Below are 137833 nucleotides of genomic sequence, written 5' to 3' on the forward strand. Positions count from 1 at the left end.
GAGCTCCACCAGGGTTTGAGTATAAAAGTCTTTTAAGGTCCTTTGGTAAGGCAGCTGAAGATTAGCATTTTAGCCTCAGTGAAATATCTCATTGACCTAAGACCATCCTTAAAAAGGGTAGATGGTGTTATGCAGCTAGAATTACATCAAAGCAATCTTTCGACTGAAAGAACTGTTGTTTTCTTTCTCATCCCCACTTGAGTCGGCAAGTGAGTTCCCACACATCTAAGGTGTGCTGGAGGTCAGTAACCAACTGTGTGGAAACGGCAATAAAAGAAAGCACACTATTATTTCTCTGCCTTTAGGGATTTCCCATGCATAAATACATAAAAGTTTGAAAGAGGTCCACATATGCACTTTGGCTGGGACAACAGAACTTTGGACAGATAGAAACAGTCAAAAGATTTAGTTTTTCAGGTTACTCCCTCCTCATGGGCAAGTGGCACTCCCAACTCACAGTGGCAGCAGCAGCATGCCAGGAGACAACAGAGCTGCTGGCCATGGAGGCGTCCGTGTAGGTCACGACTCCAGCACTCCCTTGTTTTGTTGGTTTCTGTGTGTTTCTATTCGCCTATGATTTGAGTCATTTGCTAGGCAGAATGACATCTCTGCATTATTTCATTGAGTGATGACAGCCCTCACTGTTAACTAGGATATGGGAAAGTAATCCAAAATTTGGGCTCAGGGTCCACGACAGTAAGGCAGAGAGCTAACAGCTCTCGTTTTGCTTCCTTGTGCGTGCCTTAGGTGCGCTCCTTTTTCCTTACGTATGCTTGCTTTATTGGTGAGGGCAGAACTGGCCTGTGCTTTTGCTCCAGCCTTTCTGCTCCCTCGCACATGGCAGCCCCAGGAAGGCCCCTGTCCACACTTACTCTGAGTGAACTTGGAGGAGTTCCTTGTGGCCCCGGAAGACAAACATGTCTCCATGTGCTGTGGCAGCCCCATGTCTGACCTGAGCCAGCCTCAGGGCACAGAGGTGGCCTCTTTGAGGACACTGCTCCTGAAGACGGCTCCAGTGAGAAGAACTGGTCTAAATGTACAAGTGCTCCATTTGTTTAAGTCTCCCAGCAGGACAACTGCCCCTGCTTATGAGCGAGGACTGGATTTCAGGCAGGTCTCTGTCTATGAAGCCAATAGAGCTTGTTTACTCCTGACACAAACTGCTTTTGCCTTTTACATCACATTCATTCTGTTAAATACCGCTCTTTAGGATAAATCTGGACTCTAATTTCCTTTGTCCTCCCTTCCTACCGCCAGCACATACAAGCGTTAGCTAACAAGACCTATCACACTTGCACTGAGGCTGCACCACAACATGTTCTGGGGCAAACCAGTAGCCACTAATGGGAGACGTGGCACAAACAAGTTCTGTCCACAAGAGGACGGAGGGAGAACCACCAGGCAAGGCAGTGAAACCTGGCTTCACAAAAGCAGTAAAGGCAAAAAGGAGAGAGGCTTGGTTGTGGGCTCCAACAGGGAACAGGCAGGGAAGCATATTTTCCAGTAGTAAAAGACAATCATCCTTCCCAACAGAGCAAGTTATCACCTCTTTGTGACTAGATGCACACACTGAGATGCTTTTGACTAAAGGGAAAGCAAGGTCTAGCACAGGTGAGGAAACATGGCCATGTTCTGGCCACAGGAGGAGGATTTTTCTGTCCTTTGAGAAACAAAGGGAATGAAGATAAATGGGGAAAGTTTTTGGAAAGAAGAGGAATAAATAGAGAGATGAGACATCTCAAAACCAATCAAGGGCCCAATCATACATGGCACTTGGGAGGAGCACATACACTGCAGAATGCCTGCTGGGAAACCACAACTTTTCCCACTGAACCAGCTGTCAGTTGAAGGCCTTCTAAAGCATGAATCCTCCTGTGAAACACAAACAAGCCACAGGAATTTTGACCAAGTTCTAATTCCAGTGTCATGCTGATCCCATGGCTCACTCCAGCCAGTCTTGAGCAACTTTAAGGTGCACTTGATAGTCACCTGGCAGGAGTCAATTCCTAGTAATTCCTAGTAACAACGCAAGTATTGAAATCTAATTGCAAACAGTATGGCAGCAGGGGATAAGTGATAGCATAAATTATGCAAATTACCTCAGCATCATGCTCATCTACATCACAGGGTAGAAAGAGGGTACTGGTCTTTCTATGAGGCACACCAAAATTATGAAATATATGCTTCATGTCATGCTTCTTAAATACTAAGACTCCATCCCAGTCATACTGGCAAGTAAGCACTCATGGGCAGACAGCTGACATATGGTCTTGCAAACCCATGCAACAACTACAGTAAGCAAGGACATTTGAATGACCAATTGTGTGTGACAAGACCCATATGATACTGGCTTTGCCAGCCTTTGGAAGGTGATGGCTACCTAAGTCTGGATGGGGATAGAGGCCCAGAAATGGAGTTTCTGCCTCTCTGGGGCTGGTGCTAACTCAGCACCCACCCGTAGAGGTTGTCTCCAGTATCTTAATGTTAGCAACTCATTGTTAATTACGTTCTGTAGACCTGGATAAGAAGGCGAGTCATGGAGCTGTTCACACAACAGCTACATACGTTTATGGGCAACATGTTAGAAAAGGCTCTGGGCGTGTTGCAAAGGACTGATTTGGATAGCTGCTTTTTAGAGAGCTGCCTGCGCTGGGACATGCAGGTGAACCTGCGATGCTGGGAAAGTGCCCTTGTGACCAAGAGGAGGCACCAGGATATAGCAGCCTCATAATGGTAGCAATCAAATTGCGCTAACAGCATTGTAAACGGAGTCTGTGTGATTACAAGCAGCACTACAAAATTCATAAGAAATTAGAGACAGATCTTCCTACCATAATCCCTGCCTCTTACCATGGCACTTGAGAATCTATGTATATAGGTATCTTACATAACAGAAAAAAGAGATTGCTCTACACTCAGTATTAAAAATGGACACACAGAAGATCCCCAAGGGTCAGATTATCACACAGCTGATAATCTTATTAAGATTATAACTTATTAAGAAAATACCTAAGAAAAAAAAATCACACAAATTAGGCAGTGGTTAAATTCCATCACATCTACAGATCAGCTCTGCACACGAAGCTGAATGAAAAGAGCAAAAGACATTAGTTCAAATGAGAAGAGATTTAACCTAAAACTAGTTATAAGCAAAGCCACAGAAATGCAAATACACATCTGAACATTATTCCATCTATGTGTTTAGGATAATATTATCAAACAAGCATCAAAATCCATGTCTAAGAATGAATTAAGATATTGCTCTCTAGCTAAGTCGGTTTATGTGTAATCAGTCATATGTTGCTTAACTTGCAGATCTTCCAAAAATAAGGAAAATATTATTAAAAGCTGAAAGAAAATAGTTTAGAATTATATTTCAATAAGCTAAGAAAAGATACACAGGGCCAAATTAATCTCTGTTGCCATCACACTGACCACAATAGAATTGCATCTGGAAAGTTTTGCATCAGCACTGCCAGCCGCGTATTTAAGTCTTAAAAAAAACAGAGCTAATGCAATGAGCCAAATTTCTGTGCTGTCTTACAGCCCTGAAAATTCGTGCTTTGACTGCCACTCAAAGGGAAGCGCTGTACTTCGGTCTTGTTGCTGAGGAGCCCCGACCCACCAGTTCTTACACATGTGGATCTCCTTGGCTTTAACAAAGAGCAAGTGAAGATATGAGAAGAGATCTTTAGCAGTCCTGAGCCTGTTATGAAATTGCCCTCCTGCAGCAGATCAAGGGTCCATTTAGCCCAGCATTCTGCATTCAGTAATAGGAAAGGGGAGACTGCTTAAGGCATGGCCTCATTCTCATGAGCCTTTCCACTTTCTGCTGTTTCTCCCCCAGCATCCATGAGGGATGTTAGTGGGTACATCTCTCCCTGGTTCTTTTAGCATCCCTTTATGGACTTGACTTGGTCCCATCCCCTTGAACCTGCTGCTGCTGCCTGCATCCACCACCTCCAGCGGCAGTAGGCTCCAGAAGTGCCTTTCTTTATCTGTTTTAAACCCTTCTCAAGCTAGTTTCTCCTAATGCCACCTAGTAACTGTATTGTGGGACTTACTGAGCAACAGTTTATTTCATTTATCCCCCACCTTCTAGTTTTTCTAAACCTTAATCACGAACCTCCTCAGCCATCTCACCTCCAAACACCAGAGTTGCATTCTTCCCTGGGCCCTCACACAGACACAGTAACACCATGGAGCATCTCTAGATGTCAAAGAGCCTTTGAACTTGAGTAGAAAACTACTTGTTTGGGGGTTAAAAAAAAAAAAGATATAAAATGCATTATCATTTATATATATGTATGCAGGATGAAACCTAGATAGAGAGTTGATAGACAAAGTTTGCAATCTAAATATTTAAGATGACATTACTTCTTTGCAATATTTTTTGTGATGGCATACAAAAAAACCTCTCTCAGTTATGAGTGTTTGCACTAAACACACAGATTTCAAGAGAAGTTCTATGCTCTTTGGCACAAGTCAGATGGATTTTAACTAAAACAGCAGGTTTGACATCTCCCATAGGAACTCTGGAAAAGTTGTGATCACAGACCAACCAGCGGGAATGTCTGCTCTGTCTCAGATCCTTTGGGATTAGATTGCCTGCCTGAACCTGAGTTATGCCGTCAGAGATGCTACTACAGTGCCTCAAATGCTAGTCTTGCCCTAAGGAACATTCAAACTGTAATAAAAACCTCCCAGTCCTCATCTTGTCACATGAGGCCTTTGCATTTGGAGCTACCTAGGCCTTCGGAATAGCAGGCTCCACCAGGTAACACAGTCCCAATACAATATGATGTCTAAAGTCTTCTAATTGAAATTACTGGTTAAAAATGTTCAGTGCAATTCAGCTATATGGTATACAGATTGCAGAATAACTAACTCCACAGCTTTTCTAAAAGATATCATAAATGCCTTGACAGGCTCCACAGCAAGGAATAAGAGTCTAGTCTAGCTTAATGCCAAACCTTAACAATATTCTCTAGCTTTAAGTATAAAATATTACTTTGTAAAACAAATGAGAAACCAGCTGGTATTTTTTCCCTTCCAGATTCCCTATAAAGCCAAGTGTCTAAACCAATTGTACTCACATTTCAGAGAACATCAGCCTCCCAGGCTGAAAACTCATCTGCCAGACTTTAGTCTGAAAAGAATTTGGGGGTTAGAGGGCATGATACCAAATGTAAATTCCACTGGGGTTTTTAATGGAAGCACTGACAGCACAACATCATATATGCAACCTTATCTTCCTGGATGGTCCATAAAACAGGATCTTTCTCAATTACTGCTTTACTTCCGATTCAAAAATCGGGAAGTGCTGAGATGTAGCATTTCCTAACTTCGCTTGTATTACTTACACTCCGTGTAAACTCTTCCTCAGGATTTGGGGCCCCATTCCTACAAGCTGATGCATGTGAGCCTGCACAAACTCCCTTTATCTTCAGTGAGGCTCTGCGTGGGTGTTAGTTTGCCTGAACAGATCAGTTTGCAAAATCAAAGCCTAAGAGACTACACTTAAGCACATTCTCATCTCTGTCTCCTCTCCTCCCTGCAGCTGGGCCTTAGTTATCTCTCCCCCTAAGAGATCTCTCCTCTTCAACTCAATCAATCAAGGCTCTCTTATCCCAACTTTCTCTGCACTGAACTTCACATTTCACAACCTCCATCTTTTTATTCAGCAGGCAAGATACTTTACTCACCAAATTTTTCTTTTCCCAATTACCAGCCACCTCTTTACCCCCATTAAAAGCTCAATCTGCTCCCAAGCAGGATCAGCCTCAGCTCATCATAACCTTCACTCATGAAGAAAGCCAGGCCTGAATTATAGCTGACATTTTCATGAACTAGAACAGAGCTACGATATCCGGGTCCCTAAACAAGGATCTGACTCTTCAGGGACATATATTTATGGTCAAATTCTATACCAGAATAAAATTCCTATGAATTTGCTTTAAAAAAAAAAGTATTAAATGCTGTAAAACACATTCGTAAAGAAAAACTATTATTTGCAGTGTAACCAGCAAGACTATGTCCCGTTAACCTGGCATATCAGTCTTCACTTTGACTATTTTGTTTCAAGGCTAAACTTGCAAAATGTAACTAACTGCATGACTCTGAAAATCTTTGATTCTCAGTGCTATCGGAGCCTGGTTTTCACTTCCTTGTGACAGTATGATTCAGGCTGGCTTATTTTTTTGATTCACAGAAGTGTTATTGAAAACTGTGTTTAGTAGAAATTTAAATTGGTTAAATCTTTCATAAAAGCAGTGTCTGGCCTCAGACACGGGATATACTTTCCGGCAAGTCCATTTTTCACAGAACAACAAAAAATGAGGTTGTATGCTGACCTCTGGTAATCACCTAGTCCAAACCCCCTGTTCAAAGCAGGGTCAATTAGAGCCCAGGGTCACATACAGTTTTGAATATCACTGAGGATGGAGACTCCACAACCTCTCTGGGCAATCTGTTCCAGCGTCTGATCATCCTTACAGTAAAAAACTTGTCTTATGTTTAAATGCATTTTAAATTTCTGCATTTCAGTTTGTGCCCGTTGCCTCTTGTTCTGTCACTAGAGACCACTGAGAAGAGTCTGGCTCTATCTTCTTTATAGTCCCCCCCATCAGGTTTTATATATATATATATAAAATCCTCCTGAGCCTTCTCCAGGCTGAACAGTCCCAGCTCTCTCAGCCTCTCTTCGTATCAGAGATGTTCCAGTCCCTTAATCATTTTTGTGGCCCTTTGCTGGACGTGCTCCGGTCAGTCTCTGTCTCTCTTGTACTGGGGAGCACAGCATGGGACACAGCACTGCAGATGCAGCCTCACCAGGGCTGAGTGACAGGGAAGGATCAACTCCACCATTTCCCATCATAAATTGAAGCATCTTGTCAATAGGAACAAAGCTACATAACTGACCCTCCCTTGTGGTACCAGTCCCTACCCTCTTCTCATTAGGATGCTGAAAACCTAGGCTTGGGTGTTACATTTCACTGTGACAAGAGAGCTGTTCTTTCCAAACTAAAATCTGTTGGCCCAGGTATTTGCTCAGGGGTCTCTAGCAATTACTACTGCTAGAATCCCTAACTATAGGGACTGCCTGTCTGCTGAAATTCAAAGTAAGTACATCTTCGGCATAATCTCAATTAACTTAATGGATTGTCAGAGTTGGTGCCTATATTCCTCTCTCATATGGTTTAAATAAATAATAAAAAAAAGGAATTATGCTATAGAATACCTTCAGAGTACAGTCCAAACAACAACAGTTTCAGTCATCGTCTGTCCTATAAAACCCAAGAATCACTGGAACTTCAGTAAACCAATTATCACTACCAAAATAGATTTACTCTGAAGCCCTACAAACAGGATTTCCCAACTACAGTTCCCCAGAAAGACATTAGGACTAAGTCTAGAGAGCTCTGAAAGAGCAGCCTTAAGAGCATCCCACCAGGGCATCCCCTCTCCCTTCCATCCATCTGTTCCTCCCAGGCAGCCTGTGCACATGCACCTACCACAAAAAAAACCATAGCAGAGTTGCTTAGTTAAATTGCACCTTAATTCTCCATCTGTATAATATCTTCCAGGAAAAGATACATGTATTATAAGTTGTGGGACAGGTACTAAGAGGTGCAATAAATTCAGTAGATGGAAGTACTTTCAAATTGATGAATTCAAAGTTCAGAGTTGGGGGGGGATTCAACATGTCAGTCCTCTCAGCTTTTGAAAAATGCTAACAGGATTACACCTGCAGATACCCAGGAGCAGCAACTAGACGCATCCTCTGCCTTACATAATCAGATCTACTTCTCTCCATCTTTTTACCTAATAAACCTGTAAATGTGCTAAATATGTTCCAATATTAGAATTGACTACTGAACTCAAAAAGATTGACAGGTTCTAAGTTTTCCATCATTTAATTAGTCAGAATATAGTATATTATAAACGCACACTTTTCCTTTGTTCAGAGCAGAAATTTTTCTGCCTTCCCCTCTCAAAACAACAACAAAAATTTTATGGAAAAACCTATATTTATTTTTTGTAATTACTTCTGGGCTGAGACCAAGTTTCCAAGTGGAAGCAAATTTCTGTGTCCAAGTTATAACCTCTGACAAACAGCTTATAATGAGAACGCTGACACAATCTTAAGTGGAGTGACATGAACGGCGCCAATATAATGTAGTCAAAACATGTGAGGGAAAAAGTATTTTGTTCCAGAAGGATATGAAATTCCCAACTCAGAATAAAGTATATGTCTGGTATTTACTGGATTCTACCAAACATAACAGTTTCGCAAAACATACAAAGGCTTCAGGGAATATAGCATTCAATCACAATTCTGAATGTCTTCAGCTCAGCTACACTTGAGACAAAGATTCACAAGCCACAGGGGCCAACTCCTTTTCCTTCCTCCAGGAAACCAAAGAGGATCCCCATCCTGAGTGAATAATGGTAATAGGTAAAATAGGATTTCAGTAAAAGATCTGCCTAGCAGAAGTGTTTGAAAGCCCACATAAAATACATAATGTTACAAACCATTTTAAATGATGAACTATGTAGCATGGGAACCATAACAATACATCTAAAAGGAAGAGAGTGGGAATTTATACATCCTTTGCAAGTCAGCAGAGGTGTTTTCAACATTGACATGAAGCAGAACCTTAGATCAGCTGTTATCATGTTCTTCTTTATTAGTTGTTAAGCACTGATGTTAGTTTGTCAGAGAGCCCCTGTCCTAAACAGATTTACAGCTGCAGGCCCTCTGCCATTTGTTCTAGCCAACTCAAGTCCTCTCAAAGCCCTAACATCAAGATGGACACAGAGATCTGTCAACGCAAACCGAAGACGACACCAAAAGGCAACAAAGAAATGGTGTGAGGCGTTAAGAAATACACAAAGGGGATAACTGCACTTTTACAAGTCACCTACTGTGGGAAGTACAGAAAAAAGATCTTTAAGAGTGATTTGAACAGGAAGAGATGGCTTAGGGATTAGGATGAGGGGTGCTCTTGCCCAAGAGAGGACAAGAAGCTGGCACAGAGTGGAGAGATGCAGAAGACGCTCAGAGCTCTGACATCTTTGGCAAGGTAGAAACAGAAAGGAATGATCATAAAAAAAAAAAAAAGGATGAAGAGGGAATGGAAATCAAGGCTCGTACAGGACAAGTTAATATTTTTCCCCTTTGGCAATGAAAACCTAATTCTTGCATTTGTCCTAAAGCATTGCCTTTCTACCTTTTCTTCCCTTCCTGTCCCAGCTGCACAGTCTCACTCTTTTCTTGCTGCTGACTCTGGCGTTTATCTGATCAGAGACAAAAGTTTTTTTCTTTCCAGAAGAAAACTAGTCACTAGTTTCTGATAGGTTAGTTTTCTGCCAAATTTACCAGTTGAAGAGCAACGAAGAGAGGAGCGAGACTGCACCTTCTCTGCGTCAGTGAGCCATTAAATTGCTTTAGCCAACTCTCCCCATGGATGCAGCCCTAATCTGAACATAAAAGTTATAACAACTTTGCTATGGGGCTAAGCCACGCAAAAGCATTTTGCCAGCAGGGAGCTCCCAATGAGGTGGCTAGAGCCTCCTTGCAGTCTGATGAAGCCACACCTGAATACACACATAACCAAACTTCAAAAGTCTTATCATTAAATCTTCAGTTCTGAGCTGCTTTAGCACATAACATGGCCTCTCTTATGAGGACTAAGATGTGAGGAGTTATTAGGACAAATCACCATGGTATACTGCTAGCAAAATGGGTTTCACCAAGAACTTCGCTAACGTAAAGGTCTGTATATCTTTGTAGCAGCTACGCTACCAAGGCTCATAATAAACCCAGTAACCTCAGAAGAACTTTTACCTACTGTTTTAGCAAGATAGCTGTTTTTGTGGGTGTCTATTAATTACTGACTTTTAGCCTAACCATACAATGAAACCCCCACTACTCACAGTCAGAATTCAACTTCACCTCAGCCCATTTTAAGCAGTAACAGCCAAGTGGTCTGTCAGTTTATATTTAAAATAATACTGACATCTGGTGGCTGGGCCCACTCACAGCCACCGTCGTAGTCCTTAAAGTCGCTGTAGCCTGCATCTACCATCATTTATTAAACTTCAGAGGCTAGAGGCTTCAGCCAGAAGTGACATGCCGCTCCTAGTCGTGAACTATGAAAAAGATAAAAACGGAGCCTAGTTCTACAGAGATCGTAAATGAAATAGGATGGGCAAAAAAGAGAAAGAAAATGTCGTTCTTCCCTTTTTGTATATGGAAATTACCAGGAGGTAAAAGAAATTAGTAAGCAAGATTTTTAAAAGCTGATGCGGTCAAGACTGCAATCAACTGCAGCTTAAGAGAGCTAAAGAAGAGTTCAGCCTTTTCCAGAAACACCAGGTACTCCAAAATAGTCAGATTTCACGAACTAGAGTGAAGGTACATTAGACACTAAACCCAGCCCAATCACCACTGTACAGGCTCAACTAACAGGCCCCATCTCAGAGCACGGCTGGTGGTGGGCTCTGTACTAGAGCAGTGCTGCACCTGGTTTGTGAGGGCAGGAGGCTTTCTGGGTTGAACTGCCTTACATGAGCCATACTCTAGGAGAACACATCTGGAAAAGGCAGAGGGGACTTTGGAAGACCCCAAAGATAGCCAAAGAAGAGCCTGAAACCTGGCCAGGGCAATACAGATTAACAATGCCTTGTCCAACCCTACCTGGACAAGAAGTCTTCTGTTGAGATACCTATAAGCTTCAAAGCAAACAGACCTATATTCTGCAAAGACGTTTGAGTGGCTCGCTCTCTTTGGTCCAGGATTACAGCTCTGCTCAAATTATCTGCCCGGAAAATTGGAAAAATCCAAATAGGTACACTTCCAACTAATGAACCCCTACCCATATACCACTCCCACATCGTATTTACCTCGTGATAGATTAAAAAGCAAGAACAAACCCCTTGTTTACCTAGTAAGTTTACGCTTTCCAGCATAACTTAAATGACAAGCCGTAGAAGATGAGACTGGACAATATGTTGACTGAACTATGAGATGATTTTGTCTCTTCAGAGAGTTATACAAAGACTATCTGAAATTCCCAAAATTTGTTAGGAGAGCAATTTGGTGATGAAGATAAGATCATCCTGTGTCCTACCTGGTGCAGGAGTAGGATAGATATGCCAGAGATGAAGAAGTCAGCCTTCGTCATTCCAGAAATAGGTTTATGTTGTTTCCTACAGGGAAGGGGCACACTGTTTCTCAGAACAAGTTATTGGGCTACAGACACTTTTGGTACAGCTGTTCTTACACTCTTTTTCCTACCAAGAAAAGAGTCCAAAGAGACTACTGCAGTACCTTGTAGCAGTACCTTGTGCCTCTTTTCAGAGTAGACTTTAGTGGAGAAAGGCTGTTCTTCCAGGTGCCAAGCAGTGCTGCAGATACAGGTACCAAAGCAGAAAGCAAGATTTCATAGGCACCATTACCGCTGGAATCAATATCCCAGATATGCTGGAGGAATAACCATTGGCAATGTGAGAAGCTGACAAGAGTGAAATATATTTTAGGGGAAATTGCAAAAGGTAGAATCCTGGTAAGACTGCTGATGGTTTAGGAAAACATATTTAGTACAGAGATGGTGTCACACTTTATGTGACAAACATCACTGTATTTTAGTACCAGCAGAAAGTTATGATGAAAAGAGCCCACTTTGTCACAGCACAAGTCAAGAGGCCCACATGTAGCAACTATTTTCACAAATTTTGCAATGTTCATATACTTAACAGCAGTAAACGCTCAGTGGTATCTGAAATAGTTAAGTCTCTAGGCAATGTGGCCTGTATGATCTGTGCTGCTTTGTCTCAGTGCTCTGGCACCCTCCTTACAGGTTGAAACAAAAGAAGAATAAGCAACTGTAAAAATTATCTGTTATTTTAAATATCTTGAACAATTAACACTATCTTGTCTGAACATCCAGCTCAAAACAGTCATAGCAAGACAAAAATATATCAGCACAACACTGGCCAATTGATTTATCAAATGGAATTGATATAGGAACATTTTTCCTGAGGGCTGAAGACAATTGCTTTCCAATATCCCCTGTCCCATCATTAACACAGTAAGAGGATGTTTTCTAAGACAGCGCTTTCCATTTAGCAGCTGTTTGCACTCCTATTATTTTTAAAACAATGACTAAAATCCTTGTCCCAAAGTCAAAGCATTGACTGAACGTTCATGTCTCAAGAAGTAAAGGAAAACTCTCTACGTAACAGATGATTCATTTCTAAGTGCTGCAACCGCCTCAAAGACTCTGTACTCATGGCACCCAGCACTACATAACATAGTAGGTTTTCAAGCAAGTATTCAAAACTGTATTTGCCATGATAACCTAATATGCTCTCCGGGCTAACTTTAGGCCTTATACATCTCATAAGATGATCCTGTAGAAAACATGGAAGTTGACCCCTGAAGACAAAAGTACAAAAAGTATCTGGGAAGTTCAGAAATACCTTCAGAAGGGGGAACCATAGCAAACATCTAGCATTCCAACCCCATGACACAGTGTTATCATGGGCCACACATGGAGATTTTCAGTTCTTCTACAAAGATTTGCAGTGATCATTTTACTCTATAACATCCAGGAAATTCAAGTACATAGATTGAGGCTTAGTACCATTCACAAACTTACAGTTGCAACACACGCTGTACTAATCTATTGAATTATTACTTAGGTATTATTGTCAACACAAAACTTGCAGTCAATAGTCACTTATTTTATATAGAGATTTATATGGGTATTTATTAGAGAAAATATAACAATCATTGAGAAGTAACCATTGAGGTTTACCCGGAAAAAAAAAAAAATCACCTCTTTGACGATCTCTTGGTAAGTCTTACATAGTGTTATTTGATGTTTCAAAGAGCTTTACACAGAACAAGCTTTTCAATTCAAGTCTTGTACATCTTAAACATGAAAGGCAATTTGAATTCTTTTATTACACTTAATTACACAGGACCCTTCCATATACCTTGCATTCGATAGTTCCACAATGGAAAGATCTGTTTGGCAACAGAACAGTATTACCTAACCTCGCACCATTAACTCCCATTCTAAATACTGAACAAACAATGCCTATAGAAGTATACATAGCAATCTACCAAAGAGCAGAAGTATAATCCAATGCAAAACAGGACTGGCAAGTTATCTAAATTAAGTTTTAAATCTCTTGACTATGTGCTAATCTTAATCATCTTGAAGACAAAAATATGCAAAATTGAGTATTTTATTAAAAAGAGAAGTTAAATATCCATCCAAGTTTGGCTTCAGCAGAACAGACACACCGAAAAAAGAAACTCAGCTGTGCCTTGCATTAACACAGCATACTGCTAATGCCAAGGTGTAGAGGCAACACTGACCTAAAGCAGATCAAACTCATTGCACAAGGTACACGTCCTCTTTGTCCAAGAACTTCCATATAAAGAAATAACAGGCCTCTTCCTTCAACCAAGGATGCAACCTTCATCTGTACAAGGCTGCAAATTATCACATGGCTTTATAGATATTTACCTACTCGAGTCAACGTAAAAGCTTCAAACTATCAAGAGTACAAGTAAAAACCCTTTAAAATCACACTGTTACAGATTAGCCTCAAGTTGGTGGTTCTAAACACTGTTTATGTAGAAAGCGTTTAATTCCATCGTTATAACTTTTCCAAAAATACTGCATAACACCGCAGGTCTGAGGAACTCATACTTGAACAAAAGCAGTTCCAAATTTCAATTTAGCATTTTTAAAAAGTTTTAGTTTTAGCTTTTCCCTGCAAACGGAAAAAATATTGTTTCTGGAATGCATCCTGAAAAAGCTGAGAAAATACCGTACTTCATTAGCTGCACATTTCCCTCTCCTCCTCGTCTTTTAACAAGGGATATGAAGCTTACAGTTTTACAGTCTCAAACATTTCTATTTCCTTTCAGCAGGTGCTCAGACTGCAACGTGAATGCTCCCATCAAGGTAACAATCTAGGAACCTAACAAAATCCAGTAAAAAAAAATGCATCCAGCCTGACTTTTACAAGTCCTCTTTAAAGACTGGGACCAGTGTGTGCTAAAAATTAGGAGCTGCAAAAACCCTTTAGTGATCACTGAAATTAAAATATTAAGGTATAAACACATTTATAGCAGCAGTGGGGAGAAGAGCTAGATAATCTCTCTACAAAAATTAAGCATCCCTAAATATTTTTAAGAGAGAAACCACGTTTTCCACAGGTTACTGCAACTTGTTCTGACAGAAAAATAGGCACATTCTTGTGGAATAGTAACATAATAGATGCTGTGCCAGAAAGAGAAAGAAAAGATACTCACTTTCCCCACAGCTGTCTCAGAATGACCCTCAGAGACTGGATAAGGACTAGTTCTCCTAGCACTTAAAACAGGACTCCAGAACATATGGTGACAAATCTCTTTTAAAAAGTCACAAGTCATGCAAAAGAGGACATATGCAGGGACAAGCATATAGTGAATTAATATTGTTCAAAGGTTTCTCTGAACGCACAAGAGGGTAGCCTTTATTTGCATTGTAAAGTGCTACTCATTTCCACATGGTACTACACCACCCTAGGATCTTCTTTCAGGCTATCCAAGCAACTGAATTTTCTTTCCGTTAATCAAAACATCTGAGTTTGCAATTACAAACGCTCACTTACAACAAGGAGATATCCAGAAGATTATTTTCCCCACAGGAAGTGCCTCATTGTAGCATTTTCCAAGTTGTTAGTATTTACTTTCGGGGAAAAAAGCATTTGTCCAGTACTTCACTATAGACGATAATCAAAACCACTATGAAGAAAACTATTTCCTCTGGGAAGTATGCATGTATGTCTCCAATGACTCCATTTGGCAAGAGTAATCCCACTAGTTTAAGTATACTTTGTCACAATGCTTAAAAAATTAACATATTTAATTAACCATTAGCTGGCCTGTGGTAACAATAGCAGCTATACACTGCTGTGATTTCTCTGCTTTGTGATTATGTGACAGTAACCAAAGATGCTTAAATGTTTCAAAGCATAGAAAGAAGCTTTCAGTCCTTATATGGGGAATAAGGCAGGGAACGTAAAGGGAGCTGTTCAGTCAGGTCTCAGTTAATTAACAGCAAATAACAAAAACCAGAAGATAGAGCAGACTCTGTAAAGGCATTTCACATTGAGATAGCTAATAAAAGTCTTCAAGGATTATGCGAAATCAGCACCATGAACAATTGCAAAGTTCAATTGCTGTATACCAGGCAAGTTTTAATTTAAAGAAGTTACTTGTTAGGGTCACTCCAATCTCTAGTTTGCTCTTAATATCCAATGTCATTTTCACCTCCCTCTAATAAAATAACTTGTGTGATATTTTAGTGAGAACAACTCAGGTCTTTTTCCTAAGATGAAATTAGCTTTATTTTTCCATAACCTGAAAATTATTCTTCATACGTTAGCCTAAACATTTAAATTTGTAATCTGTGAGACCGTGTTCTTTAGATAGCTATTCTTTATGCAACACAAGTAACAATGTTATATAGAGTCTTACTATTTCTTTACTTCAGCAGCTTTCACCTCATTACTTCTGCTCTATTGAACTGAATATCCAACAGTAGTCTACCAGGCATGCTCACCATGGAAGCATAAAATGTTTTTCTTATTTAGCCTTAAGATATCAAAACCACCTTGAGATCTCCAAGAATATAATCTGTTCATTCCAACAACTTTTTCATTTTTACCGCAACCTATTCCCTTGCAGGATTATGGAGAGCCTACCTACTTTAAAAGGACAAAAATGCTTTTAAAATTTGACTCTTCAGTTCGACCTCATACTTCCTACCTCTTTCTCCATCCCACCAATGATCACAAGGATACATTCATTCAAAGCTAGAAGGAAGTGAAAACAAACATGATTAACTCTGAATTAGGTAGATCTTATAAAAATAACTTCTGGTTTAAGCAGTTTTGTTCATTGAACTACCGTACCAGGGAACACCTGCGCTTATAATAATCACCAAGTCCAATGGTGTATCCCTTTCCTCACAATACAGTGTTATTTAAGCTTCCCTCAACCACCAAGCCAAGCACAATTCCAGTTTTTAGGTCGGTGTCTTCATGCTTTTGCATAAGACTATTAAGCTGAGAGTAGCAGGCAAAAGGGTCAATTCACAGCAGAAAATTCATTTGCCCATCAGACTGCTTTTCCACAGTCACTGGAGCTACAGCCAAAGATGAATCCTATCATCAAGTGGAAGGTAGTAACGTAAACTAAGGACAACATGATGAGATCAAGCATCCTTCATCAACCCTAGACTGCATTTATTCCCTTTGAAACACACTTACTTTCGGTTTATCACTTTATATAGGCATAAAAACAGAATCAGGATTACTTAAAGAAAAAGCTGTATGGCTCAAGGCTGCAATCAATCAGTTCACTCCCTACAGATTGCTTCATAACAAGCATGCGAAAAACTTCTTTCCTAAAGAAGCCTCACTAATCTAATTATGACTAGCAATAAACAAACAGATGAGGTTTTTTTCCTCCTCCTATGCAATCTACCGTTAATTTATATTATCAGATAAAAAACCCAACTGAAAAGATAGTCTTCCATTTTCTTAACAGCAGTGACTTTTCATGCACTTTGTTTGGTGTTTGAAACAGCGTTGTATCTGCGACTTCTGTATTTACAGCATACTTGCACTTCTATTATAAGGAAAAACTTCTAGCCCGCTGGGCTACACAAACCACCCACCCCCAAACATGGGCCAAATAAAACAAAGTGTTCAAATTTCCAAATTACAACAGTCAAGAAATAAATAGCAGTTTTCACAACAACTTAAGAACAATCAAGTTTTAGTGCAGATAAATTCTTATTAAAAATAACACTATGCCAACAGAAGTCTTAATTTATTTCCAGGTGTTCAAACTAGTATTACACATACATCATTTATTTTTATTTGAACATTAAGATAATTACAGTTGGAGGGTTCATATTTCCAGTGGCCTCTCTGCAGAAGACACCACCAGAACAAAACATTCAACATTCCACACGGTTAACACGACATTTGAGTTACCAAAATTACAATTACCAGGGTTTTTTTGCTAACAGATCACATAAAAAGTATGCAAATGGGGCATTTCCTCCAACAGAAATATCAAACTAAGTACCACATTTGTTTAATTTCAATATGGATGCCTGTACATAAGAGCAACATTGTACATGACAGTTTGATTTAGCACACATATGGTACTTTGGCAGCTCTAACTGTGATGCCTTTTTCCCCCCCTCCTAAGCTCTAGAGTAGGTTTAACTTACAAAACATATTGCTAATATGCCCTGCATAAATATCAATAATCAAATGCATCTGTCTTCAGCCACTTCCGTGGGAAAAGGGAATAGTGTTTATTTTTATCTTGTATTACATGTCTTTTTTATACATGCACAATTTTTCCATTGACACTTCTGTATGCATCCTAACTACTATTTTGTCCGCAAGAAAATATTCTTTATTCAAAAATTTTGAATTTTCTTCTCAAATTAGAAAACTACAGCCATAGACAATACTTGTAGGACAAATCAAAACCAATCATTTATATCAAAATAACATTGGATGTGTCAAATTCATAGCAAGCATCGGTCACCTGATGCTCAGTGAATTCCCTTACAATTCAGCATGTCCCATTTTAAGTTCATTTGGGAAACTGACTGGTTTAGTTACCTTTTTTGTTGGACATTCATGCAGATGTTGAGAAGACTGGCTCAAGTAAAACATTTGACATTTTATCATTACAGGCAGAAGTATAACTGGCAGATGAAAAACTATTTCTAAACACACAAGCTAAAGTAAAAAACAAACTGCCCCAAATTTTATCAAGTATCAAGGAATATGGGATGAACAGCTCATCACCACCAAAATTCAGCAAGGCATTTATCTAAAAAAGGAACTAATAGTTCTCGGTTAACAAATACTTATTTCTTTGAACATCTCTACCATCAGTTTCCACAACAGAACTAATCACTATATTAAAACTTTCACTTATTCCCTCGAAAAGAATGAATTTAACTCTCCACCTTCTTGAACACAATTATATCATACTCTGATTCACAACTGCCATCCAATGACCTAATACAACAGTAACATAAGTGAGGACAATGTTCCCTCTATGATAATCATGCACTTTTAAGTAGACACACAAAAGCTGAGGTAAAAATAGATGAAAATTAGTTACAAAATTCCAGATTTAAAGGAATAAACTTTCATACGTACATACTGCAAACAACAAAAAAAACCACCTAGAGCTGGTCAATAATGATCTGAAGTGACTTTTTCCATTCACTCATCTGTGATGTTTTAGCAGACTACATATTTATTCTATTTGGTCCACATATCCCTACAAGTCAGAGTCATTCAAAAAGAGGTGCCCAAAATGCAGCTGCTACCATGAAATCTCTCTTCACCCTTTTACTCACCCTCAAACAATTCTTAAAAACTCAAGATTTCCTGAGTTATACAAAACCAAATCTTAACTTTATTTGAAATTTCTCAGTGGGTAAGCTAAAAAGCAGGAGGAGATATCCGACATATCCGTTAAATTAACAATTTTATTTGATTTGATGAAGTCTCCTTTCCTCACGCTTCATATACCATTTGTATTGAATTATAAACTCTGCAGCACAGGAACAGTCTGTGTATGGCACTTAGCAGAACAGGACTTCCATGCACATCTGCAATATAAACAATTATATTAAGATATTCCAAAATTAAACAAAAAGCAAATCCAGTTTATCTATACAAAATTTTAAAAATACACTAAGTTTAACATCAAATGGGAAAATTACAGCAGAACCAACAGATTGTACATTCACTATATGGTCTTGAAATGTCAATTTTCATGAAGCCGTTTCATCTTCTTTCCTTCGATTAACTGAATTAAGTCAGAAAGTGAACTCTTCTCCAGTTCCACTAACAAGTTTCTTCACTGTAGTTACTGTCAGCTAACTTTGATCTTTCACCTTTAGTTTCTGCACTGGAGTCCCATCATCTCTCCAAATGCTACTCAAACATAGCGTTTTCCCTTCATTTGTCTCATGACACCCACCAAGATTTCCTTGAGTTGGGAGAGTGTTTAGTTTTAACGCAGCTTCCACTGAAGACAAGCTTTTTTCTTACCAGAACAGCACACTGACAGACAAGTGAAGTTCACTAGAACCGTGATCCGCTACGTACCAGCGCTTCACTGTAAGCGCTAAATATGTTCTGTACAAAAGATAAAACAGTTATGGGCATGTAAGCCACACAAGGCAAGCAAAGGTAAATGGTTTGAGCAGGCAGTAAGGATAGGGCAGAAGCTTGTTAGCCAGCCATTTTGGCTGAAGCAATTTTAACCCTGTTTGACTGTTTAACCTGTGTTACAGCCTAGTTGAAACATCTTTGTTTATACAATACTTTCAAATATGAACAAAAGCCCTACAAAGGCAGGATAAGTGTTCTTGTCTATAGAATAACTAGTCAGTACATGTTCAAGAAAGTATTTAATGCAAAGCTTGGACAGGTTGCCCAAATAACCACCAAGTTGGGAGCTTTTAAATTCTATCTTACTCTGAGGTATATGTCCATTACTGAAAAAGTTTATGTATCACATTCTAAAATCTAGTGTCCAAGAATAAAGGCTAATTGTATTTTCTAAGTCAAGCAAGCTATAAAAAAATAGGAAGGAACAGCATGTGGCTTGTGTTCAAGTGTTACTGCGCATCATAATATTTCATGCAAATAATGCAAAAAAGTCTATATACTCAGGACTGTTTACATCTGAATAAATAGGGTAAATTAGCAAATACAGTATTTAAAGTTATCTACAAAAATGTGTTTTACTAGGTATCCACTGTTTGTATCAAGTCTTAAAGAAAAGAACTTCTGGAGAAATAACAAAGAGTATGAAGTAAAGGAAAAAACGGAGACATTTTAAGAATCTCTTCAGAAAAAGAATTCATATGAACTGTTAACTAAACTGAAACCAAAACAAAGATCAGGTGGCCTTCTCAGCAAACATCTTCAATCAAAAGGCCATAAACAGCTATGCTTTACATATTATTGATTTGTTTATTTTACACCATGAGGTGGAAGCAACACATTTGCCTTTTAGTAAAGTATACACAAATAGCCTCACTCAGAATACACTTTTAATGCACATAAAAAAAGTATTCATCTTACAAATTGTTTTGCAATCCAAATATACAATAGCTTGGAAAACAATATTTTAGAAAACAAAAGCCAATGTAAAAAGACTGCTTAAAACAACTAAAATGATAAAGGTTTCTGTATGGCTGTCTTTACAGTTTTCTTACTGCATCATCAATATCAGAAATCTGTTCTTTCAGCTGGTTCCACTGTTCTGGATTTAAAGAAATACCTGAAATGCATTAAAAACAAACACTTAGTACAAAAAAACTGAAGCTCAGGATCTTGCATACTTACTATTAAGACCAATTCCATACTCAAAGACTGTCACAAAGATGTCGTAACTATTAATGTTTCAGCTGCTTTAAGTGTAATAGCTAATCTCATTTAATTACAGAGTTAGGAACCTAACTACTCACTTTGAGCACTTCGGTTTAGCTTTACTCCTTAGTTTGCCACTGGATAAGTTTAACTTACAAAGGTGACAAGTACAATACAACAAATTGTTATTCTGAACACAGGAAATTAAATATAGTTCTGGCCCTGATAGGAAGCAGCACAAAAGCCCTAGGTGAGATGTAGAAACCCAACCCTATTTCTGTTGGCTGTTAAAAGCCACAGCTCTGTGGACTGAACCCCTATGTATCTGCAAAGTACTATAACTGTGTTTTTTTTCCTTAAAGCACAGTTTTAAATAACTCATACTATATGCAGCATCTTGGAGATAGTCTCGCAATTCCATTCCCAAAAACTCACAAAGTAACACAGAAGTTTGGTTTTTTTTACTACAAGTCCACTCTACAATTTCTTGTGAAATTCAATGTACAAACACTGAAGTTCAGTCAAATAGTCATCCAGAGTGCTGAAAAAAAATTTACAATCAAGGTCTTGAAAACCCAGCATTCTTCAAATATTATGCTGGTCTTCCCCTATAACTGCTGCTGTGCTAATCATATAGTGGGAAAAGAATGCAGGAAAAGTCTTTTCATTGTCTTGATGTTAAAGTATCCTGTTACACCAGGTTTGCATACTGCCTTCCACGTAAAGAATCCTTAATTTACTAAAATGTGCCATAAAAGAATGCCAGCTATAACAGGTAGCATTAAGCCTCTGCAGTAAGTTTCCTTGCTTAAAAGTCACAAGAAATTTAGGATAATAGTCTTCTACTTTTTAAATTTGAGTGGCTAATTTCCTTTAGCTTTTTTAAATCTTAGCCTAGAACTACAGAAAAACATGAAAACCATTGCATTACTCCTTGACCCTGCCTTTGTATTTTCTTCATATTTTTAGTAAACTGCATTTAAATAAGAAAAGCAATGAAAAATGTTAGTTCTATTAGTCTTCACTGAGCAAAATTCAGGTAGCCAAGGAACGTTTCTGTCTTTACCCTTATTTTGCTCACTTATTCAAGTCAGCAAAATCAACGTAAAATGAGTAAACATTTTCATATTGAGTTTTTCCCATTCCACCCCCATTTCCAAGAAAAGTTTCCAAGTCATCCTGACTGTCCAGTCATTTTAGTCACATCATAGATTCAGTTCAGCTGAGTTCAGCAGCAAACATCTTGCTTCATTGCTTTCCTAGATCTGCCACCTCCACAGTAGTCATAACAGGCGAGTTTTGTTCAAAGATGTCCATGGCACAGCAGCATTCACTTTGTTTGTATGCTTCAAAATTAGTGGGTCTTTTGGATTGACAATACAAAAGAGAAAGTGAGTCCAGTGGTTTAAATTCCCAATTTCCCTTTCTTTCTAATGCACATCCCTATTTTCCTCTAAGTTTTAACAGCAGCATATGCTATTTCTGATTTTGTCAAAGACAACAGAAACATATCCACTCTCAACTTGTACAAGTCTTTGCTTCCATGTAATACAACAATCACCACTTCCCATCGGCCCTGTAAAAGCTTGAGGTCAGCTCGGAAAGAAGCAGGAGACACAAAAGCCACAAGAGCAGGGGATGAATTCTGCTACATAATTTCTATCCTAGCCTAACACCAGTTCTCAGTCTCCTGTGCAAGAGCACGGGAATGGAAGATATTTCCCTGGTGTCCAGCTTAATTTCACCCTAGCCTCACATGGCTTAGTCCTTTGCCAAAAATACACCACGCTATCAGGCCTCTCTATTATTGCTCAGCATGACTCACACTTGCACAAAAATTTTCTGCACAAGACACCTTATGTCAGAGAAGTCTTCCAACAAAATCCCCCAGGATCTTTTCCCAGCTGCCCCTCAATCACTTAGCTAGTTCCACAGTCCTCCTCATCCAGGAGTGAAATTATGCTTGTGCTTGAGTCCTAAGATCCAGCACTACTTCCTGAGCCAACTTCATCACAAATCTAACATACTTTCCTCCCCCTTCTCCTTAGTTCCAAATTCCTAAATCCTCAAGCTCCAGTCCAAGCCCATATTTCCTTTGTGCTTTAGTCTCCTCACTCTTCCCCTACAATCTCTGTGCCAATTCTATACTAGTACAGACTCACAGGCCTACCCCTCATACCAGCCAGGCTCTTCTCTATTCCCCACCCCTGCAGCGATCAGGCTTCTTTCCTTGCTTTCTCCCTATAGGTTAAACAGGATCTTAAGAAAGGTGAAACTGAACTCCATTTTTGGGGCTCATCACTTTATTTTTCTTCTTACTATCATTGCTTTATCAGAGCACGACCACAATGATGAAGCCAGATGAACTGCACAGAGTTTAGACCTGCTAACCGTTTAAAAGAATCTGGCATTACAACTCTAATCTGTATTCCGAGGACAGAGAACTTGTACTTTAATCTTGTGAAGCTTAAGCAAAGTATTTCGCAACTTGAACTTCTTGCACTGTTTTTACGATAGATAAGCAGCTCACAAGTACATGAATGAAACATTAGATTCCTACGCTGTATCAGATTTTATCATGATAAAATTCAGATCCTTCTGCCACATTGATAGCCATCTCCATCATGATCAGAGTTTGTTGAACTACTGATCTGTAGATTAGTTACCAAAAATGAAAAGAATAAATAGCACAGGACAGTCTTGTCAGCCAACAAAATAGCTTCAATTCGTCTTCAGTCACTTGTATGCATTACTATCATTTCACCTGCCCATCAAGTCTCATTGTGGTTTCCTATTTAAGAAACAGCATGTACTTTTGGTCTCCCCCTCACAACAGAGCAGTTTAAAGTCTTTCAAAGTTGGAGTAATCTTTTTTGTGGAATAGCAGCAACACATGCAGAACAAGAGGTTTTCCTACACGGTATCCATGCATCCTATTTGCCCATACCTACTATCGGTGGTTATTTAATTTTGAAAACACTTTAGGTTTTCCAAACATCTACTGTGTTGCTCCTACTAACAGTGCTGCAGCTGGACGCTCCAGAAGACTGTAATAACAAACCTCATGCTGATGCTATACTAAATGTCTCCAAGCTACAGAACAAAGTGTTCCACACTTAACTCTTTCCTTAGTGCAGTATGAAAAAAGTCTGAAAAATTAAGCTTTTCTAACAAAAGCAATGCAATGTTAAGGAAAGCACTACTACTGCAACTATTATCTCACCCCCATCTTGCAGGTGGCAAAAAATTCTGAAAATGGTTCAGTGAAGGCATGCCACTAAAAGTACGTGATAAAACTGTTAAGGGTACAATTGCTTATGCTCGTCTATGGATTGGAATTACAGTACTAAACTTCAAATACATAAGGTATTTCTATCTCAGCTGAAGTCTCAAAACATTTTTCCCAAAGTTAGTGGTACCATTAGATGTTCTAATTATTTTAATCTGAAGCTGGACAGAAACTGATGAACATAATTGTTCTAAAGAAATTAACTTCTCTTTATACCTTAATAACCTTAAAAATTAATCTTTTCAATTAATTTTGAAATAAGAAGTCTTCCTGTAATGAAGGCAAGAGATGGAGTAGATAACTGCTAAACAGAGGGGGGGGGGGGGAGAATAGCCATGTTTATATCACCCATAATGAATTTGCTTCCATCTGAGGCTTTACTTTCCATAAACCATGAAAGATACATTTCGGAAAAACCTCAGTAAGGCAAGCAATTGGAAAACAGACTCAGGTTAACAAAACTGCTTTGCTTTTGATTATAAACTACAGGTAAGACTCATCATTTTAAATAAAAAAGTAAAGATATTACTCTAAAAATACACATTTTAGCAACAAAGTATAAGAATCTGATACACTGGGTTCTCCAATAAACTGCACACGATATTTTAATACAAGAAGACACAAAGCAAAACAATACCTTTTCTGCCAGGCTTCATTTCACCTTCTTGATCCATCCAATATTCTCTAATATCAATTAAGACTTTCCCTTTAAAGTCACGAACACTGACATACCTCATTTTGCCAATCTGTCAAAACACATGTAAAGATCTATTAGATATTTTACATAATACAGCATTCACTTTTCCAAACAGTACTAGACTTGGACATGTGACATTGCACACTGCAGCTAATTTTAGACACGAGAGAAACAACTAGTTCAAGAGCCTAATCCAGAGTAGTTTGTAGGCTAATAAGAAATGACAACATAAATGGATGAAGGACTTAAAACAAGCTGAGAATATTCTTTTCTGCAAAGTGGCTGTCAGAATAAAAATAATTTTCCTAACAAGCTAGTTTCTTATAAAAAGGCACTAATCTACTGCTTGCTGCAATAAAATTTTGCCCCTAACAATTTTTGCCATTGGCAAATGAGATGGAAAGCAACAACAGCCCTATTCCCAAATCAAAGCTTTAGTCCATTCCTTATCTACAGAAATCAAATTAGATATCCATGTATAACAAGTACAATTTATTTAGTTCCCCTCCATCCCTTCCCCTACTCCCCCCCCCCCCCCCCCGGAAATACAAATGAAAGTGAAAGAAAGACATCAACTGTCCTATGCCTGCTTATGAGTCCTCATGACGTTTTGTTGGTACAATGGGTGCAAGAATATCTTGCTGCAACAGATGTTCCAGGAACATACTTTAAGTTTACCAGCGTGTAACATACCATGAAATTGTCTTGGTTAAAACATCACATTAGAATCTCATAATTTCTATACCTCGTAAGTTTGCCTGAACTATGGATTCTGAGGCCTTCTCTTGGGGGGGGGGGCGGGGGGATAACTATGCAATGCATATTTAGGCCTATTAAAGCTCTTTATAAATTTGATTTAGTGTGAATTCTTTTGATATCAAAGTCTAATGTGAATTTAAGAATCAAAAATTAGATAATGAAAACACACTGAACCACGGGCAACACATTTAAGAACTCAATATGCACATTCTGTATACAGTCTCTGAAGAAAGAACAGACATTCTGGAGTAACCAATTTCAATACAGGATATTCCTTCCTGAGAGAACATTAGTTTTAGCTTTCAATTGCCATAACATATGTAAAAAAAGTGTCTGCACTTTCACATAATTTAGTAGAAGGACAAACATCTTACCAGCATTAAGTCTGACCAGAAAGCATGAAAAACTCTCCAACCAACTAAAATCATTCAGAGGTTTAAGCAGTAAGCTGTTATCTCACAGAATAAACAAGCATGCTTGATGTTTGCTTAAAGTCTTTTTTCCTTACACAGATCGTGCTGAATTAATTCCAGAACTGATTTAAAAACAGCTGGGTCACCTTTAGATACTGTAAGCCTGAAGCACTTCTTTCCTGCTTCCAGGTATATATTTTAAAAAGAATAAGAGGTTACATCTTCTGAGATAATATTTTGCGATTTATTACTTTCACAGTACTACAAATACAGCATTCCAAAATAAGGTATGACGTCACAGTAGTTGAGCTCTTTCAAACTTGACTTGCTACTATGCCCAAATTTGTCAGCACTGCTGGCAGAGGATATCCTAAGTGACTTGCATAAACAACATTCTTGGTTTTACACTACAATGCTTCAGTGATTTTTAGGTTTTAAAAAACAGGTTCTAGTGATATATTTCTCCAAAATACCTTGCTCCTCAGCTCTATCAAAGAACATCAGCACGCTGTCGAAATTCCAAATTTGTTCCAAGAAATACAATCTGATACAACACAGATTAGTGACACAAATACTGTCAAAGGGTTTAGGACTTGAACATTAAAGATGAGACTACCCCTCTTAATTTAACTACAGCAAGGCAAGGGGCAAGAATACAAAGTGCACATTATCTACTCAATCAGCAAATCTACTTAACTACAACATTTCTATATGAAAAGCCTGAAATAAACTTAGGCTTCATACCTCTGTCTACGTTTCAGCTGAATGCTCACACTAAGTTTAGAATGTTTAGTTGAACTCTACGCAAAATAGTTGTCACTGTTAAATGCTTTAAACAGGCTTCGGAGGTACAGTTTTAATTAGCATCTAAGGCTAAAAGACAGAATCAAAATCTAGATAACTATATTTGATGTTTCTTAAAGTTCAGTTGTCTTTAATGCTGGCATTGAATCATTTCTGAACCATTCTTTTTTCACACAGCAGCTGATGTTCCCAGAATAACTTCACTGGTGTAAGACACCTTTGCATTGCTACAATCACAGTAGCGTCCCAAGGATTATATCGCTTTATTTATAACACTGTAGTTACTGCTATAATCTTCATAGCCAAGTTCATATGTTCTTTATTAAATATCACAGCCCTTTAGGTTGAAGATACACTATTCTACTGAAGTAGTAAGTCAGAGGACATTACAAACATTTTCAGGTTTCCACTTCTTAGAGTAAAACTCACTGAACTGCGTCTAGGTTCCTTTCACAGCTACGCAACTGACTTCCTGCGTAAGTTTAAGCATGCATCTTCTTCACAATTTTCCCTCCTATTTCTAGTTTGCCTTGATTAAACTCTATCCACTCTGTGGAAGTAGAAACAACAAAAAAGCATCTTATTCGTAGCTGATAACAATATGTAAAGGAGCACAATAAGCTAATATAAAGTCCTAGAATACAGTGTCTCATGTACAGCTGAAATATGCAACACATCAATTTGGTTTAGCACATTAATTCTGAAACTTATGTGGTCATCAGTTCAACACTATTCATTATTTCACAATCACCTTACGAGTGTCATAGCCTATACATTTATCCACTTTCCGGAACCTATGAGAGATATTTAGAGACATTGCGCTGCAAAACTAAAGAACTTATTTCTCACAAATGCACCCTATAGTCTCCAAAAAAAAATAAGTGGGCACTTGTATAAAAAAAGTAGAAGTTTCTGTCAAATACTTGATTGCATCATGTGGCTCCTCTCTGGACGGTCATTAATGCTGTACCCAAGCAGCATTAACAAATATTGTCCAAATCAGGCATAGGTAGATGACAGGATTTATTAAACTAACCGAAGCATATGATGGAGAGCTTACGTTGGCTTGAAATCATACACAGCAATCTAACGCATAACACTAAATCCTTCCACATCAGCATGAATTATACTTGTCCAGGACCTCTAGTAATATATCACAAATGGGAGTAAGGTAAATTTCCACCCCCTTCCCAATTATATCGGAATCCCTTTATCAAGTTGCAAAGTGTACTAGGCTACCTATACAGTTTAAAAATACCAAGATATATAAATAAATATTTGGTCTTTTACACTGAAGCATCTATTTACATTTTATTCTTCGTATTTAGTTCCAGGAATGGTATTACATCATTAATTTCAGACAAAAATAGAAAAACCTAGATCTGGAATGCAAGATCTTATGAATACATTGTTCACAATGAGTTCTATATTAAGGGCAGCTGTATATTTTGAGAACAAAGCCTGAAAATGTGGAACATTAAGCGACCAATAGTTTCTCAGCATTTGCTAACACTGTCTCACAAAGTCACAGAACTGCTGACCATCCTATGAATGCTTTACAACCCCATTTCTATCGATTCAGGCCACATTTGTAAGTCATACTGCAAAGTCACTTGCACATGAGAGATCGTTTTACTACCTGGGGAAGCAGAAAGGAAGGAGTTTCTAGTATTACTAAACAGTAACAGGAAGCGGCTGCAAATAGTCCCAGAAGAAACCAAATCGTACTTAAATTAACACACAACTAGAGCTTCCAGCATGCTCTGCTGGGCAGAGGGGAGGGAGGAAGGGAGGGTGGGTATCCTCAGGTCTGAATGCTGTTGAACAGTTGCACATTAGGTAATTCACATAGGTTGATACCGTATGTAAAAAAAACACTTAGTGCTTGACATAAGGGAATAATCAATTTAAAAAACATCTGCTGTTGAGTAACTGAAGGGTAGGCAGAGACTAAGGAATACCGATGGTTTAAGTCAAGATGACACTACCTTTTCTGTATTATATCCAAAACTGGAAGAATCCTTTTATCAGACTAATAGGAGCCACTGTTCTTAGCAACTTAAGTAAAAAAAGCTTCATGGGGCAGGGAGGGTGGGACACAGTACACACAAATGCTTTTGCTTTTATTAAAAAAATTATTGGAAACAGGAGGACATAAAAATTTAACTGTTTTGATCAAGGCTGGAATTTTGGAACTTATTAGTAACATAGCACAATCCTACATGTAGTTTTTCATATTTTTAACTGCAGTTCACTTCTTTAAGACACAATTCCATTTTTCCTACACAGTTCAAAGCATGCTCCAGCTCAACTAAAGTTATTACATCCTTCCTTTGATAAGGAATTCCAGACATTAATACCCAGTGCTTTCAATTTAAGCCCTCCTCTGAAGTACACTTCAAGTGGGAAGTGAAGATCGATACACCAAAAACAACTGCCCTCTGTAACAGTCAATCAAGGAGGTCCTTTTCAAAGCACTTTTGCCACATTAATCTCCACAGCTACACCCCAAAAGCATTTCTTCTGCACTACCCAGTGTTATGACCATCTTATTAAGCATCTTTCCCATACCCTTGCACAAACTGAAGATTCTCTCCAAGAATTTAAGAATTTAATTTTCCTTTCCTATCCCCTGCCCCTTTGAGCCAGGAAGATACAGACATTCAATAACTCTGACCGACTCCCAAACACCGCCCCTTAAGCGGGTAACTGAGCTCTCAGTTTTCAGCACACCCTGCTGCAGCCTCAGCTAGCACCAAGTACAATACCCTGAATTCACAAGTGCATCTTGCTACTGAAAAAAACATCATCTGTTCCTCGTCTTAAAAATAAGGATGGTTTAAAAGTTACAGCCTTCTCAGATGTTCAGTGAGAGAAAGACCTGCATCATAAAACAAAGGAATAAGCAAAACTTAATCCAAGATGCCATCTTATAAAAGAGTAGAGTTGCCCTTGACCTAGTTAAATAGGAATTGAAAAGTCCATACTTCGATTTCTGAGACTGTTTCTTCCACAAGGCCTGATTAAAAAACGTTTCCATGCAGAGATGGTCCTGATTTAATACTTACAATGTAGTCATCAGTGCTGTATTTACAAACAAAATGACTAACCAAAAAGTTACCATGAGCGAAGACATGAGGCCAGATCAATTGCCACAACTCAGATTCTTTTACTTTACTGAAACCTGACATTGCTTTTTCTAAGCATCTCATCTACATGCTAGCCTCTTCGGTCAAGGCTTTGAGAGACTAAACACTACGCTACCAAGATATTCAGACCGCCTCTTAAAGATTTATAAAGAATAGGATGTAACATGCTATCTCAACCAAGCTCTAAAAGAACAGTCAGTTTTACCTGAAACATATTCTCGTCTCTGTTACTGCTTTGCTTAGAAGAAGCTGCACCTTTTGAACTTTCACCAGTCTTCTGTTTCTTTACAGGCTTTTCTGGAGCTGCTTGCTTTTTCCGCTTTGCCTTGGGGGAAGAAAAAAGTATTTAAACTGTAACTCATAACATTAGTTACAAATAAGTTTAAGTGAGAAGCTACAAATTACTACCATGCAATACACACTATCACCTTCCTTCCACGAAGGCAGGTCTCCCATACCGTACACTTCCACTAGAATTTTTTTTTTTAATGCTCCAAATTAGCCTAATTCTGTTCCCAGTGAAGTTTCCCATCATGCTTTGACGCTAAGGAGATGAATTGGGTCAAAAATACATTTAAAAAACCATACTCTTTTTGCACAGTAATACTGCCAGTTTAGACTTTGTAATAAAAAATTGAAAGTCTGATGAAAGTTTCAGCCACCTTTCCACTGAGTGCATCAAAATTACATGACAGCTAACAACTCTTCTAGAAAAGAAAAAAAAAAAAGGATGAGATAATGAAGAAAGGATCTGGAAATCACCTCCATCAGAAGAGCATGTTTGGTTTTACATCACAGTCTAACTGAGACCATGGCATGATAAATAGAAACGTTCTTAAACTGTTCACATGATATCACCTGTGAATCAGATTACTCTATTCGCAGATGCTACAAAGTTACTATGTTACTAATAGTTACATAGTAATCATGCTGGGGCTTCCTGGGAAACCAGTGATACAGATATGAAAAATTAGTTGCACTTGCTAGAGACATATGGTGCTTCTATACAGGAAGATTCGCAAGAAATACAGGAGGTTACCATTAAAAACAACAACAACAAAAAAAACTTACTGCCCATTGAAGCAGACTGTTTGATTATGACTTTGAGAATACACTTGCCTACCAGAAAACATTACCTGACCATTTTATGTCAGATCTTAATATGAAATAATGCCTAATTTGATAAGTGAATCTGAACCACACTTCAACCAGTCCAGCAAAGGTACAGACTGAGCCTCTTCACATACTACATAAAAGACCTGATGACTATGTTACCACATAGTATTTCTTAAGAAGATAAATAGTTTTGTATTTGTTTTTTGTTCATGATTGGTATACCTATAAAAAACACAAAGTAAATAGCTATTAAAAATAATTGGGAGCACTCAGCTTCAGCATCTAAAAACCAGTTATCAGTAAACACTAAAATTAATCAACCTAAAGACATTCTGCTTGGTTTGGCCTGTAAGTGAGAAACTAGCAGATGGTATTACAGTAAACAAAGGAATCTGAAAGAGAAAAAGAACATGCAAACACGATAAGCAAGTAGCATACAGATAACGAGGCAGGTGGAGGTTTTTGGTTTGGGCTTGGTTAAGTAATCCAGAAACTAAAATGAGGGGACCTCAAAATTAGTCTGAATTCTCGCCAGCAAGGGCAACTTATAGAGAAGCCTTCTATCTCTTGCCACAAAGCAGCAAAGAATTTCAGGAAGCTTGTGGCTAGATATATCATACGGAAAATCCTGAAGTAGTCAAAACAAACTTAAGAAAAAAAAAAAGTCTACCACATAGCAAAAAGCATCTCATCTACCAAGTCCCTAATCTTAGTTTTTTAGAAGGTCTGATAAATCATATTGAACAGCATGCACCTTGTGACATAATGCACATCTACTTTCCTAATCCAAGTCGGGGGTGGGGGTGGGCAGGGGGGGAGAAAGAAAGAAAAAAGGTAGTTATTACAGTAATCAACTGCATATAACGTTCACCTTTTTGTCAACTTCACTATCTGAATCACTGGCAGACGAGCTTGAAGACACAAGTTCCTTTGACTTAGGCATTCTAGGAAAAAAAACATAACATGAGAATACTGCAGAAGAAATACATCCCATTAGAGCTAGAAAGCACTCTTCAAACCCATCTGGAAAGGCTCTCTTATTCAAATTCCTCCTACGGTCTCATTTCTGCATTTTCATATAAGCTTCAACACACGTTATGGATTGAATCTCAAACGCCCTTCCTATCTCTCTTCTTTTTTTGCTACTACTGCTTTAAACAAAAAGCTTTGGTTTCTGAACTGTTTAGAAAGAGGTGATTCTTCACCAGTTTTAAGTGCCTAATTACGGTAGAAACCATTAGGGAAGAAGTACAGCTCAGTACAGAATTCAGCTTGAATTCTCAATACTGCATTCATAAATATAAATTATTAAGGGTCACAGCGTTGCTTACATCTTGTTGGGTACTTTGCTTAGTTAGATTTGCAAGAAACAGCTTTGTAACCATCATGCATGAAGCTAGAAGTTACTTCAAATAACACAAAAGTCTGAAAAAACACCTTGGATGACAATGAACTACAGCATTACAAGTAACTTCTCTACTGCAGCTTTAAAACATTCAACTTTCCTTGAATGCAAGCTGCCAGGTGTGCTTCAACATCTCTCTACTATGCAAACATGTGGTTAGATATAGCAGTTGAACATCTTGCCTACTGCTAGAAGGCAAGTCTTTACAACAAAAAATAGCTAATTCGTTCTTTCAGCACAAAAACGAGCATCACAGAGAGGAATAGTACACTATTCCAGCTGGGGAAGGCTATGAAAGAAATAAAGAATGTATCTCAGTAGAGGAAAAATAATATCATGTACAAAGAAAGAGACCGGGTTTGAATAACAGCAGGGCATAAATGTCGTTGTGAAGTGGGGCAGGTTCTAGCATCCTAGCTTCGAGCACAAGGAGGGAAGCTGTAGCACCGAGAACGAAACAGGGTACGGGAAGCACACACAGGCCACACGGCAGGATGGAGACAGAGGAGAGCTGGAATGGGACAACACGAAGATAAGCACGGCAATGCCAAGAAAAGGGGGAGCCAGACAAGCAAGAGACTGATACACAGAGCATTAGCAGGGGATAACCCCAGAGCCCGCCTCAGGATGAGTGGCAACATGGAGGAAAGTGGGGGCGGAAATTGGAGAAGAGAGAAATGGAGGTGAGGTGGGAGCCCCTCGGGAGAGGCTGGCAGGCAGAGCATGAGGAGCCACCCAAGCACCGGGGGGAGCGAGGGAGAAATAAGACGGGCCGAACGGAGGACGAAGAAAAGGGAGAGGAGGAAGACAAGCTAGGACGGGCTGGGAACACCAGGTAGGCGGATCCCAGCCGCCATTTTCCTCCCCTCTTCCTCTCTTTCCTATGGCTCGCTTTGCCCCCCGGGGGAAAGGGGCGAGGGCCTAGGAGGGGGGCGCAGGCAAGGACGCCCCGGTCCTCCCGGCGCACGGTGGCAGCGGGAGGGCAGCGGGCCGCCGGCGGCGGAGGAGGAGAGGAGAAGGCAACAGAGACAGGGCGGGGGTCACCAGCAGGCAGGGTCAGACCCCGGCGTGGGGGTGAACAGAGCCGGGCGGGTCCCCGCCGCCATTTTCTCCCTCACTCAAATCCTCTTTCTTCGCGCCCCCCCCCTCAACATGGCAGCTTCTCCTCGGCCGCGGCTCCTCCTCCCGCCGCGGGCCCCTTACACGGCGGGGCATCCCTCCCGCGGGGTGCAGCGGGCACTCCGAGGCAAGAGCGCAGGCCCACAGCAGGGCTGCCCGGCGCGTCCCTCCGCCCCGGCCCAGGAGGAGGAGGAAGAGGCGGCGGCAGCGAGCTGCCAGCGGGCAGCCTTAGGGGCGGTGGAGGAAAATGGCGGTGGCGGGGGGCGCGAGGGGGGAAACCCCGAGACTCACGTCCTCCTCGGCGCGCGGCTCCTCCGCACCACCAGCGAAACGGAAATGACGCGCCGCGCAATCCCCGCCCTTGCCCTGCACCACGTGGGAGGGGCGGCGGCGGGTGGGAGGCGTTTAAAGGGGACGCGTCCCTTTGTTACTCGCTCCCGCTTCTCCCGCCTCCCCCCCTCCCTTCTCGAGGGGCTGCGGTCGCCCCGGCCGGGGGGGTGGGGGGGAGAGGAAGGGGCGCTTGTGGGGCTGCTACTCTCTACCCCGAGGGGGGCAGGGAGGGGCTCTCAGAGGGCCGCAGGAGGAGCCCTGATGTCTAACAGGAATCCTTTTTCTTTTCCCTAAAAAAAGAAAAAAGTAGTTTTTCTCCGTTTTTTTTCCGTACCGCAGCAGTTCCTCGATCTATTCACAGCGGCCCCGGGAGCGGTTGTGCCCGAGGGGGTGAAGAGGAAACGCTGTGAGAGGGCAGAAGCCGCCTGCGCTTTGCATAACGAAACCGCAGCCCGGGGTTTCGCCCCACCTGAGACGCTGTTCAGGAAAGCGCCGGTTCCCCTTTTCCCCCGGCGGCCGTTTCGTTTTCTTCCCGCACCTTCTTCTGCGGAGGGAGGCGGGAGCCTTGCCCCTCTCCCCCTCCCCTTCCCCGGGGGCGGCGGCAGCGCTGCGGTCCGGCGGTCGGATGACCCAGGCAGGATCTCCGCCTCTGCTCTAAGCTGAACCTCGTTGCCAAAAGCTTCCCCTGTCTGAGGGGGGAGCTGGAAAACATAACCTGAGCATAGCTAGTATACTGCTCTCTGGAGGCGATGGCTCTCTGTAGCGTGTTGGCACCACGATACCCTGCGTTTACAGCATCCTCCTGGTGTTCTCTCCTGCGCTGGAAACGGGAGAAGGGCAGCTGGCTTGCCCCAGCGCAACAAGTATGCGGCAGCTTTTGAAACAAACCCAAACGGCGCCTCTTTGGAGGAAAAACTATCCCCTGCCCCAGTCTTTGGGCGTGTGAAAAGAGAGGGCTTCTAGCAGCTTTTACCAGCCAGCAGGCCAAGCCCGCTGTTGGGGCGCGAGTGGTTTCGTGCTGAGCCTTCCTGGCTTGTCTAGCTGGAGCCTGTGCTTTGTTTCAGTAGACGATGAGATTTAATGACGTTAAAATATCATTGTAGCCAATACGACTTAACACAAAACTAACACAGCCTGTCGCTGTTTGCACCGGTGAGGCGTGTAGTTGTGCGGTGGGCAGGGCGGGAGGGCAGCGCTTCAAACTGACCCTTTGTCAGTTCAGTGCTTTTCTCGTTGTTATTACCGCTACAACTGTGCTGTCACTGCCAACAGCGGGAGCTTTTCATAAAAAGTGTAAACAAGTTATCAGAAATAGGAAGTGGACCAGGGCCAGCCTGCGCTTCCAGGTAGATCTGCGGCTGATAGAGATGGCAGTGAGGTGGTGGGTGATCAGCTTCCGCCCTGCCAAGGAAAGACACCTCTTGATAAGGTATTTAAAATCAAAACTTTGGGCCTTCCCAAATTCCAGAGATCGCTGCTCATCAGCCTGGGCCAGCAGGATACGTATCCTCATGTTTCGAGTGGGGACGATCTCCAAAGTCAGAATTAGCGGCTGTAAGTCCTGAGCGGTGTTTCTGAGGTACTTCTATAACCATAAAGGGAGGCAGGAGAACAGGTCTCTGGAAGAGACACAGGAGGCCTGTGCTGTCTTAATGAGCTGAGCTCATCTGTCCATGTGCCCCTTTTTTAATTTAGCAGCAGGAAAACAGGAATACCAACAATTAGAAGTTCCCCCTTTTAACTAATTCTTGCAAATTACCTGTTTCATAGTGCTGTTATGTATCTTGCAAAAGGAGAAAAAAACCAAAACCAAAATATACAGCTCCTACCACACTTTGAATCTTTGGAAAATAAGGTGATGTTTGTTTGCAAGAATTAGAGCACAGTAATCACATACATGTAAATATAACTACCACCACTAAGCAAATATCAAACCTGTGAAGACATGCAGTTGTAGAAGATGAATGGATGATCTTATAATGCCCCATACTTAACACTAACAATAAAGAAGAGACGTATTTGACACAAGATGGACTCCACATATGAAATATTAATTGTAAAAAGTATGCTCAGACCCTGACATGGCTATTCTTTTCCAGGCCTTTACTAACTTTAATACTAGAACAGAAATGGCTGTTAGGTCTTTGTAATTCCCTTCTTCTTTGCTTTCTTACAGGTCGACACCTGGTACCCAAAGAGTGCTAAGCTTTTAAGGGCATCACATACAAACCAACAGCAATTTATGTATTCTTAATCAAGTTCTTCAGCTTTGAAATAAATCAAAATGACTAAAAGAAACATTATTCTGCTGGATCTTAATAGGTTAACTTCTCCCACCTGCAGCATTTCCACCAAAGCAAGCACCAAGTTTATTTGTACAGCCAAATTCCCAAATATCAGGTCAGCTGGAGGAAGGGAGTGTTTGCTGTGGCTGAGAACTTAACATTATCTTTTTCTGTAAAGATGGGTTTCTTTGAGAATTATTTTGGTAATTAAGTTGAGTGGCTATTTGAGTTTTTCTGTAAATTACCCTTACTATATGCTATTTTATTTAAAAATATGAAAAAAAAAAGATACTAGGAAAAGATGCTGGCTTTAGAAAAATGGGGAAGGAACCTTTATTTTTTCCGAGGTAAATTTCTTCTGTTACATTCTGAGTGAGTCATCTATCTACCCAAGGGGTATAGTTCACTTTCTGAGCTCTTAAAATAGATTTTTGTAATGGGTTTATTCCCTCCTCAGACACTTTCCTTCAGTAGCTGCCTTAAAAGGTCTTAAATTCTTCTAGTTACTGCCTGATTACCTCATTTCATATCACAAATGTCTTTGGCTGAGAAGGATGTTGAAGCATTAACTTTTTCTTCAGGGAAAAATTTTAGCATGTAGATTCGCACAAGAATGCTGAAAAATGCAAGCTTCTGATCGTATAGCGGTCGTTAACTGTGTTGACTCCTCTAGTTACAAATACCATAGCTGGTATGAAACGTTTGGGGAGGGGTAGGAGGGGCAGCTCTTTTCAATAAAGTTTTAGCATTCAGAACAGTGATAGTATAAAAAGAGGGGGAAGAAATTGGATAAGGAAGGGAAGGTTGCCCTGTTATAAAGGTACTAGTTTTACTACAGTGTCAGGAAAGAAAGGGTAAAGGATATTACTAGGCTATGCTTTTGCTTCTGCTCCGTAACTGGTTTGTTTCCTGTATGTGTATGACATATATTTGGAGTTGGCATTATCGCTTATATAATTTTGCATTATGCTTCAACATTGGGACATTATGTCTTGTTTTTCTGTTGCGCTTGGGTATTATAAACACTGATAACTTTCACATATGATTTAATAAACTGTTTATTTTATTAAAATGTATGTTGATATGGTCGCCATTCAACTTCCAAGCCCTGTTTTTAAAAGGTAACGATTTTTTTTTTTTGGTTTTAATCATTTCTATCTGGGCTGAAAACATCTGGTCTTTTTCCTCACTGGTTAAAAAGAGTAATTTAAAATAATACGGCCGATAAGGCGCTGAATTCCTTATGTCTGTATGGCTATCTGAAATAAATTCCAGGTGGCAAGATAACACTGGACTCCTTATGCTGATATTAAACACATCCTTGAATGCTTGCAGAGAGAGCACTAAGCACGGAATTACCTTTTGAGGAAAAGATGGGCAGCTGCTGTTGGGACGTGCTGCGTCTCACTGCGCAGGAAAGCTGTAGCCTTCTGCTACAGCTGCCCTGCCCTCTGGTGGTCAAACAAGTTCCGTCTGCGGCTATAGTTTTTAAACAATCTGCAAGGTTGCCCCTAAGAAACCTTACCTACAGCTGCTACAAAAAATGTCCAAGTTTGCTCAGTTTTAGCGGCTTACAGAGAGGGAGGAAGAGATTTAGAGTTTTGCCCATGGCATTTCAACTGCCGTCTCGCAGTCCTGTGGTAGAGCAGCAGAGATTTACATCCTGGGCATTAAAATAGTGGGACTGATGACACTGCATGGTAAATGTTGCTTGCTTTTCACCATACAGTGGAGATCTCCTTTCACATGGATGAAGTGGAGGTCAAAGCTTTGCTTTTCTGAATGTTAGCTTGCATTTTTTGTCCATGATATCTTTAGATGCGCTGAACTTTGGAGAAATGGAGTAAGTAGCTTTACCATTTAATCACAAACTGAAGTTTTATGTTCTGCTATATGTTTTCATTTTGGGGATTCTTGGCTATTCTTTTGTAATCTTAACAGGGACAGAGATGGAGAGATTTCTTTTTCCTAGATGAAAAGTTATTTTGAACATTTGAGTAAATCTTTTCTTGCCTAACTTCCTCTCCCACATGCTTTGCATTTTATCACTCCATTCATTTTCATTCCAGTTAAGGATACAGAAATAGATAAAGTTCAAAATGCCCTAAAGGATCTAATCTGAGTTTATTACTGTTTCATTTTAAAGCAAATCTGATACACATCATACAGAGATGCAATCTTGTTTTAGAACCCACTGAGGTTTTTTAAGTATAGACTATGAACCTGATCCTGTGAGCTAGTAGTAACATAAATAGATGTTATGTAATGGCTCACCAAGTCACCAGGAAGCATCAGGTTCTTATTAGGAAGCTGCTGAGAGGAAAGATTTCACCTACAATAATGCTGATTTTTTTTTTTCCAAGAAAAAGGGAAATCTTGAATGTTTTTCCTGTCATCCTTGATAAATGTGACTTCTTGTAAAGTGTTACGTTATAATCTCTTTAAAGTGAAATATGCACTGAGGATTCAACATACAAAATTCAATCGGAAAGGTAATCTGAAATATTTGCTGAAATTGCAGCTATATCAAGCTGCAAAATGGGAGGGAGCTCATGTGCAGGGCTGAAATCACAAAATATAGAGTGGAATATTTGAATTAGGACTCCAAGAAATGACTTGTGCTGAGAAGTTACAAAACCTAAGACAGAAATCTGTATCGAGAATAAGAAAGCTTTTTTTTCCTTTTCGTTAGCTTTTAGAGCTACAGATTGAGAGAGGGTAAATGTTCCAAGTTCACCTCGTCAGTCCTGAAGAAATATGTAATTGCAGGTCTACCCACTTCCAAAAATACAACTTTAGTGGTATAGTTTTAAAAGGTGTGTGAACGGCCATGTGTGTGTATATATATGCTTATATTTTTAATGGAATGTGTGTTGAATACTGTATGTGTGTCAGTATATAAGAAGGTTTATAGCTGAAAAAACTTGAAAGACTGTGGGACAAAGAAAACCAAACCTCTATTTCTTTGTTGTCCAAGTACTATGATCCAATGATTCAATTGTGAATAATTTTTATCAAAACAATGGGGAGGGAGTATAAATATCTCATTTATGTGTCCTGAGCCCTATTGAGGATCTAGTGACGCAGGTCGTGCGCCTGTAAATTCTTCTGCGAAAGAATTCTTTAGAGCCCTCCCTGGAAGTACTCGGGTTTAGCTCGAGGATTAGGGCTTTGTTTTATCTTTCAAAGCAATAGCAACGAAACAGCTTTACCCAGCAGTTGCTTCTCTTCATAGATAGGGGACGTTTGACCAGAAATGCACCGTGGGTTACACAGGTCCAGTCCTTTGCCAGTGCAGGTTTCGTTTCCTGTTGTGCTTGAGTAGGATAAAAAAGAGCAAGAGGGACAGTACTGTGCAGTGCCTGTGTCAAGCTAATGATCAGAAAGTTATGTTCAGTGAATCGGCAAGGATGTTTGGCATGTTAAGTAACTGTCTGTCATATGCATCTGCAATAATGTCAAGTTCAGATGAGAAATGGCTTTCCTTTTCTTACACGTTTTATAAACAAAAAACTCTTGGTTGAAGTCTTACTGCCTAAGACGACTGCTAGTTCTTGGGGATAAGGGAAGGTTGTGCTTTTATGAGACCCGTAGAGGATGCCAAGTAGCGATGTTTTTGAATAGTTGCGAATTATCTGCAAAAATCACTCACTGAAAAGCAAATACTTCTGATACCACTTTTGAATTAATCCAGAAGCGAGCGTTTTATGAGTCTCGATTAGTTTAAGCGCAACTGATGGAGTACGCAAACGAGGCGCCCTTGTTTAAGGGCTGCAGCTCAGCGGGCCCTGTCTACGCGCACAGAGGCGAGGCTTTGCCTCAGCGGTACAGTATGCAGGCAGGGGCTGTTGCGCACTTAGTCTGTGCACGTGTTGGCAACTGTGATGTCTGGGCCGCAAGTCAGACTCGAGGCGCGCGTGCTTTAGTCGGACGACAGTTATGTCGCTCTTCACGTCTGCTGCCGTGGTGAACACGCCCAAGGGTTCAGGTGAATCCAAGAAACTTGTTGCAAGCCTAGGCGAGCCCGAGGTCTGGCTGTGAACGCCGCACGTCTGTGCCGACGGCACCTTCCGCCTTCGAGCTCTGTGGTCTGGCACATACCTGCGCCTAGGTATCTACTGTGCGTGTCAAGCTTCAGCTACCAACGCGCTTGGCGAGGAAAGTCAGCGAAGGCTGACGCACACAGTACGCGCGGGGACAGGCACCAGAACATGGCAGGGGTGGTGGTGACCTAGTTTGCCTCTCGCTCTTTGCTACTTTAGCCAGCCTTCTTCAGTGCGCTGCGCGTTTGTGTGCAAGAGTGAGAAATTAACCCTGTGTTTGCAATGTAAGTACACGTGTACGGGTGGGGGAGGGCTGAGGTGCAACAGACGGCATAAGACGGGCAGCACAGCAAGGCAGAGGAGCAGCGCGTGGAGGCCTCTCCAGAGGGCCGCGCTCCTCCAGGCCTGGGCCCCGGCAAGGAAAACTACATCTCCCAAGAGCCTCTGCACATCCCGCGCATGCGTGCAGCCGAGACCCGCGCCGCGCCCAGCGCGGCGGCGCCCAGCGCAGCTCCAAGCGCCCTCTTCTGCGGGCGGAGGGAGGGGCCCAGCCGCGGGCCGGACTACACCTCCCAGTATCCCCTTGCACATCTCGCGCGTGCGCACGGCGCCGGCCTGGCAGCACTCCGCCGTTGTCGCCGTAGGTGGGTGGGTGGGGGGAAGGGAGCGAGCGCGGCGGTGAGGAGGAGGAGGAGGAGGAGGAGGAGGAGGAGGGAGGGGGGGGTGAGAGTTGAGAGTTCAGCCGCCGCTGTCGCTGCCAGCTCGGACTCATGATTCCCATATGCCCGGTAGTTTCGTTCACCTATGGTAAGTAACGGCGCTTCGCGTGTGCGCGCGCGGGGGAGGGGGGAGGGGGACGCTGAGGCGGCGGCGGGGGGGGGGGGGGGCAGGGGATGCGGCCCGCACGCCGGGCGGGGGAAGGGGAGCGGGCGGGGAGGGGAGGGGGGTCCTGAGGCGCCGTGTCTGACCCGGCGCTCGCGCGCTCTTTCTGTCTCTGTCTGTCTGTCCCCGTCTTTTCCTCCCCCCTCTTCCCTCTCCTCCGCCTCCTCCTCCTCCCGCCCCCCCCCCTTGCCGGGCCTCCTGTCATGGCCCCGACCGCCGTCGCCGCTGCCGCCGCCTCTTGGTTATCGTCGCCACAGTGCCCAGCCGGCTGGGAGAAGATGCCAAAATGGCCACCGGCAACTACTTTGGATTCACCCATAGCGGGGCTGCTGCCCAGTATAGGTAAGCGCCGCGACCCCTCCCTGCCCTGCCCTGCCCCGCCCCGCCCCTCCCTCCCTCCCTGTCCCGGCGCGGAGCCCCCTCCCCCCGCCTTCCCCTCCCGTGCCGTGCCCCTGGCCGGGATCTCCCCGCCTCCTCGGGGGATGAGTGCCTGCCGCTGTTCCCAGCCCCCGCCCCGTCTAGGGGCCTCTTCTGCACCCCGCTCCTCCGGGATGCTTCCGCCGGGGACCCCTCTGCTTGTCTGCCCCGCCCGCGGGGGTGTTTTCTTTATCCTCCCGGAACGGGCCTCCCTGTATCCCCTGTGGTGTGAGGGCGGGGAGGTGGAGCCGGGCTCCACCGAGGAGGAGGAGAATCAGCGGCAGCATCAGGTCCCAAGGCCCTTAAATTAAAATGGCCACTTGCAGTCAACATCACTGACGAGTTACCGTCACCCGCTCCCGGGCCCTTCTCCAGCCTCAGAAAAGATGGGGTTTGCTCCTCAAGTCTTTGCTCCCACCCCAGTCAATGTGGGAGGATGGAATCTTTGTAAACATAGGCTAAAATTGCACCTGCACAATCTGTGGGAGATTGAGTGGATAAGGGGAAAAGCAAAAGCACCAGAACATTCAGGGGATTATGTCATTCCACTGAAGCGATGTTAGAATTAACGTCCTATCTAGGAAACTAGATCAGGTGCTGCTAAGGCTCAACACCTCTTAAAAAGATTCCCTCCTTGGATATCTAAGGCTGGGGCAGGTCTTACAATGGAGCTCAGGGACCTGTAACTGTACATCTTGTATAGATATACTGCCTTAGCTACGTAATCGTAGTGTGTCAAAGATTGTGTATCAATGTTAAAAATTAATAATAGGTACCATCTGTTATCTTACTTTTTGTGAATGCCAATTACTAGATTTGGCCAAAAATATATATCACCAGGAAAATGTTTACGTGTTTGGCTTGTATTGGAGTAGCATCTTGAAGCCCACATTTGAATCCATATTATTTGTTTCACAAGTCTGTAATAAAGAGCATCCTTGACTCCTAAGTCTTGGTTAGTGGAAAAAACAGAAGAATAAAGCAAATGTATGAGAGTCAATTAACAAACAACTGCAGATATATGCTACTGTTAACTACGTAATCAAACTTGCCTAGCTTAGGTAGTTTGAGGCAGATACAATTTTATGGAGGTCTTGGAATGACTCCCAAGATTGTGCTTATCTTCTTTCCTGGAAGTGGACTCAAAGTACATTATTTTCCTTTACTCCCAATATTTAATAGTTAAAGTGGAGAATCAAACTTAGCTCAATCTTCTAGTTCTTTAAGATGAGGTACTGACAGTATGCTTATGTTTTACTTCACAAATACAGTGAAATTTGGAATTGGGTCATCACTGGGGATGGAAGAAATTCTCACTAGCTAAGGGGGTTTTCTTTGTTTCTGTGGAGGGGTTGTAAGAAAAATAATCTTTAGGGGAATAATCTACTGAGATCCATATATCTGCAGCTGAGATGTGGAGATGAATTTTTAAAAATTATTATTCCTTTTAATTTGGAGCTGGGAAGTCTATAGACTTAAGAACCTGAACAGCTCATGTAAAATTTCCTTTCGAGTTGTAATATGAAAACTTATAATTGCAATAATATTTAAGTTCAAAGCTGTTTTCGTAGTTAATCCGAAGTGAGTTATTGAGAAAATGGAAAAACTGATCAAAAGCTTCTTTTCCCTTTCCTATCATCACAAGTGCAGGATACTGTTTATATATTAGTAAAAGACTCTGTGTCCTCTAAACGATTTGTATATTTACCGAGTCTCAAGTGAAGAGGCACAGCAATCGTTGTTAAAGCATCTGTTTCATAAAACACAAAAGACCTCAATATTTTGAGCCAAGAATACGGGAATCACTTGAAACATCTTACACTCATGATAAAATTTTAAGAACCGCAGTTAAAATGAATCGCGGTAAAGGAAGCTTACCTTCTTTAAAACAGACTTGGCAGGTCCGTGTTAGCTTATTTACTAGTAGAGTGCTACAAAGTGTATATTCCACGAGAGTGTGGAGAAAGAGATGGTGGAGGCAGGGGAAGATAATAAAAGATTTAATATTACAATAAGCCCTATAAGACTGTTACTAGCATTTAAAGTATCACAGTTTATAGAAGAATAAAATTCTTGCTTGGTTAGAAACCAGGATCACAGAGGATGATCTATCCACATGAGTGGATGTTTATGCCCTGAATATTAGGTACATGGGCCTCATAAATCTACAAAATTTTATAGTTTTGATATATGCCATCTAGAAGTCTTAATGCTCTAGTTTTTATAGTAAGTAGCAAAATTGGCAGATCTTGAGGTTGCAACTTTAAAGGAATCTCAGTCAGTGCTTCGTTATATATAGAATCCTGCTGGTTTCAGCACGTCTCAGAAAGAGTGCAAAAATCTGTGTGGAATTCTTCTTAGGATATAGGCCTTTCTTGGAATATCTCAAAGTATGAAACTGTTAAATGTTCATTTGAAGACATGCAGGGGAAAGCAGCTTCTTGTCTGGAAGAAGAGTGTCTAAATAGTTTATGAGAAATGATTTCACAGGGGAGAGTCTGCCCTACCAATTAGATGAGGTTTGAAAGGAGTTTATAATAGTGTTTTTCACTCTTTAATTCCAGACTCATAGGAGATCAATATGAACCCTATTAGAATTTCAGTTTCTCAAACTGATAGTATTCTAATTTGCATTAAAAGCAGTGAAGACACCCCCTGTTAACGACTATTGGATTCATCGGAATGACTTCTTAAAATCAGCAATTAAAAAGACAGTAATTTAGTTTACCTGTGACCGTTGTGGACCATTTAAATACTCATGTGTTCTTCATGTGAAGGGTAAATTAAAATTTCTCCAACGAGTATAGTCTTAACATTAAATACTGGCATTTGGAGTAAGTATAAAGGCCAGACTGGCAGTTGTTCTGATGTTAGATCTTGGATTTGGGAAATTCACCGGTAGGGTGTGCAGGAGTTGGTAAAGTTTACTAATGTAACAGTGTAAGCACTGTAGTTCCCTGAATTGACTAGGTAAGTAAGAGAGTAGATGTCCCCTTTATTAGTTCATAAATACTAGTTTTCATATAGTATGTTTGAAATCTTACCTTGCTTCATATTTAATCAAAGGCAGCAAAAGAACTACGTGCCTTTAAATCTATAAATAATGGGCTAGAAGTATTCTTATTCCTTTCAGTGTTGTCACAGCATAAAATTTCCCGCTGCCTCGTTCATACAAAATTCTTTATGGGAACTACGGAGTAATGATATCATGACTTAATGAGAGAAGTATTAGATTATGCAAATACTGATAAAGGCAATTTCTCTGAGTATTGTATTACCTTTACAATTTGTACTTTTGTGGCTAATGGTGGTGTTAGGATGTAAGGTTACAGGCTTGCTTGCAGTGTAAAACTCATCTATTACTTATTTAAATAACTATATTAATCCATTTGCTTGGGGGTCCCAAATAAATGTGGAATTTGGTGATAGTAGTCCTCTTGCTGGGGGTGGGTGGGTGCATGCACACTGTAGACCACGTGAGCCACTGTGGGTCTGTATTCAGTTTGAAATGAATAGCCTGATTTTGGAATCTTTCATGTGTAAAAACATTAGTATTCTTAATTCAGTGCTGGAGAGAGTCATAGTTACACTTTTATTTTAATTTTTTGTTTTAATTTTGCTGACTGGAATGTGGGGATGCTGGTGGAGAGATGCATGTATTGAGAAAGGTTTTGACAGAGCCTTTGTTTGCCTGCCAATATGGTGATCTCATTTAATCAACCTTGTGTAAAGGTTTTGATTTCTGTTAGGAAGATAAAAATAATTTTGAGTTTCTTCTTAGTGAGTCACTTCTAATGAGGCAGGTCTTAGATTGGAGATTCTTGGATGGTTAGAACTGATTTGGTAACTTTGGATTGCAATATGTGTGCCCTCAAGTAGGATGAATATTAATCCAGTGTCATGAGCCTTTGGAGCCTTTCCAGATGAAAGGAGTTGTAGCTATTTGGGTTCAGAGCAGATGATGATGCCTGGAAGTTCAGGATAAGATGCAGTCTTAAGTCAGCCCTATGAAAGTGAACTTTTGCCATTATAGCTAGTTTGGCACTCAGCGACAGTGCAAGGTGTTACAGGATGTTCAAAGCTATAGTGCAAATCAGCAAGGGGAAGTGATAAGCTGTGGATGGATAGGTTTGCCAATGACAAAAACTTGGGCAGTTTTGTTTGCAGTTTTGTTTGTTTTGTTTTATTACATGCTAGTACTTCTAACTAGCTTTACTTTAGTCTCATCAGTGTCTGCCCCAATTACCTGTTCTTCAACCAGATCATGATTCCAAAAGCTTTCAACCTTTGAGAAGTTAAGGGTATAATCCACACAAGCCTACTAGCTCAGGTGTAAAGTATCCCTTAACATAATTCAGACTTATACTGGTGAACAACAGGAAGATGGGGACAGTGCTGAGAAGGAGTCGTAGCTTATTCTGAAGTGAAGATGTACTACTAGACTTGAACTTACGTTAGGAAAAACAGATATTTATTCATCTTAAAATGGTGTGTTGTAAACACACCACTGAAATGCCTGGAGAATGAATTTATTCAGTTTTATTGTAGGATAAACCTACTCATTTTATAATATAAAAATTGCAATTACTTTCTTTCCATGAATTTTATGTCCCTGCTATCTTGAGTTGCATCCCATTTTAAAGGATATGTATTTTTAACAGAAGGGGCTTCAGTTAATATAGGAGAGCTGCATCTTGCTGCTTCTCCTTTGTTCAATCTATGTGAGCGTTAAGTGCCGTCTTAAACATGCTGGTCTAGCTTACTTACTGTACACAAGAAGGCTCCTATAAGCTACTGCTGTTTATACAGAGATTTTGATGTACTTATTTTCAAACCAGTGAGGTGCTGCTCTCAAATGAGATGCCAGCATTAGAGAGGAGGTAAGGAGCTCTGGATTTGTTAACATGGGCTATATGCCAGTATTACAGTTAACTAATGGCAGACAGACAGAGGGAGGTGGTAACTGGAGAGGAGAAGTGCCTCAGGAATCAGAGGAGCCTTTGTCACTTCTAGGAGGGAAGTCTGCAAACTGGTTTAAATTTGCAGCGGGCTCACATCTTTAAGGACTAAATATTTGGGGAAACTTTTCTGTTAAAGGTAATAAAGTCCTTTGTAGTAACCGCAAAATAAACTGATACTTGTAGGCTTAACTCTGGGATATTGAATTATGTGTAAAGTTTGTTTGCTACTTAAATGGAATAATGGCAGAGTAAAGGTAGTTGCATTATTGGTACCTAGAAAAACTGCGCAGTGGCTTAAGGCAGGAAATACAGTTTTAGGAACGGAATAGTTTTCCATGCTAGTGAAATTTCTGTACGTTTATAGATACCTTGCCAATTTTAGCAATTTTGCTAAAGAGGGAAAATGTTAATAATTACTAGTTTTTCGGGCAGATGTAAGATCTCATTTGCCTTAAGGTATCTTTGCGAACATGGCTATTAATTACATTCTTTAATGAAAGTTATGTTTTGATACAGATAATGGACAGCAGTAGAGACAATGAGATGATCATTTTGTGCAACTGAGTAAAGGGAGGTTGATGCAAAGCATGTGTTGCACCGCTGCTTTAGACACTTGTAGTTGTATTGTGATGTGCAGCAGGTGTCATGTGAAACTTTGCACAATTTGATTGGATTTAAATGAGGTAGAATAAATGCGAAGATTAAAAAACAGTAAGGATGTACTGAAAACATGAGTATGTTCATCTTTGAGGTGAGTACTTGCTAATTTGGTTTAGCTATCCAATTGCAATCAATATTTTTGTTTGTAATGGAATGACACAAGGAAGTTTTGAGAAACAAGAAAGAGGAAGGGAAACTTAATATTGCTACAAGGGACTTTTTTTTTCAGGCCAAGTTTAATTAGGCCATAGAATCTGTTAAATATATGATTTATGTCATGAATATGAACTAAAATTTAACAGGATTCAAGAGAGGTTTGCATATGCATATACTCAGGCCTTCCTTGGGAATCCCAGTGAATTGTATTAGGAAAAATGTTCTGGTCCCAAAAATATAATAATAGAAATTGATCATTTTCAGTGTAGTTCTAAAAAGATTGTTGTCAGTACTTCTAACAGGTTTTAGAGAGTTAGGTCATACTTGTTTAAATCTTCATATCCCAACTGCAAAATTGTATTTTTAAATAGAGCTTTGCTATTCTTTTAGTAATAGAATAGGCTGTGAAACTTTGAAAAATGCTGCAGGTATCTCTTAACAAATACATTTTCGGTAATACTAACATGATGACATGTTCTTAGAAGTTTAATCCAACCGGTAAGTCCTAATTAGTCTTTTTTTTCTCGTTCAAGATACTTGTGCGTGTTCGAAATTAATAATTAGTATTTGTGTATGTGTGTGTGTGTGTGTTTGTAGATTAAAGGCTTTGCGAAGCTATCCTAAAATTGACTTCCTTGCGTGAAAGAACCTGGAAGAAACATATTTTAGAAGTTGTGGTTTCTGAGGAAGCTGGTAGTTCAGATAGAGACAAAAATGGTTTTAGTCTTGATCTTAACTATAGATTAAAATAGTACTCTTCAGAAAATAAATAAATAAATAATGTCTTTTGCCTCTAGCAAGAGAGTTTTTGTTGCTCTAAAGGCAGCTGGAGTAGCAGCAGTGTTAAAGTCTGTATGTTGGTTTTAGATAGAGATGTGCTGGAGATCAGTGGTTTTGTATGTCTTGGGTTTATGTGCCCATGAATTGTACTTATAGGCTTATAGGGACCTTTTGTATGTTATGCTACATTTGGATGCTGTATGAATACCTTCCACATGCTATGTATCCTCATGGAAATAGGGTATTTTTCTGACAGTGGATCCCTATGGTAATAATTACTACAGATACCTTATCAAGTTTCTTAATGCATGTCCTATTCCACAAATATGCTAACTGTGGGAAATAAGATATCTTACAATCTCAAATCACCTGAAGTTATTACCTAGCAAAATGGATAGCATAATGTAAGTTTTGCATTCTCTTGATATTGTTAACTTTAAATGAAGCTTTCTACCTTCAATTAATTTTTTTTAACGAAGAAAATCTCAACGCTTTGTTAGTAGAAAATGCCCACATTTTCTACTAATAGAGGAAATAGAGGAGGAAAACAGGAGACCTCCAGGGGAGAATCCATTATTTGTTTCTCAAATGTAAGTTGTCTTTATTATCTACAGTTCCTGGGCTGATAAGTTGTGGGAAATTCAGACCTTCTATCAATGTTAGTGTATAAAAGTAACTAGTATGCTGGATCTAATCACTATAATACAAGTTGACTTCTGAGCCCTATTTTATGAAAAAATGTTATTCATCCACAAACCTTTTTTGTTTAGCTATTTAAATTGGACAAACCTGTGTATTTTAGGAACTGGAAAACAAAGATTGGCTAAGTGGGCGCTAATACTTCAATAATTGCTGTTGGTCAGCAGCTTCTATATCCTAGCCAACTTCTGACTTCAAATAATTTTAAGCGTTTTGCCAGCTTTTTCGTTTTTGGAGTCCATCAAAAGTATTTCAAAATACAGTCATCTGTATCAAAGTATATCAGAAACATTGCTACACTTTCCTTGGCAGAGATCTCTCTGTGCAGTTCGGAAGAGGTTTTTAGTTGCTTCTCAAATATTCTCTCTTCAAAAAGAGAAGTAAAAATTCCCAACAGAAATATGAAATTAATCTAGTTACTCTAATAACTAATTGGGGGGATGGGAGGAGAGTGCTGACTTCCAGGTAAGGTTAATTAACAGCTGCTGTTTTGAGAGTGTGTTCTCAAGGTATGATTTTTTTTTTGTTGCTTTTTAAATGCAGCTTAGCCAAATGTAAGTGTTCAGGCTGGAATTTTCCAGGCTAAATATCTCCCTAAAACTATACTTTTGTTGTTGTTTGAACTGTACTTTTGTTGTTGTTTACATTATACTCAAACGCTGTGACTGGTTTTGCAGTGTAGAATTGGGCAGGGAGATCTTTGTAGCTCTTTGATGCCTCTGTGTTTTGGAATGGGACTTAGAATTTGTAAATGGAAAAGGTTTTTTTACGTGTTGTACTTTATGAGAATCACAATTCTAAGTGTGCACAACAATATTAAGTTTTGACATGGTGAAAGTAGCTGCCCTGTTAGCCTTGTGTCCAGGTTGTAAAGTATCAGAACAAAATACCCGCTTGTCCCGGGAAAGCTTTCTTTTATGTGGTCAAAGGCGTTTCACACTCCAGAAAGAACAAGGGCAAGGCTAGTTTTTGCTGTGGTCTTTGCTCTGAAGTGGATGTTCCAAGATTGTGGCCCAATGCATCACTCTACCCCACAGAAAATCAGGTTGACACGAGATTGGTGATTAGTGTGGAGAAACACGCACGCAATCACAGCGGACTGCAATCATTCTTATCTAGGAGGTTTACTAGCATAGCAGCGTTTAATAATATGTAGCACTCTTTCTGATACTAATGCATCAGAAAGATTCAATTAGTGCTTTCCATCACTAATATCAGTAGAAGCTAGTATAGGTGTTTTTCAAAGAGACATCTATTTTGCAAAGAATAATTTTCTCATGCACTGTAGTGCAATGATTATGAATAAAGAACTAATTCTCTTGATCTTGAGCTTCCTTAGGTAGGATGTGGAAGACGAGAGCAAGCAAGGTATACACTAGGGTGTAAAATGATTAAATAGAGGCAAGGTTATTTGAAAGGCGGAAGCAAAGAATATGGGGAAATAGGGATGTGCATGGTAGCAGTTCAGGGCGGGTAGGGAGAGGCTAAATAAATCAGCTAAGAAGAGGCTGGACTAAGATGTGTGACTAAAACACATTTGCGGAACCTGGAGCAGGACACTTGAGCAAAATGTAGAACTGGCTGTGACTGGTATAATGAAAACACAGTGAAATAGGAATGCAAACCAGAAGATGAGTATTGGAGAGTGTGCTATTCCTAGAAAATAGAAACAGAAGTGAGTGTGGTGGGGAAGCACTCTTACTGTTATGGCAGGCTAAAAAAAAAAGGTGCGTCATGAATAAAATATATTGTATTTGAATGAAAATCACTGGCAGAGGAGTTATTACTAGAGCAATACAGCAAGAGTTCAATTTGAAGCTGCACAGCAAGAGTTCAATTTGAAGCTGCAAAGTCCCTCACCGTTAACGTCTTAAAAAGAGTGGTGCTTATTTTAGTTTTGTTCTGACAGCAGTTGAAACACTGTAAGAATTGTAATACGAAGTTGCCTTGAATGGAATGGTCATGAACTGGGTTGATTTTAAGCAAATAAATGTTGATCTAGAACTTATTTACTTCTGAAATCGTAGCTTTAATGAACTAAGGAAAAAATCTTCATAGTGAGAGTGCTCAAACACTGAAATAGGTTGCATCAAGAGGTTGTGGAATCCCCATTCTTGGAAACACTAAGAACCCAACTAGACAGAGGCCTGAGAAACCTAATCTAACTTCGAAGTTAACTGTGCTTTGCTCAGGGGATTAGACCAGATGACCTCCAAAGATCTGTCTCAACCTAACCTATTCTGTGGTTTTAAGCTCTGCGTAGTTAGTGAAGCCAGTTGGACTGAGCAGCCTTTCATATGAAGATAACTGGAATTCCTTTAACTCAAAGACGCTAACAAGGATATTAGAATTTCTTTTGGGGAAAAGAAGAATTGACCTGCAAAGAAAACTAATCAAGTTATCAGGTCGATGAGCTATGCCCACTGTGCTGCCGTAGTTCTCCTTTGCGTGTTCTTAGCCCGTAGAACATGCAGAGTAATTTGGTTCAACTTTTGCCCACTGTGTTGGGGGATTAAGCTGAACTGAATTGTTTCTTTGTTGTGATGGAGAACATGCACATGGACTGCTACCATAGCTCAGCTGACATGTTACTCTCATAACTTGATACTGGGCCTAAGTCTTTTGGAGTTTTATTTATCTGGACAAAGTTGAAATACCTAATGTGCGGTATGGAAAAATATACGGAAGAGATTAGTAGAAGAATTGTAGAGAAGCAGCTCGCTAGAGGTGGTAAGTAGAATTAGAGTATTTATCAAATGGGAAAAAAACCTACCAGTGGAGTTCCCTGGGGATTGGTCTTGGGTCTTCCTTAATATTTTTCTTAGTACATCATGTCATGATGTTTGATGCAAAGGAAGAATTGCCAATACAGAGGTAACTTTACAATAAGCCTAATCTGAGGAAGCTAGACTAGAGAGAAAGCAGTGTCGGTAGGGGGGGCAGGTTGTACAGCTGAAAAGGTGCATATAATTCTTGCCATCCACATTCAAGAAAGAAAAGTAGATAGTACTAGAATGGTTGGAAGATGGAGTGCAAGAAAGATAGAGGAATAGGGAGCCTGACAAAATAGTCTAGGTGGAGATTAGTTGATATCAGCAAATGTAATGAGACGCTAAACACCAAGCAAGGATAAAAACTTGTAAGTTAATAAAGTTGATGCAAACATTTATTGATATAAAATCATTTCATGAAAGTGTGCAGTCATCTTAATGATGGAATTTTTTCAGTAAGACCATGGGGAGAAAACAAAACTCATAAAAATAGAATTTGTTTCATATATTTCTGCAATATAGTGAGCAATTCTTCAAAAAAGTAAGAAGCAATCAACTCTAGAATATTTTTCATGTAATCTTGCAAACTCGATCACTAGCTCTGCATGATGTTGCAGAAGCAAGGGGAACAGGTTTGCTAAAGTAAACATGGTAATAGAACTATATTAGCCTTAGAAATCGAATGATTGGGGCTGTTAATTCTATACCATGATAAGGAAATTTGATGATGCAAAATAGCTCAGAAGAAATGAAACTGCCTATAAGAGAAATCTTGTTGTAGTCCTGGTGACAGTGATCACAATCTTATTGCAATATTAAATACGGAAAACGGTTGTGTAGCTTTGATCATACATTCTGAAAACAAAAGCATTTTCTTTGAGGTACTGACTGCTGTTGCTACCACATAGTGTGTGAGTGCTGTAGCGTGTTTTGTAATACGAACTTTATCGTGGTTTCACAAAGCTTGAAGAGCCAAATTAAAGCCTCCTGATCACGTCCCTGTTCTTTCTCCCCCTCTCCTTTTTTCCTTGCTCTCCGATGTGTACCTTGTCTTTATTCCGGCACTCATCAGGCTGTTTTGTGAGCAAATTTAACTCTAATGTGTTTAACATTTCTACCATGTTGGAAAATGAACCCCCCCCCCCTCCAAAAAAAAAAATTCCTCAAGAGTTTTCTGCCACATTAATGAGCTATATCAGTGCACAGCATCGCCTGACAAGCACCAGAACTAGCATGAGAGAGGGATTAGGATGGCACAGACAGGTTAGATTATGGTAGGAGGGAAGACTAAGAGTGGACATACAGTAGAGCAGGGCTTCCTTATTAACAGTATTGGCCAACTAGATCAGCTCAGCAGCAGTCTGACTTACATTATAAGGTTACTTGCTCTCTCGCTCTAATATGTTTTTAGTAGATGTCTGTGATACTGTGAGATTATTTTACGCTTCTATACTGTTAGGGATATAGCTGTTGCAGTCTAATTTAGTAAATTGTTGTTCACTTTTACCATCATAAAATATTCTTCCTATGTTTTCTGGTAGAGTCTGATTTCGTATCTTAAATTGACAAAACAGAGAAACTATCTGCGTATGTCATGTAGGAGAAAGTGTCTCAAGCAGCATGGGAGCTACACCAAACTTTTAGGTCTTTTCCTTCCACTGTTATGCTAAGAAGCTGAAAATAAAATGAAACATAGTTATGAGTCCTGTTAAAGTCTATGCAAAGAGCCTGAATTAAATGTGAGTGGAATGCAAGTGATCTCATGAGAAATCAAATGTCAAGGGCCTCAGATGGGGAAAAAAGATGGCATACAGGCATCTAAGTGCAATAGTAATAAATTTTTGTCTGTATATTTCTGCTGTTAGAATGGCTTTTTAATTAATGAATATTTCTGTAATTACAATGACAAAATCGGATAAAAATACTGAACGTAGAGGTAGAAGAGTCATGGAAACATCTTTCATAAGCACAATATCTGCAGTAAAAAGTTACTGTTGTTTCTGGTGGTTATGTCAGAGAGAATATTGCAGTCTTTAGGAAACGTTCTTAATTCTTGTCCCTTTTGGTTAGAAGCATAAACATATTGCAATTCTACTCTGCCCCGGAATATACTTGCTTCAAGTGAAATTCCATTTTTCTGTTTTCTTTCATAAAAGAGGGGTGGGGGGGTGGTAGTGGGTTTTTTGCCCTATTTGCTGTTTTTGTTTAAAAATCGACATAACTCTTCCAAGCTTTTGAGCATAATGCCTCAAGTAGAACAATATTAGTTTCTGTTCAAATAATTCAGATGGCCTTCTGTTCAAGGCCATGGTTTTCTACTTCCACTGTTAATATTTACTCATTCTTAGTAAATATCCATTTTTTTTAGTGCCATACCTGCAAATTTTACAAAATCTGATTAGCTTGAGCATGTGTCTGAAATATTGCCAGGGCTGTGGTAGCAGTCTTGCTTGATCTGGCTGGCTGTTTTTCTAATGCTTCATGTTATGGGGGCAGTGACCTTCTGTATGAATGAGGCCAGTTTATGCTATTTTCAACTTTTCCCAAAAAAGTCTCTTATCAGAGAGGTTTTTTTTTTTTTTAAGCGTCTCTGCCTTAAATTTAAGAGTTCTGAGTTAATTTTCATATAAGTCTTTAAAATCTCATCTTTAAAATCTCATTACCTTAATGGTTTATTCAAAAACATCACGCAAGTGGAACAGGTCGGTAATGAGCTTTCATAGAAAAGCAGTACTTTCCTTAATTTGACAGATTATGTCAGTTTTATCAAAGAACTACTGAAGCACTTTAAAGCTTGCTCATCATGAAAAGCCCAATAGTTTAAGATTTTTATGTTATTTTAAATGAAAGACTTCTGTGCCATTGCTTGAAAGAAAGATTTCACTTAAAAAAGAATGAGCCATGACCCCTCCTTCCCCCCCCACCCCCCGCCTGCCCCTGGCATATGTTTGTCCACAGAAACTTCAAAATGATATGGCCCTTGTAATGGGGGTGGTAGAGAGGCAGTAAAAGCCATGAAGTGTATACATAAATAGATAGTTGTTCCAGGTACATTTGTAGAACTGACAAGTGTTAATCCAATTGGGGATTTTGAAATGTTTAGGCATTAGCCTAGTATGCTGAATCAATCTAATTACTTACTGTCCTTTTCAATATAGCCAGCAGCCAGCTTCGGGTGTAGCCTATTCCCATCCAACTACAGTTGCTAGCTACACGGTCCACCAGGCACCAGTCGCTGCACACACAGTTACTGCGGCCTATGCTCCAGCAGCAGCTACAGTTGCAGTAGCTAGGCCTGCTCCGGTAGCTGTTGCAGCTGCTGCAACAGCTGCTGCCTATGGAGGCTACCCTACAGCACACACAGCTACAGATTATGGTTATACACAGAGGCAACAAGAAGCTCCCCCGCCACCACCTCCTGTCACTACGCAGAATTACCAGGTAAGTGTGTTTTTAAAAAAAAAAAAAAGTCGTATGATTTTTAAATGATATCTTATTAAAAGGAGGACGCCTGTTGGGTAGGGGAATTTGATGATGTTTAGATTTTTTTTTTATTCTGTGAATCACAATTTGAGTACAATTTAGGCTACCCAGTGCCTAAAGCTGATAGAGGGTGTGAAGTAACTGTAGCATCATATGGCGTATAGAGGATTATCAGCAGTAGTACTGCAGGATCTAAGATTTGGACATTCACATAGTAAGCAGTGAACTGAGATTTGCCTCCAAATGATTTTGCGAGCTGCTGCTGCTGAAAAGGGTTGTACTGTCTCCTCTGTGCCAGCCCAGATGTTCAGGGGGCATGCAGTGAACTGGGTCATGGAACTGATTCAGCTGAAAAACCTATTCCAATAAAAATTATTGGTGGGAGAGGAAAATAGTTCCTTTGTTAGGGCACTGGGTGGCACAGGAGTTCTAATACCAAACAAAAGAGGGTAGAAGTTTACACAAGGAGAGGAACTATCCTTTTTGGTAGCTGCCCACACTTGTGAGATCACTGCCTAAACTTGTGGGACTACAGGTTGCTACAAAAGGGAACTGTTTGTCTCTTTTATTCTCACCCTGAGCTTTGCTGATGCTTCCCTTTTGTTGTGGATCTAGCATTCAGCATTCAGTGTCAGCGTTTGGGTGGGTCGTTTGGGTGGGTCGGTTCAGCATAATGATGCAAAAAAAACTAACCAACCAAAAAAAGTAAATAGCTTTCCATTGGACGGGACAGGCTAAGCCAAGTTTCCTTGCCTCTGCAAGGAACCGCACAGTTGTGGAGCCAATATAAGTAGTAGAGGTGGAATCATGCAAGGCTGTGAGAAAAGATGCAGTGGTACCTTGGATGTCTTCCTGTAGTTGCACTGGCTTAAGTGTAGTATGAAACATCTCTTTTGAATTTTTAGGATTCCTATTCTTATGTTCGATCTACTGCCCCAGCTGTAGCTTATGACAGCAAACAGTACTATCAACAGCCAACAGCAACTGCTGCGGCCGTGGCTGCTGCTGCCCAGCCTCAACCTTCAGTAGCTGAATCGTACTACCAGACAGGTGGGTGGCATGCTTCAAACTCCTGTCATGCTACATCAGTATACTGCTTTTATACCTTTAAAATATGTCTTTATGTATTTGAGGTTATCCTGATTTTTTTTTCCTTAGTCTTATCATGTAATCCTTGACAAAGTGTAGAAACATTTGATGTACCTAGAACTTGAACATTAGTGAGACAGTTGCATAAGTACCTGTCTTTGAGTTTTGTAATATTGCAAAATACACTCAGAACATATTTCCAGGCAAACTTGACTTTGTTAATTTGTCTGAAAAATTTGCTGAATTAGGTTGAAATAGTCTGTGGAAGTATCAGGTGATACTTTGGTTAGGAAAAAAATACTTTTTTTTTTGTAACTCTGTGGTTACTTAATGTAAGTAGTTTCTTAATTATCAGTATCATATGTGCTACAAAACATAAATCCTTTTTTTTTTTTTGCCTTAGTGATGTTTTAGTAGGAAAGTTTAGATACACAGTGTACTGCAGTAAAACCACTGAGTGATCAAGGTGTCTGAGAAAATGACTGGATAGTTCTAAAAAAGTGGGAGGACCATCTGAGGCATATTATTGTGAGCTATGATGTGATTAAAAATTTAGTGTGATATATCGCTATGGGATGCATAACCATGACTATAAAAATAAAAGTCCTCATTTGTTATGTGTTTATTTCCCAGCATGTTTTGGTTCACACTTCACTCAACTAAAATAGGTGCTTTTGTACACTTTTATTTTCTATCTTAATTAGCTCCAAAAGCAGGATATAGCCAAGGGGCGACTCAATATACTCAAGCCCAGCAAACACGGCAAGTGACAGCTATAAAACCTGCAACTCCAAGTCCTGCTACAACTACATTTTCTATATATCCGGTATCCTCCACTGTGCAGCCAGTAGCAGCAGCAGCTACTGTGGTTCCATCCTACACTCAAAGTGCAACATACAGTACAACAGCGGTTACTTACTCTGGTAAGAATTTTGCGTATTATGTTGCTAGGATCTTTGCAGTTGTTGTAGGAGAGGATTTAAACCCTCAACATTTTGGTAGTTTGTGTCCAATTACATTGTAATCTACTGAAAAGTATTCAACCATTTAAATCGTTACATTAGCAGAATATTTTGATATATCTTTGGAAGAGATTTGTGATTTTTATATGTGCCTATTTTCTCACATGTGAGAATACACAAAGTGCTGGCATTGCGACATGCACAGTGTTTCACGACTTCAGTGAGGGACTGGAGAAGAGATGGGGAATAAAAAAATGAGGAGAGACAAATTTAGCCTAGTGGAAATTGGAAGGGAGCATGCTGCCCTCAAACAGATGTTGTAAAGGTAGAGAATGTTACGAGTTTGGTTGCTTTGACTCAAAATGGGAGGAGAATGGGTGCTAAGAAAGGACTTTCTTTCAAACATCAGAAATTCAAAGCCTGGTTAAAGATTGAAAAAAAAAAAAAAAATCTTTGTTAGCTTTATGGCCAGATGTTTATCAACTGGCATATTATAGCTACCTTGAACTTTTTGTTTTGTTTTGTTTTCTATTTAAAAAGGGATTTTAAGACTTCCTTGAAACAGAACCTGATCAGAGGATTAAAATAGTTGAACCAGTAGATGTAGAAAGTTTATGGGAAAACTGGCTCAAAGGTATGAAAAGCCCAGTTTCCTTGATTTATTCAACTTTGATAATAGAAATCAAGGACTGCATAGTCAAGGTATGCTGCCAAGGTTGTAGTGGGCAAGCAGCTTCTTTACAGTAAAACAATTTAAACCGGCGAAGTAGGATGTAATAGCGCTATCAGTTTGGTCTTTTATAAAAGATTATCTTCCCTTTTCCTGCATCATGAGTACCTCTGTCTTCCTTTTCATTTTGAAGCTTGCACAGTAAATGTGGTTCTAAAAGACTGTTTACTTCAAGTGGCCTTTCATAAATACTTTACTGAAATAAAATTATTAACCTCATACTTGGTCTTAGCAGATATGCTAGGAAATTTCACGTGTTCTTCAGGGAAGCTTTGATATATCTTTGCAGACATACAGTTATGCTGTTGGATATATCTAAGATCAAATATATTTCTGATACAAGTAGTGTTCTGTGTATTTGTGTACTGTTAAACACACAGAAAAATCCAGACTACATAAAAAGATCATGATGAATTGCTTATATCTTGCCTCTCCCTCAACTCTATTATGCAGCATGCTTGACATTAGTATATTATGTAATTGATACATAATGTACAGTGATGTAACATTTATTTTATTTTGATCTTTGAGGTACCTCTTATTCCGGCTATGAAGCCGCAGTATATTCAGCTGCATCGTCCTATTACCAGCAGCAGCAGCAGCAACAGAAACAAGCAGCGGCAGCAGCCGCTGCTGCTGCTGCAACAGCGGCTTGGACAGGGACCACCTTTACTAAAAAGGCACCATTCCAAAATAAGCAACTGAAACCGAAACAACCTCCCAAACCACCCCAGATCCACTACTGTGATGTTTGTAAGATCAGCTGTGCTGGACCACAGGTACCTGTATTATGTAATATTCTGCTGTATATGTTAGTCATCATTCCTTCCGCTAAAAAAAAGGACACCTTTAAGACTCTTTGTTAATTTTAAAGAACTGATTCTATACCTTTACTAAAGAAATAGTTAAATGAAAATATGTGCTGTTATAGAAAGAATTACTATTAGAAGACAAAAAGATGCATCCCCTTAGCTCATACAGAGGAGCTTCAGCTATCCTTTGGACTCCAGAAACATTCTAAACCTTGCATTTGATTTGCTGTTCTATCATAGTAAGCTTCCTTACTGTCAGGAGAATGCTTTTTTAAAAGCTACAGAATTATATACGTTTTGTGAATGGTAAGCCTGAAAACTTACTTGCTTTGTTCTTCGTTGTATTCCAGTATCTCAGTTTAATTTTGTAGTGGATATGAGTATGTGAAAAGTGGATAACAGTTCATTCAAAGTGTTTGTTATGATTCTTTGGCCAAAACAGTTCTAATTCTTTAGGTAAAGCTGTCGTTACTTCCCACGCTTTCTGCTCTCTACATTGTCATTGTTGGTATAGGGTCAGATCTCAACTTCTACATTTCCATTTCAACATAGCTTTATTTATGCACTAGCTTCTTTTGAAATCAATTTTTTATTTCTTTGCCGTACACTTAATCGTTATGGCCTTGCAGTTTGGGGAAAATTCAAAATCAAGAGTAGTTCAGCACAATGCAGGAAACTGCAGTTGAGATGCCGTTTTCTGACTGTATTAGGTTTGCAATGGTAATATTTGTTGGCCAGTACTTGATTGAGGAAATGACAAGACGGAGGAGAAAAGCCCATATTGTGTTACCTATAAGTGGAATTCTGATATAGGAGAAGAAAATTTCTTGGTCTTGCAAGTGGTCTGCTTGTGCCTTAGAGCATGGCATAGAGAAAAAATTTTCAGTATAGGAGGTATTTCTCATACAAAGCATGTATTTTATGCTGTATTCTATGTTACATGTATTCACATGATTGATAAACAAGCAGTACAAAGACAGCTTACTGTGTTTTGTCACATTTTAAACAGACTTATAAAGAACACTTGGAAGGCCAGAAACATAAAAAGAAAGAAGCGGCATTAAAAGCTTCCCAGAACACCAATAACAGCAGCACTTCTGCTCGTGGAACTCAGAATCAGTTGCGCTGTGAGCTTTGTGATGTGTCTTGTACAGGAGCAGATGCTTACGCTGCCCATATCCGTGGAGCCAAGCATCAGAAAGTAAGTGCTTTCTCTTGTTCTTATTATACAAGTCAGTCATATTTCCCCACTTCCCCCTGCATAGCAGAGAAAATACACAGAAACAATATAATTCCAATTCTTTTGTTTGAAAATGTTTAGTTCTGCTTTTTGTTTCAAACTCACCTTTAAGCTCGCTATTAGGAGGGCCTTGCTGGGGGAAAGGGGAAAAATACTTACGGCCTTATCAGTAAGAAGAGGATATATTGAGGAAAGTAGGAAAATTGTAGAGGGGGTAAGCATAGAATAAGATGGGGACAGGAATTGGTAAGGACATGCAGTGGCATGCTTGTCCCTCTTAGGTCTTTTAAAGAGCTTTCTTGGTGTTTGTCTTATTTGTCCAGCACTGTGAAGCTCTTGGAGCCTTTCTAGGCTGAGTCAGTGCCAAGGGACAGAAAAACTGCATGATGTGTTCTGCAGTTGCATTACCGAATGAACTCTGCCACAGCTTGCTTTTGTGTCAGAAGACTGAAGTATGCACCTCATCTAGTGTTTTTTCTTCCACAAATAATTTGAGCCGTTAAATTTTTGGGTAATGCCTAGCAACTCATATGTGTATTATTAAACCATTGTTTGTAAATTTTAATAGTTCTTTATTATCCCAATATATGTGGATATAGCTTTCTCTTCCTTACAGATAATTGCTAACACTTGCTAATTTAGGTTTTCATCTGCATAAAAACGAAATCACAAAGGACTCTATTACTTCTGTACGCTCTGAAGAGTCTTGTGCGTTTTACTCAAAAAAGAGTTATTTTGAAGAGTTGCTTAAACTTAAATTCAGAGTATTACCTGACATTAATATGTCTGTATTCCAATGAGAGGCACAAAATTAAAAAAAAAAAAAAGTAAGAGTATGTCTACAGTTGTGTGCATATTATGATTGTGTATGTGTGTGTTTGCTTTAAGGGCATGTCTAGCAGATTTGTATTTTTTTATTGCTACTTTCATACCTATCCCAATCTTTAATTTTCGTTTTGCATGTTTCATTCTTATGGACTGCATGCGTTCCAGGTGGTGGCAGCTGTCAGCAAAATGAAATGTTTTCCTGTCCTAAGCATATTTTGAAAAGGCTTCTGCTTATTATTTTTAAGAATAAGCATGCTTCTTTTTGCTTTCTGTCGGGTATTAAAGAGCTCTGAAATACACCTCTCGACTCCTCCTTCACCTGCTTTAAAAACAAACAAACAAAACCAAAATGAAACAAAACCTTTTTCTGAGGAATCTCTTTTCAGTTTTGCTAGCTAACCCACAAATTCTTTCGGTATGCAGATTTTCAAAACGTAGTATTCAAATGAGACAGTGTTGTTGAATCTTAATTGCATCACTCTTGTTTACAAACAATATTTGGAACCAAAATAGTTTAACATACTACTTACTTTTTAGGGGGAGAGGAAAAAGCAACCAGGGAACAAAACACTCATTTGAAACAGTTTGAGCAGAATCCTTCTTTGGGTTTTGCTGGCTTATCAATTCGTTGGTTTTCTGTTCTCATCTATGCAGCTTCTGGCATAAATACCTGAATTTCTAGCGGGAATAAGTAATCTGAAATAAATGTCAAAGATTATCCAGCTATTTACGTATTACAGGTGACAAAAAGTATTACATGTCCGCTTTTTTCTGCCTGATCACTTTTCGTAAAGAAACGATAACTGATTTTTGTGTTTAGTTTCCATAAAGTATAACAAGATAGTTTTTTATAGTTGTCCCAGGGAGATCATATTTTGAACTTCTCTTTATTCTTACAGGTAGTAAAATTGCATACAAAACTTGGCAAACCCATTCCTTCAACTGAACCAAATGTGGTTACCCAGGCTACTTCCTCAACATCCACATCTGCTTCCAAACCAACTGCCTCTGCTTCAAATATAGCAACTAGCAGCAGTACTGTGAACTCCTCTGTTGCATCCTCTGCAGTGAAAATTCTTACTCCCACGGCAAACACACCACTTAACACGGCGTCCAACAACAAAACATCTTCATCTGCTGCTAATATACCTGTAAAGAAAATATCTACACCGAAAATAAACTTTGTTGGCAAGTACAGAAGTCAGTCTTTATTTTGAAACCTAACCTATTCTATAACTTTTTAAGATCTTAGTGCAGCAAATACAAATGTGTTTAGTTAACTTTATGCATGAGTAACTCTTCTGTGTTTAAGAGAATTACTAATAGCTGAAAATAAGAATGTATGTAAGAGCTTTGCTTTACAACTGGTGTTTTCTGCCCTGTTTTTTCCACCTGACCTCTCTTGGAGGCTTCTCCCTCCTTCATAAGAGAATCTCAGTTTCTTATGCAGTAGCTTCTGCAGTACTGACATTTACAGTCCAGTTGGTTCTAATTTCAGTTTACAGCCTGGATTAAGGTAGTCTGCAGCAGATTGGCAGCTGGTAACTGGGCAGCTGAAACATCCTTGCAACAGTGAGAATCACTTTTGAAATGAGCGTGATAGATATCTAGAGATGGGAAGCAGCTGTTCCAAAATAAGCCGTTATGCTCTTGAAGAAAAAACTTATGCATTTACAGCACTGGGGACATAGTACCTTTGTTAATGCAAGCGTTATATGGTTTTGAAATATTTTTTTGGATCCTCTTCCAAAAAAAAATTATCCAGTGATAAAAAGAAAATTATTAAAGTATCTCTTCTGAGTTGTTTCTTTTCAGTTCTGTTTCTTCGGAAAAAGCACAAAAATGAATGATAAAAATCACAATAGCATAAAACAGTAAAGTTTTTCTTGCTAAAATCAAGAACTAGTATCAAGTATTTGAATAATTTGAATGTAGTAAAACTTAAACAAAAAAAACTGTTTAAACGTATTTGAATGTGTTTAAATTGTACCTAGTTTTAAAAGAACAGTAACGCTTTAGTCCGAACAATTGATACGTGCAAATAAAGTCTTCAGTGTGCACATTATGTGCAATCATATCCTCGTTAAATGAAATTAACAATTTAAACTCTTTGATTTGTAGGTGGTAATAAGCTTCAGACAACAGGAAGTAAACTAGAAGAAATGAAATCAGCTGAAACTGTTAAAACAACTCCTGCTGCTGCAGTACAAACACAGGAAGTAAAACCAGACACAGCATCTGAACCAGTGACTCCCACAACTCTTGCTGCCTTGCAAAGTGATGTCCAGCCAGTGGGCCATGATTATGTGGAGGAGGTATTAATATGAAAATGTGTATTATTTTTTAACCAGCTTGGTGATAATTTGTTCATGGGGAATGTGAAATAAGGTGTTGACCTTTCAAAGACTTGTGCATATTTGCGCTTTTTTATATTGTATGTGTTTCTTCTGAACTCAATTGGGCATCTTCACGTGGGTCATTTGAGATATGTGGATGAAGGCTGAAGGATCAGAATCTAATATAAGTTTTTCATCATTTGCAGGTTTGTAAGCATTAGCTGTAATTCAGTATGTTCATATTGCAGTTTAAAGCTGTGTGTTCTTTGGAATGGAAGAACTCTGTTACATAACACAGTGGGGTCTCTGACAGCATTGGAAGTTCTTATTTGAAACTGCTTTAATTTAATTACTGCATGAAGTTTTTAGCGTGTTTTTAGATGAATAGGACGTTATTCAGAGTCATTGAACTAGATTCATTTGTATGTCAACTTTGGCGGGGGGGAAGCCAAATGTGTTATAACTTTATTTTCCAGGTACGAAATGATGAAGGAAAGGTGATCCGCTTTCACTGCAAGCTTTGTGAATGCAGTTTTAATGATCCTAATGCCAAGGAGATGCATTTAAAAGGGAGGCGGCACAGACTGCAGTATAAAGTTAGTAGAAACGCTAACAGTGCTTTTATTTGAAAAACTACCAGATGTGAGCTGACTAATTATGCTCTTGCATTATATTTAAAGACTAGTTAAAAGAAGGTACTCTGGCCTAACAGTATATTTAAAAAAAAAAAAAAAAAAAAAAGTAGAGAAATATTTACCTGCTGGTTGGTTGTGGGGTGTTTTGGGGTTTTTTTGAGTATACTCCTTAAAGAACTAATACTGACTATGAAACAGTGATTTATTTGATGTTTTTAATTGAACGTTTTGAACATTGTACATTGTGGTACAGCATACGCAAGTAACAGTAGTTTCTACTATGTCGTTTACCATGAATTTCAAGCAGTATGAAATACTGGTGCCGAATGTTCTTGGGAGACACCACATAGGCCCTTTTTGGAGACCTTTGAAAACCATGTGTTGCAGGTTTATCGGTCATGATTGGAGAGACAGCTGTACCAACATGCAGTGCGCGTTTTGATTATTGTAGGATTATTTAAGAAGAAACTTTTCTGGTCAGAAGAGGTGCAGGAGGCCTGCATAATGATGAAGAGCTTGGAAGGAGAGAAAATTACCAGATAGATATATTCAGTAGCTCAGTGTTTCTGCCCATGTACAAGGGACCCTTGAGGAAAAGGACATCAGGAAGTACCTTGCAGTTAAAATAAAATGTTTTTTCAGGCTATAGAATAGGGTTTCTGCTACAGAATTAACAGCAAACTAATTAATGTTTTATGTAACGTTTTGTTTTAAATTACTGTGTTCTGATATAGGTGAAGAGGGCATTTATGCAATTTGTATATATTTGTATTTGTTATTTCTTAACTCTAAAATCCTTTTTCTTCAGCTACTCATTCAATGCAATTTTAAAATGCAGTTTTACTCCTCTCAATTTTATTGTAAGCTACTTGTGTTCATTAAGCATGTCAGAAAACTTCAGTGTGCTGATGATGTGAGGAGGAAAACTAACATTTCATTCATTATATTTCTGAACTAGAAAAAAGTAAATCCAGACTTACAAGTAGAAGTAAAGCCCAGTATTCGAGCAAGAAAAATTCAAGAAGAAAAAATGAGGAAACAGATGCAGAAAGAAGAATATTGGAGAAGGCGAGAAGAGGAAGAACGCTGGAGGATGGAAATGAGGTAATGCATGTTGTTTTATCAATAAATGAGACAAAGCTGCAGTCAGAGTATCTAAATCACCTCTGCTCCTGGGATTATTTCTTTTGAGTGCTTGTTGCAGGAACTTTCTACTGTCTTTTTTTTTTTTTTTTTTTTTTAAATCAGGTCATCATAACCCCTCTGTTTGGGATTTTTTTGTTTGCTAGTATTCAGTCCCTGTTAGGAATGTACACGTAATAAAATTACTTGACTATAAATACAGGCTTACTTTCAAAATAGCTATTCATTTTGCTTACTCTGTGGAGTTTTCTGGTATTTAGTCATGACTACTAGAAATGAGTTAATGAAGAACATCAAAAAATTCATTCAGAACGCTTGGAAATAACTGTTGTGTAAAGAGAACTCTTTGGTTTATGCTCTTTAGACGATATGAAGAGGACATGTACTGGAGGAGAATGGAGGAAGAGCAGCATCACTGGGATGACCGTCGCAGAATACCAGATGGAGGATATCCTCATGGTCCTCCAGGACCTCTAGGCTTGCTGGGTGTTAGACCAGGAATGCCTCCTCAGCCCCAAGGACCAGCTGTGAGTTTCTTATCTTGAAAACTTAAAAGCCTACTTATCAGGAGGCACAGTTAAGGAGTATAACTTATTCAGTGCTGCCTGAGTTGTCTTCAGGGTTTTTTAATAAAGGATTTGGAAAGATGAAAATGTTATGTGCTAGTGAAACTGTATAGGTGGACTTGTCTTTCCTTTTAAGTCCACTTATAAGACGGGGAGTAAAGGATGTGTTGAGGACTAGTATTGCAGAAGAATCAGTATAAGTCACTCTGTGTAATTGTGTACTAGATCTTTTTAGTTAATTGCATATACATTATTTTCTTAATTGTGGACAACTGGATGGGTAAAAAAAATGATTGGATGGTTAGTCTGAGAGGAGGGTGGGTACTGAGTCATACTCTGCCTTGAGGTGAGTAACAAGTAGACTCCCACAGGGGTCTGTCCTAGGACCTGTCCTGTTTAACATAATCTCAGTGAGCTGGCAGAGGCAATGGAGAACACACTTACCAAGTTTGCAGTTGGCATCAAACTGGGGGGACCAGTCAGTACACTTGAGGGCAGGGCTACTCTCCAGAGGGACCTAGGCAAGGCCAGAAGAGCAGGCAACAGGAACCTTATGGAATTCATCAAGGACAAATGCAGATTGCTGCCCCTGGGATGGAAGAACTCTTTGCACTGATACAGGCTGAGGACTGACAGGCTGGGGAGCAGCTCTCCTGAAAAGGATGTGGGGACCTTGCTGGACAAAAAGCTGAATGTGAGCCAGCAGTATGCCCTAGCAGCAAAGAAGGCCAACAGCATCTTGGGCTGTATTAACAGGAAGGTTGTCAGTAGATGGAGGGAGGTGATAGTACTTACTAGACCCCATCGAAAATACTGCATCTGGTTTTGGGCTCCCCAGTACGATAAAGACATTGACTAAACAAGAGTGGGTTCAACATAGGCCACCAGGATGGTCAGGAGCAGATGCCATGAAAGGAAAGGCTGAGGGATCTGGGCTGGTTCAGCCTGCAGAAGAGATGTCTTCAAGGGAACCTAGCAGCCTTCGAAAAACCAATGGCTTACAAAGATGGAGTCAGAGTCTTTATAGTGCTAAATGGTGAGAGGGTGAGATATAGCTGTCTTAAACTGAAACAAGAGGGATTCAGACTGGATACAAGAAATAACTTTTTCACCATGATGACAGAAACATTGGACGCTGGTTGTACCAGAGAGGTGGTCGGGTCTCCCTCTTTGGAGGTTTTCAAGACCTGACTGGATAAAGCCCTGAGCAACCTGGTCTGGTTTCATAGCTGACCCTGCTTTGCACAGAAGGTTGGAAAAGAGACCTCCTGAGGTCCCTTCCTACCTGAATTGTTCTGTGATTCTATGAAAGCAATTATGGATACTTTATTTTGCATCAACGAATAAGGATGCAGCTATTTCCCAATAAACAGAAAGATTGTATGTATTTATGCCAAGGGGGGACAACACACTCCTGATCTTGGCACTTGGTCATTTGATTTTGACACACTTCGTGTTTCTTCAGATGTGATTGTTTGTGACCAAGCGTTAAGTTACTAAGGACGCTTCAGTTTGTGTTTTGTTACATTTAAATGATTTGAGTTTTGAATATCTGTTGTTAAGCCACAATGTTTGGTTTTAGGTCACATATCTTCTGTGAACTTCCAAGTATACACAGATTTCAGAAATAAACTTTTTCTCCATTTAGCCTCTACGCCGCCCAGACTCCTCTGATGACCGCTATGTGATGACCAAACATGCAGCAATATATCCAACAGAGGAGGAACTTCAAGCAGTCCAAAAAATTGTTTCTATTACTGAGCGTGCTTTGAAGCTTGTTTCTGACAACATGACTGACCATGAAAAAAACAAGAGCAAAGAGGGAGATGATAAAAAAGATGGCAGTAAAGACAGGTATATATATATATGTATATATATATTTTTTTTTTTTTTAAGAATTTTCATCTTTTTGTGTCTGAAGTCATCTCATATTTTTGCTTGTACCATCCTCAGTGCTTTCAGAGATTCTGTTCTCTTCAGCTTTTGATATGGCATACGTCACTGGCCTCAAGAGTATGTGGAATACTCTGTTTTATTTCATTTCTTGATCTTCAGATTTATTTTTAAATTTTCTTATGTTTTAAATGTAACTTTTAACTATAATTCATTTCACAGAGCTTTGAAAGGAGTTTTACGGGTAGGCGTTTTGGCTAAAGGTTTGCTACTCCGTGGAGACAGAAACGTCAATCTTGTTTTGTTATGTGCTGAGAAGCCTTCAAAGACATTACTCAGTCGTATTGCGGAAAGTCTTCCCAAACAACTTGCAGTAAGTAAAGTTTAAATTTTGAATTTAGATTTTTACAAAGATATTGTAAAAATCTGTCCTAAAGTCAGACATCTGCAGGGCTGACTCTACTATGTTTCATAGTTCAGGTTGGTACGTTTGTTTTCATTTTCTGAGTGCTTCCATCTGAATTCAGTGACCATGCTACATGTTTTGCTCTCTTTGTATTGTGTGGAAACGGGATCAAGTTCACAAGTGTGTAGGTGTTTGTGCTAGTGGTTTGTTATCAGTTGCCACTGAATAGATTTCATTTAATCTGGAAATAGGAGTTGGCACGAGCAGTACCTTCTTTTGTCCAAGCAGTTACAACCAGAGACTGAGGTAATTTGTGTATTGTTGCAGCAGTATCAGGAGACTCACTGACTGAAGGTCACTACTCTGTTAATGCCAGTCTCTATGTACTTACATCTGGTTTCCAGTTTGTACATGTTAGCGCTTGATAGTTCCACTATTAAGTTAATGAAGCAAGACTTGTAATTTTTTAAATTTGGCATTCTTTTTAAAAAATAAAAAATAAAAAAGTATATGCAGTCTTAGACCATTCCGTTGAATTCATGTAAAACGTTTGTTATATTTCCACAGTAAATGAAAGTAAATAATATTGTTTGCTCCATTACTCCCTAGTATACGAAGCCTGTCTACCATTATTACAAAGTTTTGCCATACCATCACTATCTTGTTACTATCTTTGTCTGGTAAAATGCTTGGCAAAATCAGTGGCATGGTAGAACCATTAGCAGACACAGATTAATTAGAAAATAGTATTAGTTTTACTCTTGTTCAAAGTATCAAAGCAAAAGAAAATTTAAAAAGTGCACACCTTCATCTGGCTTTATGGAGAAGTCACTTGGCCCTCTATTTTGTGGAAAGAGGTGACAGAGGTGCCTGCAGCTTTCTCTTGAGGGTATTTGGAACTACTGAATCTAGTTTTAAGAAGCAGCTCAGAATAACTGCCGTGTTACTCTTGCGTTATCCTCTGGTATTTAACTTGCCCTTTGTTCTCATTGGAGCGTGTTGTGACAATCAAAGATAGAATGTACTTGGCAATACCCTGTAACTGAGAGTTGGAAAGAGAAGAATCACTGCAGCTCCCTTGCTTTTTAAAGGCTCCTGTGTTGCAATGAGAAACATATCCAGCTGACGTTTCAAGTGGCTCTGAGGGTTTTCTTTACCTGAAACACTGTCAAGATTCCAGTTACTTAATTTTGTTTGTGTATGAATTTCCTTTCTGGGTAATTTTTTTCCTTTTACATGCTTGGTCACTACTATGTATTTTCATTAATGATTTGGAAGTAGTATGTAAGTCTATATAGATTGTAATTGCTGTACTGCAATTTAGAATAAAGTGTCCGCTTCGTGTACTTATATTGCATTTCTGTCTTTCTGCTAGAAAGACTAGGTTCAAAACAGTTTTCTTTTCTATGCTGTTCTTGACCAAATGCTAATAAAAATTTGTTTCTCAATATTTAGGTAATAAGCCCTGAGAAATATGATATCAAGTGTGCAGTACCAGAAGCAGCAATAATTCTAAATTCATGTGTGGAACCCAAAATGCAAGTTACTATCACACTGACATCTCCAGTCATTCGGGAGGAGAACATGAGGGATGGAGGTTGGGAAGTTGTTAAAGATGTTGCTTCTTTCTTACCTGTTTTTGTACATTTATCTATTCTGCTTAAGATGGCATTAAGTCCTGGAAGGCAACATGCTGGCACAACTTACTTATTTGATGGAAACCTTGTTTTTCAGCAGCCAGTCTCGGTAGAGCACAGTTGATTAAAATAAATGCTTATATGATGCATTTATGTATTTTTTTTTTTTAATTCTACTTTTATGTCCAACCTCAGCTTTCTGGAAAAGGTACAAATTATTTTTTCCCCTCTTATAAAATTATGTGGAAAATTTTACAGCAAGTGGCTGTAAACTGGCTTTCTAGAGCAGTCATGCCCTAAGAGAAAGACTGTGTACTTTTAGAAAACCAAATCACAGGTTTTTTGGGTTAACACTGGATCAGCGTTATTATCATTTGCACATTTCAAGTGGCAGTCCCACTTAAAATGCACTTGTATAATACTTTTGATGGTACCAGTGCTTCTGACTTTTAAAAGACAACGGGATTTTTTCCAGCTCTCTGAGGTTGCTCTTTGGTCTGGAGTGCTTTTTTAGTATATTTAGGCTCGTGGTATTACAATCACTATTCTATCCAACTGGCAAACTCAGAATAGTACAATGAGAAATGACTTTGTCATTGAGCTGAAGCAGAAGGTGGTGCTTATAAATCAATTTGCATTCCTGAAGTATGCAATTTCTCTGGTGCCAGCAGTGTTGCTTTAGGGTCTATTCTGTAACACTTTCAAAGCTCCAAAAGCTTTTAAGCCAACAAGCATGATTAATGTCTGCAGTACATTGGTTCTTTTCGTTTATGGGTCAGATAAAATTAACTTTTGTTTCCTTTTAATTCTGTATTTTCGTAGTTGAAAGAGAACATGGCAAACAGGGTTCTGGTGTTTGACTATAAACCTATAAATAGGAAATCTGAGGCTTCTTATTGTGCAGGTTGAAAAATTTGTATGTGTGTATGTATACATGTGCTTGTGTATATACGTATTTATATAAGCCACAGATTTTTTTTTATTTATTTCATCTCATCATTACATGTCCTCTAAAATACTTGAGATTTTATATTGCTTTAGTAAACATTCTGTAGCTGTGACTAGTGCATCATAAGCACGCTGTTGCCAGAGTCGTCCTACATAATCAGAAAGCAAAATTTTGAGATGTATTCTCTAGTTTGGATGACTTCTGAAAAGTCTTCAAGAGTGCTCTATACATGATTTTTAAGCTGTGTGTATCATTCCTAGCTATAAACACTTTGTACATGTACTGTCACACCCAACCAATTCTACTTGTTTTTTGATGAAAATGAGTGTAACATGACCTTGGTTTGTCTGTGCTGAATCAGACTTAGTATATCACATAAAGTTGTAAGGAATACGTTAACGTAACAGCTTTGATTATTGAATTAGATTAACCATTAAGTGAAGTTAACTTTAAACATAACGTGCATTTCTTTATATACTGTGCAAAAGTGCAATATTGATTCCTGCTGCAGTACTCAATTGCAATAAGATTGTTTCTGGCCTAAAATTCTATAATAGGGAGTGAAAATAAATTTTAAATGCCTACAATCGATCCCTTAATTTAAGCCTCCTAAAGGAAACAAATCTGTATTTTTGTCTGACCCACACTTGAGTTAAAATGATACATTCTGAATTTATTCACTGCTGAACACAGTACTGCCTTTGGGCAAGCAAAATCAGATTAGATTTCTCTTCAAGACACTGAGCAGTATAAAATGGATGTGCAGAAAACTTCACTTTTGAAACTAGAGGAAAATAGATGACTGAACTGCAAATTATTGCAGGAAAGAAGGCTTTATTATGCTTATTTGCTGCCAAGTAACAGTATGGGTTTGTGGTTTTTCTTACTGCAGCTTCTAATGCTCTGTGTCTTACAATGGTTTAAAGTTTGTTTTTTGTAGCTCGCTTGGGGAGCTAGTTCAGGTGATAAGGAAGGCTTTACCGGAAGAACCAGTTTGAGTAAAGATGAGACTGAGACTTGCACGTGGAGTAGTATCAAGTTTGATGTGAAATAAGACCATTACATTATAAAAGGCTAAAAATACAGTGTAAAATAAAATTGTTAACCGCATAGCTACTGTTTCTTACAGTATTGTGCGTTTGACAGTTTCCTGAATCTGATATATTCAAAGTGCTCTAACCCCTGCTGTGGAATCCTTCCTTCAGCAAAACACAATGTATATATTTATAAACACATATATGTGTGCGCGTGTGTTTTTTTTATCCTTAGCTAACAGCCCCGGTCCAAAGCCTTCTAGCAGAGGGACTTGATTCCTGTCAGGGGTTGCTGCCAAGACATCGGAAGGATTTTTGACCAAGGTTTTCTAAAGCTCAGTGTCACACCTGCCATGCTTTACAAAGGAGGGGGTTTGGATGCATAGTCCTAGCATCTACTGTTACTTTGTGTTTGTTTTTTTTTTTTCTCTTTCCGTCTTTGTCTCTCTCCTAGAATTAAGCAGTGTTCACACTAGTTATGAAATACTTGACTGGGTAATATGTATTTCATGTAATAAAACTTAACAAAATTGATATACCTGTTAACTTTTAATGAAGAAGTAGTGTGGACACAGCATGTCTAACTGAAGATTAACCCCTTATATTTAGGCTAGCAATAAGTTAAGTAATATAGGCTAAGAATTTGCACTTGAATTTTGTAAATCAATTTAGTTTTTGTCTTAGCTTAAAAGGGTTGTAGGTTAGGAGTTTGCATTTAGTTTAATAGTCTTTAAGGGGTTAATCCTGAAATGTGAAACAGATGCAAAAATCCACAGATTACACACAAGAATTTCCTTAATAAATTTTTAGTCAATTTATTCTCAGTGCAATAGGTGCCTTGGCAACTTCCTACTTTCACAGTATTTTTTAAGTTTCAAGGTTATTCATATAATTAATAGCACGTTTCAGATCTACGTTTCCAGCACTGAGTAAGATTGTCTTCTGTGCACTTAAAATGTAATTGTTCTGTAGTAAAATTATTTTCCAAATTGAAGGTTTTCAGAGCTAGTAATCAAGTAATTGGAGTCTCAAGTCATGTAGCAAATTACTGTGCTAAAAGATTGCGCATTGTCACCTATTTGCATATTAGTTTTCAGAAGAACGTAAATAATTGATTAGGCTACTAGGCCCAACAAACCCATGTTTTTATTTTAAATTTCTCAGCCTTGCTTTACCACTGTATTCCTACTGTGGGTTTTCTCTAAATGTATTCCTTGTCTCTTACATCCAAGTTGTACTTGTTTCATCAGTTATCTTACCTGGCACCTCTCTTGTATAGGTCTGTTATTTTTTGGATGAAATACCACTTTAAATGTCTCCATTTGCTCTGTAAATTCCTTGTTAGTGCAGTTTTTCTTCATTCCACTTTAACAAATAGATTATTATTTTGAGTATCTATGTGAGAAGATGTTATTTACGTTCTTCTCAGCTTGATTTGTATTTTGAAATACTCCCTTTTTTTAGCCCTATGCAGAGCAATAAAAATATCCTTATTAAATAAAAATGCACAAATCTGAGTGTAGTACTTCAGATTAAATTTAGTCATTATACTACAAAGTTACAGCACCATGTTTGTTTATAGCTTTTTAGCTCTTGGTATACCCTCCTTTGATTTATTTATTTTATATATGTGCATAAATAGGTAGTTTCAGAGCTTTTTTCCTGCAGCATTCTTGAAGGCTGCTCCTTGTTGGTGTGTTCCATAAGTCTCAGTATACTTTTAAGAAGTTTGATTCTCTGACTTATCTTGATTTGCATTTCAACTGCAGTTGCTTCATTAGCCCACTACTGTGCGATGAGCACCATTGTGTGAGGTTTTCTGTTTGTTTCTCTTAATCTAGTGCCTCACCTATTATGCTGCCAATATACTTTGTTACTAGTCACAATAGGCATTTCCGTAAATAACAAACAAAGAATTTTTAAAGCTGATCGCTGCAGTTATATCCCAATAATGCATTTTTAAGTGCCTGAAGGTACTATTTCAGGTTGTTCAGCGGTACCCATTCATTGATTAAACCACTTCCAAAAGGGCCATTTAGGTGTAACGTAACAATCAGTTTGGTGTCTGTCTTCAGTCCTTTTTCGAACGTTTAGATATACAAGGTCTAGTATATTTTCTTACTTTCAGACATTCTGCTTTATTTTTAAACTATTCCTTGCTTTCCCTTTTCATGCTGAATCTTAAATAAAATGGTCCCTTTTCACAACTTTCTTTTGCATCCTAAGTACTGTTGGACCACAGATATCATGGGTTGAGGAATTTATTTATACAAGTTAAGAGATACGGCATTATGAGGTTATAGAACTGTAATACTGAAGAGCATTTCGCATTCCTTTAGTCAGTTTTTAAAGCAAAATCGTTTCCATTTTAAGATTAAATTATGACAAAAATAACACCACTACTAAACATTGAGCGCTTTTAAGATTTGTCATACTTAGTCTTAAAAAGATAAACTAAATAACACATGACCATTCAAATTTACAGCAAACTAAGCTTAAATGTTTCTACTTGGTTAAAGTGGATTTTTGTGTTCCTTCTGTCTTGTGTTCTCTGTGCTGGTGCACTGTGTCCAACCATCCTTCCTTCAGTATTTAATTTTAGGGGAAATGTATTTTTCCAATGTTAGCTTAAATAAAGAAGTACTAAGTATTGCATAATCTGCAAAGCATTTGAAAATATTCTGAGAGCTAAAGCATATTATGCTCTTACTCTTCATACTGGATTGATGCCCTAATATTAATTAAATGGATGTTACTGAACTCTTACATTTGTTGGTCAAGGGTTATTAAGCTTTAAATGGCATGTGTGACACTGAAGCTACTTTAAGGAAGTGTCTTGCTTACCTGGTCAAACACCCATTCCTCACTGCATTTTGCCAATTCAATCCATTTTAGATGTAACCTCGGGTATGGTGAAAGACCCACCGGACGTCTTGGACAGGCAAAAATGCCTTGACGCTCTGGCTGCTCTACGCCACGCTAAGTGGTTCCAGGTTCGGAACATCATTTTACTTTCTTCTTGTAGCCTTATGAGAGATTAGTTCAGTTGCAATATGAATGTTTAACTGTGTGAAAACACTCAGCGTTGTTCATGCTAATAATACTTAATATTTTTCTGGTCCCTAAATTTAAATGTAGAAAGTTGAGTATGGAGGAACTGCTTTATGCAGTTATTGCTGATTTGACATGATTTTTTTTTCCAGTCATTGAGAAGGCGATGTTGAAAGCTTGACTCGCTTGGGGTGATCATATGTTGTATATTTGTTATATATTCCATAAGGCTGCAGAGTAACTTTGCTTTAAATAATGGAATATGTGTTTAAAGCTTTGTGTTTAGATTTAAGACTTTTTTCCTATTTCTTTAAGTGCATTAAGTGTAGGGAATGAAAGGTGAGAAGCAACTGTTTGGTTTAGTGACTTTGCATTCTGGCAAAGGCACAATAAAGAAACCAAACAGATTTCCTTGACCTTTCAGTCTCTATACCTACTTCTTAGACCTTTTACTTTATCCTTTTTATTTCTAATATAGAAAGATACTGTATTTATTGTTACAAGTGAACATAGGTCAAAGTGTACAGGGGATCAAGAAATGTTATTCTTGTATAACCTGTGCACTTTGACTTCTACCACTTTAAATTACTAACCCTGAATAAAATACTGCTGTAAATGGCAGCTCATGGAATAAAGTTGTAGAATGATTTGTTTCCATCTTGCATCTGAGCTTCCATTGAACAGTGGTGTTTTAGTCTTTCAACAAGTCCTATTTGCTGTAGGTGCTGGGATTAATTAATTTGATTTTGTATTGCTCTCAAGGCTAGAGCTAATGGTCTGCAGTCCTGTGTGATTATCATACGTATTCTTCGTGACCTCTGTCAGCGAGTTCCAACTTGGTCTGATTTTCCAAGCTGGGTGAGTAATATTATTTTGAATGCGTCTTTTTAAAACGCATAGTACTACAAGTAGAATACTAGAAAGTGTTGCTACAGTTTTCAAGTGAAGACTCCTTTCAAGAAGTAATGTAGGCTTTACCCAGCAAATGATCTAAACTCCCTGTAACAATTTCATTTAATTTTCCAAGGTTTTGTCATTTAAAGTTGGAATTTATTTTCCAAATGAATTGTCTTTTCCTTTCAAATTCTTTGTGGGCAGCTTCCTTATTTTATGTTGTAACCCGTTTTCCCTTATATGAGGGGATGTAGTTATTTCTAACCACCTCCCCTGAATTGCTCGGACTCCGCTGAAACTTCAAAAAAAAAAAAAAAAAGTGTGAAATATGCCTAGATAGCTCTGTGATAACAGAGAGGCTACTTTAAAGAAAAAGCATCAGTAATTCTTGCAGTCATTAAGATGCTATTTCTGCAAGATGAAATACCACAATACTAATCTGTGAATGTGTCAGCATTAACATTTTAATTTGCATCACCTGGAAACTGATCTCCGAGTTGACCCTGTTCACTACTCTTAATTCTTCTGGCTGAGCATTCCTTTTGCATTGACTATCCTAAAAGATACTCTTCAGGAATACAACTCATGCTCCTAATATTGAATGGATGTTCAGTCCATGGGACCAGGCAAACTCTGAAACAAGTATAGTGTGGTGGTAAGGTCCTCAACACTGACTTTTTCACAGACCCAGTCCTGTTGCATCATGCTGCTTGTCAATGTAGACTTTTCAGTTTGGGTAGGAAGAGCACTAACATTGCTAAGACAATTTTGGTAGTTGGTGTTTGAATAAGAAATAAGTTTTACCAAGTGTATTAGGCTTGCAGAGAATTTTATTAAATTGTTTCTGATAATACTATTGATTGCTTCTGGAAAAAATGTAGAACAGTTACACTTCTGATTTCTAAATATTTAAAATGCATAACATACAATGCCAGTTTCTGTGCTATATTTCCTGAAAGACACAGTGTACTGAAAAGAAGGGAGAAGTACCTAAGTGCCCTCTTCATTACCTTCGTGATTCTGAGTTCCCAAAGAATAAACCCCAGCATACCTTTAGAAAAGCGTCCTTACAACTGCTGCAACGTATGACAGCCTTTCAGATGCTAGAGGATAGCTGCAATGCCCAAGAGAGAAATAAATGTCCCAGTATCATGCCTGACTGCAGCAGGGAGAAGGACACAGTCCATTTGATTTATCCCTGTACTTTCTCTGAATATGTTAGATGAATGAGTAGGGGCAGACTCAGCCTTTATTCCTTAGCCCCAAGTTGACCTTACTGCAGAAGGTGGTGTTGAGAGGTAGTACTTGACTTTCATCAGATCTTACGTGTAAAAAACAAGAATAAAGCTTTAACTATTCAAAATAAAGTTTGTATATGGAAGGTCAAAGAGAAGAATGTTGTTACTTTTTTTGAATTTCTGTTCCGTTTGTTCAGTCTGTAATAGACTGTATATCACCCAAAGCTTCTAAGGAATACAGAAATCACTCTTCATGCATACATAGTGCGTATGAATCTTCTAGTGTGAATCTTCTTTTTCCGTTCCGCTCCTGAACGTAGTATGGATGTACATTGCTGACGTTACAGATCTGTGTTCTGAGAGAGAAACAGGTGATTTTCTAGGTGTGAATCTGAGACTAACTGGACGGAAAGCAAATAGTGAATAGAACCAGGATTAAAACTCGGGGATACTCCTTGCAGCTGACTCATTCCTTCACATAGTGTTGCTGTACTTGCAAGTGTTCCACAAGTCTGATTACTGAGCTGCGAGTATATTAGAATAGACAGATCAGAAACTGATGAAAACTACTTAATCAGGCACTGTGAATTGTTGATGTTGTATTGAGAGATGCTGTCAGTCAGCAGTATAGTTTTTTCCGGTTCTGCTTGCCTAATTCCTTAGAGCATTCTTTCAGTAGTATCCTGATGACTTCTCTGCATGGTACCAGCCTCTAAAACAAATAGTGCGAGAGCCTAGGTTGCCACATATCTCAGACTGTGTATTTTGTAACTCTGCCCTCTCCACTGAGTAAAAGCCCTCTGGAAAATAAGAAGATACGTACTCAAGCACATGCTGTGCAAGGCATAGTTTCGAGAAGTGATATGTTTTACCAGACAGCCATGTGGATGAAGAAAAAGGAGCGTCCGTTCACATTCCTCACGTTACTTGCTCTAAGGCAGGTTCAGAAGGGAAGAGATATATGAAGCAGTGCATCAGGCCTAGCTGTGTCTAACTTCTCTCTGAAAGGGCTCAATTCCAGCCTCCTTACACACTTAGAAAGTAACTTAGAGGAATTTTGTCAAGTTTCTAAAGATTTAAGGAACAATTACTAAAGGTTGATTTATTTATTTATTTATTTTTAACTTGAAATCCGGTCTTTCATGCATGTGAACATCAGGATATCATAATTCACATCTTCCTAGGAATAAGTTATGAACTTTAAGGTATTGTATTAGGATCCAAAAGAAATAGATTTGAATAAACACAAAAACAAGAGGCCTTTTTTCTTTCATGCTGTATTCAGCTTCATGCTTGAAAATGAATTACTCTTTGCGAAACTCAGACGTTTGATCCTGAGTAATAAAATGGGAGCGTGGAAATGCCATGCTTGAGATTTGAGGTTTATTAGTTAAATGGATCTCAAATGGAAAGAAATGGGCATCCTTAATGAAGGACTGAAACACTGCCTACAGTTCCTTGAATGCATCAGAATGGGCATATACTCTTAAAAAACAAAAGTAAAAAACAACATTTGAAGAAATGTAAACTTTGCAAAAGACAAAAATCTTTCAGACAGTCTCCTTTTTTTTGTTTAAGAAACTTACCAAGGAGATGATATTGAAACCATGCATTTAATGCTGGAAAAGCTAAGAAAAGCTATTCTTTACTACTGCAAATATCATTTACAGTTCTTTGAAAAAAATAGCAAGTGTTTAATAAAAATAAACAATGGAAATACTGAAAAATTCAGTATTTAAAGTATAGCTAATCATTGAAATATTTTAATTAATATGAAATGGTATGTAGGTTTTAGAGAATCTGTTTATTGGCAAGGTTTTCTACATGTGTTTAAACATATAAATATTGGTAGTATTGGCCTATATCTGGGAAGAATTTGCAGTAAGCTTGTTTTGTTGACCTGAAGCACTATTAACTATTTAGATTGAACATTAAAAGATCATTAAATTTTCAGTGCTCTGTACTTGTAAAAAAAAACGTATTTCTGTGTGACATTCTATTCATTTCATTAGATATGCTTGCTATGTGCTGCTGTTTGTTCGTGTGGCTGACAGATTCAGATGACCCACCATGTTTCATGCTGTGTTGTCAGCCTGAATATGTAGGCTACTACTGTATATACTTCTACAAAACATTTCTACAACTTGTGGTGGAAAGAGGCATATCAGTCGCAGTGCTCAGTGTTACTCATGCACTAAATTTCTCTGTGTTTACCTTTCTAAATTATTTTTTTCCATTTTAACTGAAATTGGTCTATCATGTTTAATGTTCTTCAAATTCCTGTTTCAGAAGTTTTGTGTTAAATAACAGTAGCAGCTTTTTTTGTTTTAATCGGGCTTTTAAAATGGCTGAATTTTCTTATTGTTGGTCTAGGCTATGGAGTTGCTTGTGGAAAAAGCAATCAGCAGCGCTACTGGACCACAGAGTCCTGGGGATGCACTGAGAAGAGTTTTTGAGTGTATATCTTCAGGAATCATCCTTAAAGGCAAGTTGCCTTTGTTTAGTGCTTATGTATTAAGGCTTGACTAATGTAAAATCTGTAATCTTGGTTAAAATAAGGTAGAGATGCTACTAATTAGCCTAACTATTGTAGGTGGTCCTGGCCTTCTGGACCCATGTGAGAAAGATCCTTATGATACACTTGCTGTAATGACAGATCAGCAACGAGAGGATATTACTTCAAGTGCACAGGTAAGGACAATTTTGTGAAGTAACTAAAATTGACAGCATTTATTTTCAGTAGGATATAGTCCAATCTTTCAGAGGATCAGTCTTAAGTTAGGCAATTAAAAGAGGATGGAGAGTAATATTCTGTTTCACGTTAAAATAAACATATTCTTCTGCCGCGGTTGGAACCATGGCCACTGCACTTCCATCTCTACTGACACACAAAGGTGCTCAATCTACAGTAGTACCTAATTAAATTTAGAATTACATTAATTACATTGCATTCAATACACTACCACTCCTAACTGTTCATTTGATCCTTTTGCCAAGGGTTGCTAACACATAATAGTCAGTGGAATGAGACAGGTGACAAGTCTTGGCTGCTTCAGTGCAAGTCCAGCAGCTAAAATGCACATACATCATTTTTAAGCTCAGATGCTGGAATTTTGTGCAGAGGCAGTGAATGTATGACATGCACATTCTAATGTATTGAGTGTGGGGGAAGGAAGAAGGTGGATGACAAGACAGGTAAGGATGATACCATCTTAAACCACTAATGCTCTTTGCTAAATGACTGTTTGACAGAGTCCTTAGAATTAAAATTTGTTTCTAATAGAAATATCTTTTCTCTATGCTTTTTCCAGTTTGCACTGAGACTCCTTGCATTCCGTCAAATACACAAAGTTTTGGGAATGGATCCGTTACCACAGATGAATCAACGCTTCAACATCCATAACAATCGTAAAAGGAGAAGGGACAGTGATGGGGTTGATGGATTTGAAGCAGAGGGAAAAAAAGACAAAAAAGATTATGATAACTTCTAAAAATATTTGTCATCAGTGCTAAGATTGAAGGTGATAAAAGTCCATTTGTTGCCTTGCTTTTATTTCATTCATAATAATGTCTGTTTAAAACATCCAAAACCACCTAGGGAGTTAGGTTTGGAAGAGAACAGCCTAGCTCTTCTGTAAGGTTCTAAACATTTTAAAGGATGTGCTGTATCAGACAAATTATGGATGGAAAGACTACAAATGGAAACTGTCATTGGAAAAAAAAAAAAAGTTTGAGGTTTTTTTCCCCTCATGACATTTTCTTTAAATGTGTTGCTAACTTTAGTAACTTTTCTTCTTTTTTTGTCTTTTTTTATTAACAAGTGTGTTGTCTTCTTATCTTGACTGTATTTAATGCAGCATTTGTGCTTCTGTTGCTATGTGTATTTTGACATTTTATTTAGAAGATTTTTTTGTTTGCCTTTGACACTAGCTGTATAAGTTACTTTGTGTTAGATGGTATAAACTGTTCCCCTCCCAATTAATATTTTACAGAACTTTTTTTTTTTTGTAAAGTGAGACTGCAGGATTATGTTTTTTCTAAACGTGAAGGGGTTACAACACAATTATCCTGCCATTTGAGTGCTCAGAATTAAATGTTTTGCCAATCTTGTGGCATTTGTCTCCTTAGTGTGATATAACGGTGTAATTAAGACAAATTTGTGTTAATCTAATCAAGTTTGCTGTTAGTTGTGCATTAGCAGTATAAAAGCTAATATATACAGTATGGTCTTGCAACAGTTTTAAAGCAGCTGCATAATTGATCAAAGTTTGCATGATGTTTTTGTTTTTAATAGAAGGGCTTTTAAAACTATCATTTTAGGTTAAATGCGTAGTCTTTGTATGATTGACTTTGTGACATAGCAAGGCCAAAAAATAACTTTCTGAATTTCTTTTCTCGAGATACAAGCAGAAGCGGGCATTTCCCATTTAGACAAAGTTAGTCATTCTTTTCAGTCAGCTTTGTCGATGTGATACTAATGCCTCTCAGCCCTTAAAATAAATGTTTGTCATATCAGTGCCTGTGAGGTTATTCCTTATAAGCTATTCCTGTAAAAAAATTTCTGTGATTTTTTTCAATAATTCAAATTTTAAAAGTGAAGAATTAATGACAAAGTGAAGGTTATCAAAGAAAAAACCCAGAAAATTATTTCATGTGGCCATAGTGTATGCTTATGTCTCTTTCAAAAAGCTAAATATAGCTGTGGTGTAAGTAAATTACATCATACTGTTGATGTATGCTCTGGTACACAGGTGTGATTTGTTGTCACAGCACTACAGTGGAATACGCAAATAAAAACTAAAATTTATTAAATGACTAAAATTCATTATACACGGGAAACTGAAGTTTCGGTCATTGTTTAATGTGTACTATGCTTTGTTGCAAACCCATAAAAACACACAGATTAACATAGACTAACATTCCTATAACTGCTTTATCAATGGCTGTAGGAGAGTATCAGACATTTTAAAAAGTGTTTTTTCCTGATGCCATTTATTAAAAAACAACTTTTGTTCCAGTTTGAGGTCGAATTCGTCTTTGACCTTTTTAACAAATAACTAATTATAATAGAGTGATATTTTTGTTTTGCAACACTCGTTGCTAACAGCATGGGCCTGTGGAATATAAATACAATATTTTAGAAAATAGAGGAAATCTTTAAAAAAAATTTTAATACAGTATTCTTTGAGCATCAGAATGCAATTTTTAAAAAGGAATGGGTATTAGTGGTTAGTAAAGAAATGGAAAGCTTTCCCATTGTAGGAAAGTTTTCTTAAATAATTTCAGCATCAAAGTGCAGAAATTAGCATGTGCTTTAAAATTACTTTAAAAAAAGATTACACTAGTTTCTGTTGTCCAGCCTTGACGCTTAGCTTCCATGCATGCGTTTGCTTATACTCTTTTTTTTTTAAGAGGAAAATGTCTTGCTGTCATGGTGTATAGTTAGCCATTACTATTTATTTCGAAAGCTACAGGTGCTATTCATGTGGCTAGTTCAACTCCATACCAAAGTTTTTTTTCCTCATAAAGCATACTTGTCTATTCAGACACGTGACCCTAAACTTTAGGATTAAAAAGGTCAAAGATGTATTTTGGATTTCCTGTATTTTTGTTCTACTGGCTTCTATCTCTTAACCAGTTTCTGGATCTTTTGAAATATTGTATACTTAAAGTGATTCCACATTAAATATGAAGCTGTGACCATGATTTTTGCGCTGTGTGGTGAAAAGTGAATTTGCAGTTTCTTCCTGTTTTTCCTGCCCATTTTTATGGACGATTTTAACTGGGTAGCTTCTGACTTCTATAAAGTTAAGAATGAAAAAACAAAATAAAAAGAAGTACACAACTAGCTTTGACTTTGCAATATTTAAAGTCAAATATTTAATGTATGCTTAGGAGGTCAAAACTAAGACTTGGTTGCAAGCAAATGGTCATTTTAATGTCCTCTGTTTTGATAATGCCAGCATTTCACAAATAAGCAGTTATTTACCTTTCTTATTTAACAACATCAGATGAGCTAAATCACAAAGTACTAGACACCATAGTCGTAATCTACAAAAGAGAAATGTACAGAGCAAGAATTTTCCCCTCAGTGCTCCCCTTAGAGTGACAATCCTTGAGAGTAAGAGCTGTTCTGTTTTGAAGCTGCTTCTTCAAACTCTTACTTGTCTGCCTAGTGTTTAAGTACGTAAGCTCTCTCTATATATTACATCCACGTTGTGATTTTACTGAGCGCTGCGTTTTCACACAGGTCCCTGCATAGAGGCACTGCTAGAAATGAAAGTCCCGATGTAGTCCAACAGTTACCCAGTTATAAAATTGTGTATATTATATATGAATTGTTAATCTTCCAGAAGCTATCAAACATGATGGGTGAATTTGAGTTTTGTTCTGTTTTTAGACCTATTTCACAAATAAGTAGTAGTTTACTAGTGCTTAAAATCATCGCACCTAGCAACTTTCTGAGAGTTGGAAGCAATCTTAAATATTCCTACTACAGTATGCGTGCATATCTAACATCATTGTTGCTTGTTGAGGATCAGTTGATGGTAATCCTATTAAGCAATTCACGCAATGCCCAATTCATTTCTTTATTAAACAATTGTGACTTATTTGGACAACCCAGTTGGATCTTATTAGCATATAGCACTAAGAAGAAATTGAGGCACTATTTGTGATGTTTTTCCACTTACATTGTAGGTTTACGAAGTGCAGTAATAGATTAAACAAAAAGATCCATTTTCCTTTTTTTTTTTTTTCTCCGAAAGCTGTAAGCCAAAGCGCTTTCTAGCCAAAAAGGCTAGCAAATTAAATTTCTTCTGAGATTATTCTATAAATCTGCTTAAGCCTTTTTGAGGAGGGGGAAAAATCCCAGGAGTATCATCTGTAGTGTTATCACAATGGCTTTCATTTACAGCCAAATAAAAAATCAGGCTTAATTCTGAAAATACCTGTTTACTCGTATTCTCCCATTTTATTCCTTTGTGCAAATGTGCACGTGTTGTTCTCAGTACTGAGAGAAGCTTACAGTCAGTTTAGTAGACTGCCTTGTGATGTTTTGCAGTCTGCGTTTTAAGAAACACCGCCCCGATAATGCTTGGAAAGTGACAAGTTCTTAACAGGGTGAAGTGCGTTATTTTTCATGGGTACCTGACTGGCAGCTGTTGCTGATGGAGTTTATCCTGAGCACTGCACGCTTTCCCACTTAGCCTACGTTTGAGGCATCTGCATTAGCGATATGCTTTAGAGATTAAGGATCTTATTCTTTATTTGTATTTTCTTTAAAAAAAAAAAAAAAAAGCCATGCCTATTATTGTTCGTTTTGAAGCCAACGATCCATTTATTGCAGGATAGTTCAAACCCTGTCAACTTTTTTGAGACGCAGCTTAGCTTCAATGCTTTCAAATATTTTCTGCATCATTCCTATTTCAAGTTAACATGCTAAATTCACAGAAACAGGGAATAGCTTCTAGAAACTTCTGTAGAGCTTAGTTAGCTATTTCTAGAAATCTAGGATTGCAGCATGGAATAGCTAACCAAGAGAAAATGAATCATTCATTCTTCAATAAAATCTTACTTTGTTTTTAAAAAGGAGACAAAAAAACTCATTTCTACATGATATTCCTAATCAGCTTCAGTAAGAAAAATTCAAAGGAAGTAGAACATGACTTACTTGTATTTTAATATTGCAGCAATAGCAAATCTCGCTGCTTTTTTTTCTTTCCATTTCTATTTGTTATATTATGTTTGTGTCATCTGTATGCATATATGTATGCATATGGCTGGGATGTCCTGGCTGCAGATAAGAAAGCTATATCAGACATTAACTTCAAGCATGTATTTGGCTTTGCCTGTAATTTGCTACTTGTACAAATTAACATTTTGCTACTAATGTAGTACATTGAGCTGTATTGAGCTGACTAGGCGGGTCAGAACAACATGGGAGAGACTAAGGTGCCGACGTACAGGGGTTTAGTGCTGTTTTACGTGCTGTAGGGTATTCGCTGCTCCAAAAGGGGCAGGTTTCTCAGAGGCCCAGCATCATCTTCCAGCCCCCATATGGATGCTTCAGCAACATTAAGTTCAGGTCATAGCACGAGACAAGAGCGTTATTTGCTGTCCTGTGGTTGAATTCCATCTGCAACTGAGACCTTAGTTTATGCTTCTACCTGCTCCATTAACTAGAATTGCTTATAGGGCCTACACCATAATTCATTTGCCTAGACACTAAGCCTCTACTGACGGTGTCATTTGAACTGCTCTTTGGGCTCCACGGACTATAAGAAAGAGTTTGTACACCTACCTTACATACAGACACTTAGGGCTCGGTTCAGTTGCTCACACATAGGTGCACAGTGCAGTCACATTTCCACAAGGCATCCACTCCGGCCTGGTGGATTCGAGGTAGGCTCCATCAGTGATCCACAGCTTCCCAGAATGGCGGCTAGAGGCCGAGCTAGATACCTTAAGGTATCTCAAACATAACCAATTAGGTAAATGAGTAAAGCCCTGGAAGGGAAGCACCCAAATACAGTATTTTCATCTGAAATCCCACCACTAATTTCAAGTTGATTTCTTTAGCTCAGTTATCACTATGTATTTGTGGTTTCATTTTCCCAAATTTGCGGCTTTGCAGCAGTGTACTTACTTAAATTAACTTGTATTTGCATTAAAGCATCATTTCAATTGTTTCTATGTTTTATTGCTACTTTCTTCTGGCAGCCTTATTTCTCTATCAGTCAAAGGAGCATGCTTGTAGCAGTAGAAGAAGCTCGAGTAGCTATGAGAATGAGGGGCTGTCCCAATTTCTCCTGTTAATTTCAACAATTTTTTTAGCATCTGTTTTGTACAGTGATTGGCACCCACCTGAGCTTTTGAGAATAAGACTTAGGAGGAATTTAGTTCATGTTTTTCATCTCCAAACAATTTTAATAGCTTTTTATGTACAATGGCTTCCTTGGTCAGATTGCGTCCTTACTGCTGAGACACTAGAACAAATCTGCTACACTTTTTTTCATTCCCAAATGTTTTGCTTTAGATAGTGTGCCCTGTTTTAAGTTCAGTATGATTTTGGTGCTTTCTTGCAGAAGCGAGGGCACACACATTTTGGTAGGAAAACGTCTGTTCTTCCCAGCCTTTTCCCCCTGTTTAACTATCATCTCAATAGTTGCTTTTTCCCAGAGAAAAGAAATAGTCTTTTGAGTGAATTACAACTTTGAGAAGAAAGGGAAAAGGGACCAAGGAAAACTATGTCAGAAAGAAGAACAGAAGTGGTTAAGTGGGTCCAACTGAAGAAATAAAATGAAGAAGGGTCTTTGTTAGAAAGTTAAAAATCAAAGCTAAATGAAAAATGAAGGAAAAGATACATCAAGCTGTAAAACATGGTAAGTAGTGCGGGCAAATAAAGAGGAAAGCTCCGTTTCATAAGGAGAGAGAACGCAGTGCAGTATGTGATTTGCCACCAATGCAGCAGGGCCCAGTGCAATACATGGTTTGCCGCCCCATGCAGGAACTGCACTTCTCCACAAAAACGTGAAATAAAAAGGAAATGCCAGGAGATTTAGGAGGTGAAAATTGAAATGGTTTAGGCCAGTCAAGCTGAGGAGCTAACAAAGAGACATTACATGAATTGGCATTGTACAAATGTGCCAAGAGGAAAGGTGAAGGGAAAGATGAGGAGAAGGGACTGATGATTAATGCGACTACCCTATTTAACGCACACAATTGTAGATCTAGTGTTCGTGCCTTGCCACATTACACTTGAAAGAATAGGAGAATATGGGAGAATTCATGAGCGTTGTGTACAATAATCGGAAATCAAAAGGATGCACAGTCAAAAAAAGCACGGTCCTCTTACGCAGCAAATAAACAGGCGCAGCTGGGCTAACGTTTCCAACGGGTTTTGTGGGCTTAGAACAGCAGAGAGCGCTGTGGCATCTGCAGCAACTTTCAGATGGAAAGGCTGAGTTAATTCTCACGTTGCTGAGACCAGCACGAAGCAAAACGGTGTTTCAGCTGCTCCAGAATCCCCCTCTATTGCCAAAGGGTGCATTATTAAAAAAACAAACAAACGAAAAAAAAAGTTGATGCAGCAAAGTTGCCATGGCAGCAAAGTCCAATTTATAATCACTGCTAGTGCGAAAGAGGAGAGCGGTAGTTAGAAATAAAATTTAGTTAGAAGAGTGTCAGACTTATTTCATGAATAAATTGGAAGTAAATAATTTAGGACATTAAGAAATAAAACATTTCAGAGAGTGGGAATAGGAAAAGGAAGAAGAGAGATTAAATTTGTCCAGAGTCACTAGAGGGCTGCAAAGAAGAGATGAGCTACACGAGTTCTCCCGGGTCAAGATTCTCACTGAGGAAGGCAACCTGAGAAAGAGGTTATAAAAGGAGACAAACTCCCTGAGAAGACAGTGTTAGACAAGTATATCTTGCAAATCAGCTGGGAACAGGAATGAGAGAGACCTTTCAGATGTAATTCTTGTGTGGGTAGATGTTTTTATTGTTTTCATTTTGGCACCTGTTTAGAAGCTTTCTGCAGTTGTGTTGTCTGCGTCTGATGTTGTTAAGGGTGATTTCAGGTGAACAGATTCAGAATGAGCATTCCTCATGTGGCAGCTGTAAATCATAAGCAAGGATTGTGAACGCTTTAACTAACGTGCCTGTTCCCCGGCACATCCCCTCCAGCGTATCTGAAGGAATAAAAGCATGCCAACTAACAAGCTGCATGGCCAATTCAGAGCTAGTATTACTGGAGTTGCCAGGGGCAGAAGAGTTTCCCAAGAAGCGAATGAAGCATAGTGCAAGAAAACAGACTGAATACCAAGAGCTTGGGCTGAAGTCCACACGAGAAACAATTCCCTAGCCCCTCTGCTGTTTTACCTATTCTCCCAGAGGAACAGTCCCTTTATAAACGTGGCTCACATATCAGAAGACAGCACATTTAAAATCATTTATTTCCCTGGAAAAATGTTCTGCAGTTTCGGAAGTGCAGATGACAGACATATCCACATATCCAGCTGATATTCAGGTGTGCCAAACTGCAGCGTGAACATCAGCATGAATGTGTTTTAATTCTAGAAAGTTTGATCAAGAAACTTTCCAAAGGCCCAGAGCTGAAAGCCACAGCAATTCTGAAGAAAAATATTCTGGCAAACTGAAGACAGTTGCCAACATGGGAAAATGCACAGGTTTTACCAGATTTCTTTTACAATTAGCCATTGCAAGGCATCCATGATCCTTTGAGTGAGGGAAGGACCAAATGTACAAGAGAGTTGTTTATGGAAGTACGAAAGTGAAGCACTGTTTGCTGCTCCAAAGCGACATTTGTCTTAGCGAAATGAAGGTTTACCTTGCTTAGACAAAGGTCTTTTTGGAGCCAGCAGCAAAAATGAGAAGAGTTAGAACCAGTCACTAGACTCATCTTGTATTTCACTTAGTTGCTGCTAAAGACCACAAAGCTTTTCTTTAAGGGTGGCTTTCATGCCTATTTCATAAGTTATACTGCACTGGAATCTTAGTTATAGCAACCGTATGGGAATTGGGGATGACAGCAAAATCATTTAGCCAGATGCGTTCTGTCAGTACCTAAGATACATGATTAGTGAGTCACTCCTGCACTTTTCAATAGGAAATCAAAGCTGAGTGTGTGTCAAGAGACTGGTAGGCAAATTAAAACAAACACATGTTTTATTTCAATCATGTACTAGACACAATTTTCACTGCTAAAGTAAAGAACAGAGGAGACAGGACATTGCTAGCGGAAGTTTCAAGTCTCTATGTATATTTTACAAAGAGAAGAGGCTACTGTATAGGCCTAATAGTGAGTATTTCTCAGTGCTGATGCAAGGTGAGGGGAAGAGCCTGCACTGGAACCTGCCTGTCCCGTACCGTGTCACCTGGATGCTGCACGTGTCTCCCTGAGCTCCCTCCTCCCCGGTGAGGGAGTCCTCACAGCCAGTAGAAGGAGTCCCACAAGGAGCAGTTTAGTTAGCTAGGTGGACCAGATTCTCAGCCTGGTGATGGATAATTGCACATCTTCCCCAAGGACTTCCACCTACGCTATGTTTAGAGGGGTAACTCGGGCACAAAGAATATGGGCTGTCCAGCAGCTCCAGCAAGGAGACCCTTTGGCCACTATTTCCACCACCCAGTGCAGGACCTGGCATCTGAGTTGGGAGCTTAATGTTGCTATTTTCTTTCCTGGCATTAATTCCAAGACAGAAGGGTCAGTTCAAGGCCTTTGATGTCAGGAGGACCATATACCCATTCGTCTTCCCTCTCCTTCCTTTCTAGCTTATGCTCCTTCGCATCTCTCTCCAGATTGCAGGTTGAGAAGAACTGGGGGGGAGAGGTGAGCCCTGGTTTAACTACATCCCGCATCCAGCTGTGGCGTAGGCTTACTCCTGATAGAGACGGGCTTTGGCTCACCCTTTGGGTACTGTTGAGAAGTCATCTCCAGGCCCATGCAGTCTGCATGCACAGCTTTTTGGAATATAAAATGAAGAGGTGCATCCCACATAATAAGGAAGTTTGTGCGTGTACATGCACATACAATTGTGCTTGCTTTCAAGAGAATTAAGAACTTGGGAACTTCCCAAGGTCCTGTGGTTTTTGTTTTTGATGCCCATGCTTCCTTGGTGATTAGTTATTAATTACTCACTTCCTCTTCTCCCACTTAGAGCTAAGAGGAGAAGGTGTCTGTGATGTTAGATGCGAGTTGCTTTCTTCCCTCAGTTTTCACAGCTTTCATAGCAGTTACTTTGTTTCCCATTTGCAAGTTTAAAACACGCAATTCCCTAGTATGTCTCTATGAGCAAAGTAAACACTATGCCAGGACGCATTCTCATCAGTGAATGTCTCTATCCTACTCTTCATTACGTTGTTTTTAATAAAGTCTTGCACTCTTCTGCATTCATATTTTGGTGCTATATGCCCTAAATGGGAGAGAAACCTTCCTGGTAATTGGTGGGATGCCCCCATGGTACTTCTGTACTGCCCTTTAATATATAGCTTTCTACTTGACCAAGATTTAAAATTTCACTCTTTGCTCATTAGCTCTGGAAGGCCCTTGTAAAACAAAAACATTCTCTCAGTAATTCAGAGACGGACAGACAATGGCAATTGTCTGCATCGCTGGGGCTGAAGGAACTGCTGTTTGTAAATATAACTGGCCAAGTGGGAGCTCCCAGACAGTTTCACTTAAGAAGTAAAACACATCTCTTCAACCACCTTCAGGGAGGAATTGGGCACATCCTGTCACAGGATAAGACTGAGTCACAGGATGGTGCAGGAGTCATGACAGGAGGTTTCAGCTGAGGAAAACTGGGTATACAGCTTCTTTCCTGTTACTGGGGGAGATTTTTTCCAAGGTCTGTGTAGTGTTGCCCCTCAGACATGAGCACAGGACTCTCCTCAAATAAATTAGGTTCTCTCAACAACAAATAGAAAACTCCACTTAAAAATTAACATGCACGATACAGCTAGTTAATAAAGAACTGTGCACAGATAAAATGGAAAGAATTCACATACGATGGCGTTACACGACCTCTGACTATATACTTTTTAAATGAGAATGGAAATAAATGCTTACATTGCAAAACTCTAAATGTTACCTTGAAGTTCACTATGAAGGCACCAGACTACGAAGGAAGAGATCGGAACCCGGTTTGGAAACTAACTCCCAAAGGATGCCTGAAAGAATCTGCAGATGAAAACGTGAATGTGGATACAGTACTAAAAACACTGTCTTAGAGCACTTCTTTAACCCAGTACTAAAAACACTACCTTAGAGCCCTTCTTTTATCTGTTTCTTGCTTTTTATAGAGCTTACATATATATATATATATATATGACTTCTAGTGGGAAATTATCTTAATCTTTGTAAAGCACAGATATCTACTGATTGTTTATAGATATACTTACTTGCTGACTTTTTCCCAAAGAAAGTTACAGTTCATTTCTCATTTCCAATTCTTTCTCTGGATAGTTTCCAGTAATCTTACTTCCAACTTAGTCTTAAGTCTTCTACATTTCTAGCATACTGATTTCAGCTACTTTAAAGTGATCTCATACTTTTTAATACACTAAGGCCGGAACTGAGTTCTCTAATTGAGCAGCACAAATAGGGAGTATCAGTCCCATCATGCACAGCTGATATCTGCGCACTCAGAGTGAATCCAACACCTTCAGGATACCTCCTGCCTCTTGAGCATGCCCAGCCACCTGTGATGCTCTGGGAAGTGTCAGCCTAATTACACGTGCACTACAGAAATGTGCAGATTTCTACCCCTGAGGCAGACTGATCAGGGGGTAAAACAAGATGAATCTTCAAATTCTGCCCAGGTAGCTTTTCTGGGTAGAAAAAGAGGATCAGGAAACCTTAACATTGGTAAATTTTGTGTAATTCTCTTTCCAACTACTACCTCAAAATCTTTATCTGTGTCACCAGTAGAACACTGTTTTCTGAAAGCAGTTGCCATCCCTGGATCCCGCCATGGTGAGGGACCTAAGGGGTTGCACGGTGACAGTGTCCTCCTACCAATGATTCACCATGCTGGAACAGAAACGGTGCATGTGTCTGAGCCTATTTGGGTCCGCAGTAGGGCAAAGCCTCCCTTTATTTTCTTTAAAATGAGGAAATAGGGAGTAAAAATTTAGATGTGGTCATTTGTGCATGCTCAACGCTCAGGAACGTTTTTTAACATTTAGTTTATTTATTAACTCACTCAACCTACACCAAAATACTCACAATACACAGTGACCTGCACCTTTGCCCATCTGGATACCCTTGGGACTCTCAAAGGCACCGAGGTTTGCAAAAGGGAAGCACATGAGAGCAGACAGGACACCTATGCCTATGTGGACCTGCATGAACGGTTGATCCCAAGCCGAACTCAGGAATGGCCGAAATCAGATCCGGCTCCTTTCTGCATCTCCTGCCTAGGAGTCCAGAAGAATTACAGGAAGGTATTTCTTCCATCACAAACCACTGAACTAACAGATTTTTGACTTGACTCTAGACCTGATTTGGAAGGAGGTGCATTGAAATATCTCCAAAGAGTGTCTGTGTCTCCCCAGCAGAAGTGTTGCCACGGCACCATTTTTAAAGACCTAGAGGCTACTAAGCCATGCTGCAGATCGGCTTGGCTCACAAAGTTGCACCCACAGAGTTGGGCAGAGAGGAACCTCATGAAGTCCAACAAAGTGCAGGGTCCTGCACCTGGGGAGGAAGAACGCCATGCAGCAGTACAGGCTGGGGGTTGACCTGCTGGAAAGCAGCTCTGCCAAGAAGGACCTGGGAGTCCTGGTGGACAACAAGGTGACCTTCTTGTGGCCAAGAAGACCAATGGTATCCTGGGGTGCATTAGGCAGAGTGTTGCCAGCAGGTCGAGGGAGGTGATCCTGCCCCTCTCCTTAGCCCTGGTGAGGCCTCCCCTGGAGTACTGTGTCCAGTTCTGGGCTCCCCAGGACAAGAGAGACATGGCACTCCTGGAGAGAGTCCAGTGGAGGGCTACCAAGATGATGAGGGGACTGGAGCATCTCTCCTATGAAGAAAGGCTGCGAGAGCTGGGCCTGTTCAGCCTGGAGAAGAGAAGACTGAGGGGGGATCTGATCGATGTGTACAAGTATCTGAAGGGGGAGGGTCAAGAGGATGAGGCCAGCCTCTTCTCCGTGGTGCCCAGCAACAGGACAAGAGGCAACGGGCAGAAACTGAACCACAGGAAGTTCCATCTGAACCTGAGAAAAAACTTCTTCACTGTGAGGGTGACAGAGCATTGGAAGAGGTTGCCCAGAGAGGTAGTGGAGTCTCCTTCCCTGGAGATATTCAAAACCCGCCTGGATGTGATCCTGGGAAACATGCTCTAGAGGACCCTGTCTGAGCAGGGAGGTTGGACTAGATGATCTCCAGAGGTCCCTTCCAACCTCAACTGTTCTGTGATTCTGTGAAATGGCCCCAGGATCAGAAAAGTAGAAATGCAGAACAAAGGCCACTAGTTTCCCAGAGTCAAGGCCACCCTGAGGAGTAGGACTGCCAAAAGGGAAAACGTGAGATACAGTTTGTTGTAGTTAAGAGGATCTCTGAAAGAAAACTGATAGGAAAGCTGAAAATGGCTCCTTTGTGGCTCCCCCCCCCCCATCAGCTGTTCCCACCAAGGCCTGGGCACAGCTGAGAATTCAGCCCAGAGAATTACTCAAATTAATGGCATGTAAGTTTTTTAAACAAAGAAATCTCTCTCCATGGGAAGAGCAGAGCTGGTCTGTGAAATTCCCTCCTGCAGAATGCTGTAGAGGTAAATACTGTGATTATATTTTTAGAAAGAATGCAGAATATCAGGACTGGGTTTAAAAAAAGCCCCTGATAAACTGGGTGCAGTGAAATGCCGTATGTTCTTTATCTACCACAGACAAAAGTAGATTCTGACTTTTTGTAAAGTTTTCCTCTTCTACATTTGTATGACTGTCACTGACATAAATTCACAATTAAATAAAAGTAATATGCTAGGAAATAAAAGTAAAATGATGACAGAAAGTCCTTGGAAGCCTGCATAGCAATGCAGGAAGATAGTGTGTAGTAGTATAGAATTTTGGGAATTTGTATTTATTTTTAAAATGATTTTTAAAAAATCTTCCTTAGTGAGGTGATGATCCTGAATGATACAATAATGAGCTCCCATATGTGTATTTGAAAAATGTTAATGAGTAGTATCATTAGAGGAAGAGGACACATCAAAATAACACAAAATTCATAAATGACAGGCAGTAGATGACTACAAGTGGAGTATAAAGATGACAAGCGGCAGGAGGGCACTCACAAAGGCTAACTTTAGCCTAGTAAAGCTAATTTCCCAAGGTGCCCTGAACACAATGCAGTCTCTTGAGGCTGTTTCTGAACGAGAAGCTTATTTGGTTTCCCTGATTACCTTTAAAAGGAGCCTATTTTTTCTCCGCTATCTGCAGAGGGAGTCTAAGGAGAGATTAGGTTGCTGGGCTGAAGTTGGCTTTTGTGAATGCTCCACAAAGACACTTCAGACTTCAAAATTAGAGAAAAGGAGAAAAGAGTGCCCAGAGCTCATTCTGTGGAAACTAAGGTCACCAACGCCGTCGGTGCTCTATAATTTGTTGACGCACAGAGTATCTTTGTGTTGCAGCAGGCCTTTTTAGCTGCAGATGTATTTGTCTGAGGTAAGTTCACTTGCCCGTGTGATGACTTTGTTTCTTCTGTTCTAAAAGCACGGAAATGCTCACAGATGAGGCTGGGATCTCATGATGTGGCCCTCAGATTCCTGGAAAAGAGCCTTCTCCAGCAGCTTCAACCCTGCACCACTGGGCAGCCTGGGGAGCAAAGCAGGGGAAGGAGCGCATCCCGCTCGCCAGCTCTTGCCTAAGTACCAGCTACTGCTCCTTACCAGGGACCAGACATGGGGCTAAACGGATATTTTGTTGATGCTGAATGGCAGCTCCGTTCAGCTAACTGGATTTCTTGATGTGGGGCTTTTTAGACAAGATGCTGAAAAATGAATTCCCATGTGCTATGTGGGAATTAGAGCTCCTTTTGCACTTCCCATCGGAGTTAAGAGAGTTTGGCCTGCTGTCAAAACATCCCTTCCTCTTTGTAACATGCTCTGCCAGTAAATAGCTACTTTTTGCCTTAGCCTGCTGTAAACTTTAGGGAATGCTTAGAGGTAATCCTGCTGTGCCACTGTAGTTTCATATATTTAAAAAGATGCTTTGTACTGCTATTCCCTTTCCTTGTGCGATTTAATACACTAGAGAACACGGAGGTGCTGTCCCAATAGTCCCCTGACCCTTGATCATTGACTGCACTTTTGACCTATGCAGCTGAGATCAGGTCTAACGTAAAAGAATGATGTGGAAGCAGCTGTGGAGTGAAGCGTGAGAGCTCGTCCGTGTGGGATGATGCCCCAGAATAGCCTTCGTTGTGAGACTACAAATGCAAATTAATTTCTCAGTTTTCCTGTTTTCGGGCAGAGGATGATTAAATCAAAAGACTGCTCATTCTTTGAGCCTGAGATTGAAACGAGGGAAATTAATCTATTTCTGAATTATAATAGTTACTTTAAAATTTATTTTTATAAATGCTGTCTCATGACTCTGTGTTCCTCTTTTTCCTTCCTTCTGGTTTGCCTGGGACTGGGTTTGCAGCAAGAAGTGTAACAAAAAGAGGGGAGGAACGTGATAGCTGCTTTTCAGTCATATTTGAAGGAGCGTTTGATTCTCGTGTCCCACGGTCTACTAAAATGTGTATCGTATATGTTATTTTTGGTAAAATTATTTCCATAAAGTCCACTTTGCATGCGAGCTGTCAGCTTGGTTACCACTCCTCATTTAAATTGCCGGGTAGTCTTGCTGTATTGCAACAGGAGGTTTGCAATATTTGTTTTGTTCTGTATCTGGATAAAGGCTAAGCTTTTAAACGTAACCTAGATACCTGGCAGGCTTGGTGTTTATTAACGCCTCTGATTATACCGTGCCCAAAGATGACATTCCAGAGAGGCTGCGGCCGTAACGTTTTGGACAGAGAACTTCTCGGGATGTGTCAGCGGTCGGGTTTTAGGGAGTGACTCCAGTTCATTTTAAAGGAGAGCCCATTTTATGGCCCGTTCTCTCCTTGCCTCCTGCCCTAAGGAAAACAGCGTCCCAATGTCTTCCCTGGGTTTGACTTAACACTGAGTTTTATTTTGAGCACGCACGGACGCACCAGGGGAGTTTTGCAGCTAACAGCACAGGGGAGGATTTAAGCAGCGCGACAGCCCAACTAAAGAGCAAGCAACAGCGGGTAGGCCTCACCGTGAGGCCAAAAAAGATGCGGTCAACTGGGGGAAAAAAAAAAAAAAAAGGAAGAAGAAGAAGTCGGCGGGAAGCGGCCGAGCGTCGCCCCGCGCTGCCCGCACCGCTGCCGGCCGGGCTGCGGGCAGCGGGCAGCGGGCAGCGGGCAGCGGGCAGCGCCGCCGGCCGGGGCAGGGCGGACAGCGCCCCCCAGCGGCCGGGACTGCGCCGCACCGCGCCGCGCCGCCATTGGCCGCTTCTCCCCGGGCCCCGCCCCGCCCCGCCCCGCCCGCGGCCGGCTCCGGGGGGAGGGGTCTGTGAGTGAGTGACACCGGCGCTGGCCAGTGGCGGCGGGCGGGGCGGGGAGGCGGCGCCTCAGAAATAGCCGGCGGCGCAGCGGTAGGGGGTGGTTGTGTGGCTGGAGGCGGGGATGGGCGGGGTCAGTTACGTGTGCCGGATGCCGCCGCCCGCGCTCCTACCGCAGTTGCCCCTCCCCGGGCGCCGGCTCGCTGAGGAGGAGCCCTGGGAAGTGGTGCCGCCGCTGCCGCCGCCGGCCGGCGCGGGCTCCTGGGGCAGACGGGAGGCGGCCGGAGCCATGTTGGGCAGCGGGGCCAAGGCGGCCAAACCCTCCTTCGTGTCCTACGTCAGCCCGGAGGTGCGGGGCAGGCCGCGGCCCGCGGCGGGGGGCGCTGTGTGGCGGGAGGGCGGGGTGGGGCGGGCAGGCCGGGCCGCGCTGGCCGCTCCGCTCCGCCGCTGCCGTCTCGCCCGGCGCCTCTCTGCCTCCTGGAGACGGAAGTTTCCGGCGGGGCGTTGTGGGCGCCGCGTCGCGGGGGCGCCGCGGCCGCGGTCCCTCACGGCGCGGCCGCGGGCCGGGCGCGCCCGGCTCCTCGCCCCACAGGAGAGCGGCGAGGCTGGCTGCCGGGGTGATGGGAGGCGGGTTGCTTTCCGGTGCTTTATTCGCGTTGGTTTTTGTAAGCTGTGAGCAGATAGTAAAGCTGTCATCGTGCCCGTCCAGCTTAAAAGGCTTTCCGAGCTTGTTTCTCTTCCGCACATACTCTAATATTTTCAAACTCTTTTTCTTTTTTCTCTCTGTTCTCCTGCAGTAAAGCCCGCGCCTCTTTCCTTAGCAGTTCAGTGTTGAAATCACGAGTGTGCAGATGTTTTGTGTGTACTTTTTGCTGTTCCTTCACTTATTTGCCCAGCCTTCTGTGACTGGCTTGGTTGGAGCGGCTTCAGATGCGATTCGCTGAGGTCATGCTGCTGTTAGTGGATGTGTCGGTGCAGTGCTCGCTCTCGTTTCCAGTAACTAGGAATCATTGGCCTTAGCTTAAGTTCTTGGAGTTCTTGGATTCTGGAAGTAACTTCTTGGGAAGGTTTGTCTTCATGAAAGCTAGCCCTTTGTGCCTTGTTTTTCTTCATAATTATTAAGAATCTGGGACAAACTGGTTTGTCTTAGTTGCTCAGTCTCCCTGATAGCTTCTCAAGGAAAATATATTCCTTACCTTGTCAATTAGCCTGGAGTTTATCACTGTTAAGACCTTGGAGAATCTACTCTGTGTTTTACACTGACTCTGTGAAACATTGATATGGAGTTGTATCAGCCCATTTAAATCAACTGTGCTGTTCAAAACTTATTTCCTTATCTTTTGGTAGCAACGCTGTTTTCATGTGTTACTCAGTCCTAGTGACTTGTAGCAGTTTACTTTTAAAAAGCTTTCTGAAACTCTCTTCCTTATCCTTATCAACAGAAATGCATATAAATAGCAGGCACAAAGATTTCTTGGGCCACGTAAATTGACTCCACTCAGATATCTTTTGTACAAGGAAAACGCTTTCCTGAGGCAAATGTGCAAAAAGCTCTCTGCTCAGAGGACTGAATTTTTGGGAACATAAGAACTTCACTTGCTGGGCTAGATATTCAGGTATGGTTTTAAATGGCCTCTTCGAAAGATATCCAGCCTATTTTTTTAAATAGGGAAACGATTAAAGCTGATTTGAAAAAGGGGTCAGTAGAAAAAAGGTAAAAGTCAAATATATGCAGTGCAGTAAGGTATCAAATACTCTGTTTTAAATTGATCATAACTGCCATGGTGTAACTCTTCAGCTATGATGCTGGTAGCTGCAGGAGGAATAATTGAGGAACTTTAAACTGGAAGATGAAGCTTACAATGAAATATCTTGATGTACCAGAGGTGGCAGTAGTTTGCCTTTTATTTACTAATGCTGTTTTTACTCATCCTCTTGATGCACTTAAACTTAAGAATTTCATGGGCTCTTGCTGTAAAAGCTTTAGATACAGAGCAGACTTCTGCCATAAAATTGCAGGCTCCTTCTCAGTCTCAAAAGGTCAATAAAAACCGAAGTCAGATGTGAGTCGTTAAGCAACAGAACCATGGTACAGAGCAATATAGTAGTGTGATATGCTGTAATCCTTGCTTCCAACCTTCAAAGATTCACTGGGCACATAAGCTTTCCAGGCAAACAAGGGAAAGTTTGAGACATTAAGCTGCTTCATCGCCTAGATTAGGACAGCCACGCAATGAAAGATGTGTAACAGGCACCACTGAGTCTTTGTTAGAGCCCCAGCTTGTTTACCCTCCAGTGGTTCATCTTCAAATACCTGAGGGACACCCTAATAACATTCAAAAGACTAAAATGACATTAACTTTACATTGCTATTGTTATGATTTTTTTTGCTTTTTTAATATGAAAATAAATAAGAATTCTATTTGTGTTTTATATGCAGCAAGATACGAGTAAGGTGTGAACAGGAATGCTCTTTATTAAAGGAACGGAAATGACTTCTGCTGCATTTCCTAGAGCGTCTGGAAAAGCGTAGTTTTTGACATCTGACTAAATATAACCTAGTTATGCTCTGCTATATGGAACCACAGATCAATCAATGGTCTGTTAAGAGCAAGACCATAGGATGTTGATATTAATGACACACTTCCCTTCAGGACAGACTTGGCTATCCTGCAGGAAATGGGGGTGAACACTAGGGTATAAAAGTCAGTGTTTTGACATGTTTGATCATAGACTAGGGGTATTTGCCTGAGGAAGCGTAGGAGGCTTGAAGTAATTCATGACTTCTTGTTTGTAACCTCTAAATGTTTGCCCTTTTAAATATTAAGGGCTAACAAGCTGGATGTATTTTCCTTAAGTAAGTCTCAATTTGAATAAAAATTGGGATGTTAAACACACTTTGAAGCTTAGTGTTGCTTTTTCTGTGTGCACTCGTAAAAGTGGAATCTTCTGTGTTTATTCTTCCAGGGTGTTAGTTTTTTATATTAGCCCTTAAGCTTTTCTTAAAAAAAAATCATGAACTACATGGGAAGGCTGCAACCCATTGCTTCTTATTTGTAAATTCTGGAAGTCTGCTCCATATAATTGCAGAACAGCAGTAACGATGCCTGGTTGTTGCTTTGTGGAGTTGGAGCTTTCTTCCCCTCTGGGAAGGGATGGGGGTGCGAGACACAGCAAGATTGGAAAGCGGTCCTCACGCTCACTTGGTAAAAGCAGTCTGTGCCCTGCACTGAACGTAGAGGAGAGTTAGGAGCACCCAGGAGTTCCTGTTCTGCTTGATGCTGCTTGTCCCTTCAGTCCAAAGTACACCTTAGGGCCCTCAGTTTTGAGGGCAGCTTTCATAGCCCTTGTACTTTCTCTCAAACCTTTCATTACTATTAGTTGATAACTACTATAAATATTTGTTCTTTGTATTTCTTGGTACAGTGTCACAGATCTTACTGTGATCGTTTTTAAAATAGTATGATCTCCTTCTGGAGTGGAATGATGGAATTGAAATGTGGTATAATGAATAAAAGTTGCAAAATTAGGCAGCTGGGCTCTGAACTGACGTGGGGGAAGCAAGGAACTGGAGTCAGAGGAGATGGACAGAACAATGTAAGGAAAGAAGAGAGATTAAAAGATGTAACAGACATGGAAAACATGCGCTATGATCTAATGCTCTGCTGGCTAATGGAGCCAAGAAAGGAAGGAAAACAAACATTTAGAGATTATTTTCAGCACTGTTTTTAATTAAAATGTAGTAAGTATCTCTTCTGGGTTGTATGAAATACAATGTAAGATTAGGATTGTCTGACTAAGTAATACAGTCTTTCAGAAAATGAAGTATGTATTCAGGTTTGCTCCTGAATGTTAAGGTAATATCTACGCATATGCTTTTCTGTATGAAATGCCAGTGTAGCTGTTAAAAATTGATTTTATTTTACTCAAGAATATTGTATTCACTTGTCTGAGCGCTAGTACTTTACGAATATTTTGGTATACGGTTTGAGGTTTACAATTGATAAAGATAAATGTACGGTTAAGGAAGCTATTTCAGCTGTTAGTCCTATAGTGAAATATGGTTAAATAAGGAAAAGCTGAGATTCAGGGCAAGCATCACCATGATGTAGAGCTTTCTTGTGGAGAAAATAGTTATGAGAACTATTATTACAATGTTAAAACATCTTGTTTTTTCACAGCAGTGCTCTCTGCTGTCAACCTTGAAGAATACATGTTTCAGATAGTGCTCTTGAAGGAAACAGCCATCACTTTCAAGGTTTCATGATTTCGATCTAATAATTTTCTTCAGTATGTTTACTAAAAATCTTGTTTTCCACTACTGGAACAACTTCTAGCAGAAATGTCTGGCTATGGGCAAATGGAAAAGTTACTGTAGGATATGGTAGGTTTTGAGCTTACAGCATGTCTCTCTGATTTGCATTAACAGACCATAGGCACAGCCTCACTGTTGAGAATGATAAGCAATATCCTGTATCAATAGGCCTATATAAATATTTTGCAATACTGATTCCAAAAATTCTAATATCTCTGACAACATCAAAGCAGTCTGGATAGTAGCATGCAGGGAATGTTGTTTAGCTTTTTTCTCATTTGCTGTCCACAGTTGTTTATCTCCCTGTGGAGTGGGAGTTTTTGTCTATTGTGATGAGGCGCTAGGACAAAGAGCAGGAATCAGTTGCCATCCCTACCTGTTAGGACCCTGTTAATATAGCATAACTTCTACTTGACCTTACTGGCTTATACTTGATGTTGTCACATGTGTCCTCTCTTCTATGCTTCAGTGCTTGGGAGAAGACACTTTCTGGACAGATTTGGAGAACAAATTCTGTCCCCTTTTTAGTACTTTTTTTTTTCCAGGGGAGAGCCTGAATCCTTGGTACTGCAAATTATGCAATTGTTCCTTATATTTAGGGACCCAGAACCTGGTAGCCAGTGCACCCAGAGTGGAAGAGGTGAATCTTCCCCTAAGAAAACCAGTTTCTTGATCATGGTATTTCCCCGCTGTTGAAGTAGTCTGCCAAGAGTGGCATTTCCTCTCCCTGGTTAGAACAAGGAAGATGACAGGCACTTTAGGACATCGTAGTGCTATCCACTGCACTTGGTTTGGACCAAAAGGGTGATGCATAATAAATTAGCATGGTGTGACATGTTGTCAAAATGCAGTTTTTAGTATGACTTTGTACAGTTAGAATTGATAATCATTGCCTACCACTCCTTGCTAAGGTATCCTGGAAAAAGGAGTGTAGTACAAGGTAAGTACCCAAGTGGGAAGCTGTCTCTGAGTAAGTTACTAAAAGCTTTAGCAAAATGGAGATCTTTGTTCCTGTCAGTCCTGAATCAATTAGAGCTTAATTCTTCTCTTTTGAATGGTGTCATCTGGGTATGATAGGGTTTCCTGTGTTGTATCTTGAGTAAGAAGTGTGAAGAGCAAAGCAGCAGCTTAGGGCCTCCAGAGAGGAGAAGCTACAAATGAAGAAATGAAGAATCTAGAGATGCACGTGGCTTTTGATGATTATCTTAGATGGCAAGTGTTTGCTTGCTTAACTTCTACAAGTGGTCAAAGGGTGAAGTTTCCTGAGGTTTGAGGTGAGCTAGTAGTTTGGTGCTGTTGGAAGGGACAGACTTGCTTCTGCTGCTTCCATTGCTGTCCTGTGCTCATCAGGCCTGTTGATGAGCTGGTTTTGCTAACGATAGGCAGTAACAAAAACTAGGCCCTCAACTAGCAGAAGTAAAAAGTCTCCAGCAGATCTTATGAACTGAACTACCTCAGTGTGTACCCAGACAAACCTGTGTGCTAATGGGTCGAGGGGGGATGGGTATAAACTGTGTGCCTGTAATTAAAGGGATGTTGAGCATCCAGCCTAGAGGCAGCAGGCTCTCAAGTCGGTCCTAAGACCCATGTGGTGTTCAGAACTGAAATCCTGTAGAAAAAATAAAGATGGAACGGGTGGTGAAGAAATGTTAGCTGAACTTTTGGGTTCCCTTATAACTTGTACTGATGCATGGGGAGTTAACAACTTTTCTTTCATAAAGATCTTGGCTTTCTCTCTTAAAAGAAAAAATACAAATGTTATTTGTAGAATTATAGTCATTTAACATATTTTGTCTTTACTTGAAAGATGAGATCAGTGAGATGATTCTTCAACAATGTTCAGCTGTTCATTGCTTGCATTCTAACTATCCCTAGTGAGTATGTAGGAAAACTGTCTTTAAAAGATTTACACTTTATGGGAATATAAATGTTGACTTTCAAGTAGAATTTACGCTACTGAACGCTCAACTCTTTGAAGCTGTTGTATGTTTCAGGCATTCTCCTTAAATTTCTGTGTTTTTTGTCAAAGAGTAAAATTAGTTGGTTTTGGTTTTTTTTTAAGCTGATCTGTTTTACACATGACTAAGATCTTTATTCTGCTATGGCATCGTTTTAATTAAAATCCTAACTCCTTCCAGGAAATACCAATTTAACTTTTAATCAAAACACAATTTTCCAAAGCAGTTTGCTTCTATGATATTTGTCATGGCAAATTTCACTTTGTTTTAACAAATAGACACATGTTCAAAGAACTCTGGCATTAGCTATTTTTCTGCTCTAGAGTTGTCTGCCAGCACCAGTTGGCAAACTCTGGCAAGTAAACTGATACTTAATTGTATTCTTATATAGATATAAGTAATATATGTACATGTAGAAGGAATCTCTTATGGTATCTCCCAAAGTAAAGGTTTGGGAAATAGTATACTACTGTACTGTTTTGTATCAGTGATAGTGTATGGCTTGTGAGTAAGGAGTGTCATATTTGGTTGCACATGAATAGTAATAGAAGGCATAGCTATAAAGGCATTAGTAAACCCGGACTTTAAGCTTAGAGCTACCAGTGGTGAAGATGCAACACTGGGAAAACTTGCATGTATTCCTTCTCCGAATGTAGCCATGTTCAGCATTAGCCATGGTGGAGTTCTTGTTTAGTAACTTCTTTAGCTGAAAAGCATGAACTTTGCTTTAAGTTACTTGTATGAGATCCAGACTTAGAAGCCAAAGGCAGCAACTTGTGTTTTGTTTTCTGTATTAGCTGTCCTCTGTAGTTACGGATTTCTTCAGGACATCACCACTTTCATTTTAGAACCTTTACCTCTTTTCAACCAGTCTTGAAAGTTTCTGCTTCCATGCCACAGTCTCCTGGTGTCTTTAGTTTTGCTGCAAAACCTTAAAACTTTGTTTTGGGCCCTCAGTTTTGAGAACAACTATTTATATGGATGGCACAGGGAATTTATTTTTATGCTGCTGGGGACTCTTGTGTCTCTGTATTTAATCCACCAAAACTGCTGCTATTCAAGTCTACTTTTGATAGCTTGCCTTGATTTGGAATATCTGACTTCGGATGCTGCTCACAAACTAATTTCAGTTGTCTAACTGCTGTGGCCTCAGGCAGGGGGTTGGGGAGGCTGTTTCCAGTTAACTAACAGTTTTCCAGAGAGACTCTAATGCATGTGAAATGATTCTGACTTGGAGGAAGTTCAGAACTGGCTGAGCAGGAAGGGTGTAGAATGTCCTTTAGTTTCAGTCTTTCAGCTGGCGATTTTACCCTAATTGTCATTGCCACAAACCTAGAATAGCTGATACCGAGAGTTTAAAAGGTTTGTTTTGTGCAAGCTGAGTCCAGAATGAAGTATATCCTATGCCATTTTTTACCTCTTGGCTCTGAGATTCTAAAATCCTTTTCCCTATGGTCTTAGTATTGCTGTTTAAATAACTTGCATACTTTGATTGGAATAGTACATAGTATGAGCAAATCAGAAACAGTGACATGCAAAGCTTTAAAAATTGTGAAGGGCATATTAGAAACAGCTCAAAGATATGGCTTAACACGCATGGAGAAGCTTGTAAATGAGCTTTGGGACATGGAAATGTAACTCTGACTTTAAGCTAGTCCATTCACTTCCACTAGAGGAACTAAGTGGCATCTGTAATGCTTTATTTCGGTCTGTTATCTATGCAAACAATGCATTTTCTATTTTTGTATTCAGAACTGCATGACTGATGTTATGTATGTCAAAACACTAGCTTGATTATTTAGCTCTAGACTTCTGACCTTAAGTGATTATCCTCTTGGAGTAGGAAAGGAGTGTATTGCAAACTGAAACTGTCATTAATTTAAATGTTCCTATTTGCTAGAATATGAGGAATTTAAGAGAAACTTTGTTAATACAGGAGTGTTACTTACAGCATGTATTGAAGCAAGATCTTTGCAAAAAAGCATTGACTTTTTCTCTCTCTCTAGGAAATACACATAAAGGAACCCATAGAAAAGGAAGTAAATCCTCGCTTGTTACCAGGTAACTTCTATTTTTAGAATTAAAAAGTATATATGCTTATGTATAAATATTCACATCTGTTTGCTTCCGCAAACACTCAAGTGACATCAGTGTTCTGAGTAGTAAAACAGAGGTTTGGGAGGTAAGTAGCCACACAGGTTGAATGCATTAAAGGTCTATATCTGTATGGATTGTTATAAATATTAGTCTTTCAGAGTACAGTATCTTCAGGTAACCTGCATGTGGAGAACTGTGTCTACACTTCAGTTTGCCTTGTTTCCTGAAGTAAAAATTGGTTTTGATTTTTTGTTCTAGAATCACAGATAAACCTAGTGGAAACTTGACTTTGTTTCCTTTGCTTCTACTTTGAGTTATTTAGGCCTCTCTGTCTCTTTTGCTCTTAATACTTTTTTTTTTAGATTTTTCTAAATACTGCTAATGCTCTCCAAGTTCAGGAAGGATAAGCTTGCTGTTACTAAGATAAAATCTAAGTGAAGTTTAGAATCATAGGAGCGGAGTCTTTTATACGATTTGCAGAAAAGAGCAAGTCCAGCTGATTGAGCCTGCTAAAACTTGTCTTTGAAGTAAATACTTTCCTAAACTTGAAGTTCATTTTCTGCTAACTTCAAGAGATGAGCTTCGTTGATCATTATTTAAGCAAACTTGTGTCTGAGGACTTTAAAATGGTCCTGGAACCTGTAAAATAAGTAGCCTCTCTGGTCAAAGCTCTGGAAGTAACTAGGGTGCATTTGTAACAACCAACTAACAAATGTGTCGGCATTCTTAAGAGTTTGGCAGTAAGGCAAATCAGAAAGGTTTTCAGCTTGTTCATTGCCTGTATTACCTATTCCTCAGTGGGGTTTGGAGTTGAGTAAGTACTCCAAAAAAAAACTACTCTTCTGATAAGTAATGCCATGTGTTGCTCTCCTTCCAGTTAGAGGAGAACTTCTAACCATGTTCATTTGAACACTACAGAACGGTTTTCAGTCCATCCTGAGTAATGGTAGTAACCTGGAAGGCAACTAAGGTGTTGATTTCAGGAGCCCCTTTAGTCTTGCTCTACAACAGTGATGAGAAATCTTTAGGCATACACTGCATGAGAAGCTGTCAGGAAGTTAATATTGAGTTTGAAGGGAATAGTTCAAACATGTATTAATGCTGTCAGTTACACTGCAAGCTAAATGTTTGTTTTGTACAGGTGAACTGCTGCTTTGTGAAGCAAGCACAGTGTATAAGTACATACAAGAAGATGGGTCAAATCGTGGCACCTATGGAAAACTCATATGCACAAACTTCAAGATTGCTTTCCTTGATGAAGATTCTGCTTCAGATGATAATGTAGGAAGAAAAGTCTCCTAGTTGTGACCAAACAGGCTCTGAAGACAGTCTCTTGTACTATATAATCTTTCTTTCCCCTACATAAGAAGAAAGGCTGAAAATAAATACACAGAAAACTTTAAAGGCCACAGACTTACGTTAATGAGTTTGCATCTGCTAGGTCAATATAGGTCCTTCCTCAAGCTCTAAAGAATGTTTCAATAAAAAAGGTGCAAGTCTGTTTGTGGACCTTTACAGTTAAATGTAGTTATAACTCTTCCTTGTGAGTTAGTAACTATTTAAGGCATAAGTTAAAAGAATGAATTGGTTTACAAGTTAAATGTAAAGTTTACTTAAACCTGTGCAGTTTCTAATATTTAACTTCTTATCTAGCAGCAATTACAAAAGCGTGAATGCCACGTATGCTCTAAGCTTGTAAAAACATCTGTCCGACATGACTTTGGGCCCATCTGCAGAAGCATTTGGGTGTTCCACAAGATTGAGTAGGCTACTGTTCAGTGGAAATACCCTAGATAACTGTCTCTTTGCTGTGTGGCTTGATAAACTTCTGATTTATTCCTTTTAAAGTCAGTTGTTGCTAACTGTGAAGATATAACAACTTGACACTATTGAGCTGACATACATTTTTAAAAGGCTAATCTTCCCCACTCCTCCTCCCCAGCTTTTAGAAATGATTTGAATCTAGTTCTTTATTTTAGGTGCTCAAACTGAGCTGTCTTAAAGGAGAGTGGTACTTGCACTCCTTTTTGGATATGGTCAAGCATGCCTTACAGTCTGGTCCATTCAGGTGATACCAGTGAAGGACAGCCTAGGATATGGCTCCCAAGAATGCAAGATGGTCTTCTCAGGGAAGAATGAGAAGAATATGCTTTGAAGCACATTGATTGTGCTCAGAAGTTTCAAAGGGTAAAGCTTCAGGGAGCTGAATGTTGAAAACTGAGGCTTCTGCAGCCACGTAAAAATTTTGAGTGGCCATTCTGCAATTCCTTGAGACAAAGCTGTAAAGCCCATCCCACAGATCACATGAGATTTAGTCTAAGCCTGGTAGTGACCTTGTTTGTTTCTGTTCCTCCACTAACTTGTAAATCCTTGGTTGATAACATGTTAAGAGAAATAGAGATGACTTGATAAGTGTTCAGTGTGAGTCACCTGTCCAGAGTAGTGCAGACCTGGAAATAACTCTAAGGTTAACTCTGTTCACAGTTGTCTTCATGTAAAACTTAATTTGCTGATGTAGTGGTTGTCAGTCTTCTGATAATAAAATTTAACATACTGGTTTATAACTGTGGCATCACTCAAGTGTCCTTTTTGTACCCTGAATTCACAGACTGAATAAACTGAAGGGAGCTTTAATCACTTTAAGTTTGGCAAAACAGTAGACTTCAGAACTGCGATGTGCATGTCTTCACTTCACCCAGTGATAAATCTGACTGTTATGTTGGAATGTTCTTGGGATACTTGTTGTCTTAAGAGACTTTCTATTTCCTGCCTGGTTCCTGCAGCAAGGAAACTTATCATAACAGGGCTTAGATTACATCAAATTACTGTATTTCCTGTTTGTTGCAAGAATCCTAGTTTGAAAAGTGACCCTCAATAGAATTACAGGCTTTGAAGTTATTTGAAAAGCAAAAACTCTTAACTGCCCACCTTGCAAGCACAGTTAGACCCTTTTACAAAAAAGATTTAAAAGGCAGGTGTAATTTATCTATATTTTAATAACTGTTCCTCAGTTATAAGCTCAGCCTTGCAGAGCTTATAAGGAGTAAAGCTGATATTAAAATATATACTGAATGTTGTTTACTGGTGAGAAGGTGCTGCTGCTTAGTGACATGGGACTTATGAGATAATTTTTTTATGTTCTAGGAGCCACAATTTAAAAATAAAATCGTAGGAGAAAATGACATAACCCTGCAGTGTGTAGATCAAATCTATGGAGGTAGGTCTTTTTCCCTTGGCTTAACATGCCCTACATCTAGACATGTCTTCCAATACTGGTATTTCTGGTCTATTTGTCTACATCCTTTTTAGAAAATTGACAGTTTTCATTTTTGAAACTTTGGATAGCCTGCAGTTAGATTTCTTACCTGTCATTTCATCACTACATATATCACCTCAGTTTCTTCCCTCTAGCTTACCAAAATCTACTTTTTTGATTAAGTGCCTTGCTAGGACAGGCCAAAACAGTTGCTTCAAAAAGTGAAGAAATGCCATGAGTAGCAGTAAAGGAAAGTGTGCTCATCAATGTCTTAATAGTTAAGATTGGTGCAGAAGTCTCTTATTTATAGAAATAACTGGATGCATTGGAATATGAAGAGTAATTTAATTTGAGCAGTCATACTGCAGAGCCATTCAGGTACCAGATTCCCAAAGAGTACCTTTTGTTTGTCTAAGGAAACTTTGAAAGCATCGAGAATCTCATAAAACAAAGTACCAAAGGAAACTTAAAAGCAAGCTTTTGCTTTACAAGTAAATAGTGAACTCGGTGTTTTGTTACAGGGCTTACAGGTATGCCTGGATGGCTTAAAAAAGTAAATAAGAATTGAGGTAGTGATATGTAGGTGATAGGGAAGGCTTTAGTGAGAAGATGGAGTTTAGAGGCGTGTTAGAGTATTGTAAATTGTGGTGTGACTTGAGGAAGGAGTAGACTGGAAGACATTAGCGGACACTGGTTATGAGACACTGTTTGATTTCTTGTACAGTGGCCTAGCTGCCAGCGCTTCAGGATGTCAAGTGTTTTTCCATCAGAAATGTATGAAGGGCTCTCTTGAAGGCATTCTGGTGTGGGTTTTTTAATTTAGGATGAACTCCCACTTGTATGGGGACTTTGCCTTGGCCAAAGCTACTAAGTTGTGTTCTATTGCACAATCAAAATTTCAGACTTACTGTGCAGTCTGAATTTGAACAGAAGTAATCATTGGATAGCTGATTTGCTGGAAGTTCAATTCTTACCTTGTAGGAGGTAGTTTGAGTGGGACATTTTGGGGATGGATGAAATACTGAGTGCATAAACACAAGAGCTTGCCAGCCTTTACGGTAGGATGGTTGTTTTGACTTTTTAAAACTTGAATTAAATTCTTTTCTTGAGGTCCTGGGAAAGATAAAGCTATCACTGCTTGACAAGTGATGGCAAAGTTTTCTTTGTGTATTTAGACTTCTTACTTTTGCAGTTTATGATGAGAAAAAGAAACTTCTAACTGGACAACTGAGAAAATACCCGGAGAAACTAATTATCTACTGTAAAGACCTTAGAGTATTTCATTTCTGCCTCAGATACACAAAAGAAGAGGAAGTAAAAAGGGTAAGTATATTAACTTCACTTGTTTATTTTTCATAAGCTTGATGTTGGATAGTAGTTTAATTGTGGGGATGAGGGAAGGATGAGAAGCTTGCTTTGAAAGATGCCTCAAACTTGGAAGTGTCTTCTGATCATTCGCAACTAAGAGGAAAAGTAAAAGGATACCAGCTGTGTTAGAGAAAAAAAAAAAAAAACACACACACACACACAGAGTGTTCATTAAACATCTTTATGCATAGCAATTAAAAAGAGCCGTTGCACTGGCTCTTTCGAGAGAACTGGAGCTTGAGAGCACTACATGAAATTAGCCTCAAGCTCAAGCAAGTACTTAAGCCTGTTCTGATCTGTGGTACTATTTTACTAAGTTTTGGCCTTAAACCTTCTCATATGTCATCAGTTATGTTTCTGAGGATTTGAGTTCTTTTAATGGATTAAGCTGAACTCCAAGCTGGGAGGCTAATAGCTTTATTTGAATAACAACATGCAAAATTAAGAGTTGTTCCAGAAGTTGAACGCGTAATGTTTCTCATTGAGTGAAGTAGGCATAGTATTTGGCAGACAAGGGAGAAGGCTTTCTAAGAGTTGGTTTTTAACTGTTGGGAGTAGAACCCAAAGTTCTCGTTTGAGACGATACTCGTTTGTAAGACTAAAGGTATCTTTTAGAAGAGACATACTTCAGTATGCAAGAACTTCAATTTGAACGGTGAACAACACTCAGCCTTAGCTGAAGGCCTTCACCAGTATGTAACTGGTGTCCAAGCTGGCACAATGCAAATATGAAAATATCTGGGTAGTATAAAAGTCCTCCTAATCAATACACGAAAACTTTCTGGCATTGAGAAAAGCAGATTAATGTTTCAAGTATAACAAAGCAAAGTAACACTTTGATCGTTTTATCTTTGTGCATCTTTGAGACCTCATGGATGCTTGAGTTTCTTTGAATTCTTATATGCTAGAGAAACTTGAAAATCCTGATCAGATATCAGGATGCTTCATCTCAGAAGATTTTGTAGTTCATGTTCCTTCCTCTTCTCTAGCGGTGGTTCTGTTCAATGTGCTAATGTAGTAATGCCTCTTCTATAAATCAGATAGATCTATAAATCTATAAATCTTTGCTATCTTATTTTGTCAAGACTCATGGAACAGTTTTATACAAAACCTGAGAGATGATTAAGAAGTTAACGTTGTTTACATTGACAATTTTATTCGTCCACATTTGGGTGTTAATTTTTGGTCCTTTCTTAGATCGTCAGTGGCATAGTTCATCATAGCCAGACACCTAAGCTGCTTAAACGCTTGTTTCTCTTCTCTTATGCATCAGCTGCCCCAAACAACACAGGTAAACGTTTTTATATTTTTTAGGTTGTATTTGCTGCATACTCTTCTCTAAGCAATTTGGAATGTTTAGTATCTGAGTTTTTGCTTGCCTCGTCACTCTAACAAGTTAGTAGCTTATCTTCTTTTCACTTGTTATGCGTTGTTAGACTCACTGCTAAAAATCTCTAAACATTCTACTACTGGCCTTCATGTGCTTTAACACAGATAGACAGACACATTGCCAAGCAAGAGTAGCATCACTGGATTAAAAACTTACTGCGGACAATCTGGAAGATGCTTAGCGTGTGCTCTTAACCACTGTGCTCTGGTATCTAAAAATACCTTGTTTTTATCAGTATTTTTTCTATATTGTTGCAGTGAACTTCCTGCTCTTAAATTGTTGTAACTGCTGTGGCATCTGTCAGAAAGAATGTCCATTTTTGCCCTTATTTGCAGGCAATCTGCTTCTTCCAGACAGCTGCGAAAAAATCACTGATTTGCATAGCAAAGTTCCAGTAGATGTCTGACTTCCTTGCAGCTGATAGTGAAGTTATAATATAGTCTCCCCGCTTGATCAAGCCTGGTTGAATAATATAATATGCTGTAAAATTTAAACTTTAGTCAGTGCACTTTCTAGCACCTCATAGTTCTGAATTCAGCTGCAGTGATAGAGCTGTCTTAAGCTACAGTCCTGATTCTTGGTGCAACAAGAACGTTTCTGCCTTTCACAGGGGAAAGTTTTGATGTACCCAAGGTGTTAATCATATTTCATAAAATCACCAAATCCTTGATTAGAAGGGACCTCTGGAGGTTGTCTAGTCCAACACCCCTGTTAAGAGCAAGGTCAACTAGAGCAGGTTTACCAGGGTCATGTCCAGTTGGGTTTTGAACACCTTCAAGGATGGAGACTTTACAGCCTGTTTGACTGCCCTCACAATGGGAAAGTATGTGGTGTGTATGGGGGGTGATTTTTTTTTTTTTTTTACATGTTTAAATGGCATTTTCTATATTTCATTTTGTGCCCATTGTCTCTTGTCCATTCACTGGATACCACTGAGAAGAGTCTGGCTCAATCTTCTTTGCTCCCTCCCATCAGTTACTTACGCACATTGATAAGACAGTCCTGAACTGCCTTAAGGCTAAACAGTCCCAGCTCTCTCACCCTCTCCTCATATGTCAGATGCTCCAAGCCCTTCATCTTAATGGGCCTTTGCTGGACTTACTTCAGTCAGTCCCTGTCTGTCTTGTGCTGGGGAGCCCAGCCATGTCACTGTACCCCTTAATTGATCTCACCGGTGCTGAGTGAAGATGAAGAATCACCTTCCTCAACCTGCTGGCGATGCTTTTCCTAATGTAGCTGAAGAATACGTTGGTTACCTGTGCTGCAAGGGCATATTGCTGACTCAGATTATTGCTTCAGCTTTAAATGGTGTTCAGTTTGAAACACAAACATCAGAAAAGTAATAACCTTTTTCCAGGTAGAGAGGAAGAAAATGCAGAAGCCTAGTCTCTATAGCAACATTGAAATGTTGTGTCAAATTCCTTCGTATTTTAAATATTCCATAATAAATACCTAGTTCTTGTTCCTTGAGTTTTCTACAGAACAAACCAAGTAGACTTCCAAAACTGATCTTGTTTTTATAGTCTGTCCTTCAGATCTTAACTTGTCCCTTACAACTCAGAAACAAAGTTCTGTATTTCTAGCTGTACGTTCTTCATCTACCCTATCTTCTCACTGTGGAAAGTTTCAACTTGCCATGGGCTCTTCTATGGAAATTCAAGCTCTTTGGGGTATTTCAGCATCAGCTGATGCTGTAGGATACTAAATTATGATCACTATCTAGTTATTGGCTTTACTTCAGGAATTATATGGTTTTGATACAAAACGTGTGGCTAAATTAGCCTGATGCTCTAATTGTTAGAGGTTGCTAAATGGAAATACAGGGGAAAAAAATCTCAGCTGAGAAGACTGAGACCTAACTGCTGTAATCAATTTTCCATTCTTATCAAGTGCCTAAAATGTTCTGTTCAGTGCAGAACTCTTATCCATGGTGAAAGAATGAGCATTAAATAAAACAGGATATCTGAACTGCAGAGACTCTTCTGGTATGATTGTCAGTTCCATACTTAAGTCAGCTACACCAGCATACAAAGCTATTTGCTGTACAGTGTGTTGGGTTTTAGGCTAGATGTGAAGAACTGTGTGGAAATTCTGTAAGGCCTGATTAGTGTCTGTTGGAGAAGCTTTTCCTGAAGTTACTAGTTGAAGCAATAGCTGACAGAAAACATTAGAGAACAGATGGAAGCAGTGTGTGGTACAAATGCATTTTATCTTAGGCTCAAGACTCTGTACGCAGGAAGCTTTGTTTACTCACCTTTAAATGAAGTGGCTACTTCTCATTAGGGATACTTTCGTGTTAGCAAGTAATTAATACTCTGCAAAACTAACAATATCTGACAGATGGAAGAAACCAAACTGTGATGTTTGATGCTCTTGAGGACTGGCGTGATGAGTTGGAACGGACTAAAGGGAATGTGAAATATAAAGCAGTTGCTACCAATGAAGGCTACAGAGTCTCTGAAAAGTAAGCTTGCCCTGGCTGATAGTAAACTTTTTATATATCTCATTAGTGTTTGTAAAAATTAATGCTCAGCATTAAAGGTAGCACTATACCCCTTTGTAGGGTCTGGATTCCATTTTGTTTCATAGATAAACATGGCTTGGGAGGTAATTTTCTCCACTCCCCTGCTCAGGCTAGGCTAGCTTCAATATTAGATTGCTCAGGACCTTGGTCAGTCAAGTTTTGAATACCTTAAAGGATGGAGATTACCACCTTAAATGGTACAAGAAATATTTAAATCTGGTAGAGGCGTTGTGACAGCTTATTAGGGTGATTTTTTGCTAGTCTCCTACCTTTACTCTGGGAAAACTCCAAGTTACATGCAGCTGAGTTACTTTTATTTAAAAAAAATTAACAACAGGAGTTAACTGGTTTAAGGTACATCTGCAAAAGTGCTAATGGAAGTTCAACTGCATCTGCTTTAGTAGAAGAGTAGAGAGATATAGTCCTGCCACTTAGATCAAGTAGTATCAGTGACCTCTTTCAGAGGTATGCAAGGCTTTGTGTAGTACCCATGTTATAATAAGCAATTCTGAAAGGCTTTAGAGACCTTGGAAATAAAGTTTCAGAATAGAGCTAAATTTTAACTAGTCATTCTGGAGCTGTATCTTGAGACCCCCAAACTGAGGTTAAGTACATAGTTGCTTCTGTGGGCCTTGAACATAGGTAGTGCTGGCTGGTAACAGGAAATGAGTTACGCTAAATGGTGTCCTTTAGTTTTGATGCAAATTGCTTACCAGATAATCAAATTTGTTTTTATTCCTTGTATTATAAGGGTATCTTTGAAACTGCTAAGAGCCTGAGAGAGCCAAAGCAGTTCTAAAGATCAGTCTCAAATGTTACAGTTAAATGTGGGGCTTAATTACAGCCTTGCAAAGGCAGGAGAATGTTGCAGTGAAAATAGTGAACAGCTCAAGAGTGGGGAAAAAATACCTTATCTAACTGAAAGTGGAAGGTTTTGAGGATGGCATAATTATCTAGTAGGAAAGATCTCTGTAGCTGTAAGAGTGAATATGTAATTAGCATGTGGGCTAGAACACTCACCAGCATTAAAAGGAACATGGAGGCTGTTCTTTGTTCAGCTCTTAAGTAAAAGAAACTTTTTGTCATCTTAGGTTGCCTTTGTATTTTGTTGTTCCCATATGTGTGTCTGAAGAGAGTATCTTGAAGTTCCAAGGCAGAGGCATTCCTGTGAGTATATATGCGTTGCTGAAGGATAATAAGAAATGTTACGGGAAAGACAAAACTTCAGCTAGTGTTTTAGATGCTATTGCATTTTAACTTCAGAATTTGTCTTTAACAGCTGACACACAGTACATTCCATCTGGAGAAGGAGAAATAGATGTTGGAAGGAGAGGCACATAAAGTGTGTAAACAGTGTAAAGCAAAATACATGGCTTGTTGGTTCACAGCCCCCATTTACTTATCAAATGTCTAATGTCCCATAGTTGCACATGCTACTAGTCTGTCTTTCCATCTGTATTTTTCATGAGACTGAGTATCTGACTGGCATCTAGGTGGTGCAGCATATAGGGCTTAATGCTATTTAGGTATTGAGGTAAGTGCGCGTGCAGATCTAAATGAATACCTCCAATTAGCTAGCTTGGGTACAGAAATAGTAAGAGCATGGCTGCAATGATGCAGTATTCTTGCAAAGCCTAGTAGCATAACTGAAAAACTGGTTCTACCAGTCTTGACAGAAAATGAAGTTAGATATGCTCTTCTGTTCCCTGTAGCAAGCTGGCTTTGACTTCCTAGCTAGCACTGCAGTTTAAGAACTGGTAAGACGGCGTAGAAACAAGGAGCAAAGAAACATCACTTATGAGACCTTATCTTAGTAGCTGAGTGTCTATCAGATTTGCCAATGAAAACAATGTGCATTTCATGCACTTAAGTTGGTCCATGGAGAAGGTGCTGCTGTATTGTCCTGCCTAATTTGTCCTTTCAGACAGTGCAGTTCAAAGTAGTTTGACTTGTTCTGAAATGACAGCTTACAAAGTCTGTTACATGGGAGTAGAAGTGTTTTTTATCCCCCCCCCCCCCCCAATTGTGTCTTGTGCTGTTCAGAGGCCCTGTAGAACTTCTCTGATTACTTCCAAATCCTTCTAGGGAAGCTAATGTCAAAACAAGCTTGGCTCTATCAGATCTGTTTGAGATGGAAGTGAGATGACAGTATAGTCGCTACTTCCACCCTTGATGGTGGTTGTATGGTTTTGGCATCCTTCTGAGGTGTGCCTCTTGACTAGTATAAGCTGGCAGCACAGAACTTTAACTTCCTTAATAGGTTTTTTTAAAGCTATCTCCAAACTGTAGACTCATCCTAGGAAGTGGAAGCCAACCTGGATTCATTTGCCTTTTCTGTGAGTAACCTCGAACTATACTTACTGATTCTTTCTGCAGTTGCTGGAGCGAAACAAGGTTGCATAGAGGTAACTGAATCCTAATTTGGCTTGTGTAGTTTTCCTAGTGAAAGGGATACTAACTTTAAGTTTCAAAGTGAGTTTAAAGATCCGCTTGAGAGCTGCAAGCAGAAGGTGTGGCTCAAGAAATCCTTATTAAGTGTAAAGAAAATGAGAAGCTTTGTAGTTGCAGATGTTCCTTTTAGCAAATCAGTCCTCAGTCTGGTTTAGTTGTAGAGTTCTTGTTTAATATTTTATTTCATATGCCCAGATGACACTCACATGTGTGTAGCTCATGTGGGAAGGCATGCCTATATTTTGTGAGTTTTCCTGAGAAATATAAGGAAAAATATAAGGAAATTATATTATTATAGAAGTGTTTTCCTTATATTTCTCCTTATATGTCTATGTGGAGAAACTGGTAGGTACTATATAAAAGCTACTTAAGAGCTGACTTATTTTGGCACATCTGCGGTGTAATTTGACAGTAGTCATTTTGATCAGTCTTTTCACCTGTGAGCAGAGTTGGGAAAGTAGTGTTTTGATATAATCTGACATCTTATGTGTTCTTTCTGTGTCTGCATTAAAGCCCTGCTAATAGCTTGCGGCTGATAAGTGTACTGAGGTATTTGCTTTTGGTGCAAATGTACGTGTTTGCTATTGATGGGTTCACTGGATACACCAAAAATGCAACAAAATGTAGTACGGAGTAATCTATTGTGAGGAGTCAGTCAGTCGCAGCAAATACTTTGTACAGGACAGTTGACCAACTGTTATTACTTGATAAATGTCTTTCTGCAGATTTGGTGTTGGTCTTGCCATAATGGGGCTGCTCTTCTCAAAATGTCTGCGTTTCCCAAAGAACAGGATGACAGCACTTCACAAACGCAAAAAGCCTTCTTGGATGGGTCAGTAATAGCTATTCTGTCCACAACACTTTGCTTGGTATGGACCTTGCTTCTCTTTTTCCATATATGCTATATCTTTAAGCCTGCACGCATCAGGAAACAAATTCTAGATCTAAACGTAGCTTGGCACAGTGGTATTGCTTTAAGGCCTTAGCCTAACAGCATCTTTGGTCAATCTTGCAGGACTGTAACATCACTGAAGGCTTATTTGCAAAAATACACATGCTAGGTGAATCTGTACCTACTGTGAAGAGGTGAGGACAATTGGCTTATTTTTAAGTAAAGCAGCTCCAAACCCTGTAGGTCTTAACTGCAGTGAAAGTATCATTAACTGAAGGGCTCAGCTGTGTTTGCAAGTAAGTGAAGTCTAGGCTTTTCATTGCTGAACATTAACTTGCAAGCTGAATTTTAAATTTTTCTGTAAGCTTAGCTGCTCTCTCAGAACTAGATTTTTGTCCCTGTATGATTTTTACTTGAAGTGACCTAAAATGGCTGAGACAATCTAGCAGTTCACTACTGCCTCTTTCAGGTGTAATGGCAGAAAGCGCTTTGTTTCAGCTGAGTTAGTCAGTTGAGCAGAAGTCTGAAAAATGTCGATGCTAACATAAGGGGAAGAACACAGCTGCCTGCCAGGGAGTTGCAGCAGTGACTTGCTGCTTCATTCTGTAACTTACCTGTTTAGGGTCCTGGAGAGATTTTTCTTAGCAGCAGCAAAACAGATTAGTTTGGATGAGTGTGTACATATTATACTGCTTCACTATTAGCTCTTTGTGCCTCAGAGTCTGTTAATTGCACAGAACTGATAGATGGTAGCTTAATTAGGCACTTAAAACCTCTTTCTTTTTTTTTTTTTTTGAAATTAAATATACTTGCATGGGAAAGGCTTTTAACCCTTTCTGCAGATTCTCTAATGTTTCCCTTTTGAAATGAGGACGTTCACATCACTTATAGCTTCTTTGTAATGCTATTTCAAAGTGTGAAAGTAAGAAACTAGTAGTAGGCTTTAACAAGATATTAACTGATATTCTGGGCCCTCGTCTTTGGCCATCTGAACTTGCTGGCCATGTTTTTGTTATGGAGTACTAGTGGTTGACCGCTAGTGTTTATGCACAATTTGTAAACATATATTTTTTAAGGGTGTGTTAACATGCTATTGTAATGGTAATCTGAACTCTTAACCACACAGCATATGTGTACTCTTGACAGCTTTTTTTGTAAAGGTTTGTGTGGAGCCTGATCTTCTGGCATAAGTTGCTCACTTCAGTTTGGAACAAGTGTCATAATTTACAAATGACTGATTTCATTCCATTCGCTAAGATCTGATGCATCCTTGAATAGGTCTAATGATCAGTATTTCTGAGGTAGAATCCTGTAATTCTCTTTTAAAGCAGGCTTCTATGCTACAGTGTACAGCAAACAAATTGCTTTGTCCTGTATTGGCCAAGTGCCTGCAAGGCTTCACTGAAGTATGAGCTAGAGCAGCTTTTCCCAAGTCTTAACAATAAAAAGCCAGCATGACCATGGAGGTGTTTACTAAGCTGATGCTCATCTGGCATGACATTTGTCCAAGTACTCTATTCATAGACAGCCTCTGGAACCTTAACATGAAAGGGTCTTCTGGGTCCAGACCAAAGGTTAATCTAGCCTAGGTTAATCTCTACCTCCTCCTGTTTCCCCCTCTGAGGGGAAAAATCGTAAATATGCAGTATAGGGAAGTACAGGTGGAGGGGTACTCTTACTTGAGTCCAAACTATTTCTTCTTTCCTTTATTCATGTGTTTTGTGAGCAGACCTGGCAGCCAAACGTCAGAATGCAATTCAGTTGGTAGAAGTCAACAACAATTTGAAGTGTATTGGAAGGTTTGGCTGTTTCTGTCCATCCCCTTTCTCTGGACTCACCTCTGTAAAGACAATGCCTATTAAAGAAGCAGTAATACAAAACTGAGTGATCTTTGTAATATTCATAAAGCTCCACAGATAGGCATAAACATCACATCTTTTATATCAGTGTAACAGTTAAGAACAGCAAAAATTGTTCTAAGCTTGTAGGCAAGCTTCTTGCCAGTATTTTAAAATGCATGGAGACTGTTAGTTTTCCAGCGTTTATTTCTTAGCCTTACAGCTGTTTCCCAAATCATGCATATTAACTTTAACCCCAGTGATAATAGTTGGTGCTTTCTTTGTGTGAAGCGGAAAGCTTAATCTCTTGATAATTTGATTTAGAATCTATAAGACAATTAGTAAACCTCCTTATGAGCTCCTGAAAACAGATGACCTGTCCAGCAGCCTTCCATCTCTGCAAGATATCCAGACTGCATACACAAGATTTAAACAGCTGTTTTTGATAGGTAAGTCTAACTTTAAAGTAGTCCTTAGTCTCTAAAGTGACTGAGATGCAAAACATAATGCTGAGTTTTTGTCTCATGAATGCAGTCCTCGTCTCCATTGGTGTTTTTCACTTTTGACTATAGTTAAAAGCAGACTTCTAAACGTGTAGCTGGAGGCTGTGCTTATTACTGGTGTGTTAATGGAGTTTTGTAGTTCTCAAACTTACTAAGTCTTGCTAAACAGTCACAGTATCAGAAAGTGGCTTTTGAAGAGTTAGAGCAATTACTGGAGTCAAAATGTCAGTTATATGTTAGCTGGATTTGAACTATTGTGTGAGATTTTCAATCTTGTCTGGTTCATTTAAATTAAAATTTAAGCTTGTAAGTATTTGGGCTATGTCAAGAGTTGAGACTAAATGCTAATTGATTTTTTTTTTGCTCTAACTCTTGTTATGAACTATTTGCACTTCAAAACATCTGAGGTGTGAACTCACTTAAAATTCTGTTGTCGCTCTCCTTGCAGAGCTAACACAACTACCATCAATAACAAGTCCTCTTGAATAAAAAAAAAAAAAGGGGAGCCATGCAAAAATGTAATCTCGGCCTTCAAACTCTTCTGTAACACCTTATCTATTTTGTCATGAAACAGTACTTTGACTTTACCTCTTGGAAGAAAAAGGTCCAACTGCATATGCACAGTGGCTTATCTTGGAAAGCAGATCCTCTACAATATAATAGGGGTGCAAGTGTTGCAGTACCGTGTCTTGTGACATGCTGAACACCGGCCACAGTTCACTCAAGGCTACTGATGTTGGATGTGATAGAGCTGGTCATCAGTGAGAAATTTAATTTTGTAGCATAGCCTACAGGTTGTATTTAAGTTGTGTGTGGGGGAGGGGGTTGATTTTTTTTAATGGAATTTAGCTGATAAGTTGATACTTATAGCAACGTAGTATGAATAGCTTTTGGTAAATTTGCAGTAAAGATTTTGATGATACTCTGAAGAGAAGTCTAATATATGGGATATTTGGCTGAGTTTCACACTGAGATTTTTTTGCCTAGAAAATAACACTGACAAATTTGCAGTTAATCTTTTTGTAGAGTTAGGACCTAAATTACCTCTATTTTCATCATGAGATTTGGGTGCAAGGAGAAATTCTAAGAATCGGATGGAAAGGGTGTGGATTGGGAAGCCTAATATGTAAATAGGCTTTTACTTAAAGGTCAGACAGTGAATTTGGAGAAGTTAATTAGGAAAGACTGGAGAAGACCACATCTAATCTGAACAGAATGACCAGGGAAGTCTGAAGACGTGCCCTAATGCTAAGGGAGCAGAGGACAACTAGTTTCTAGGGCCAAGGTGAAATGAATGGGGGAAAGAAGCTTTCTGAATATGAACAGAATGAGGGGGAAGTAAAACAGTTACAGGCACAATCTCTCCACATACCCCTCTGCACTTAAGGATCATAGGTGAGAGTTGTAGAAAACAAGATGGAAGTGAGTATGTGCTGGGAGTAAATACCCGAGAGACTTTGGGGGGAGAAAACGGGAGGCTATGCAGAAGCATGGAGAATTGAAGCTTAAGAACAAAGGAGGGAAATTGTTCAGACTGCTCTGTTGCAATAGAATTGCCATATACCTTGGGTTTCAAGGTTGGCAGGAAAGGTGATCTAGTGGCTTTAATGGACCATGTCAACTTATGAAAGCCTTCCAGTTTCTGAGTACTGGCTTTAATAAAAATAAGAGTAAGTGAGACTGTTGTACTAGTTATGAATTTCACTAGGTATTGGGATTTTTATAATTTTAGCGACTTAGAGGTGTTGCACTGGCCTCCTTGTTTGTCTTGTTTCTCTCTTTTGATGTGTTTTTTTCTTCTCTTCAGTTTTAGTGAAAGCTGTTTAAAACTTTTTTCCAAGTGGTCTTACACCACACAAATCTGTCTAGCCCCCTTTTAAATTCCATCCACATTTCTGGATCAAATAGCAATGGCTTTCCAAATCCAGACCCCTTAGGTTGGGCTTTGTGTACAATGTGCTTTAAAGTCAAGATAACTGGAACTCGGGAAGTAAGAATTTGTCTCCTATGATTAAACTTTTCCTTTCCCATGTTGGGAAGAAAAAAGACTTCTCAGTTTGGCTACTATGAACCTCCAGCATACTTTCTTTAAAAAGCCAATGGTGCTACAAAGCTTTATTGGTATTAGTAAAACTTTGTTCCCTATTTTAGGCATAAACAGGGTCTCTGCTGTTTAAACAGTGATTAGGATTGACTCCTTAGTATTGGTTGTTTTTAAAACTCTTCATACTTGGAGGCTAATACAACAGATGACTGTGATAACAATTAAGCACCATGTATATGTGAACAAACTAACCTGTTTTTTTGCAGATAACAGTACAGACTTCTGGGATACTGATGTGAAATGGTTTTCATTACTGGAGAGCACGAACTGGCTAGAGATCATCAGGTTTGCTACATATAATTTTCTGGGTTTCAAATACTAAATGAATTTGTAGTGAGTTTTCTAGCTAGTTTCTTGAAATAAAAAGGCATTTGTCACTTCTAGTAAGAAAGAAAAGCAAGACAGACTTATCCCATTTATATTTCTTGTTTCTGCAACTGGAGCCTGTATTCTTACAGTGCAGAATTGTGTTAAGCTTCCCTCACTAAAAGATGTGAGAAGCAGCAGATCACTCCAATTCCAGCAAACCTATTAAAATCATAGATCCAGTAATTTTCCTCCTGCTCTTAGTCACCTTCTTCCCAAGCTGAAGAATCCTATTTATTTCTTGCATGAAACCTATTTCTTGTCTCTGACTAGCCTTGCCGTTCTTCTCTGTACTCCTGTAATATCCTTTAGGACGGGATGAACTGCAGTGTTCAAGATGTTAGCCCTCCACAGATTTATAAAATGACAGTTGTTCTCAGTTTTGTCCCCTTCCTCTACTGATTGTTCCTCAAGTTCTTTTTTCTTCTCTCAGCAGTCCACAGTGAGTAAGTCTTGGCATGGTATTGGCTAACTTAAGGCTTGTTGTAGTGAAATATTGAAGTTGGTTTTTTTTTTTTTTTGTCTTCAGTGTTACTTTGTATTAGCTGAATTATCTGCCAGTTTATGTAATCAGCTTGCTATCAAGAAGAGCTGCTTCAGTCTTCCGCAGTCAGCTTTAGTTCTTTGTATTCTGAGTAACTTTCAACAAATGTTGCTATGTTGTTCATTTCTTATTCCAGAACTTACAAATATGCTGAATGAGAGAGAGGTTCTAGTAAAGATCATATGTTGAAGAAAGCAGTGACATAGCTGCAATTAGAAGTAATTAAAAGTAAATATCAGCTCAAGTTCCTGTCTTTGCTTTGTTTTGAGACTGGTCACTTCTGTACTTGAATCCAGTTACTTCCTGGATCAGCCTATTCTTGGCAGTAGAAGTGCCTCTTCAGCTAGTCTAGATGCTAGAACAAAGAATCTGACAACTCCACACTTAGGGAATAAACTGTCAGCTTTTGGTGACCTACACAGCTGCAAGAATCCTAGTTTGTGTGCAAACTCTTGCTGGAAATGCCAACTTTATGAAGAGTTAGGACTAGAAACCCACTGCATTACATAGTTTTCTGATCTTTTAATCCTACGCTGTCTTCCTTGTGCCATAGTCTTTGGGATAAATTTTGTCTCCATGTTTACAAGATACAATTGCTGGTCTTTGACTCTGCCCCTCAAAAACATATTGCAGGAGAAATATACTATATATGGGAGATTAGAAAATAAGTGTGGTGATGTTGACTCTTTCCAGGATAAAGATCTGGACATAAGCAATGGTAACTGTTTGGTAACAGTTAGTGGCTGGTGCTGGTCCAGAATAAAGTATTGCATTACGATTGTACAAAGATAACTGGAAATGTGAGGCTGATTGCCAAATAAAGATACCTCCTGTTTACTGTCAAGAGCAAACTTTTTCACTTACACAAGTTGAGCAGGTTTTTGCAGTCATTTTAAGACTAGTCAGTTTTCAGTAGTATGGTTTCCCCTAAAAGGGGTTAGAACTTCAATGAGAGAAACTTAATTGTAAAAATGCTGTTAAAACGTCCTCTTGTTTTTCCCCTATACCACAATAGGCGATTCTTGAAAAAAGCAATAGAAGTTGCTGAATGTCTGGAAAGACAGCATACAAATGTTCTCCTTGTAGGTAAGAATTTCATGAGATTATCCTTTTATGTATATATATATATATATTTTTTCTCTCCAAATGTAGCTTAAGCATCAGTTTAATTATGGTAGAGGCTGCTAAAAGTCATAAGCATCAGGTACTTTAAGTGCTTAAGCTTCATACACTCCTGAAAATGCTTTCTTCAGTTAACTTAAGTGTAGTCCCAGACTAAGAGGGTTTTGTGAATGAGAAAGCTGCTGATCAATTTGCATGTGAGTCATGTTACCTCTTATGCATTCCTGTCTCCTAAACTTTATTAAAAGGCTCCAAGACCTTTTGCTGTACTTAGTTTTTTTTCTTACAAAAAGCTTGAGAAGTCTCTGAAAAGATATTTTAATATTGGTTCTAGAGACACCGAGTAGTACATAGTGTCTTCATTATATATTCATGAAAGAAGATGCTTTTGTAGACATCTTGAACAGTTTGTCCTGGATCGGGGACACTAATTGAATGGGGAAACAAGCCTAATGTTAATCTTTAACCTGTTTTCAGACTACTGATTTAGGCTTTCCCCACACACCCATACTGCCATTTGAGAAACTTAGTGTGGGGAGGAGATGCTTCCAGAAGGCATCTGAAGGGTGGAGAGCGCATGTTGTATAAGGAGGCAGTTTCAGTGCTGCCACGCGCTCCTTACCTCAAGTCTTCTGTGTGTGTGTTAGGATACTTTTTAAGTCCTAGCCACACCTCATGAAGAGGTGCATGCAGGACAGGAAGGACAGGGGTGCATCATTGGCCTGGTAGCAAAGGGCAGAAGGGTCAGTATGTGCATTATGGGAGGCTAAAGGGAGCAGGGTCAAAGTTATAGCGGTAAGTGCTTGCTTTTTTTAGATTTTATTGTCAAAATATCCTAGTAAAACATACCAAAACTCCTAGGTTTTTACAAAAACAAGTGTTGGAAACATGCATTTAATTTCTCTCCAATATCCAATGGTATACCACGTGTAAGAAGAAATTGTGTGCTTCTCTATGAATTTTAAGTACAATTTTGTTTATTTAGCCAAAGCTAGCAATACTTTGTTTATTATTTCATTCCTAAAACTTTGGGGCAGGGAAGCAATGCAGCTTTTTCTTTTCTGTAGAGGAGAGTGCTACTGATCTGTGCTGTGTCATCTCCAGTCTGGTTCAAGTGATGATGGATTCATACAGCAGAACAAAGTCAGGGTTTCAGAGCCTTATTCAGAAGGAGTGGGTAATCGGAGGACATGGCTTTTTGGATCGTTGCAACCACTTGCATAAAAATGACAAAGAAGAGGTACAATTTCTTTAATTTCCTTACGTACTATTTAAAAGCCTACTTAGCATGAGGGGGGAATTGGATGTCAGTCCAGAAAGTCTAATTATCCTGAGGATCTTTGTATTGCCTCACAGGTTGATGTTTTATACAGTGTCACTATTTTTGATGATTAGAGTTCAACCATGTCTTGGTAATTAAAAAGAAAAAAAGATTTTTTTCCTGTCAGCTCTTTAGGGGTCTTTTGAAAGACTTGTATCTCTTGTCATTTTAAACTTTATTAAATTGTAATGACCATAGAAATAATACAAGTGAATTGCACATTCTTATTGCATCTAGAGTTTAGTTTTATACAGTATTGCTAAAACTGTTGCAGTCGCATATCTGCATTTTTGTTTGTGTTCTGGGAATAAGTTGGACTGCTGTACAGAATGAATCTCGTAGCTGTAAGGTGATTATAGAGATTCTTGATCAGAGCTAATCTAGCTTGCTCTGCTAACTTTGAAAGACAGCAGGCTTGCAGTTTTCTTAGCAGGCTAATATGTGCAATTTCAGGTTAGAAAGCATTCATCTCTTTAACAACTGTGTTCAACCAAAAAAAAACAATTGACAACTATTGACAATGGATAGCTCGAACTTCTTTGGAGTTCAGCCCAAGTTATATACAGCAATCTGTAGTTCACCAGATTGCTGAGATCCTTATAGCGTTTAGTGTCTCCAAATACATACGTGGCCTGCATGATGGAATTTTTTTTCCCTGAAACTAATGCAGTATTTTCTTTATTTAGGCTCCCGTTTTCCTGCTCCTGTTAAATTGTGTTTGGCAGTTGGTACAACAGTATCCTCCGGCATTTGAGTTCACAGAAACTTACTTGACTGTCTTGTCAGACAGCCTTTATGTACCTATTTTTAGCACTTTCTTCTTCAACTCACAACATCAGAAAGACACTACTACGGTAAGGGTTTATTATTTTAGAGGTGCAATGTTTTGAAGAGCAGTTCTGACCAAGGAGTAAGGGACACTTAAATTCACTAGCAGCACGTGAAGCATGATGCCTTCAAGGTGAAGATGATCAACTTGCAATGTAAGGAGCCAACTTCAGGACTTCTAAGTCAACGTGTGATGTGGGAAATCAAATTACTTCATTCTACAAAAGGGAGGTAACTCAGGAATGTATTAACTCAAGTGTGTGGCTATAGGCTTACATTTATTGCGTTTTGATGAAAATAACGGTGTTTAACTTAAAAGGAATTTCCTTCTGTCCTGCATAATAACTTACTTTCAATATCCTTGTGTTGTATGCTTAGTTTTACTCCAAAAGCAACATTTCCTGAGTGCCGATTTATACTTGGTTTCTAACACGCTGGAAGTAGTGGGAGTGTTCTCTGAAAGGCTGCACAAAATCTAAAAAGGCGAAGATCATTGTTTCATATTTAACTAAGGTGCTGACCTTGAAATTAATTACAAGCAGTTATGCAGTGCTGACAGTTTAGAGACTTGGAGAGGCTTATCCTGCAACCCTAATGCACCCTTCCATGTCCTACCCCCCTAACGCTTGAATCCCAGTGTTTGTCCGTTTGCCTGATTTCTAAAATGTCTTGTTTTTCTCAGATATCTCAGTTTCAACATGTGAAATGCAGTCTGGCAATGGTGCTGCCTAATTGCTCCGTAGAAATAAAGTACTGTCTTAAGTAACAGGGAATATCATAGATGCAAGGGAATACAGATGTGAAGGCTAATTAATAGTGTTGTCCAGCTGCTGAATACATAGAAATAAAGAGTGTTGTTGCAACTCTGTGGACTCTTCTATGGAAAAATGGATTCCTTAATTTCACCTTGACTTAGTCAAGATTCCTTTCTAGCCATCTTAATTGTGACCTGTTTATTTTGGCAGACTGGTGAAAGCCTCAAGACACAAAGTGGTCCTTTCAAATTTCTTACTGTGTGGGATTGGTCTGTGCAGTTTGAGCCCAAGGCCCAGGCTTTGCTGAACAACCCTCTTTATGCAGAGAAGCCAAAACCAGATAAAAGTCAACGGAAAACTGCCCGATTCAAAGTAAGAGATCTGCTCAACGCTTTTTTTGAAATGATAAAAACATTTTACAGAAGTTGGTCGTACTTCAAATATACTTACAGCAGAAGCATTGGCTCCAAGTTTTACTTGACAGAATGCATGCACACCTCAGGCTCTCCTGGGCCTTGAGAAGGGCGAAAGTTGCGTTCTTAAGTTATAAATCACTGTTTTATGGTCATGCACAGCCGTGAATGTAGGGTTTTTTAGTACCTCTGCAAGTGTTAAGTCCTATAAGGAAGTTACCACTACATCTAGTGTATTGTAGCAACTCACCTGGAAGTGACTTATTTTGTTGTTCAACAAAGTACCTAATTGAAAGATAGGGCACCAGTTATAAGCCTGCTATAATTTTAGCTTGATGAATGTAACGGTGTGTGCTTTTTCTAATTGCCCAGGGTAGTAATGGATATGGTAATGGATGGACCACCTTATTCCTGGAAAGTAGCACAAATTCAGTAGCAAAAGCTTGTATGGGGTAGCTTTTCTCCATTGTAATCCCCCTGCAACAGGAGATAAAATTTTGTTCTGTGGAAAGCATTCTTAGTTGAGACTGCCAGCACAATCTAGAACATTATGTATGGAACCTACGTGTGGTAGGAAGCAATAAGAAACTCTCGGATTAAAAAAAATTAAATCAAGTGCTCCGATTCTTGTGCTGCTAGCTTAAATTCAATAATATGTAATACTTAAATGTATGCAAAGCTTTCCTTTTTTCAAAGAAAATGTCTTATTCAGTGTTACTTCTTGGCTATAGTTGCACTGCAAGGAAGATATCTTGGAATACTATACTGTGTGAAGTGTTTGTATTAAACACTGAAGAATAGTTTTAGACTATATAGCAAAAGGGTGGTTGTGTCTAAGCAACTTTCTTGCCTGCAAGTACTCTCTGGATACAAGTTATTTGCCTCCCTCTTGATGTTGCCTAAAGTCCTATCAATATTTATTGATATTCCTTTTTCTTCCCCTCCTAAAGCATCAACGGCAGCTCTCTTTGCCATTGACACAAACGAAATGTTCTCCGAAGAGAGGATTTTTCAGAGAGGAAACCGATCATTTAATTAAAAACATTCTGGGTAAAAGAATTGGCAAGTTCATAAATTCTTCAGATGAACCTCATAATAGCTTTAGAGAATTCTATGATAGCTGGCATAGTAAACCTGTTGACTATCACGGTCTTCTGTTACCTCGCATCGATGGGCCAGAAATCAAAGTCTGGGCTCAGCGGTATTTACGATGGATTCCTGAAGCCCAGCTTCATGGTGGTGGTGCAATAGCCACAGCTGCCAAAATTTTGGACTTGATGGAGGAAGTACAAAGCTTGCAAGTGAAAATGGATGAAGAACATAGTCAAGCTATTTCTCAAGATAGACAAGCTGTCCCAATGCTGAGAAATTCTGCCCGTTTGTCATCCTTGTTTCCATTTGCTTTACTTCAGAGACAATCTGTCAAGCCAGCTTTACCCACTAGCACTTGGAATGACTTGGAAGATGAAGATGACTTGGTCAAGAGGGATGATGAATTTGTTGACCTAAGTGGTGATATGTCATAAAGTGTATATAAATTAAAGTATGATTTATATGTGGCTAAGGTCTGTGTTTTAAATGTTTTGCTGTGTTCTAATGTAAGGAACTCTTTCAAGCATCTGCAGCCTATTTAGTCAGTCTGGGGGGGGGGTTAAAAAAAAAAAAGTTGGAAAAACCAGTGGCCATGATTAACTGAGCATATTTTGAACTTCCATTTCACTCTAACAGTGTTGCAAAAATACATTTTTAACATAGGTGTAATAAAAACAGAAGACTATGGTAGAGTGGCCACATGGCCACTCTGTACAAAAACACATGCTTTTCTGATGTAAAGGTGGAATACTAAATACATATACAACAGTAATCATGAGGAAGCTATTAGATATCAATATTTTCTTAACGTGACCCCTCTTCCCCTTGTGCTAGAAATACTAAGATTGGAAGTACTGTGACTAGAAGTTCTCAATACATCTGCATTTTTTCCCCTTTCCCCATGTGAAATAAACAGGGGAAGGTGGTAACTAAGTGTGCATTCATGAGCAGTCTTTTTACAGCTGAGGAATAAACCTGTTGTCACCATAATTTTTCTGTCTGCTAGGGTGTGAACTGAAGTCATGTGCTTGTCCACCCCATCTTTTCTGAGAGTGTTCGCCTTTGGCTTGCAGAACTTCACCTTGTGTAGTGTTATAATGGTGGCTTGCCTCTTCTCAGCCTCTGCATGCCCTTAGCTTAGGGATCAGATGCAAAGGCTTAACTACATGTTGAGTCTTACTGTGTGGCTGTTGTGCTATATTCTCTTGCTGCTTTGGTATGTAAGTCCCAAAAGTTTGCTGTTAATTGTAGGAAATGGCCTGACTGAGACTCTAATTTGCCAGGAGTACCTTTTTTTCCCCCCTTTTAATGGAGTGAGAGGTTTCATTCTAGACTCCCAGTTATGCCGATTGCCTTTGAGGCTGGCTTTCTGTAGCTTGCACTGAGACCCTCCACATAGAAGGGAAAACAGTTTTGTAATCCTGCAGGGAAGCTGGGTTTGCAGTGTATTGCTACTTGTCATGAGTTGGTGGTACAGCTCCTGAATGTGGCTTTCATATAGCACTTGCATCCTGTTGCTGGAAGTTACAGCAGTACCTCAGTGAGAAAAGCCATAAAGAAATGCCTGTCAACTTCTTGATCTACTGTGTATGTATGTTTATATATAAAGTATTTTTACTGAAAATAGTTGTCCTTTCTAAAGCTGAGTTTTACTCTGGCAAATGTAGTTTGAATGCTTAAATTCTACAATACCCCAAGAATGGATGCAAGTCATAAAATAGTTACTTTGAGAGGGTAGAAATTGAATGTTTTCTCTGTACTCTAGTACAAATTAAGATTTCCATGCTGGAGGACTTAAGTGATGGAGAAACTGTCACTTAAATTGGATCAACTCAGTGTAATCAGGGATATTAAACTAGGTTACTGATCAGTCACTTTACACTGAATTATAGTTAATGTGTATAGCAAAATTATCTGTGGCCCTCTAAGAATAAATATTAATCTGTTATATGTAAAAAAGGGGGGAGGGGAGGCTCAATGTGACTTAGTGCCAAACTGAAGCTTCTCAACTCTCGATTGCCTTAAGTCTTAGTAGTGAAAGGACAATATTTAAGTTCATAGCATTTTATTAAAAAAAGTGCTAGTACTTGCACTCACTTCATGATGCATGTGGTTTTACAGCTAACACTTGCTAGAATGGGCTGCCCTGCACTCGTCCTTCAGACGTTATTACCATAACTCAAGTGACTCATATCACATGCAAAGTATTATTGCATATGAGCAATGCATTATGGGGAAGACATACCTATCATTCTAAGGTTATTTGAGTTTTTTAAGCACTGCCATTGGAAAAAAAAATTGTTAAATAGTTTTTTTCTATACTTTTGATCAAACTGTTGTAATGTTTTAGTCATGAAGATAATGTATTTATATTAAAGAACAGATGTTGGACATCTTATTTGTACATAAGTTATCAAAGTTTATATAGAAGAGAAACATATGTGGAACTGAACATGGGAACACTTCTAATGTAGAATAAATACCAATGTTATGGGTTTTCTGCACTATGGGACTGGGAATGTACTTAATATTTTTTACTCCAGGCTTCTGTTTATACCTCCGAGTTTTACACTGAATGCAAGCTAGAAGCTTTATGGTTATTTTTAAAATGCTGTTATTTCTCTAGTGGGCTATTTGGAGACTGTCAATAAAATATACTTTGACATATTTGTCTTGAAATAAGAATTTATGTTTAAGCTCATTTTGCAAAGTGACATTTTAAATCGTAGTGAACTTGACAATCTGCTGTGACAAGGGTAGTCTAGTTAGACCCTAGGTATTTAAAGACTATTTTTGGGAGGAGGTGATGCAGAAGTCTTGATTGGCTCTGCTGTTGGGCAGGTGCTGTTGATTCAGGGAACAGACAAAGTTACTGCCATGTAATAGGATAACTGTGCAAAGCAACCCCTTCTTGAGGTGGTCTAAAAGTGCTAAATATCAAGTTGGAGGAGTTTATTTAAATAAACACTGGCTATTTCAGTCTTAGTGATGTATTTCTCATTAAGCGTTCCTCCATTTGAGGGGAAGGTGTTTGTTCTTACCATATTAAACTAGGCAGGCAACTTCTTGAAATTACTTACTGCACCCTAGTATTTCTCAAACCATATGTATTGAGCATGGATTGGGGGATGGAGTACAAATGGGAAAAAAATCTTTTTTTTTTTTTGCTGTAGATAAATTACTGGCTTCTGTATAAAAACTGCATTTGCACAGATCACATATTCAAAAATCATACCACTTTGAATGTTTCTTGAAGGGGATATACAAGATTGATGGGGTTTAAGACCAAACTGTTCTTAAAGTCTGGTAGAGCAATACGGTAGCAGCCTACGCAGAGACTAGGAAGTGCTGGTTCGTATTGTAGCATGAGGTGTGCCTCTGCTTCACCCATATCTTTTAAAGATCAGTGAGTGTACTTTAACCATTTGACTTAGACTCAGGAGAGCATTCATTGTAGCAAAAATGTTTGGTTATTAGTGCAACGCAGGGCTGTACTGTGTAAACGTACTCACAGCCAACTTCGCCTCCCGATCCCTTGCACTGATTAAAGCTCTTTCCATTCATGCTTAGCACCTAAAAGCTCTTTTAGGAGGTAGTAAAATACTTTCAGCAGTAACTATCTTATGATGGGTTACCTCTCTGTCACCAGAGATTCCCTTCATTCCAGTCTTTAGCTGGAAACTTCATATGCAGTACTTACTGCCTGGTACTCACTTGAAAAGAGCTAGCTTTTGCATGAACCTCAGTCTAGGCATAATGCAGGATGGACTTCATTTTCTGGGACAGTGAAGTGGTGGATGAGCAAACTATTTTGAGTCTTCAAACAATATTCCATATACAGAACTGTGTATGTTCTTCCAGGATGAATTTAGCAGTGGGAGGGAGGCAAAGCCCTCAGCCCTTCTTCTGATGGTCTGGAGTCCGTTCTTGCCTCAAATGTTGGCATTACTTTCATTTTTGGGAACCTTTTTGTGCTGAGGTATTTTCAGCAAAGGATGATTACATACAGTGCTCTAGTTTGTTGTAGCATTTGCAGAATGGCAGGACTCTTACCTGGTGGGTGAGCAGAATTACCTTAGGAAGGGAGTGAGCTCAGAAGATGAGGATGGCTGCTGTTTGAGCTGGAGAAGCAATTTTGTGGAGGGCAGCTCCAAACGGAATACAAAGGGAATAAAAATGGGATGGTTCAGGCTGCGTTAAGAGAATGTGGTGTAGAGGACAAATAGTTCCAAGTCCCAAAGAGGGACGGGCGCTTGGGAGGGCTCGGGAGTTAGCTCTGACTTTTGAGAGCAGCAGCTTTATACTTTGTTCAGGAGGCTGAGAAAAGAATAAAAGATGACTGCTAACTTCTTGCCAAGCTTCTGTACAAGCAAGGGATGCTTGATGCTGCCATAGTTGGGACTACTGTGAGCCGTGTCCTCGTGTTGAAACCCTGTGGAATGATAACATGCTGTTCCTGGATTGCAGTATGTTACTTCAGTTGTAGTGGACATGTCACCAACTGATAGATTTAGTTTCTCCGTTTGTTTAATTTAGTAAAATGAACTAGCTATTTCCCTTTTGTGTTGCCTGGCTGCTTAAGGCAGGTAGATAATATTTATGCAGGAAGTGAATTTGTTAAATCATTTTATGAAGAGCAGAACTATGAAGACTGATTTTTCTACAGCTTTGTTTCATGTCCCAATTCTCTGAATATCTTCCTTTCTTCTGGTGTTTCCTACGCTTGCTCGTACTGAAACATCTTCAGTCTTCCCTCTCCATCTCCACCCTGTTCTCCAAAGTAACATGCTGTACTAGTAGTTAATAGGTTTGTCATTGCTGCTAACCTACTGGCCAACCCAAACTTGATATCTCTGTTCCTGAGGAGCCAAGTAAATGGATGTGGCTTGGCCAGGCCATATATTCTCCAGACAGCTTGTTGGAATTTAATAACTTTTGTTTCTGTCAAATACAATCAAAATTAGCTACTAGTTTCCAAAGCTTTGGTGCAGGTGGATGGAGAGGTAACTGATTAGCTAAACCATGTGGTCACTAGGAAATGAGGAAAAGGAAATGAATTTTTATGTGCTCTGAAATATATGTTCCATTATTCTATACTGAAGGAGCCAATATTCAGGCTTGGGCACCTTTGAGTTTCTTGGAAATCAGCTGGCGTTCTTATGGCTTCTGAAAGGTCACTTATAATCCTCGTTGTTAACCCTATTCACATGCTGAAGGAAAATTCTAATTAACAACCCAGCTAGAATTAATGTAGAGTTTTGCTAATTATGAATGTAAGTCTTGAAGTATTTTATAAATATTACCAAGCCTTTAAATGTCAGAGAGCCTTGTGGACTAGCTAGCTAGCTAACTTTGGAGCAAGCAGGACTAATTTCCTTTTTGTGTTTCTACAGGCATTGTTTTGAAGTATGTTTATTCATGAATGTGATGACAGAGAAGAAAATTTTATGCAGAGGGTATAAATGCTCTTTGCTTCAAATTTTGATGATGATGCAAGAAGATAGTTTAACTTTCGCTCTGACCCTGATTCACAAATCAAAACAAGATGCTTCCCACCAAGCACCTTAAGTTCTCTACACAAATGAATCCAGCTTATTTCCTAAAGGCTTATTCCTGCATTTTTCCTGTTTTGCAGCCCAGACTTTCCATGTGGGTTCACTCTTAGGAAACCTTTCTTGACATGGCTTTCTAACGGCTGTTCACTTAAGTCTGGGAAAGACTGGTTTTATATCTGCCATCTGTTCTTGGTTTCTCATAGTTCTTTCTGTTGTATTCTCCTGAGGTAGCAGGAATATCTGTAAACCAGATAAGAAGTACTATAGTACACTTAAAAATTAACACCCAGCCTTTCCAAAGTACAAGGTCCCTCACTTCCTTGTCAGTATGGAAAATGGCAGCGCTGGTGATTGTCTATTAACAATAAAAAAAAATTATTTAGAATAAATAAAATTCCATTTGCAGCCTTTTTGGGAACTGAACTTTTTTCAAAGAAAAAAGCACAGTGATAGCCACAAGCTATCCTTTTTAATACAGCATATCTCCTGTAGCTTTCAGCTATTTGCTGCACTGATGTCTGTGCTGACGAGTTATGAGCGACCTGCTGCAAAGGGTGGTCCTGCCATGCACTGCCCCAGCTGTGCGCTCGCACCTCCTTCCCTGTGTCAATGTCAGGGAGCCACCAGCTGATTTTATGGAAATACGCACTTTGCTTTTGTAGGTTAGTTTTCTATCAGATCAGCTTGTTGATCCAAATCACCCTATGGTGGTGCAAGGGAAACAACAGGAAGACATTGTTTGAAGATGTTCTTCTCAATAAGCCACCCACAGTTAAACCAGAGGAGGTGACTTGAAGTAAATCTCACCCTTGAACTGCTGTGTTGAAAAAGAACAAAATCCCGGGAACCACGTAGAATATGCATACTAACTGAAATGTTGTGAATAACATGCACAACTTCAACTGGATATTTAACCCTTCTGGAAAAAAAAAAAAAAAAAGAACCAGCTTTAAAGAACCAGCTTTGATCTGAGGTTGCCTGTAAAAGCCTCACAGAGTGATTAAAGAATAGTTGTATTGGATCTGACTTGTTTGTTATAGTAAGAAGGTAAGGTCAGCAAAACAGCTAGCGCAATATATGGCCATGAAATCTATTTTGATGCTCTACAGACCTGTTGTTCCTCTGGCTGTAGCTTGAACTATGAAATTTTTATGAATACCATCATGGTGCCTGGGCTGTGATTAAGCAGTGTACCATTTGCAAGGCAAACATCATGTTTCTTTTTAACTTGTAATCTGAAAGCAATTATTGCTCTGAAAGTAAAGTTGTATTCCTGATGCATTCCTCCTTTTCTCTTTTAAGTTTCAGCTATACAAAGCTAAGCTGATTGGTTATTCATGTTCTTCCCTTTCCTACTCACTTTTTAGTTTAATGGGGGGGGGGAATGCGTTTTGCCTGCCTGCAGCCCATTAGCTGTCTCAGATGTAGGGTGGAGCTCCCTCCGATCTGACTGAGAGACCCTAATTTTCAGGGGATATTTATCCATCTAATACTGTTCTGAAGGAAGTGACGTTTTTGTGATTCAAATTGCAGCTCAATAGCTGTCTGGCAGAGATGGTGATAAAAAGGGCTGGGTACTGAGAATGAAATACATTCATAGAGAAACAGAGAAGCCATTACTTAATGTCTTGGTATTAAGTAGAGGCCTGTGAATATGCAAAGCCTCTGGAGTTCTGCAGGTAATAGGGGATGCTGGAAACGGCTGAAATGTAATTATCCAGACCCAGACTCGTTTGGTCAGGCAGCAGGAAATGACTGAACATAAACATTTCTTCATAATCCTTATATCTTATTAAAGTAACAACAGCTTTACTGGTGCTAGCTGCTGACATTAATTTTCTTTCTAACCTGGTAGACATCCTTCCTCTTCTTGAACATTTTTTCTTTTGGTTATTAATATACAACGTGCTGCATAGCAAGTCTGCCCTCAGAAGCAAACGTCTCTCCAGCTGAAACAGGCACCCATAGGGAAAAGGCGACGACTTATGTCTTTGTGTTTGTCAGGACAGTGTTGCACGTGGCTCGACGCCCCCCTCAAAATATTTTTTTCCTTTGAAAAGTTATATTCAGTTAGTTAAACCATTTTCAAGTCTGCTGAACTGGAGTTTAAAATGTAAATTTAATCACAGGACCGAAAAGAAATTGTTTAGTACACTTGAGCTCAGATTTTTTTCTTTTTTAAGTGAGGAAACAATGCTTAGCTGTTCTTTAGGAGGACATGTGGGGAAAAAGAAATACTTTACTTAAATGGTTGTGTCCTTTAACACCATTTGTTCAGCTGTGTCAGTTTACAGAAAGTTTTTAGTTGGTGGGAATTTTAGTCTGTAGTGAAAATCCCTTTGGATATGGCTGAGCGACAAGTGTGTAGAAAATGTATTCGATGCATCTTTACTACTAGCTTTTGTTAAATTCTTTTAACTATTGGTTTGCCAATAGGGTACCACCCAGATAGCTACACTTACTGGAAAATCTTAGTCAATTAAAATCCCCCACTGATTCAGACTTCCCCAGTCTCCTGAACTTCTACCTGGGCCTCCTGTCAGAAGGTGAGAGAACTGCATCAACTAAAACTGTGCCTGGTTGTCAGCAAACCCTCTGTGCTGAGCTACAGAAGTCGAAGCAGTCTCCCCACGTTGGGGTAGGCAATAGCTACGTAACGAGACATTGGCAACTTTGGTCTGGCAATTAGACCAGATTTTCAGAAGTACTAGATATTGGTGAGAGAACAAAATTGATTGTTCTCTGGAGAACTGATAGGAGAAGCCTTGAAAAGGGGCTTTGGGGTCAGGGTGTTGGCTGAAAAAGCTGTGTTTAAACAAATTTTCTGAGTTGTGTGATTGTGTGCTCAAAGATGCAGGGCTGTACGTTCTTGTAACTAAACCAAACTGCATCAAAGATGCTTTATTCCTAACTGGAGTAACCTATCTGACTCTGAATTGGCCAACTGCCCAGGTCAAGAAAGATCTCTTCCTGCAGAAGTGAAACTGGCAAATGGAGTAATTTGGGAGTTTTGATAGTTTTTTGATTTTACCAGTCATGCTGAAGATATACTAAGAAAGTCTACTTTGAAGTAATTGTGTCTATGCATTGGTACAGTGTCAAAGGTAAGGGGAGATCATGGCACTCCACCTTGCTAAGTAATCACCGCTGAGATTATTTCACTTCTAAAATATTTGGCACAGTTTTCATTTTGATTGCTGGCCAATTTTGAAAGCACTCTTACTAAATGTAACAATTATATTTTGTGACTATCACACACAATTAAGCGGTATTTTCGAGTCTGAAAATGCTTGCCGTGCTACAGTATCCTTCAAAGACAGTCTGGCCAACGGAAAGTGGCTAGGTAAAAAGGTCATCTTCTTACCTACCGGTTTTGGTCCTCCTGTATATTCTCTGCCATATAAGTCCTTGCTACTGTCAGCACTCCAGACAGGGGAAAGGAGCTGTGAGTACACCATCATCTAAATCATTTGTGAAGCTTTTATTTCAGTTGCAGTAGTACAGATAAGAGCAAAGTGGCCTTGTCAAGCATTAGAAATAGATTGTGTCAGGAAGCAGGTTAAAGACACTCTGGCACCTTGTATTAACCTTATATTAACAATGACCAGCGAACACGTATTCAAACATGACGTTCATATCTGAGGCCAAGTTACAGTCCTGGGGTTGTGCAGATGTAAGTCATACTTGGTTTCAGCTGCAGGGTGTTTATGACTGATGTTGAAGTGCCAAGTTGGTTCACCAGTTCCAGGCTGAGTTTGCAGTTAGGAAAACAGAGCCCGTTTGATTTAAAGAGGAGGGAACTTCCAAAAGTTGCTTTTACAGAGCAGTTTTTCAGAGTAGGAGCGTGTTTCAGGATAGGGAGTGTTTTCTTTGCTTTGGCACAGTGCCTGGTCCTGCACTCCTAGAGTAAGCATTGGCAGTGAGAGATCACCTCTCAGGATTTAAGCCACGTCCTCGTAACTCTCGGCTCAGGTGCATTTTGCAGTAAAAGCTTAAGCGTGTTCTGCCTGTGTACTGGTTCTCCAGAAACACGGGAACTGCATGTGGTGCTCCCTAATGTAGGATTTGAACAATGAGATTATTTTTCGTTTGGGGAAGCTTTTTAAAGGATTTTTAAAAAAAAAATCTCTCTGAATGACTTACTGTGTAGTAAACAGCTGATAAATATAATAATCATTGCTTTATCTCCCAGCAAAGAGAATTAAGCTAGCTTGGTGCGTAAGTAAATGTTAGTGAAAACATTTAGTGAGAAAAGACCATAAATGCCAAAGTAGGACACCTTGATACAGATGGTTGACTCATCAGTGTGATATATTCCGTGTTAAATATGGAAAGCTCGTATGTCACTTTTGTATCTCAGCAAGAGCAGCAAGGGATTTATTTTATCTTCCAAATTTGACTTATAAACCAGACAGGGATCTGGACTAACTCTCCATGTGAGTGGAAATACTGATTTGCTGTGCAGCTTCTTTCTCAGTCCTCGCTGCTGGCTAAGGTCCCCCCTGGCAGATGCCCCAGTGGTGCTGGGAGGTTCCTGGGCCAGGCCTGGGCCTTGCTTTTACGCTGCTGAATGCATCTCCATTGCCAGTCATCAGCTGAACTTCTCCTCCAAATTTTTGCTCATAACTTCCGTTCTGATTTGTGAATGGTGTTAATTCGCCTCCTTGTCCTTTTCTCTCTCTCATCCCCAGGGAAGTCACTGGAGTCCTGAAGGTCTAATCCCGCCTTCACTGATGTAGCTCCTCACTGTGAGCTGCAGACCAAGACCGGCAGCTGGAGGAGACAGATTTGTGGGAGGCCCAAAAGGTAGGCTGTGTTTTGTAGCCACCCCTGCAACCGAGTCTGATGGTTACTTGCCACAAGTTGCTGTTTCTGTACTAGCATGAGGGTCAGAGGCAGACAGGCATGAATGCCCTGGCCTGACGCTGTAGTTTGACTAACAGTAGATGGATTCAAGAGAACAGTAAAGCTTCTTCCACCCTACTCGAAGGTAACTTTTGCAACAGCGCAGTACCTTTAAAAAAGAAATAAAACAAAATACAAAAGCAAGTGGCCAGCAGTAAGACAGCAGTTCATGTAACTGAACTCTCCTTTTCTTCCCAACAGTAAACAAGTATTTGGAGAGTTTTTCTCATGACAGGTTTCCCCACACTGTCTCGTGTCACTGCCTCTCTGCTGCTGCTGCACGTCTGGGCATGCAGGGAAGTGCACTAAGCTGCCGGTTCACTCGAGGGTCAGTGAGGCGAGTCCCTCTTCCCCATCTGATGAAAACCCCTGGATCATGTACGTGTCTGGCCTGTAGGGCTCCTTTTGAAAGTGACGCCGTAATGCCCGAAGCCCAGCATTCCCAAATCTGTTCAGAGATGCCCCCTCCATTTGAACTGATTTCCAGTTTGGAGTTTGAGGGGTGGGAATGTTCAATAGACAAATGAAGGAAGCGTGTTTTACATTGGTACTTTACTTTACATGACATGCATGCCCTCGAAACTGGACAGGAGCCTTACAAAAAAGCCACATTGCTCTTGTCCAACTTTTCCAGCTGTATTTTCTGTTTCTGGTGCTGTTTGTAGCCCTTTTTGGCTTCAGGAATGAAGCCCCAAGTCCCCTCTCTTCTTCCTCAATCTAGTTTCTAGGAAGAAAAAATTACTAAAAGGCAAAAACATCTGAAGAGGTGAGACATACAAGGTTGATTTTAACATTTTTGCTTGGCTGTGAATTTTCAAAGATAGTTCTTTGCTAGTCAGGTTTCTGCTCTGTTCTAATCCACGATTGCTACAAATACTAATATTAAAAAACTGGAGACGCTCTATAATCACACACCCTCCTATCTCATGGCTAGATATTGTGTATCTTCTTCACTTAGTCATGTGCAGGTAGCGTCCT

At 39.5% G+C, this 137833-nt stretch overlaps 3 protein-coding genes and 1 non-coding gene across 9 annotated transcripts; 3 read left to right on the plus strand and 1 right to left on the minus strand.

Annotated features, from left to right (window-relative positions):
- Positions 1–20162: 20162 nt before the first annotated feature.
- Positions 20163–34375, minus strand: LOC104147774 (SUB1 regulator of transcription). 2 transcript variants are annotated; one of them, XM_068925619.1, is made up of 5 exons: positions 34050–34375; positions 31598–31670; positions 29816–29935; positions 24426–24534; positions 20163–20410 (listed from the first exon to the last, which is right to left on the minus strand). In XM_068925619.1, exons 2-5 carry the CDS (start codon positions 31667–31669, stop codon positions 20331–20333), a joined length of 381 nt encoding a protein of 126 aa, XP_068781720.1. In that variant the 5' UTR covers position 31670; positions 34050–34375; the 3' UTR covers positions 20163–20330. The 2 variants fall into 2 exon arrangements, with proteins under 2 accessions (XP_068781720.1, XP_068781719.1); XM_068925618.1 differs by lacking the exon at positions 34050–34375 and adding an exon at positions 33542–33663.
- Positions 34376–40573: 6198 nt separating this feature from the next.
- LOC104147815 (zinc finger RNA-binding protein) lies at positions 40574–81866 on the plus strand. Of its 4 annotated transcripts, none has more exons than XM_068925016.1 (20): positions 40574–40715; positions 41048–41132; positions 54393–54675; positions 55623–55767; positions 56511–56729; positions 58030–58277; positions 59320–59511; positions 61278–61578; positions 62500–62693; positions 63191–63310; positions 64308–64453; positions 64857–65019; positions 66707–66912; positions 67174–67324; positions 68813–68954; positions 73873–73970; positions 74791–74886; positions 78534–78645; positions 78754–78851; positions 79472–81866. In XM_068925016.1, exons 1-20 carry the CDS (start codon positions 40679–40681, stop codon positions 79649–79651), a joined length of 3216 nt encoding a protein of 1071 aa, XP_068781117.1. In that variant the 5' UTR covers positions 40574–40678; the 3' UTR covers positions 79652–81866. The 4 variants fall into 4 exon arrangements, 2 of the variants coding, with proteins under 2 accessions (XP_068781117.1, XP_068781118.1); XM_068925017.1 differs by having other exon boundaries at positions 61278–61566; XR_011137334.1 differs by lacking the exon at positions 73873–73970 and having other exon boundaries at positions 79472–81177.
- LOC138064351 (small nucleolar RNA SNORA66) lies at positions 51815–51951 on the plus strand. The gene has a single exon (XR_011137597.1). It is a non-coding gene; the product is annotated as a small nucleolar RNA SNORA66 (small nucleolar RNA).
- Positions 81867–95384: 13518 nt separating the features above from the next.
- LOC104147814 (myotubularin-related protein 12) lies at positions 95385–126863 on the plus strand. Of its 2 annotated transcripts, XM_068924951.1 has the most exons (16): positions 95385–95607; positions 103538–103592; positions 104770–104909; positions 106773–106845; positions 108077–108207; positions 109450–109543; positions 111983–112106; positions 113258–113333; positions 115343–115449; positions 117672–117796; positions 120161–120239; positions 121880–121950; positions 123054–123226; positions 123994–124161; positions 125101–125262; positions 126254–126863. In XM_068924951.1, exons 1-16 carry the CDS (start codon positions 95410–95412, stop codon positions 126827–126829), a joined length of 2352 nt encoding a protein of 783 aa, XP_068781052.1. In that variant the 5' UTR covers positions 95385–95409; the 3' UTR covers positions 126830–126863. The 2 variants fall into 2 exon arrangements, with proteins under 2 accessions (XP_068781052.1, XP_068781053.1); XM_068924952.1 differs by lacking the exons at positions 104770–104909; positions 106773–106845 and having other exon boundaries at positions 95397–95607.
- Positions 126864–137833: the final 10970 nt, after the last annotated feature.

Source organism: Struthio camelus, chromosome W (assembly GCF_040807025.1).
Source record: "Struthio camelus isolate bStrCam1 chromosome W, bStrCam1.hap1, whole genome shotgun sequence".
Classification (NCBI taxonomy): Eukaryota; Metazoa; Chordata; class Aves; order Struthioniformes; family Struthionidae; genus Struthio; species Struthio camelus.

What these genes read in the sequence shown, in the direction of transcription:
- LOC104147774 (XM_068925619.1), bottom strand. Translation starts at nt 31,669, where the DNA reads ATGCCTAAGTCAAAGGAACTTGTGTCTTCAAGCTCGTCTGCCAGTGAT. An exon ending in ATAGTGAAGTTGACAAAAAG is followed by an intron (nt 29,936 to 31,597) that starts GTGAACGTTATA and finishes TCTTCCCCCAAG; the next exon opens with GCAAAGCGGAAAAAGCAAGC. An exon ending in GAGACGAGAATATGTTTCAG is followed by an intron (nt 24,535 to 29,815) that starts GTAAAACTGACT and finishes GTGTTTTGACAG; the next exon opens with ATTGGCAAAATGAGGTATGT.
- LOC104147815 (XM_068925016.1), top strand. Translation starts at nt 40,679, where the DNA reads ATGATTCCCATATGCCCGGTAGTTTCGTTCACCTATG. An exon ending in TGAATCGTACTACCAGACAG is followed by an intron (nt 55,768 to 56,510) that starts GTGGGTGGCATG and finishes TATCTTAATTAG; the next exon opens with CTCCAAAAGCAGGATATAGC. An exon ending in CTCAGCCCCAAGGACCAGCT is followed by an intron (nt 65,020 to 66,706) that starts GTGAGTTTCTTA and finishes TTCTCCATTTAG; the next exon opens with CCTCTACGCCGCCCAGACTC.
- LOC104147814 (XM_068924951.1), top strand. Translation starts at nt 95,410, where the DNA reads ATGCCGCCGCCCGCGCTCCTACCGCAGTTGCCCCTCCCCGGGCGCCGG. An exon ending in ATTCTGCTTCAGATGATAAT is followed by an intron (nt 104,910 to 106,772) that starts GTAGGAAGAAAA and finishes TTTATGTTCTAG; the next exon opens with GAGCCACAATTTAAAAATAA. An exon ending in AACTGGCTAGAGATCATCAG is followed by an intron (nt 120,240 to 121,879) that starts GTTTGCTACATA and finishes ATACCACAATAG; the next exon opens with GCGATTCTTGAAAAAAGCAA.